The 108,033-nt window shown below is 57.2% G+C and overlaps 8 protein-coding genes and 1 long non-coding RNA gene across 17 annotated transcripts; 5 read left to right on the forward strand and 4 right to left on the reverse strand.

Moving 5' to 3' along the window:
* The first annotated feature begins 1,315 nt into the window (after window positions 1-1,315).
* On the forward strand, window positions 1,316-4,169 carry PLPPR3 (phospholipid phosphatase related 3). Its single transcript, XM_061466661.1, has 7 exons — window positions 1,316-1,459; window positions 1,570-1,755; window positions 1,884-2,013; window positions 2,136-2,331; window positions 2,411-2,468; window positions 2,661-2,834; window positions 2,913-4,169. The coding sequence occupies exons 1-7, from the start codon at window positions 1,385-1,387 to the stop codon at window positions 4,158-4,160; spliced, it is 2,067 nt and encodes a 688-aa protein (XP_061322645.1). The 5' UTR covers window positions 1,316-1,384; the 3' UTR covers window positions 4,161-4,169.
* Window positions 4,170-9,915: 5,746 nt separating this feature from the next.
* Window positions 9,916-35,851, reverse strand: PTBP1 (polypyrimidine tract binding protein 1). Of its 8 annotated transcripts, none has more exons than XM_061466670.1 (15): window positions 35,703-35,848; window positions 32,069-32,099; window positions 22,212-22,287; window positions 21,128-21,297; window positions 19,970-20,116; window positions 18,613-18,783; window positions 17,781-17,891; window positions 17,280-17,454; window positions 16,406-16,459; window positions 14,967-15,109; window positions 12,269-12,302; window positions 11,639-11,731; window positions 11,064-11,280; window positions 10,735-10,812; window positions 9,916-10,344 (listed from the first exon to the last, which is right to left on the reverse strand). In XM_061466670.1, exons 1-15 carry the CDS (start codon window positions 35,708-35,710, stop codon window positions 10,212-10,214), a joined length of 1,641 nt encoding a protein of 546 aa, XP_061322654.1. In that variant the 5' UTR covers window positions 35,711-35,848; the 3' UTR covers window positions 9,916-10,211. The 8 variants fall into 8 exon arrangements, with proteins under 8 accessions (XP_061322654.1, XP_061322655.1, XP_061322653.1 ...); XM_061466671.1 differs by having other exon boundaries at window positions 16,418-16,459; window positions 35,703-35,847; XM_061466669.1 differs by having other exon boundaries at window positions 16,418-16,495; window positions 35,703-35,847.
* Window positions 35,852-36,001: 150 nt separating this feature from the next.
* LOC133276140 (uncharacterized) lies at window positions 36,002-45,414 on the forward strand. The gene is made up of 3 exons (XR_009745794.1): window positions 36,002-36,362; window positions 44,894-44,968; window positions 45,291-45,414. It is a non-coding gene; the product is annotated as an uncharacterized LOC133276140 (long non-coding RNA).
* A 5,074-nt stretch (window positions 45,415-50,488) lies between these two features.
* On the forward strand, window positions 50,489-53,757 carry LOC133276139 (uncharacterized protein KIAA1958 homolog). The gene is made up of 2 exons (XM_061466662.1): window positions 50,489-51,695; window positions 52,029-53,757. Exons 1-2 carry the CDS (start codon window positions 50,489-50,491, stop codon window positions 52,868-52,870), a joined length of 2,049 nt encoding a protein of 682 aa, XP_061322646.1. The 3' UTR covers window positions 52,871-53,757.
* A 663-nt stretch (window positions 53,758-54,420) lies between these two features.
* On the reverse strand, window positions 54,421-60,193 carry MISP (mitotic spindle positioning). 2 transcript variants are annotated; one of them, XM_061466663.1, is made up of 5 exons: window positions 60,045-60,193; window positions 56,535-58,547; window positions 55,899-56,110; window positions 55,689-55,727; window positions 54,422-55,177 (listed from the first exon to the last, which is right to left on the reverse strand). In XM_061466663.1, the coding sequence occupies exons 2-5, from the start codon at window positions 58,471-58,473 to the stop codon at window positions 55,091-55,093; spliced, it is 2,277 nt and encodes a 758-aa protein (XP_061322647.1). In that variant the 5' UTR covers window positions 58,474-58,547; window positions 60,045-60,193; the 3' UTR covers window positions 54,422-55,090. The 2 variants fall into 2 exon arrangements, with proteins under 2 accessions (XP_061322648.1, XP_061322647.1); XM_061466664.1 differs by lacking the exon at window positions 55,899-56,110 and having other exon boundaries at window positions 54,421-55,177.
* A 4,464-nt stretch (window positions 60,194-64,657) lies between these two features.
* On the reverse strand, window positions 64,658-77,419 carry PALM (paralemmin). Its single transcript, XM_061466666.1, has 9 exons — window positions 77,311-77,419; window positions 70,790-70,838; window positions 69,424-69,504; window positions 69,198-69,328; window positions 68,090-68,216; window positions 67,657-67,679; window positions 67,447-67,535; window positions 66,427-66,558; window positions 64,658-65,347 (listed from the first exon to the last, which is right to left on the reverse strand). The coding sequence occupies exons 1-9, from the start codon at window positions 77,313-77,315 to the stop codon at window positions 64,785-64,787; spliced, it is 1,200 nt and encodes a 399-aa protein (XP_061322650.1). The 5' UTR covers window positions 77,316-77,419; the 3' UTR covers window positions 64,658-64,784.
* A 635-nt stretch (window positions 77,420-78,054) lies between these two features.
* On the forward strand, window positions 78,055-80,172 carry PRSS57 (serine protease 57). The gene is made up of 5 exons (XM_061466640.1): window positions 78,055-78,249; window positions 78,386-78,539; window positions 79,003-79,147; window positions 79,426-79,686; window positions 79,773-80,172. The coding sequence occupies exons 1-5, from the start codon at window positions 78,186-78,188 to the stop codon at window positions 79,950-79,952; spliced, it is 804 nt and encodes a 267-aa protein (XP_061322624.1). The 5' UTR covers window positions 78,055-78,185; the 3' UTR covers window positions 79,953-80,172.
* A 3,190-nt stretch (window positions 80,173-83,362) lies between these two features.
* On the reverse strand, window positions 83,363-89,971 carry FSTL3 (follistatin like 3). The gene is given in 7 exon segments (XM_061466641.1): window positions 83,363-83,514; window positions 83,629-83,856; window positions 85,041-85,256; window positions 87,750-87,786; window positions 87,788-87,811; window positions 87,813-87,937; window positions 89,812-89,971. Coding segments are annotated over 7 exon segments (747 nt in total). The 5' UTR covers window positions 89,876-89,971; the 3' UTR covers window positions 83,363-83,461.
* A 9,113-nt stretch (window positions 89,972-99,084) lies between these two features.
* On the forward strand, window positions 99,085-106,224 carry RNF126 (ring finger protein 126). Its single transcript, XM_061466693.1, has 9 exons — window positions 99,085-99,225; window positions 101,579-101,637; window positions 102,957-103,020; window positions 103,437-103,678; window positions 104,263-104,331; window positions 104,417-104,486; window positions 104,595-104,688; window positions 105,099-105,214; window positions 105,421-106,224. Exons 1-9 carry the CDS (start codon window positions 99,151-99,153, stop codon window positions 105,568-105,570), a joined length of 939 nt encoding a protein of 312 aa, XP_061322677.1. The 5' UTR covers window positions 99,085-99,150; the 3' UTR covers window positions 105,571-106,224.
* The last annotated feature ends 1,809 nt before the right edge of the window (window positions 106,225-108,033 follow it).

The raw sequence follows: 108,033 nt of genomic DNA on the forward strand, positions 1-108,033 counted from the left end.
AATGGAACAAGGCGCCCGGTGCCGCGGTGCGGGGCAGCGCAGGGCCCAGATGGGGCCGTGAGCCTGGGGGGGGGGGGGAGGGGTTGCAACCGGGCAGGGCTCGATTGGGCCGGGATCCACCGCAAGTTTGGGACGGGGGGAACCGGGGCTTGGCCTCGGCACCGGCTCCTCTGCCGCAGGGGCCTCACCGGGTTTGCCCTCGAGGACCGGGGGTGCCCCGGCCGGCAGAGCCCCGCTGTGCGCCGGGGGCTGGAGCAGCTCGGGGGGGGGGGGGGGGGGCGGTGATTTCGGGGGTACCGAAAATCGGGGGGGGGGCACCCCGATTCCCCGCAGCACACGGGGGGGGGGGGGGGGGCGGGGGAGCCTCGGTGCGGGCCTGGGACCCCCCCGGTGCCGGCTGCGGAGCGGGGGGGGGGGGGGGGGCGGTCCCGCTCGCTGCTCCCAGCCCCGCCTTCCCCTTCCTTTGTCTCATCCCCGACCCCCCCACAAGCCCCCGCCCGCGACCCCCGGGAGGGGTCGGGAGCGGCGGGGCGGGGCGGGGGGGGAGGAGGAGGAGGAGGAGGAGGAGGGGGCGGAGGAAGCCGCCGCTCCCCGCGCTCCGCCGAGGCAGGAGCATCCCGGCCCCGGAGCCCCGCGGCCGCCGCCCCCCAAGCTCCCGAGCCCCCCCCCCCCCCCCCCCCCCCGCCGGCCGCAGCTCAGGTGAGTGGGGGGGGTCTAAAGGGGGGGGGGGGACCGCGGGGCACAAAGGGGCCGCTCCCCGACTCCCCCCATCCCCGGCCCGACCCCCGCCTGCGGCTGCGGCACGGCCGGGAGAGCCCCCCCCCATCCCGGCCCCGCCGTTATCACCCCCCCCCCCGTTAACACCCCCCCCCCCCCGTTAACACCCCCCCGTCAATGACCTCCCGTTAATACCCCCCGTTATTGCCCCCAGTATTGCTCCGCCCCGCTATTGCCCCCCGTTGCTCCATCCCCGTTATCCCCTCCCCACCCCTTTCGCAGTCAGGGGCAGTTTCGGGGGTCGCGGGCTGCGCGGGGACCCCCATCCCCTGCTCTACTCTATGGGCAGCTCACCCCCCCCCCCTCCCCACGCCCTCCGCAGCAGCCTCGCTGCCTGTCACAATCGCGGCTGCCTGTCGCGATAGCAGAGCCTCCACTCCACCTGTTGTCACAGCTCCGGCTCGGCCGGAACCCCCGGGATGCTGGGGGGGAACCCCGGGAAGAAGGGGGGGGGGGGAAGTGGGGATACCCCTGCCCGGTGCAGCCCCATGGTACCGGTACCTGGTGAGCAGCATCCAGATGAGCCAGGACCCCCCCATAGGGCTGAGAACTGGGGGTGAGGCTGCGGCCCCACAGCAAAGCAGCACCCGGCTCCCACCCCAGGACCATGATCCCCGCCAAGGAGAAGACCAGGGCTCCCAAGGACAGCATGACGCTCCTGCCCTGCTTCTACTTCGTGGAGGTGGGTGAGGATGGGCTGGGGGGCTCCTTCCCCAGGCCATGGTCCTGTGGCAGGGCACCGTGCCATGGCGGAGCGGTGTTCCCAACACTCTGCCCCCCCGCCGGCTCCAGCTGCCCATCGTGGCCTCCTCCATCGTGACGCTCTATTTCCTGGAGCTGACCGACCTCTTCAAGCCGGCCAAGGTGGGCTTCCAGTGCTACGACCGCGCGCTCTCCATGCCCTATGTGGAGACCAACGAGGAGCTCATCCCCCTGCTCATGCTGCTCAGCCTGGCCTTCGCCGCGCCGGCTGCATCGGTGCGTCCCGGGGTTGGGGGGGGGGGGGGTGTGAGGATGGAGCCTGGTTAGGGCTTGGGGTCCTGGTGTGGGGAGACCCCTGCTCCCCATGGGGCAAGCGCTCCCTGAGCTGCCGGTCCCTCCCGCAGATCATGGTTGGGGAGGGCATCGTGTACTGCCTGCAGTCGCGGCTGAAGGGCCGCGCCGGCGCCGAGGGCAGCATTAACGCCGGCGGTTGCAACTTCAACTCCTTCCTGCGCCGCACCGTAAGGTTTGTGGGTACGTTGTGCAGGAGCCGGCACCGCACGGTGGGTGCCCGGGGGGGGGGTGTTGAGCCCTGACCACCCTATGTGGGACAGAGGAGAGGGGTGACCCGCAGTGACGTGCCACCCTGTCCCCAGGGGTCCACGTGTTCGGGCTCTGTGCCACGGCGCTGGTGACGGACGTCATCCAATTGGCCACCGGCTACCACGCTCCCTTCTTCCTGACCGTCTGCAAGCCCAACTACACGCTGCTGGGCACCCCTTGCGATGCCAACCCCTACATCACCCAGGACATCTGCTCGGGCACGGACAAACACGCCATCCTCTCTGCCAGGTATGTGCCGGGGGGCGGTCCATGCGTGCCGCGGTGCCAACGCTCCTGCCCCATCCCAAGCACTGCAGTTTTCCCGCAGGAAAACCTTCCCATCCCAGCACGCAACGCTCTCGGCGTTCGCTGCCGTCTACGTGTCGGTGAGTTCCCGGCTCTCGGGCACGGCGTGGGCTCCGTGTTGGCCCACGTGTGTCTGCGTTGGGTTGGCTGGCGCTTGGGTTGGGTCCGTGCGCACCCATGTGCATGGCTGGGGAAGGGGGATGCTGCGGTGCGTGCCGGTGCCATGAGCCGCGGATAACGGCCTCTTCCTGCCCCATCGCTGCCGCCACCAGATGTATTTCAATTCCATCATCTCGGACAGCACCAAACTCCTCAAGCCCATCCTGGTCTTCGCCTTCGCCATCGCCGCCGGCATCTGCGGCCTGACCCAGATCACCCAGTACCGCAGCCACCCGGCCGACGTCTACGTGGGCTTCCTCATCGGCTCCGGCATCGCTGCCTACCTGGTGGGTGCTGCGCGGGCAGGACGCTCGGCGCGGCCGCGGCACCGGGCCGGTGCTGACGCCGCGCTCCCGCTCCCGCAGGCGTTCCACGCTGTCGGCAACTTCCGCGCCCCGACCGAGAGGATCCCGGTGCCGGCGCCGGCCAAGGATGCTCTGCGGGCGCTGACGCAGCGGGGCCACGACTCCGTGTACCAGCAGAACAAGTCGGTGAGCACCGACGAGCTGAACCCGCAGGCGCGGCTGGAGGAGGCGGCGCGACCGGTGCCGCGGGAGAAGAACTCCCTGGGGAGCCTGAAGCGGGCGAGCGTGGACGTGGACCTGCTGGCCCCCCGCAGCCCCATGGGCAAGGAGAACATGGTGACCTTCAGCAACACCCTGCCCCGCGTCAACACGCCGTCCATGGACGACCCCGCGCGCCGGCACATGACCATCCACGTCCCCGTGGACGCCTCCCGCTCCAAGCAGCTCATCACCGAGTGGAAGCAGAAGTCACTGGAGGGCCGGAGCATGACGCTGGCGGAGGAGGCGGCGCAGGGCCGTGGTGCCGGGGATGCCGCTGAGGACGTGCCCCCGTCGCTGTACCCCACGGTGCAGGCGCGCGCGGCCGAGCGGGCGGCCGTGGGGCCCCGCGTCCTCATCCAGCCCCGCGCGGGCGCCTCGCAGCTCGTGCACATCCCCGAGGAGACCCAGGCGGGCGCCGGGGTCCCCGCCGGGGCCAGCGCAGCCGCGAGGGCCAAGTGGGTGATGGTGGCCGAGAAAGGGGGTGCGCAGCGGGTGGCCAACCCCCCGCGCCTCATGCAGGTCATCGCCATGTCCAAGCAGCAGGGCATGGTCTCCGTCACCCCCAAGCACTCGGAGACGTCGTCGTCGTCCACCAGCTCCGACTCCTCGCAGTACCGCTCGCCCTCGGAGCGGGACAGCTCCAGCATCATCACCATCGACGCCCATGCCCCCCATCACCCCGTCGTCCATCTCTCCGCCGGCAACGGGCCCTGGGAGTGGAAATCGGGGCCCAAGGGCCCCGAGGGGCCGGATGCCTACGAGCTGGGCGAGATGGGGAAGGAGTTCCGCGGCTTCCACCCGGCCAAGAGCGCCGGCGTCTCGCCGGGCTCCTCCATCAGCGACATGGAGCAGGACGAGCCGCGCTACGGCAGCCTGGCCGCCATGGCCGGGGGCGAGCGGGGGGGGGACACCGAGGGGCTGCCGGGCACCGCCAGCCGCGAGTCCACGCTGCGGAGGAAGCCGGCGGCGGAGCGGGAGGCGCAGGGGGACAGCGATGGGGACCACTACTACAAGAAAATGCAAGCCGGGCGCAGGTTTAAGGACTGAGGCCCCCCCCCCCCCACTCTCTGACCCCGGTGCCTTCCCCACGGCTCCCCCCCCCTTCCTGGTGATGGGGGGGGGGGAATGAGGATGGGGTCTCTGTGGCATTGGGGTGATGGAGCAGCGCAAGGATGCAGCCGAGCACGGTCACAGCGGACCCTGAGGCAGCCGGGATGTGTGGGAGCCCCCCTGTGGGACCCTGCTCCCACCAGGGCGCTGGGGAGGCTCAGGGGGCTCTGCCCCCCAACCGTGGTTGGGCAGCTCCAAGCACTTTGGACGTTTTTCTTCTCTCTAACATGGTGCTGACATTTCAGAGGGGGTCATAAATTATTCCAGCTCTGGAAGAGTATTCCTGGGGGGTGGGAGGGGGAAAATGATGCTGAAGGGCTTTGGGGGGGGCTGGATTGAGGGGTGCTGGGGGTTTGGGGCTGCCGTGGGGCAGCGGGCCCTAGTTTGTGGATGCTGGGGGTCCCGCAGCCCCACATCCCGTGCCAGTGCTGGGGAGGGACGAAGGGGGACGGGGGGGTGCCCAGGGCCGGGGCTCTGGGCACACGGAGGCTGTAAATAGTGCATGGGCTGATGGAGAGGGTGGGCCATGGGGTGGGCGCAGGGGGAGCTGGGGCTGAGCTCTGACCCCAGGAGCAGCGGCAGCAGCCCTGGGCTGGGATGCGGGGGGGATTGGAGGCTGTGAATGCATTTGTTGGGCGATGGCTGGAACGGCCGTGGTTTGGAAAGCAAATAAACACGTGGATGTTCCCCCCCTGGGCTCCTTTGCCATGGGGGAGCTGCTTGGTGGGGGGGAGGATGCTCCTAACGCACCGCATGAGCCCCCCGTTCCCAAGGAGATGTGGCCACCTGGGGTCCCCCATGCTCCTCCCCGTGTCGCTGCCGCTGCGCTTTCCCACCGCGTTGCCGTGACAACGCGGGATCCAGCACCGCAGCATCCGGCACCGCATGGGCCTCCCCGTGGTGTGGCCTCCCCTCCCGCCCCGACACCCGGTGATGGGCCCATGGCACCGAACTGCCAGCGCCAATTGGATTAACGGTGGAGATCCCAAAGCCTTCGCCTTGCAAACATATGGATTATCCTGCATAACCCCGGCTCCGTGCGGGAAAAACCACCCCGGGATTAGCGGGAGGATCGGGGGCAGCGCCTGCCCAGTGAATGGGTTGGGGGGATGCGATGGGGCGGGGGGGGGGGGGGGCTCAGCACCATTCGGCAGCAGCACAAGGGTCGTGGGTGAGCCCGGGGGGGTGAAGCGGAGCCGGTGGCCGAGGCCGGGTGGGAGGGAAGGGGGGGTCCCAGCAGCCCCCGGCGCCGCTCTCGCGGCTCCTTGCGGGGAGCGATGGCTCCACCGCCGCTTCCCGCTGCCTCTGACCCAGCGGTTTCCATGGCAACTGCCAGCCCCGCACGGCTCCCGCAGCACTGACAGCCCCCCCCCCCCCGGGGAGCAGCACCCCCAGCAGCGATGCTTGGGGCCCCATTGGGGGAACAGGAGCATCCGCATCCCCCTGCATCCGCATCATCCTCCATCCCCGTTCTTCTCCATCCCCATCCTCCTCCATTCCCATCCTTCTCCATCCCCATCCTCCTCCATTCCCATCCTTCTCAATCCCCATCCCTCTGCATCCTCATCCTCCTCCATTCCCATCCTTCTCAATCCCCATCCCTCTGCATCCTCATCCTCCTCCATTCCCATCCTTCTCCATCCCCATCCTCCCAAGGCTGGGAAACATTCCGGTCTCCCATTGAGGAGCCCCCTCCCCTGTCACAGCAGTGTCCTGATCACATACAAGGTCAGCGCTGGCCCTGGGCTGGGGACGGGGCGGGGGGGGGTCTCACAGCTCCCATCCCCTGCCCCATCCCATAGGAACAATGACAGAGACCATCCCATCCCATCCCATCCCATCCCGGGGCCACACTGACCCCACCGGGGCCATTCCGGGACGCACGGGGCGTTCCTGTGGATCCATGGGCAGGATCCATCCTCGTCGGCAGCTGCCGTGTTTCCACGGCAACGTAGCCCCATCGCCATCAATATTTGCCCGCAGGCAGCGCTGGGAGGCCGCAATTCCTGCATCAGGGAGCTAATGAGCCATGATGCCAGAGGGACAGGGACGGGCATGGGAAGCAAAAGCATCCCCAGGGAGCTGCTGGAGCGCCAGGCCGGCAGCGGGAGCTGCGGATGCCGGTGCTGCTTTAGGGTTCAACCCCTTGAGGTTGTAACGACCACCCCGGCGTCAACCATCACCAACCGCATGGCTGCAGGGGGCAGGAGCAGCTCGCTCCCATGGGAAGGGCCAGGTCCTGCTCGGCCGTGCTCCCACCCCAGCAGCCGTCACAAACCCGGTTACACTTCAGAGAACACCAGGGATTCCTTCCAGCAGGCGGAGGCTCCCCCAGGGATGGGGTTGGGAACCCTGGAGGCTGCTCCATGCTCCGCACTGATGGGCTGGGCACAAAGGGAATGCGGTCAAGGACAGAGCACAGCAGAGCCATGGAAGCACCAGCTCTTTCCCACTGACGGATTCATCCATCCACCTTTCCCCCTGCCCCTGGGCATCCTCCTCCAGACTCCTGCTCCAAAGCTCCCGGCTGCTCCATGGCATCCAAGCACATCCTAAGGGCCCCAGGCCCAACGCTGACTGCTGGGAAGGAGCTTTAACCAAGCTGAGCACACAGGGAAGACCCCAGCTCTGCTCCGTGGGGAAACAAACGGGTCCAAGAACCAAAAGAATCCTGCAGGAGACAGCAGGGAATGCCGCTCATGCTGGCCGGGAAGCGGCAGGCCCTCCAGCCAGAAAGCTCCAACACACCTAAAGCATTAAACTAGAGAGTATTTGACTGGGAAGTGGGTTATTCCATGGGTATTAGCTAGAATATAGGGAAAGTTTAGGAATGTGAAGTAAAAAAGGCAGAGTGCCAGGTCGCAGCTCCGCTCCATGGCTGGTCAGGATAGGACACGCAGCCCAGTGCCCTTTCGGGCATCACCACCACCCGCTCCCCATGGATGCGCACGAGGAGGATCCCAGTAACACAAACCAAGCTGGAATTACGTGAGGAGGGAAAAATCAGAAGCAAAACAGGCACAATAAAGAGAGAGGGAAATCAGAAGCAAAGAATACAGAAGAAATTTATTGAAAGCACAAGTACAGACTGGCCAACAACTGCTTTCTACAATCTGAACAGTAAATAATGGAGCTACAGAAAGGTACAAAGGTTGTTATAAAATAGTTTTAATTTCATTTCTTTTTGCATTACAAACATTCGTTGAAAGAGGCAATGGAATTCTGATGGTGTGGTAACGCTTCCCCTCCCCACCCCGCCTTCCGCAATACTGAACCTGGAATCGCTGTTATCAAAATATACAATACATCTGTTTCACCATAAAAAAACCGGGTTTTGCTGCCCCCTCATGTCTTACAACAGGTATAAAAAAAGTATAAATATGTACACCCTTTTGTTACTCACATTCTTTACATGCAAACACAGGGATCCAAAGGAAAAGACCCACGGGTGCCTGGTCGTGGGTCACCTCCATTTGCCTGCACTTGGTTCCAGCCCGTGGGGTGACCGAAGCAGCGGTCAAGGCACCCCCCCAGGGGCAAGTCTCCTTCCAAGCAGCCTCTTCCCAACACCCTGGGAGAGGCTTCTCAAACACATTTCAGATCCAAGCCCGGCCCCAGGGCTGCAGGGGAATGGGTTTGTCACCTGGGGAGGGACACCCACCACCAGACGCCTGGGTTTGCCCTCCTGAACGTTGAGGTGCTGGCAAGGAGGCGCGGAGCTGCAGCAAGAGGCTTTTGCCCACGTTTCGGGGTAACCAAACCCGGTGGCGCCGGCACAAGTGGGGCAAGGCTTCCAAGGAAGCTGGTTTTCCACGCCGCAGCCAGACACCCCCCCTCCTGTCAGCAGCCCAAGCTGAACCCTCACTCAGACCTCACGCGCTTCTCCAGTACAATTCACATCCTTGAGAGCTCAGGGAGGAGCTACGGCAAGTTAAGACTTTTCCAAACACTCAGTGCCAGGCAAGTCAAGAGCTCCCACACTAAGCCAGGAAATCCTGACTTGCAACACACTAAGACAATTAAAAAACAAACTTTGGTCCACAATTTGCAGGAAAAAAAAACAAAACTAAACAAAAAACCCTGAAAAAAAGTACAAGATTCGTGTTATTTTGCATCCGAACAGGTTGCAGGTTAGAGGGAAAATGTAAGGCAACATCGGATCACACGAAAGAGAAGGCAGAATGGCCCGGGAAAGAGGCAGAAGCCAGGAAAAACAAACAATACATGGGTTTTCTTGGGGGGGGGGGGGGGGAAGAAACCAATCTGCTGCAATCTACTTTTAATAAATTCCCTTCCTATAACTTAGATCTGGGCTTCGAGGTTAAAAAGGTAAAACCTTCACCTGCGTCCTTTCCTTTAAGGCACAAGCTCTTTGTGCCCGTCACCTCCACCGCTTGGCTTCCCAAGTCTGCTTTTTGCTTCTGGTGTTTCACGGATCTCGGTACATTCCTCATCCTCAGTCATGACCTCAGCCTGCAACTAAAGATTCCTGCCCTACTGATTTCAATTACCAACGAAACAAAACAAAACAAAAACCAAAAAGAGAGAAAGGAAAAGTACAGTATAGAGGGTAATAGCACAAAGGAGTAAATTTAGAGTACGTTTATACCATCTTACCATTCTATAAAAAAAGGTACTTAAAACTATTTCTTTTGCATAATAAAGAGATTAGAATATTTGGTCAACTGGAAATATTGCTATAGGCACAGATGACAGCAACAGCATCCAAAAGTATAATACAAGAATTAACACCCCACCACCCCCCCAAAAAAAAAAGCTCAAATGCTGAAGACATGCTATAAGAACGATGGCAGAGCTACACTGGTCTTGTTAATCTCAACTCAGGGGCACGAAGGTGGCTCAGGGGAGCACCTTCCTAAACGTGGGATATCCCATAATTCTCCGAATCCTAGCCGAGTATTTAGACATAGATATTTACACACACGATTTCTGAGAGACTCGTAATGATTCGTCTTCACAAGTGTCCAGCAGTGGTTAATTTTGTCTCTTGATGGGAGGCTCCCGCACAGGCGGAGCCTCCGGCGCTATCAGCAATGGAATGTCAGTTGGGTTTGGGAACATTTCCCCACCCTGGCCCCTTCTGCTCGGTCCCAATGTGATGGATGGGCAAAGGAACTCCCTACTCGGCAGCTTGCAGATGGTGATAAAGCAGGAGCAGAGTGGGAAGTGGCACGAGACACACGATACTGTGCACACGGAGACATTTCACAACTGCCTGAAGAGTCAAAGCCCAATATTTTCTTTATCCACTTTGCCACCTTCACCTCTCCACCACCACAAGCTGATCCCGTTAAGCCAGAGCTCACTCATTGCCCTCAACTCTCCCAAATCCACTCCCTGCAGTTCAGATGTTTTCCCCAAAGAAGGAACAGGTTTTTAAGGCACAGGACAGCAGATGCACAGTTAAGGTAGGATCAACAGCCAACTTCTCACAGTGCTGGGTGAGTTGGGAGCTCCTGGACACCACGGGTTTGCAAACTCCTGACTCGAAAGGCGCTCAAGTGAATTCACACAGTGGTTTTAGGTCTTTCAAGGCATGGATGGGTAAAGAAAATAGACAAGGCATCAATGTGAAACCTGATCAACATGGTAGGATCTGCTTTTTGGAGGAAGGAGGGGAGAAGGAACAGCAAGGGAGAGGGGGAAACTTCCCAGAGCAGGTTCCAAAGTGTAAACTTGAACTTGTGATTTTTATTGGAACAGTCAGGATTGTTACCCATCACCGCAAGAGGAATTAAGATTTCACTGGGTTTTGTTTTTAAAACCGGTAAACCGATTTCTCTCTAAAAAAATAAAAATCTCTGGTCTTTTAAGGTCACTTCAGCTGCATTTTTAAAGTGGCTTTTTTTTTTTTTTTTCATGGAATGATGGAAGTTGAAACCCTCGTGTTCAGCCTTTGAAGAAGGCCTAAGGCTGAACCCAAGAGGTTTTAAGTCAAGTCCATTTTGTCTCACGCCTTCCAAAGCTTTAGATGGTGGACTTCGAGAAGGACACACGCAGGTGATGGTTCTCACCCAGGTCATGGTTATGGAGGTCAATGAGGGACTGGATGGCCTCTTCCACAGAGCCCATCTGGATCAGAGCCATCTTACGGTCCTTCCTGACAAGACAGAAGGTTAATCAAGATCAGCACCACCTTGTGCTGAGCTTCCCCAACATGACACAGTGTTTTCTGATCGAACACTCAACGCCAGCAGGAAATTAACTGCCCAGGAAACTGCAGTATCCTTCCTTTTTACATGCAAGTGCCTCTCTCCATGAAAAACAGGCATATCCAAAGAGCTCACTTGGCTGCCTTGGTTTTCAACCCATACCATGCACTTAATCCAGGGTTATTCCTGAATTCTTTACTGCAGAGAACCAAATACTGCATCAGTGACGGTTCTGCTCACCTGAGCCCGAGTTGGAACTCCCTCAGAACAAAGTACTTCTAACCCTTCTCATACTGAAAAGCCCAGGGTAAGGAGAGGATGCAAGACAAAACACTTACTGGAAGAATTTGAATCCTTTGACCACCCCACTGTTGCTTGAAAACAACATCTTAAGGTCTTCTTCAGTTACTGAAGGTCTGAAACAGAAGGTTTTCCAGTCAAATGTATGCTGACAGGCTAAATTCACCCCTAGATACAAATCCTCATCTGAGCCTTTCCTAAATTCTCTACCAGCAGCTCCTTGAACTGGCAAGGCTGAGAGAACAACGGGAATAGGGGCAAGCTCTCCTCCTGCTCGCCCCATAAAGCTGCCTGTGTTTACCCTGCCACTAAATTTGCAGCCCACTTTATACTCAGCTCCAGAGGAACTCTCCAGGAGGATACTTACGGAATGTTGGACAGATGAAGAGTGGCAGAAGGAGGAAAGATGTTCTGGAAATTTTTGGAGCCTGGTTTCTTGAAACGATGTAGAGGAGAATTCCCATAGTCCTTTGTCAGGCCGTGGGTTTCCTGCCCCTCACGGGGGAGCTGGACTGTCTGGTGCTTGGACAGGGTGATACGGATGGGCTTCCCGTGGAGCTTCTGCCCATTTAAATGGCTCATGGCTGCAAGGGTTAAAGACAGCGCTGACTGCAACAGGCTTCACTCCTTTACTCAGCTACACCCATTTCATTCTGGTTCTTCCCCATGCAGGCACCACATCCTCCAGGAGCTGCAGGACAAACACTGGTACTCTGCTTTCCTGCACTGTCTGGTCCATTTTCCCTCTGGGTTTGCTCACCCAAATCAAGCACACCTTTCTCCAGAGCTGCCCCAGCCTGCACTATGTACGCAAGCAAGCGCACGGACACATTCAGGTTTGGGGTCTTTGTTTTGGAGGAAGAGAAAGGACTGATATTAAAGCTTTAATTCCCCATGGGGCCTCTTAATGCCAACAGTCTGATACTGCTCAAGCCTGCTTACCAAGCTGGGCCTGGTTTCCATCAGTCATCTGAACGAGGGCATTCTCTTTCTTCTTAAATAAAATCTTCACCCTCTGCACATCACCATAGACTCCTTCAATAAGTGAGGAAAGAAGAAGATTCTTTAGGTAGGGAAAAAACCCCACAAAGTCTTTTTAACTTAATATTAGCTAATCAATCCAACAGCAAAAACATTCATTCACAACCAGAACTGATCTCATTCCAACCATGGTTACTTATTCTGCTCTAGTTAAGGAAAATTCTTATATAGCAGAATAATAATGGAACAATACATTAAAGAAAAGACACTGGGTTTCAGCAAAAAAGCAAAACTCTTACTGCCAGAAGACTGGACAATTTAGCATGCTATCACCATTTAAAACTCTTCTAAAAGGCATGCAAAGCAATAACCCATGCATAACTGAACATAAACCAAAAGGCAAACTAAATTAAATAGCAAACTTTAAGTAAAACAATGTAAAATAAATGAAAACAAATAAAAATTACGCATTCAAAACCAAAAACTAAAGCAAACTGCAAACTGTACATTTCTGAAGTATCAACAAAAAAAGTAAATCTCAACTAAATGAAAAAAAAAACAAGGTAATAAAAAGTGTGAATAATAACATACCGAAAAGAATAAAGAGGCATTGGGGTGTAACTCTCTTTAGAGAACAGCAGAGCAAGGCAGCGGAGGGACAGGGAAGAGGTAAGGAATCGAAGGGGAGAGCGAGGTTGCACAAATCGTCCACAACGAGGAAGGGCAGAGTCCCCGCAGGAAATGGCGAAATTGGTTGATGGATGATGAAGTTTTCAAGATGGTTAATATTGAAGGGCAGGTTGGTTTCCGAAGAGCAGGGTTTATGGTTTTTTTTTTTGGTTTGGTTTGTGTTTGTTGGGTTTTTTGTTGGGTTTTTGTTTGGAAGGGGAATGTTTTGTGTTTTTTTTATTGTTTTGTTTCAAGCAACAACAGGAAGCAGAAGTACCGTGCAGTCAGTTGGCAAAGAAATTCCGGATCAGGGGAAGAAAAAAAATTCAGGGATGGGGAGAAAAGAAAAAAAAGTAGCAAAAAACACAGGTCAGTAAATACATAAGGAAATATGTAGTGTTCCATCAGTCAGATTTATAGAATTCTACATACAATAACTCGTTTACAGAAACAGTTAATAGGTTTTACCTAGTGGAACACAATGATAAAGAAAAGGCATTTTTACTTAAGATATACAAAGAGGTAAGAGACAGTATCACAACCGAGTGACTTCTACAGGCTTCAACAGTCAATTCCACTGCAACGGGATTCCCTAAAACTGGATTTAAAAGTATCTGCTCCGATTGCAAGAATTTCTTAAGGGGAAATGACTTCACAGCTCGGGTCAAACCCAGCTGCATTTGCTGCTTTAGGCCCGGAGACTGCAGAAGTGCTCCATGCTGTGCAGCCCAATTCACTGCCTTTACGGCAAGAGATGGCTCTGGATGAGCAGCTGTACCACTATACAAAACCCCTCAAAGGTCTGCTAAAAGCTCTTGCTCCAGAAGAACTCGGTATCTGGTTTGCAAGAGGCCTCCAAGGCTTGAGCTCACCACGTAGAAACCCCAAACTGCTGCTATGCAGGCAGCTGGAAAGGCATGAAAAACCTCCCTGCGCCCAGCACTTTGTATTCCAAGTCAAGCCAGACTTCTTCCACTCATCGTGGCAAGGAAAAAGGGAGTTATTTCAGTTTCCACAGTTCCAAATCAGGGAAAACCCACCTACGTTATGGCAGAGCAGTCACTCCAGAGAAATACTGTCTCTTAACTAACCAGTTGTGGCACAGGTAAGTTTCTACAACACTGATTATACAGGCAATGGAAAAAAGTTTCATGTCTGTTAGTTCACAGCTTCAGTACAAGTATCAAAGTCTCTCTAGCCCAAAGATAAGCTGGATGGATAGTGAAGAGCTCACCAAAAACCACAAGGCATGAAATAACTGCTCTCTCCTACTTCACCAAGAACTGCGTGCACCGTTCAGACACTGCTCGGAGCTGAGAACTCGTGCAAGTTTAACAGGTCCAGCACAGCCCTTGGGCCTGCCACTGCCACCCAGGCTACCAAATCCTCCCAAGAACCACACTCCTGACAGCGCTGGTTGAGAATAATGTCACCAGCTCCTAACGTTTGGGACTTCTGTTTGACCAGCAAGTCATGGGAGCGAGGCAGCGGTGACACCTCCTGGGATGGCAGAGGAGTTCCTAGGTAGAAGAGCAACTCATCCAAACCAAAGCTGTATCCCAGTCCCTGCCATTATTTCATGCCCTGGAGAAAACAGTAATGACAGATAAAAAGAGCAGTCTGAAAATATTGAGTCAATTGGTTCATCTCATCACGAGTTAAAAACACTTTGATCATTCATCACATCCAGGCTTTCCCTTTGATGCAAAAGAGGTTTTGTGGTTACTCTGACATCACCGGTAAGTTTGAGAGCTTTGCCAAGTAGCATTAAACTTGTGTGCACAGTCCCACCAGTTAAAGGGGTTTGCAGCAGAGACTCTACTGCACACACTAGAAGATTCTACACTTTCAATCCAACAAAGAGCCAAAAGCTGACTGAAAAAGTCCAAGATACCCACATCAGATTCTCTTGTGCTGCTGTCTTTAGTGAAAGATTTTTGTTCAAATATTATTTGCTGTATTTTTAAAGGAATCCAAATATTTCAACTCACTAAGTTAATTAGAATTGAAAATGTGAACTGTGAGCTGTTAAGGGGTTTAGCTAAGGAAAAACTTCCAGGGATCTTGGAAAGGGAAAATGTGCAAGCACATGGCAGAGGAAATACTGCACAGGTACAAGGTCAAGCTGGCAGGCGTCCAGACACTACACAGAAAGAGCAAAGGTCAGAACAAAGTCTCTCTGTAGTTCTGAATTAATGTATTAAAAACTAGAACATGCCAAGGAAAAGAAAGCATGGACATGACTATTCTGTGACCCAAATGACACTACTCCATGGGAATGGCAGGGAGACTCCAAATAAAAAGAGGGAGGAAGGGACAGGCATTGTAGTCTTTATGGGATGAGAGCAGGCAGGCAGCATCCTTGGCTTTGAACCAAAGAAGAGCAAGGTTTTAATTTGAGATGGACTTTCTCATTTCCCTTCAGCAACTAGAGTACTGATCTGCTTTGAGTTTGAGAGCTGGCAGAGCACAGCAGCTGCTTTTCTAGTTTTGCCATTTCCTTTAGGTTATGGCAGCATTTCACTTTCAATGACTTTCAGCACAATCTGTGTTCAGAAAGTGAAAGCAGAGGTAATAGAAGGAGGAGAAAAAAAAAGAGTAAAGTTAGGACTCCACTAACCTCAGGATTCAGACTGCTAACCAGCAGCACACAGTTCCCTGCCCCAGTGAGGCCGGGAATGGCAATCCGTCCTGCTGCAGCCGCTGCAGCTGCTGGGATAGCCAAAGGAGCTAGTGCTCCATGAACACTTGGAACTGTCAGGCCTGGAAATTAAAGAATATTAACCAGTAAAGAAATTAACAGCACGTACTCTAGTGTATTTGCTGCACCAGAAGGGAGAACAGCACCTTCTGTAACATGCAGGTCATAATTCGAACCACAGTGACCGTGCATGCTAAGAGCAAGAGGAGCCTCCAGTTCTGGTGCTGCAGGAAATGGCATGGTTTGTGATGGGATTTGCTCTTGCAGTGCCTGGTGCTTAACGGGTGCCTCAGCACTGTCTGGCTGACTACAATATGCTGCATGTCTCACAAGAAGCGGAATCAGCACAAAGCCTCAGCTCTGCTGGTGCAGGAAAGGTATCGCACACAGTGCATTTGGAAGGGTCTTTCCATCCAGTGCATGCCAACACACTTTTGTTCTTTAACCATGCATCTAACAGGAGGCGTTAGCTGGTGGTAGGCTACCACCAGCTCATCTCTTCAGGAATGGAGAAGCATTAGTTTTATTTACAGGCATTTCTAGGTTGCTCACAGTAACTGCTGGCACCTCGCTGCATTAGCTCTCCAAAGGGCAGAGCTTTGGAGCTCAAGGAACACCACTAGTAATCAATATAATCCCTCCTCCACCTGGCACAGGATATTCCCCCAACAGGGTATTAACAAAACATTAACAGTTCCACCCTTAGATCTGTGCTGCTTTGTCCTAAGCAAGGAAATTCCATCAAGTTCCAAGGAAGTCAACAGAGTTTGGTCTGCGATAAAAACCAAAGCAGACCTTGTTTAGTCTGGCAATGCAGTAAGTGGGTTCAGCACCTAAACCCCAAGCCTTGAACCTCGGGCGCTTGGCTACTTCTGCAAGTAGTAGTAATTTGTTACCTGCAGGATGAGCTGCAAACTGCCAGTGCAGCTCCAACAGTGCGTGTCATATGGGTCACGTTTAGACAACAGCTTTACTCCAAATATTTAGGGAAATATGGACAAGGATTCCTTGCTTTTGACCACATCTACGGCTGTCAAACTGAGCTCAAACCTCTGTAATAGCAGGAGGAAATTCAAAACGTTTCACCCCCCTTCCCATCTCCCCCAGTTATTTTAACTACTGCCTTTACTGACTTCCCCATCCTGCTCCCAGCTTCCCTCTTTGCCCTGGGATACTTCCTAGCCAGAGGTACCACATCTGCATTCTGAGTTGAGCTTACCTACTGAAACACCATTTCCCTCTGTGCCCAAGTGCCAGCATTGAGAATTGACACCACTAACCTCCCAAAATATGGCTACTTAGCTTTAAATCATCAAGATGCTTCAGCAACAGAGAATCTATATAAAATTTCAACTTACGAAATACAGTACCTGCAGCCTGAGGAATTGCAAAGGCAGGAGGAAAGCCAGTTCCTGCATATGGAGAAGGAGAGATTATTCCTGGGGCACCTGGGAAAGATATACACATTATACACAACACCCAATAGCAAGAAAACCTCTAGACTTAGCTGGAATGTCTTCATTTGGCCTTCAACGCATGCATTCAGTTGAAAGCTAAACCCTAAACCAAGCAGGAACTCAAAAATGTCTCTAATTTAACACTGAGCTTCAAGACACTACAAGAACGATTCCCCCTTCCTCTAACTATGCTGTTAACAAGACTACAAGCTAATAGCTCCTGTAAGTGCCTACCCACCCCAGGTTTCCAAGTGCAGCTGACACCACCCCAAGTTCATACTGTTGCCAAAGCAGCAGATGGCACCAGAAGCCCAGATAGCTGCAAAGCCTCAACCAGTCCTCACCCCAATGAAGAACAGCTTCCAAAGCAGCAGCAAGCACCCATAGCCACAGGGGCCTACAAGTAGTTTGCACTACTCTGATCCAGTGGTTTCTATGTTTTCCTCCTCAGTCATATTTCACAATTCCGGATGACCCAATAGAATCATTGAATGGTTTGGGTTGGAAAGGAACTTAAGATCACCCAGTTCCAACCCCTGCCATGAGCAGGGACTCCTTACCCTAAGACCATGTTGCCCAAGGCTCTGTCCAACCTGGCCTTGAACACTGCCAGGGATGGAGCGTTCATCACTTCTCTGGGCACCCTTACCCTCACCACCCTTACAGTAAAGAACTTCTTCCTTACATACAACCTGAAAATACACCCAGGTTACATCCCCTCCCCTTCCCCAACTGCCACATGCATCGGTTCTGTGCCCACTGCAAGGGTTCTTACCAAAAGCAGCTGCCATGGTCTGATCAAGAGGGGGCTGGCTGTCCCCAGAAGGTAGGTCCGGTCGTGTGTAATCTCTGCTCTTATCATTATTGTATTTCACATTGAGACTTGTGAGCTTTGAGAAATCTATGCGCAGCGTGCAACAGGCATTGTAGATGTTCTGTCCATCTAAAGACTGCAAAGAAACAAACCTTTCCTTACCCAACATGCATTTACCCTGAGATCACACAGAAGGTGTTACAACATCCCAGGTACCAGGGCTCTGTTGGGACGTCTGCAGGTATCCCCCACTGTGTGGGGAAAGCACCACTTCATCCCCGAGACCCCTTCAGTGTTCTCCCATTAGCTGCACCACTCCTGCTCATGGGCAATGCTCACATAAACCCTGTGATCCCCTCGCCCCAGCACCCCAAAACACTTCTAACATTGATCCTAAACTAATAAAAGCAAACCTAAAAGTGAAAATAGCTCAGGTATTGGCACTACAAGCACACTACTCACCAGTTTGGCATGCTGAGCGCTCACTGGGTCAGCATATTGCAGCAGGGCCTGGAACTGGTGGTTCTTTGTGAATGTGATGATTTTCAAGACTGTACCAAACTTGGAGAAAATCTGTAAGAGAATATTTGCATCTCTTGTTAGCTCCTTTCCAGCGAGTTCATCTCATATTGATCTCCATGAGTAGAAGCAGAAACAACAAAACGTTATTCCTTCGCCTTGTCAGCTTTCCAACTTCAAAATGTAAGGCTTTAAACTATACTTGTACCATGGCATCCGACTAGAAAAACACCAGGGTGACCCAGCTGTCTCCTTAAAGTGTCTGTTAGGAACTTTTACACAGGAAGGTTCATATACACCTTCCCAAACTGAAGCTTTTCCAAGCATTTCAGAGCTGCTTCAACACAGTCAAGCTTGCATTTTAAACACAGAGATGAAATTAAGCAACTGCAACAGGAACTTGCCAAATAAGCTACTGCCCAACGACCTCCAGGCACAGGATTGGTTTCCCCCTACCCTTGCAGACAAACATGAGGCAGCTACTTCTGCTAAACCCCAAGCAGAACTTGAAGAGCCATCTTGAAAGCGGAACTGTTTTCAAGTAATCCAAGGAAAATGGACCAGCAGCCAAATCTCTGGACATTAAAGTCTGGCCAGACTGGAAGCAAAACCAGAGCAATCTCTGGTAGGTGTTGGGGTCTCCAGAAGACTTTTGGCAGCTGCGTTCAGAGCTTTTATCATAGAGGTAAACCCACATCCTGTTAGAACACAGACATGGCAAACACAACCCCTCCTTCCAGCACCACCTTCAAGAAGGTGTGGCGCCAGGTTTTACCTGATGCAGAACATCCAGAGCGACAGGATAGAAGAGATTCTCCACAATGATCCTCAGGACAGGGCTCTGGCCAGCCATGGCCATTCCTGCATCCACGGCTGCGGCAGCGGCCGGCAGGGCCAGGCTCCCCGGCGGCGCCAAGTTCACGGCTTGCAGAGCTGCCTGAGCACGCTGCAGAACCAGACGCTGTTAGACACACACTTGTGCTTGCACAACAGACACATGCAGCTTTCCTTGAGCTTCCTGTCTGCAGACTGCTAGAACTCAGCAGGGAGCACAATGCACAGAGCACTTTATGGCTCCTAAGGCTGGGGAAGTACTGACTTTGGCAGGTTTTGAACATGGGCAGTGCAGACCATCCCCATCAGGGAGAGCAAACTCAGTAAAATAGCTTATTAGCACTAGCATAAGTACTACTTTAAGTACTTTCTAAGGCCAGAACCTTGCTCAGCATCTACTGATGCAGCAGAATTATTCCACTGTTCAGGGAAAGCTAGGCTCTTCTGGAGTGAAACTCCATCTCCAGAATGCTACAGAAGCTGAAAGGACTGAATAAGATTAATGCCCATCTGTATTGGGACCCAAGAGCAAGAACTGGCTGGGAATTTACTCCCTGTAGAGTCCCTCTTGCTCACACAACACTGATGCTCTCTCTGTCCTGCATCAGGTGCTGCCTTTGTTAGATGCACCCAGAAGTAGCTTTTTCACCTGCACAGCACTAGATGCTCTGCTCCTGATGAAACTCAGCCTGAAAAGTGAGAGGCAGCAAAATGGGTGTACTGGGTAGCCACCCCGATAAGGAGCCACAAGTAACTTGAACTTCTTTCCAGTGCTCCTGTCCTGAAAGGCTGCCAAAAGCAGCCGAGTCAAAACAGGGAACTTCTTACCCTTTGCACAGCAGATCTTGCACATAAACTCCAGACAGCCCAGCCAAAGCCTGAGGAACTGCTGTGTTCCTGTGCTGCCTGCCTCAACACCAGTGCTTCCCAGCAACAGGCTGCACTCTGCTGCATGCTCCAGTTTTGCCCATCAGAGTTTCATTTCATATAAATCTTGAAGACATTAAGTAAGTCTTCGGATCTGTACTCGGTTACTGTTTCTACCTAAAAGATGCTAAGCCACCTTCTATCTCCTATTCACTTTGCATCTCCTTCTCTGACATGAAGCAAGATTTAGCAGCTCATTTAAGAGTGTGCTGAGACTTTGGATAAAGGCTGTTATAAGAGACTTTGCTCTTTGATTGTTAAACCAAACCTTAAAGCCCTCCCAAGCCTACACCAGCAGCACAACTCAAACCAGCTGCCAAGAAGTGTCTCTCCCTCCCACCTGTACGACAATGTAAAGAACAACAACTAACAGCTTGGTTTGAAGAGTTGTCTGTCTTCAGCTCCTTGTGGTTAGAGAACTGAATGTAGACGGGCTGGCTCCGGAGGACTGGAGTGACAGTGGTGTAGTAGTTCACCATGGTGTTGGCTGCCTCCTCCGTGTTCATTTCTATGAAAGCCTGTGCAGAAGTGAAACCCAACAGACACATCAGAGTCAGCACGAACTTGGCAACAGCATCACGCTATGGCTGCCTTTAGGAGGAACTTCCAGTTGAACTGCAACTGGATTTGATTTTCACAACTGCATTTCCATGCAGGTTTCTGTATATAGGATTAAGAATCGACTGTACGAAGATCAAGGGAGGATCTTCGCTGTCCAGAGTGATTTAATGTAATGTTTCAGCCTCATCCTAAGACCTCCATGCTATATATATTTAGGAAAGTGGCAGAAGTGTCTGCAGGAACACAAGCAGCCAGCAGTCATCCAGATTCTTAACACCTGTCATTTAAGCAACTCCCCATACTTCTCTAAGCAGCAGCAAGCCCACCCACTGCTCTGTGACTTTATAGTCTTCTACTTCAGAACAAAAGCCTAAGGGATTGTGGCAAGTCATTCCATTAAGTACTTACATATAATCACAGCAGGTGATATATCAGAGGCACATTTTCATAATTAATATTAAAGACAGAGTATTTAAAGAGATTATTAAAGCTGGCTTTGCTTTTTTACTCCTTCATTTGCAAGACAATTTTAGTTACCAAATTAGTGCACACCTTTTGCATTACCCAAGAGTGGTTTGGCTTTACCCATCTAATTCATTGTACCTGTAAAGGTGTCCCTAATATGCAAAGTTACACTGGTGGTTACTCAACTGTCAAAGCAGCTTGAGTGAAAAGAGGCCAACTCATGTCACTGCTGTCCAAATAATTTACCTGCTCTGCAATTTAGCAACCAGGCACAACACTGATTATAGGAGACAACCTGCAATTATGGACTTAGCTCCTTGCACAGCCTGAAAATAGTATTTTCTACAGCTCATGGGATAATCATGGAAAAGTCAAATAACAGCATGCAGATGTTATTGACTCCTAATACTTGACAGTTGTTTAAACAACTTGGGCCTGGTTTACAGATGACAAACTCATCAAGCCTTTGCCACAAGCCCCGCCTGCAATTACAGAGACAATACCTGATTTTTGCCTTTCAACATGAGAAGATTGGTGACCTTGCCAAAAGGTAAGCCCAAGGAGATGACCTCTGCCTCCGTGACATCACTGGGGAGCTTACGGACATGGATTACTCGGGATGGGACTCCAGCACTTCTATCACCTTTGAATTTTTTGATGTCGTTTCCATTAGCTGGGAAAACAAAGAGTTACCCAAAACTTCAGAGCTTCTCACATCCAGTCTGTGCTCCCCATCCCGTTATTGCTCTCTTACAGAGAAATTCCATACACTAATTCCACTAGAATCTGAAGACACATGGTTTTACTTCACCCCCTCACAACCCCCCCCAAATGACACGTTGCAAGTGACGTTGCTGTGTGCCACTGCAATAGAATCAAGCCTCCAGTGGCCATTTCACAGCTTGTTTACAGCACACACCCACCCCTCTAACTCTGTGTAGGGCTGAGCCTCTGATGCTACAGCACTGTTCAGATCCTTTTCACTTGGTCTGGCATCCTTAGCAATGAAGCTGTTTGAAAGGCGCATCTTCAAGCAAGTGATACTCTTAAATACGACCCAAACTGTCCTTTTGGGTCAGCTGGATTGTCCACAGGGAAAGGCTGCTGCAGCACAGCACCAGAGCTGGCCCAGTGTGGCAGGGAGGCCATGGGCAGGACATGAAGGTAGCTCCAAGACAGGCAATTCAAGGCACGGACAAGCACAGAGGGCAGAACTCTGGACTGAGCACCCATGGATACTGCCTTGGGTGGGATTCCTGACCTCTCCATAGGGTCACACTCCCAGAGAGCAGCAAACTATTCCATACAGCCCAAATAACCCTAGAAAAATTCAACTGTGCTTTAAAGTTTAGAGCAAAACCTGCATGTTCTAATTTTGTAAAAAGCATTTTAGCAACTGGTCTGCCCCAATTTTCTTCAGTCCACTAAAACTCACACAGGTATAGGGCAGAAGTTTATTATTACTATTCAGCACTGTCCTACAAAGGCCTAGGAAAACATCAAAACTAAAGAGGTTTTAAAACCCAGACCTCCTCCTAGTATCTGCAACGCTTATAAAGTGCTGTTCTTTTTTAGAGGCAACATTACCTGCAGAAGAATTGTTGTCGTTCATGATAAAGGGTCCGTTAGTAACACAAGTAGGGAAAAGCTCGTCAGCTCCCCGCTGGAAAAGAAAAGACGAAAGGTAAACTGAGAGCATTTCTACTGAGCTCTATTCAGGTCCTCCTAAAGCAGAACAATTGAGCCTAAGCTGTAGAGAAGCTGAAGTGTAAGTGAAAACATACTGAGAGTGGGCAGTGAACCTCACCTCCATAAATTAAATATAAGTAAGATCCAATTTAGTAATTGAGTAGCACTATCCAGTATCTTTCTGCTAAGCATTAGGGATCTCCAGAGCTGAAGCATCATTGAACTATCCAAAGCCACTAAATGCACTGAGATACACCAGGAGGATGGGAATGCAAGAGAACAGTCCCACGGGTGAGGAAGAGCAAACCGAACAGGCCCCCTGGCATCCACTGAGGGCACAGGAGGGTTACAAGGAGCAAAGACATCTTAAGCAAAAGACAAATTACCAGAAGCTGGCCAAAACTGTGTGTGACTATAAACTCCAGTTACCAGCAGAAGATGCAGCTACAAGAAACAGAGATGTGATCCCTTCCCTACCCCCAAGAAAGGGCAGGGCAGGAGTGTAATGTTACTGGCAAAAAGCTACTTTTCAGATTTCACAGCAGAAATGGGTCCACGTTTAACAATTTGGATTCTAGTAGAGAACACTGTCCCTGGTTTGGCATCCTGTAGCCACAATGCCCAGAACAGCAGCACCATCAAGTCTCCAAAAGCACATGTAGGTCCACAGGGACTAAACCTTCAGAATCCCATCCTCTGCTACCCTGCACCTCAGGCTTTGCTCCACATCAGCATCAACGTGGCTACTGGCAAATCCAAACCCCACAAGTAGCACAGCGTATCCCAACATCTGGATTCTGTGACTTTGCTCCCTGCAGCACTGTGGAGGGAGAAAACATCTGACAAAGCAATTCTAAACCAGACTGTTCCTACTAGGATTAGACAACAGCCCCTGGTACTGCAGAGCTTAAGAAACACGTCTGCTCCAGGTTTTTTAGGAGCTGTAGGTGTAATTCCATCTGCTCACACAAAAGTCACTCAGCCCAACTGCCTCCAAGCCACCCTACGTTAGCCTAACCCAAGCAGGAGCTACAAAAAACACTACTAAGACTACAAATCACTTCTTAGCACAATCGATGCTTATATACATAACACAGCTTAAAATCAGGATGGCCTCATTACACAGAACAACCCCAAATCCCATTGTACCCTGTGAGCAAACACAGTAATACAGATGCAACACGAAGAAGCACTTCTCTTGCAGAGAAATGCCACAGTCAAAGGCTTTCACCAGCAGAAAAAAGAACAGAGCTCATGTCTGCCTCGTTTACCCCCCCCCCCCGCCTTCCTGATGGAAACGTGCCCTGCTTCACCCTGTGGCTACCAGACACTCCATCACCCACCATGCCCTAGATGTGGCAGCACCTGCAGAAACACTATCTGTGTGACAACAGCAGCTCCCCGCTCCCTTCCCTGCACGCAGGCAGAAGTAGGTCACACAAGAGCCCCAGCTCACTGCAGAGCAGACACAGCACTTGTGCTTTCAAACCCTGTGTTTCTCGTTTGACTACTCACTGCTGGCTCTTCAAACGACAGGCTCAAGGACTTTGATCTCTTGAATCCAAGGAATTAGGGCCAGGTTCCAGCCCCGTGGTTCGTGCGCTGCTGGTGGTCACCTGCAGCACTGACCAGTTCTACCAAGGCTGTGGGCACCAGGGAGGTCATTCCCTCCTGACATGGTGCAGGAATTGGGAATGGGCCTTTTTACAGCTCTTCTAATTAGCACTTGGATTCCCCCAAGCTACTCTGGGAGGCTATTCCCTGTGATCCCAGTTTTTTGATGACTCAAGTTCATGCATAAAAAATCCCCAGCACTTTACTGTAAAACCACTCTTGTGCCTGAGCTCCTGCAGCCACTCTGGGCATGGCTTTACTCTGGGGCCTGGGATACAACTGGCAGCTATTTACAAGCACCAGCCAGCAGCAGACAAAAGCCCTCCCAATGCAGACAAGTGTTTACTGGCCTCATGAAACCCCTCACATGAGGCCTTAATGGGCCCTGAACTGTAGAAAAAGGGGTTCCTGAATAGCAGCTTGTACATTGGTGAGCACGGAGAACTCCAGCACTCCCAGCAGGAAACAATGCATCTGTGCAGGGGCAGCCCCTGCAATCCACCACGACAACACCAGGAGAACAAGCCACATATTTGGCTCTCATGGAGGCAACACCAGGAAACTATAAACTGGGAAAACAAACATTTATACTATTATGGAAAGAATTTCAGTTCCCTGAATTTCACTTTCCTGATGACCTGTTCAATAACAACATTTTCTCGCATACTGCAATCTTTACCTGCAGGGCACACGGACAAAGAATGCTTCTGGCTGCTGGGTTCCACATGTTCATGTTGCTTTAATGAAAGAGCCATTTCAATCCACTCCCCTCTTATCTTGGAGACAGTCTCCGCTGCCTACTACACCCAGAGCCAGGAGGCAGAGGGGGACGATTGTTCCACATCAAAAGCAGCAGCAGGCAATTTGTAAGCTTCCCAGCTGGAAGTACGTGCAAGTGAAGAGGGAAGGCTACAGCAGTTGGAAAACTACTATTATTCCAAGGGCTCTTCTCTACACAAGGAAGTTCACAGGCAGTACATGCAGAACTCTGTACAGTTATACCCACACTCTTCCACACAAGCTTCCTTTGAAGATATCACTTTTCTAGGGCAGCTTTACCACGCGCTGAGGAGTTACACCAAGGAGTAACACTGAGCACACGGTGCTGCCAAACCTCCTCCAGCCACAGGATGCTGCATCAAGGACGACTCTTCAGCGGTGTTTGTTCCTCCTCTGCTGCTCTTGGAGCTTATCTCAGATAACCCCGAGAAATCTCTAGGGAGGACCCAAAACCCACCTGGTCCTTGGAAAAGGTTTAGAAGAGTTTTTCCACCACCACCACATCCATTGGGTGTCCTGACTGACACTGGGAAAGCCAAGCCAAAAGTGACTGATTCGGAGGTACTGTTTTATTCAGGTTTAAAACCACACAAACAGCAAGGAAACGGCTGTGTGGGTGCTCAGCAGCTCGCCAGCACCAACCCACACCTCCACCCCTCTACCTCCTTCAGCTGTGACTACCATGGGGAGACCCAACCGTGCAGCAACAACTCAAGACAGCTCTTCAGATCCTCAAGTCCCCATCCCTGCTCACAAGAGGCACGGATTCCTGTTGACATTCACAGCGTGCTCACAGCAATGGCAGCCTTCACTTGAAGAAACAGATCTCCTCTTCCTCGTCATAGAAAACAACCCCCACTCTGCAGCTCCTCCCCAGGCTGCTCCACCACAGTATTACCAGGTAGAACCTGGCCCGGGAGCGTTTCTATGACAGCAGCCTTCTTTGTTTGCACTCCTGGCTATGAAAGCTCGACTGCTCGAGCTGCGTTCATTTAGTCCCAACACCCCTGCTCTGGGTTTGCCATCAACGATTTAGTTCCCTTTTCTGAGTTAAAGACAAGGTAGATTTTTCAAATAGTTCCTATTTTTCTGAGTTAACTTTGAGGAACTTTGATCTTTTTGCTGTAGTTTTAACCAGGCTTTCCCAGCTTAAAAAGCAACTCTCAATTGTCCTATTGCTGCTAGGATTTTACCTGAACCTCGTCACTGTTTGGAGTGAAGCCACAGATTGTCACAACTTCTGCCAGCATACCTATATGTGCTACAGCTGCCCCATGTAATCCTTGATCAGAGAAAGGAAGATGGCAATAGCCAAACCCAGGTGCTGCAGGAAACTCCTGGCTCATGAGGAACCCTGCAAAGAGCAGCAGCACTCCCAGTCCTGACTGCAGAGCTGCTCTAGCGATGAGCCATTGCAGTATACCTCCTTTTGGTGCAGAACAAGGTAGATGTAGGTGGTGTACAGGCCATCACCTAAAAGGTGCTTCCAGGAAGTAAGGCACCTTGAAAATCCCCCCTCTAGGAAGAAACCAGTAAAAATCTGGACTGTTGGAAGTCCTTGGTTTGCTTAAGTTTGGATAAAACCCCTGTCTCAAGTCTCATGGCAGAGCACACCAGCATCCTTCTTCCACTTCATTTTGCCCCAAGTTTGTAGGATGATTTTAGAGCCAGTAAAAGGCCACCAAAATATTCTGCACAAACGACATAGGGATCATGGGGAAGCTCACACCGACCCTTTGCTTTGATGAAAGAAGCAAAAACCATCGTGTCTTTGAGCTCAGAAAGAATGGAGTGCTGCTGAGGTATGCTCAGAGGGCTCGCATGAGCTCAGCCCCAAAGGAATGTGCTCCATGCTGCAGTGCTCAGCTCCAGTTGGTTCGCAAAGGAACTAAGAAGAGAAATCCAGGCTGGTGACATCATCATTCACACTCCAGCTTTTCTTGCTGAGAGATTCAAGAGCTAGGAAGGAAATTAACCTTAAACTACTCGAAGGATGCCAGCTTTCCTTGTCGTCCCCACAAGACTGGTTTCCAGCAAGGCTCCCTCGTGTTACCCCCGTCCCATCTCCTGCTGCCAACACTCTTGAGTAACGTAAAGGTAAAGCAGTGTGAAGAACATTGCCATTTGGGTCACAAACAGCACACCAACTGCATCCTCCTTTGGCCCCAGTAAAGCTGGAAATGTCTGATCAACACAAGGGAGCTTCAAGACCCTGCGGACAGCAGGCCTGGGCCAAATGAGCCACTGCAGGATGCTGCTGTCCATCTTCAGTGTCACATAACCTCTTGCTGCCAAACAGCTTGCACAACCTGATTTGAACCTACAGTTTTTTGGGGGGGTGGAGGGAGAAATACCAATTTCATTCATCAAATAGCCTGTGGCTGATTTTTATGTACCAATTCAAATAGAGCAACTCCTGCAGCATTTGTCAGATTAAATCTAGCCCTGTAGCTGGTATATTCCATCCATGGAGGAGTCAGAGGCATCAGCCTGTCTGGCAGGCCTTGAGTAGGTCCTTTTTTAACTACACTTTTTAGCTGGGGCCAAGCAATGTCACCTACCACTTACAGCCTCTGAAGTTGTTCTAACCTCGCTCTTGCCTGCACAAGATTGAGTCCGATACCTTTCCCAAAGAGCCAGCATGGCAGACTTCCCACCGAGATTCCAACAGCATACTTGGCTACACACACACACACCTTTGAAACCAGGTCAGTCGGTCAGAGCACTGCAAAGAATTCGGTGCTTAGGAAAAGTGTCCTACCAGGTGTACTGCCACAATAGCTGGTACCATTTCTAGTGTACACAGGTGGGGCTGTGAGTGCAGACACTGGAAGCTCAGGCACTACATGAGAGCAGTTGCTCACACAGCCCAGCATGAGGTTGTGCAATAAGGTGCACTACCAGCTCCTCAACCCACTCACCCCAGCAGCCCCTCCCTGACTTTCTTTCTCAGTCTTTGCTACTATGGAGACACCCTGTAAAACAAACCTGCCCTTTGAGCAAACAAAAGGTGTGGCCATTTCAAAGAGCCCCAAATTCCTGAGCTCCAAGGGCTGCAGCAATGCAGTCAGGCTGGCTTTGCAGGGCAATCCACACCCAGGCTTTATGAGGTTCTGCTCCCAAGCTGAAACTTAACTGCTCCTCAACCTTGAGCTTTTACATCCTGCAGCTGAGCAGACAGGTCCTTGGTGAAGCACAGGACAAACACTATCACAAAGAAATGCCACGGGGTGAGTCATGCTGGGAAAATGGAACCTGCGAAAGAACATTTTGTGTCCAAATCTGGAGCAGAGCAAACTGAACATGCAGGTTTAGAAGAAACTACTAATTCAATCTCGTCTAAATTGCAGTTGTGTAATAATGGCACCTGCTGTGGCAACCATGGAGCCTTCATTGCACTGGGATTACCAGCACACACTTGCTGAACTAAGCAGAGTATTCAATGAGTTCTCATATGAAGCTACACCAGAATTACATAGGATTGGAACTGAAATCATGCTTACTCTCCCTGCTGGTGTAAGGTGGCAGCAAATGTGGCACTGGCACTACTTGAAACCAGTGGCAGTGACTCAGGGCCCAGACTCTGTCCCATGCTTATGGGATTAAAGATAAAGTTGAATAAATTCACGTGTGTTCAGAATTTTGCTATTTGTTTGAATCATCACAGATTGAGGGCAAAGGAGGCCTGAGGTTAAACCAAAATACTTTCTACAACCATTTCATTAACTGATTGTTTTCTACAGTCTCACATAGATTTCTTTTCACCTACAGGGAGTCCCAGCTCCTTTCCAAGTGCAAGGGACTTGAGGTGGCTCCCACATGAAAACCTGGGTTACATGTGATGGAGAAACTGCTTTGCACAGCTCAAAGAGCTGCTAAGCCTGTGGCAGTGATCTCACCTCACCCAGCAGCTTCAGCTCCTGGTAACACAGATGTAGCCAGCTTTCAGAACCCATCACAGGACAGGTACCTGTACATTACAGGTGCATCAAACCCTACACAATGGGAACACGGATCACATGAAGCTCTTTATCAAACCTGCCTGACGTGGCATTGCCAAAGGACACCATCATCCATGCTCCCTGCTATCAACATGTGGCTTACACGTGTGATCACGCCTGTTACAGCAGCCACAAGAGCCAGCTTGTTGCAGCCTCGAAGCAAAGCCATAGGAGGGGACTGGAATTTCCTCGCAACATTCTTGGCCTGCTGCCTGAAGCCATAATTACTGTTCCCATGGCAAAGATCCTGGCTTGATCACAAATGACTTCTATGCAGCCAGCCCGTACCACACTCCAGCAAGCCCTGCTTTAAAAATTAACTTCTCAAATGCCACCAAAGTGGTTGCTCTTTGCTTCTGGAAGCATCAGCTTTCAGGAAAAAAAAAAAAAAAGAATGTTCAACTTAACCAAGAAACTACAAAATTACTCTGAGACTTTTCCAATCATTGAAACAGCTTCACTTAATAATGATGTACCATAGTTCATACTCCTTCTAGTAACCAGTGCTGTTTGGAGACCGTTAGAGCCTGAGGAGGTAGTGGTATCCTGGCAAAAGAAAGACAGGGAAAGGAGATCCAGAGGAATCTTGATCAAATTACTGAGAAGAGGCAACTGCACGGTGAGACACACTACCCTGGAGTTCAAATACAGTGCCTCCATCTTAAGGTCATACTTCCTCTTCAGTCAGCAATGACATTATGGGAAGAAACAAGTCCTAACTCGTGGGTTTCTAATGTGTAGAACATTCCAGAAGGCTGTGCATTAAGAGCCCCACACCAGCATTGTAATGAGCTTCCTAAACTAATTCACACACTTGAAACTGAGGAGGAGCCTGTGGACTAGGCTAAACGTGAAGCCCAAGAACAATGACCATCCTGGTTCAGAACCAGAGCACCAGGCAGTGCAGTGCTGAGCAGCTAGCCCGAGAACATCTGGGGACTTCTTAAGGTAAGGTTTGTTCAGCATCACAGGCACTTTTCCTACCTGTCTGAGAATGCTCCAACTTTGGGATATTCCTTTATGAAGCCAGAGATGACAAAACTACAGCTCCAGAGCATTACATTTTCAGGCAGTTCTAAAGCTTGTGAAGGTGAGGCAGCAGTTAATCCTTGAAGCGATGTCAGTGATGCCCCAGGGAGCAAGCAAATGCTGGTGGATGGACAGAGCTCCATCGCTGTAGTTATGTTGGCAAAGACAAGGCGAAATGCTTCTGTGGCATCATGGAAACCTTCTTCTGCATTGCCTTCAAACTACTTCTTGGCAAACCCAAGTGAGGCAGGTTGAAGGAGAAGCACCACAAAAGCAACAACAACGTTTCAGGAGCTGTAGCCAATGAGGTTTTACACTTACCACAGAGGTAACTATTTTTAAGAAGTGACTGACACAGCTCTTGCAGAGATGCCTGTAGCTCTCTGTGCACAAGCCCTGCAGGCAGGGGATCTCCAGTGATACAGGAGCGTGGGGAAGCTGTAAGGGAAGCCTTCCCTTTGCTCCTATAGCTGTGCACAAAAAGGGTTCTGACTTAACTGAGCAAATCTATGACATGTAAAACACCCCAACATTAAAGAGCGTTCTGCCGCATGAGCTACATGGTTTATTCAATGACTTATTCCAACATCATCAGGTAACATAGCAATGTCAAAAATCATTTTAAAACTTACCTTTATCCCAATGATTCAACTTTCCTTCTGCTTCTGCCACTCTTAGTTTTGATTCAACTTTCTCAAGACTCACCTTGTCTGACTGCACAAAACCCTCAGTTTTGATGCCCACTTTGGTCCCACCACTGGCCACCCCCATGGTACAACTGCCATGACTGTGGTTACAGCTCTGGCTGTGTGAGGAGCAGAAGCCCTTGGATGCAATTGCTCCCAGTCCTCAGTTTAGACACTGTATGCACTACGGACTGCAATCACCCCACAGATGGGAGTGATGAGCTGCACAATCCCACATCCGGAAGCTTGAAGATTCACCAAGAAGACAATTACAGCTTCAGAAGCTTCCTGGTGAAGTTGAGTTGTGTAAAACCACTTCTTAAAGCTGCAGAAACCTAAAGCTACAAATTACCCAGTTAAAACCAACTGAGTGGACTCTTACCTAGATTAATCAGTTTACTAGAAGATCAAACTGCTCTGCAGGTCAAGGGATGGCTTACTCCACCTTTTACAATAGCTCTTAAGTATTAATCAACCTCATTGCCCAGGCTGGAGCCTTCCCTCCTCCGATGTCAAACTGAGCTCCTCACAGCAGAACCAGACACTATCATGGCACTACAATTAACTCCAGTTTCAGATTCCCATACGAGGGAAAGTGAGAATAACCTCCCTCTATAGCTATTAAACCAAGCCCCCTTCATGCATTTGATGCCCCTCAAACCCTGAAGCACTAAACCATGCTTATGGTTAACAGCAGTGCACTTCCAGCACAAAAACCTATTTGCAGTTTAGGAGCAAGCTCTCTCTAATGCTCCTTCTTCACTCATGTAGACCTAACAGAGCTCACCTCTACTTCAGCCACCTCACCAGCCTATTTCAAGTCACCACACTGCTCAGTTCATAATGGAGATGCTGATGCTACCGCCACACAAGTCGGGCCATTAAAGAAGCCAAAGGCCAACATTCACACATACTATCTAACAAAAGGAACTCAAGGGCTGAATTTACTGTAATCCTGATCCCAGAGCATTAGCTCCAATGGTCAGGAAGGAACAAGAAACCCCTTTAATGCAGGAAGGAGTGCCAGTCTATCCCACACATTCCAGTTGACCATTTCACAGGCCCCAGCTTTTATCCTGGAACACAACAGCCTGTTACTAAGCACTGCAGATAAGGAGGCTCCTGTCAGCACTTTGAGTTTCAGGGCTAAGTCTGCACTTTCAAAACCTGAGACTAGAAGGATGAAGGTCATATTTACTGTACTCACAAGAGATAAAACCCAACAGCTAAACACGGGGGGGGGGGGGGGGAAGGGGGGGGCAGAAGGATTTTTGACATACAACTGAACAGGAATTCACATAAAGGAAATCAAGTTCTCAAAAGGCCAAATTTCTCCACTGAGAAGCAATGCCTAGCACCCAAATAACAAGCATGGCTTGTGACATTTAGAAGGGGAAAGGGCTGTTTCTAAATGCAATAAAGTTCTTTTCTGACAGTTGATAATCAATGTCCAAATGCCAAGAGCTAAATGCTGAGCCATAATAAAAGTTTTCAATGCACATGAAACTAAATTACCTTCTGGTTGCAGCCAATTTACATGGGACCAGAAATAACCCCTTAAAGCTGAAGATCTACATTTGGTGAGGCTAAAACAAGGTCAGATGCTGAGCAGTGTAAAAAGAGAGAAAAAGTGAGAAGTGCCTACCTTTGTACCAACTGTTAAATCTTGGACAATGCTGTAGAAAAAAGAAAGAAAAGGATTAAAAAAGTTAGATAGGTTTGCCACAAATATCCAGCATAGTTTACAGCAGTAAGAAAAAAAAGCAAGTCAAAAGTGCACAGTTGTCTTTGCAAGTGAGCCAAGGACAGTTTACACAAAGGAAAATTATTAGATGGTGATGGTGGAGACCCAAGACCCAGCAGTGCTAGAAACCCACAGCTCTTCCCCTCCCTAGCATGGGGCTTGCTCCTTGTGCAAGGGGTCACAGGGGCTAAGAGCAAACTCCGCAGGTACCTCACTTCCAACACCACCTCTGACCAAGCAAGTCAACTCCATCCAGAGTATTCACTTCTACAATTCTTAACCCCCTGGTTTGGAAAGGGGAAACCTCTAAGGAGGCTCTGGAGCAAAATCCTTGCGTTGGTAGCAAGACTAAAGGGGTGCAGGAGAGACGTGGGCAGCTCCCAGGCTGGGGTTTGCCTGCACTGTACACAACATTCCTCTATCAATTCCTTTCTACTCAGAAAAACAAACAGTATTTTCCCTAACACAGATCTCAAGGGAAAAAAAAAACCAAACCCAAGCAGTTATTCAACTCTACCATAAGCACTTAAACCTCCTACAATGAGACTTCCTGATTAACTAACATGATAAACAGCACAGTTGTACCTCAGGCACCTCACACCAGCAAGCACACACATGGACCTAGAGCAGCTTCTTTCCCAATGGCATCAGAGTGCCTTGTCTACAGCTTGCTGTGCGGTACCTGGGTTATGTCCCAGAGTATTCCAGCACCTACACGTTACTCCTTGTTACAAGAGTGCTCCAGGATTCCAGTTTTACCCTTGCACTGAAGACCATGGATATACGTTTTTAACAAACTCCAAACCACTGTAAAGCAGCAACACAAAACAGAGCAGAAACGACCATTTCAGACTGACATATATGCAGCACTGCCTGGCTCAGCGCAGTAACTGCAGAAACAGCCTGGTTCAACTCCTGCCTTCCCAAAAGCTGACCGTGACTTCAGAGTACAGGATCCAGGAGCAGTTAACAGACCTGTAGCAACCCTAAAGGACCATGGCAGAGCAGCAGCAGGCAGGGCAGCCCTTCCTAAACCAGCAACGTGAAAGCCTGAAGTACTTCAGAACAAGCCTACAAAGGGATTTAAGGCAGAGAGAACTCGCATTTCCTGGTCCTTCCTGCCCTACCCGCCCCGCACCAACTTCTCAGGCCATTAAATACTGCTCCGTGTTGAGTCACTCCCATCTCCCCAAACACGCCATCACCCCAGGCCAGGCCAGCTCAGCTCCTCGGACTTCCTCCTCCAACCCAACCTGCCATGTCATCATAACCCAGCACTTTAGAGCCGGAGCTGTGGCCACGAAGCCACGCGATAGTTTCTTTTCCCTTTTTTTCCTCCCCCCCCGCCCAACCACTCCAAGCCAACTCCTTCAAGACGGCTCCGTGCGAGGAGAGCGCCGGGATCCATGGAGCACAGATGGGGTTTGGTGCACTGGGAGGGCCAGCAGGAATGAACTAATCAAACCCATCTGCAGAGAGCACTTTAAAGCATCATGTTATACCAACGAGAATGACTCCGAGTACATGTTCATCAGTGAAAACGCACACATTCACCCAGCGAGTTTCACAGCCTTAGGAAAGCAGCAGTATTTCCAGCACAGCAGAAGAGCAACAGGGTTGCTCCCGAGTTTCCCAAACTCTCCAACTTACCCCCGAGCAGTTTCTCTCACTTCCTGTTCCTCCTGTGGGCCTCTCACACAGGAAATGTTTTACATAAAAGTACTCTTAACAGGGGACAGCGTTTCCAACTCGCCAGCAGGAAGAGCTGGTTGATTTGCCAAGAATTATCAATTCCTGGAATACTGGAATATCGTGGAAGCCCATTTGATAACAAATGACCACATGGAACAAGCAGCAACAGTATGGAAGAAGTTTGACTCCAGAAATGTGCAACGTACTTCCCATTCAACCCCACCCCAATAAATTATTACATCTTAAGCTTCTCTTGTCTCCTCTATCAACCTTAAGCAGGGGATTAAAGGCTTTTTCAGTTCCAAAAGAACTGGCAATAAAGCCCCTATCCGAAAGAGGTATTTTTGCATTGAATTCCTACACAACGAGGGGAAAAACAATCCAGCAGCACCAAGAAAACCTCGAGGTCATTTTCCAAAGCAGCGTTTTTCCTCTGTTAACTCCTTGTGTGTTTTACCAAAGCAGTTTACTCAGGCGGGCTCAACTGAAAAGCACAGTATTGGTTTGAGGAGGAAGCGATGGAAGCAACCAGGGGACAGGGAGGGAGGCAAAGACCTAAAACCACCCTCAGAAGCAGCTTTTGGAAGTTCAACAGCCTCCACGGGGAAACCCGATCCAAGATAACGGGGTGGTTAAGGCTCAGACGATACTAAACCGTCTCCATTCAAAAACCAACTGCTTTAACACGCACAGTAAACCAGCCTGCCTCAGAACTACGGTGAAGCCAGCTGGTAACCAACCGGGTTTGCCATTAGAACGCCTGATCTGACATGCTGGAGGCTTTATTTTTGATGCCCAACGTGGTGAGCAACTCGTTAAAAGCAGCAGGGCATCCCCTGGAGTGTGAAATCTGCAAGAGACACAGCTTTTATGGGCCTTTGAGATGGAAAAACCACTTTGAGATGGAGACGCCACTTTTTCAACGCGTAAGGGAAAAAAAACGCAGCCATGTGACTGCGCCTGATTCTCACCACCCCAGTGTTCGGAGGCAAAAAGCGAGAAGGCACTCATTTGGGCTTCCTGTGCTTAAGGCTCTGTGAAAACAAACCGCTTACTCGGGGTGGGGAGTCAGAAGGACTTTAATCGCAAGAATCAGCTCGCTAAAACTACAGATAACGAAGAAAATGGAGCCCTCGTTTGGGACGGAGTTGCCATCAGTTTACTTGCGAGACACCCGGCGAGGTGGTGGTGAAAGGGTGGAAGAGCCGCGCTCTGTTGGAGCGGCAGGAGCCCAGCAGGCACAGGCTGGGTCTTCAGGCGCCGGGGCAGCGGGAGCGCAGGTCTGGGCTCGCCCCGCGCTGCCAGGTATGGCCGCGGTGGAGGCTCCTCCCGGCACCGCTCGCCAACAGCTAACCCAGACAAAAGGACCGAGGCCCCCGTCAGGTGCGACCGCTCCCGGATCCCACCCGCGGGGCCGCCACGGAGGCAGCCGCCGGGCCCGGCCCCGCCGCAGCCTCATACCCACAGCGGGCTGCAACCCCGGCCGGGACCCCCCCGCCTCCCTCCGCCGAGACGCGGACACGAGGCGGAGGCTGGAAGGGGGGAGGAAGCAGCGCACGAGGCGGCGCGGATCGGGACCACCCCGGCTCCCAGCACCCACGAAGGGCTCCGGGAGAGCCGCGTCCCGTCCCGTCGGGCGCCGCCACCGCGTTCTCCCCGTCCCGCCCCGGCCGCACCCTCGGCGGCCCCCCCCCACCCTTCGCCTCAGGGGCGCCCCAGCCCCCGGCGTGGGGCCCGCACTTTCCCCCCCCCTCCTCCGCACCCCGGCTGGGTTCCGGCAGCGCCGCTCGCCGCCCGCGGTGCGGTGCGGGCCGGGCCGAGGCCCGGCGCGGCGGGGACTCACCCGTCCATTGCACACGCAGGAGACCCGTCGGGAACGGGGCGGAGGCGCCGGAATAGCAGGAACGAGCCCGACCGCTCCGTGTTATAGACTCACAAAATGGCGGCGGCGCCCGGCCCGCCTCACCCGCGCCAGCGCCCCATTGGCTACCGCCGGTGTCATCTTGATAGCAGGGGCGGGGAGCGCCCGCCTCCCACGGTTGGCGCGCTGGCGCCGTTTGCGAAGCCTATTGGCCGCGGGCGGGACGAGGGGCGGGGCTAAGCGCCGGTGCGCGGCGCCATTCGGTGGGCGGCTGGGAGGAGCCATCTTGAGAGCGGGAAGGAGGCCGAGACGCCACACGGAGCCGCCATCTTGATTGGGGGCAGGGCATGGGGGAGAATGCGTTGGGCGCCATCTTGAGTACGGGCAGCTCCTGTGTTGCGGCCGGGGGAGCGGCGCCAACGCCGCCATGTTGGCCGCGGGCAGGACGCGGCGCGCTGGCGGCGGTTGCCATCTCGGGTGAGGGAGCGCGGCCGCCTCGCAGCAGTGAGGTGAATGATTGAGCACTGCCCGTCTGGTGCTCAGCAGCACTTAACAGTTTCACTTGACATACAAGGTAAAGTGGTTTAATTGCAGTTCATGTCTTAAGGATAAAGATTACCCGGTGGGGAGACAGCCCATAAGGTAAGGCACAACACCTACCTGCTCTGCTGAGGTACGAGGAAAGTATTTTGTCCTAAGTTACAGTTCCGACGCTGTCTGCTGGCCAAAGCAGCTCTTCTTCCAGTCAGGTGAACCTCAGTGGTTAAGTAGATCAGCTTGTTTCACTCTTAATATGTGGCATTACCTGTAGGGCTTAACTCGTGCAGAGCTTCTGGTAAAATCCATGGATTTCTGGTCTTTGGGCATTTTCAGACCTCTAGAAGGTTTGCTCTTCAGGTGCCGGGCCATCTCTGGTAAAGTGAAGCACACTACAATGGACTTAAAGGGGTTACATCTTCAAAATGATCCTGGAGCTCACTGAGGCGAAGGCCCCCCAAAACAGAAGGGAGAAGCAGACCCCAGCCCGGTCCTCATTGAGAACGGGGCTGTTTCACCTTGTTCCTCTGCAGGAACAGGCACGGGAGGAGCTGGGTCCTGCTGGAGGCTGAGCAGACCTCAGGAGCAGCGCCCCAAGGCCATGGCTGGTTCCTCTCCATGGACGCTAATGAAATGCTGCGTGTCTCTGTTTAAACATAGACAATATTTGCTCACTGGGAATTCTCCTCTTCTTTGCCTCGCTTGTCATAACCCTCTTTGCTGAGTGCAGCACAAGAATTAATTGTCCCGGCCCTCGTCCCTTGTGGAGCATTGAGTCAAATATCAAATGTCCAGCCCACAATGACCTCGCTTCGTTAGCTGCAGCCCTCTTTTGGGAGTTTCCAGGCAACATAACACAGGTCAGGTCTTCACTGCAGGAAGGAGCCTTCATCCCTCAGCAGGCCCCCCCACTCCTGACACTCCTTGTACAACTCTGCCAGGCAGTGCCCAGCAGCAGTAAAGCACTAACACAAATCAGTGCCACTGCTGGAAGCACCTGAGATGCAACACAGCAGGTCAGGGACAGATAGAAAAGTTCAGAGGAGGATTTGAAAGCCAGGGTGCGCATGAAATGGGGAGTCTTATCCTTGGGCAGTGTTTCTGCTTCGCAGAAGGTAGCTTTGACAGGCCCAGACATGCATTTTATAGTCTCCTTTCTTTCTGAAGCATACACTAGGCACATGAGTATGGAGAAAAAAGTGATAAAAGTGAAACCATCTATTATTTTCTCCCAAGCACGTATTACTGTGCTGCTTCCTATGGCACCTTGGTTTCTCAGAGAGCGGAGCAATGCTCAGATGGCCAGGAGCAGACAGCAGCTCACTACCATTGACGTTGGTAGCTCTCATTTTCCTGTCTTTGGTTTATTGGGCTCCCCAGCTTGTTCCAGCAGTGAAGTTTAAACTAGAGAAAAATAGGTTCTTACCTCTTGCTCCAGCTGACCGAAGGCCCCAGCTGAAACCAAACTTACTGTGCTGGGTATCGCATATGAAAGGCCACAGGTAAGAAATTTACAACTCAGATGAGGCAAAGAATGGGAAAACAATGGGATTATGCGATCCACTTTGGAGCTGCTGAGCTGAGAGCCAGCGAGATAAAGTGATTTAGGCAGAGCAGAGCAGGAATTTAAGGCCCAGCTCACAAGCCACAAGGCACCTTCTTGAACTCTGCCTGGTTTCAAGCTGTTTCCTATGGAGGTGTTGCACTTCATCTTCCCAATAACCTGCTTTATGTACTGTAAGTAAGAAACTCCTCTGGAGCAGAGGATGGTATGGAGACAGAATCACCCCCTTTAATATGGGATACCTCAGTCCACTTGTAAAGAAGTGTTCCCTAAAGAAAGGTACCCTGAACATGACACAAAGGTTTTAGAAAACTATCCTTAATGCTAGATACTGATCACTAGTTGTTCTTGACATTAGTTCATTGCATGCACCAGCTGCTTGCCTGGCATCTTTGGAAAAGCAAACAGAGGTGGATGCCATCAAAGAATTCCTGCTTTTCCAAGACCTCTCCTGTGCAGCTGTGGCTTTGCTTAAAAGACTCCTTTCAAGGTTCTTGCACGCTCACTCCCCTTTGCCTTAGTTGTAGCAGGAATGCTGATTGTGCAACATTTCATCGGCCATTTTGCCTGTATCTCTTTTGGGTTGATACGAGAAAGAAATCCCAGTAAAAAGGCCATGAGAAAGAAACCAAAAGGAGGGGAAAAGGGAGAAAACAGAAATCAGGATCTTTAGTAGGACCCAGCAAAATAGTCCCACCCTCCGGCTCCGGTTACTCACATGCTCCAAAGGCCTTAGTGGGGCACACCCAGGTTTGTCTCTTTTAAGCCCTTCCTGTTATCTCTTTGAATTTCATTTACCGTGCAGGGAAAACCAACAAAATGCTGAAACAAGAAAGACCCTGTTCCTGCCTTTTTTCCTTTGTGGGTTTAAAATAGCTCCATGTTCGCAGGACACTTTAGGGAACAACGTTCATTTGCAAACTAGCAAAGGGGTTTCCCCCCCTTTTCCCCCATGTTCCTACATGTAACCTGAAAACAAGAGGTGGAAAACTATCACTGGAGAGTTGGCTGCAGTTCTAGTGCTCAGGAAAACGTTCCTTCCTTACCTGCAGCCGTGTGATACTACAGCAGCACAGCACACATTGCTAGCAGGGGGAGGATTCTTCCCATGCTTCATATGCTTAGTACTGATAGAAGGAACTGTTTCTGCCTCATTCCCAACGCAGGATTTTCATTACAGCCATGGCCACCGCAGCACTTTGAGACCCCTTTCCAGGGACAAGGTTGAAAAATGCTTGACAAGCACATAGATCTGCACTTGGAACTTCTCTTAGTGTCCCACTGCACATTGCAATTTCACCTTTCAACAGCACTGCCAGCCTATTCCTACAGCATTTCCTGTGTTGCAAGCACTTTGAGCAGTTTCACACGTTAAGGATAACCACAAGAGCTCCCATTTTACGTTTCTCTCCTTTCTGTGGCAGGACGAGGGACTTGCTGCATTCAGATTCTGTTGTTATCAGTCCCTGTTGTTTCAGAACTTCCCCGTCTCGGACGATGCTTTCGGGTGACTCATTTCCTGTGAGGGATGAACCAGCCATTTCCTGGCTCTTCAACACGGGATGGGGGGGGGGGGGGGGGGGGGGGAGTTCTTCTCGCTTCAGTTGGAGTCGTCTGGATTCATCTCTGGTTTGATTGTACCCCCTGCAACTTGCACCACAACTGCAGCTCTTCACTGCAGCCTTCCAACGTCAGCTTCTGTTGCATGGGGATGGTGGCTGGCCCCTGCTTACCTGAGCCACAGGTCATTTTGGGCTGTAGAATTAGAGTCATTACAGCAATACGGTTTGAACAATGACATCCTTCCAGCCCTTCCAGCCCAATGCTTCTCTTAATTCAAGCCCTGTCAGCTCATAATAAATGGAATGTTTAAAAAGCACCACAGGGCAAAGATATTGATCTTGTATCTTAAGCCCAGAAATGGTGAGTTCTACCAAGATCACATGTTGAGAAATCCAGGTGGGGTTTTTCTGTGTTAGGCACAGGATCCTGGGAGGCTGGGTCAGCTTCTGTAGGGATTCTGTGCCCAGAGTTCCAGCTCTTCCCTCCAGCCTGTATTTCCAACTTCCCAAGCTGCTATTTATTCCTGTTTCCCATGATGATTCTATTGTGGATGGCTTACTTTAACACTACCACTGAGCTGAATGCTTGGCCGCTGTAACACCAGCCTGAGGTATCCCAACTCTCTCAAGCAGCTTTTTACTGCTGTTTTTAAACATTATTCTTTTAATCTTATTTCCCATCATTTCAGTTGAATCTTTCAATTCCTTAACCTGTCACACATCCATAATATTCGGAAAGAAAAGCCCCACACCAGGGCTGCTGCCTCTTGAGTCTGAATTTAGCACACGTTAGAGGGATCAGCACTGAATAATTCATACCCTTGATGATTTATTCATGCCCAAAAGCTGGATACCTCCTCTGTGAGTTTCCATTAGCTCACAGAGGATACGAGTTCCTCTCCTCACCTCCACAGCAGCCCTGTCCCATGGAGCCCAGAGCAGGGGAGCATTGGAAAACACTCCCAGATGGGCCTTCGGAGATGCTTCCGCTCAACAGCAAACAGGCCCCTTGTGCCACTCCACACACATTAAGCTCTTTTCCACCAGTACACATGTAAAGAGGGGTGCTGCAGGATGCCCTGAGCCTGGAAACCAGACAAACAGGCCGTGACTTCATGAGGTGATACAGTAGAGCTGATCTCCTCCACCACCAGAAATGACAGGTTTATTTTACATGGTAAAGTCACAGGTTTGGAGACAGTACAAACATAGGGAGATAGTTTCCTACCCCTCAGGAAACCTGGACAAATAGCAGCAGTTCAGACTAATCTCCTTCCTGTGTGGGCTGTCCAAAGATATGCCTGTAGTACAAGTTGGGAAGCCCACGATGTGAGTTTCCTGACCTAGGTGAAGATTCTGCAAGCCATTCAAATTCCATCTGTCTAGAAAGTATGAAGGATGGTTCCATGTTCCAGGGTAGTCTCCAGACCCACAAACAGCACCACCCCTCCCTGGCTGCTATGAAATTTCCTAATTGTTTATCCTGTGCTCCTGACTCCTTTTGTCCTTGGACCAGGCTCTACATCAGCATAATTAAAAATGCCAAACACGCTTGAGAAACTCTCCAAGTTGCTAAAAATGACTGTGAGTTTCCTCCCCACCGCCCCGCTGCAGCCCTCCCTTGCTCTGGCCTCAGCTTTACAAAGTGGTCTGTTTCCAGCCCTTCAGCATAGTTTGCATTCCACTGCCAAGAATGAACATTTATTTATACAAACAACCCTCCTTACAAGCACATCTCCCTGTGCTGTCCTGGGGCAGGGAAAGAAGCTTCGTTGCAGCTCTCTCCTGCTATGTAGCTGCAGTGCTAAAGTCCCTTTTTGCTTTAGTCACTTTTCTGCAGGGAAAGGGTCATGCAGCGCAGGCCTTTCTGGTGTTACAGATCTGCTCTGAAATGGACTGGAATGTTCTTTCATTTCCTTAGAACCATTTTGTTGCCCTTAAATGATGGTGCCAGCATCAGGGTCCTGTGGTCTCACACTAGACCCTCGAGGCCTTACAGAAAGTCCCAGTGCCTGTTTCTCCCAACAGCACCCCCATATCGTGGTTTTCCCAAGGCCTCCATCAGGCTGCTGGGCTGTAGGAATTCTTCCAGCAGAGCAGCTGGAATTGGGATCAGTGGGAAGTGAAGTGGCAGGTCCCAGCTGAGCTGTACCAGACCGACGGGGAGCTCATGTATTATTCCTACCGCTGCTCCACCGATCACCTGGCGGCTGAGGTTGTGTTCTCTGAAATCCTACCTCCTCTCTGGCCTCAGGTTGTCTCCTGTTGCATCTGCCGTGTGGATGGATATTACACAGATGCTGGGTGACTCCAGACGGGGAATGTCACTGTCTGGGCACAGGTCATTTAACTGGAAACAGGGGCCCTGGAGCAGCACGTGAAGGGCACCACCATGGCGTTGGTCACCCTCTTACTGTCAGCACATCAGCTTTTGCTGTGCAGGAGCCAGCTTCCATTTCTCAGCTGGTACAACTGTTTGTAACTAAGAGTAATATTTAGATTGATAAAGTTTATAATTGCCTCCACCAGTGACTAAGCTAAAGTGCTTTTGTTGGGAGCTCTCATAAATGCATTTCTAAAGCAGCCTTCTAAGAAACAAAATGTTAAAGTACTTGCTGAAGAGGAATAATCTTTAAGGAATAACAGCAAGTTGGTAGGTTAGAATGTAGTCCTAACATTGTCTTTTTAGGAAGAAAACACAGCCAGCTCCTTCAGCTCTATTGCCAAACCCAAGTCAATGAACTACAGCTAATGAATGAATTAGGAATTTTTAGTGACTGCTTTCCATGAATCGTTAGTGACTATCTGATGGATCTCACTGCTTTGCTGTTGCAAAGTTTGCGAAGATAGATTTACTTTTGCTTCAGTATGAGGTGTCAGTCCTTTCAATCTTAGTCTTCTTTACTGTGATACACACCAAAGGGCTGATGTCCTTTAAGAATATCCCTGTGACATTCTTAGCCTGGGGATGCACTTGATTCTGAAGAGATATTGCTATATTCAGGAAGATGAGCCGATTAGCTCATAGAGCATCACCACAACTAATATATAGCAGGGGAGAAGAACCCCCATACCTCTTCCTCAGCAGGCTTCCCTGTAGAGCAGGGTTTGTTCTAATCCTGCGGGTTATAAACGCATGCCTGGAGCACAGCAAAATGTCTCCTTACTGGGTTCTTCGCATGGTTTCTTTAAAAGTAGTTTTCATTAACTTCTCTCAGTGAGTATACTGGGAGGAACTGCAGCAGCATTGGAAGAGGTGGCCTGCAACCTAAAGGTGCGTGAACACACAGATAGCGCAATATTGGCCATGTGTATTCCACCTCCTGCTTAGTGCAGTGGTTCCCCTGGAGCTAAGGGAGGAACAAGTGACCCCGAGGTGGCAGGAAACACCCGAGGACAGGAACAGAGACACACCAGCTCCATTTTAGAGCTGGCAGAATTGGCCTCTCTCTTCCTGACTGCTATCTGAGGTCATGCTGCAGTTTCTAGCAATGCAGCTGAATTCAGCTCCTTGTTTCCACATTGCTTCAGGAACAAATGCGTCCAAATACATCTGGAAAGTAAGAGGAGTGCCACAGCAAAGCGCTGTGTGCCTGCCATGAGCCCCGCATTGTCATACAGCCTCATAAAGACATCATTTTCCCAGGGCTTCAGCTCTATTAAACACAAAGCTCCAAATGATTTCCTACTTGGATCAAAGATGTGCTTGTTCCAGTGGCACTTCAGCTTAAAAGGCAATACTGGGAATGAATGAAATCTCCCCAGTGGCAGCTGCTGAGGTTCAATGGGTTTGTCAGTGCCGTAATTACGCAGCGGACGGCTCCTGTTTGCTGGCCCATGTGTTCCTAAGGGTTTTCTGCAAGGGAAACAGCACAGGGAAGCCTTGCTCCCAAAGCTGAGGGGCTTCTGCTGCTGTGGGATGGAGACCTGCTCCAGTTTCACGTGCTGAAACGTGAAGAAATTTCACATGCTGATTCCAGACTTCAAACTGGAGTGCTCTTACTTGACCAAACTAGGTGGAAACATCTGACAAGAAACAGCAGCCTACTCCCACTGTCCCAGCACTGGTGTGTTAATACGGACACTAACCACTTTTTGGTAATCCCTGTACAGTTACAACTGCTCTCTGGAAGTGAGCTCTTCCCTCAACTGATGGAGGAGCCGGCACTGAGGGCAGCAGCAGGGTTTGCCATGACCCTTGGTGCTAAGATGAGCCCACCTCTGCTCACAGCGCTTCTCCTTGGTGGTTAGGGTCTGGATGCTGATGAGCAATGTCTGCTCATTCAACAGCCATCTCCTTATCTAGGAGACTGGGCAGCAAGTTCTTGTCTAACAGACACGAGTGTATAGTAAGAACTTTGGAGTATTAAATTAGGCATTAAAAGAACATTAAGACATGGACCTGCAAAATGTGAAGTCAGAGCAGAGGGCACTCGAGCTCTCAGTTGCCAAAGGAACAAAAGAAACCCAATATCCTTTAGGAGGTTTAATATTGCATTTGTTAAGGTGCTCAGGTGCCAGGGTAGGGAATGCAGAGGGTGATGACGGGCAACACTTCACATCATCCATGGGGCTGCAATGGGTGCACCAAAAAATACATAACCAACACTCCATTCATGGAGAAAATAATTCATTTCATACTGTGAGTTGACCAGTTCTGCAACAGCTAGAAGTTGGTTAGCAAGAGTCTTCCCTCTAAAGTGGTATTGTGGGGACCTAAGTACACGTGTGGTCACGGGGGGGAACAAAGGGGGTCACATACACAGCCCAGTGTGACTGTGGCCAGTCCCCCAGCAGCTCTGCTGGGAAGCTGGCGTGAGGTTCTGGGCAGGCTTCAGGGAGCCAGCAGCTATGGGGACTCTCCAAGAAGCATTCACTGATAGCTCCATCATCCAGGAGCTCCAGGGAGCAGCTGGGTTGTGGGGCAGGCTCGGAGGAAGTTTCCAAAGTGCCTGTTGTGCGTTGAGGGTGATTGCAGCCGAGAGCTCCGGATCTGAACCCACCCATTGGCTCAGGTTTTGTTTCAATCTGGAGGGTGGGCTTAGTTGTTTGCTCTTGCTCATGCTTTGGAAAGGGTGTTAGCACTGCTTTGGGGCCAGGGCTGGCAGCCTCTCATGGGTGCTATGCCAGAGTGTATCTTGCTTTTCCAAATCAGCAGCTAGGTGCGCCAGTGCTGGGCTTTGCTGCCTCTCCACGAGGCAAGGTGCCATCCATCTGGGGTCTTTGTCATCCCTGAGCCTCTCTGCTCCTGCTGAATGCAGCACTCAAGAAGTGGGTGACAGAAACCGGGAGCCACTGCCTCTTACTGATGCCTCTCTGGATGCTGCCAGTGCTAGCTGTGGCCTGAAGCCTGCCATCCAGAACCTAGGAAAACTGCATGTAGACTTACTCTTGGAGCAGGGAATTTTTGGTTTATTCCTTTCATTCCGTGAAAAGGATCTTTGGGTTGCTTTAAGATGCCTTTTCTAAATAACTAATACCTTCCCTCTCCCTTCTTCCCTGTCCTCCAGGTGCTCCAGGATACTTGTCCTCCTGCCAACTGCTGTGCTCCATGGGACACTTCCCAAAGTGTGAACTTGAAGGAGGTAAGGGAGAGAGTGGCACTTGAGAACAAAGACAAGAGTAGAATAGGAACAAAGCCTGCAAGGGTGACAGAAAGCAGATGGGCAACCAGCACTGCCAGATAGCATGAAGGAATTAACTTGCCTGTGGCCAAAACCCTTGGCTGCTGCTTGGTAAGATGTGTTTTGTGAGGGACAAGCACCTTTCCTTGCGCCATGGTAAGGAAAGCTTCCCTGTGCCCCCCCAAGAGCCCCCAGCAGAGCCTGCAAAAAGGGATCACACAGAGAGGGAACATTCCCTCCTCTGAAAGCTCCTTGTTTGCACAGCAGTTACTTCTCCCTCCAGGAGCCCTTTACCATCACATCCTGAGCAAACCTTCACAAGCACTCGAGATGTAAAGCTGAGAGCTCTTTGCCTCTTGCTGGTGAGCCTGATTTTCACCTCCCTCCCCCCCACACCCCCAAAGGCTGAGTCACTGCAGATTCAAGGTGAAATCCTCAAGCCTGGGAATGAGTCGAGGTGTCAGTCGTTAAAACTGTTCTGTATTGTCTAAAAGTAGGTTACTGCATCTCCCTGTGAACAGCTCTGTCTAATTACAAGTCACAGATTCACCACAAATACTCTTTAATAACAAATTTCCACCGCCCTGTGTTGTGAAGCAGCACATTCCCTCTGGTGTGCGGGCAGGGAACGCGGGATGTGGAACACCAGGAAAGAGGGGTTTGCCTCTGATCAAACAAAGAGGAATGGATGCTTGGATCCAGCTCACTGTTCTGGGGCTGAGGCTTTGCATGATGTGTTCAGTTTAGCTCATAGTTATTAGCATTGGTTAGGTTAGGTTAGTTTAGCAAACGGTAGGAAAAAATGACTTGTGCCACATGATTTTAGTTAAACTTTCACAGGCTGCTCAGAAAGATACAAAACTGCAATACCCTCTTGGACGATCAAATTAAACAAGATTTGCAACTTCCCCTCAGCAAACTCCCAAACAGGATGTTGGGTTTTGCTGGCTGATACAAGAAAATGCCCCTGCCGGGACAGAAATGGGAAGAGCTGGAGCCAAATCAACACCCTCACCCTGCGCCACGGGCTGGGAAGGGAGAAGCCCCTGTCCTTGGCCAGGGCAACGTTATCAGTCAGCATTTTCGGACTGTGCTTTTAGGGGTAAGATAGCACATTTCCCATGCTGAGAGCTCAGGAAATCTCCACCGAGTGCTTTGCACTACATTTTTGCTGGTTTCTTTCTCTGATGCTCCAAGTGCAAAGGTTCTTTGGCAGGAATAAGGAAGTGCACTGGGATGGTGCCTTCACCTGAGTTATAAATATAAGAGATCCTTGACCTCTGCATTAATAGTTGTGTTTATTCAGAACGGAGCCGGGGCAGGGCTTCGATGTGAGCCCTCGGGGAAGGGCGAGTGGCCGGCGGCCGAGCACCCTCTGCCGGGGACCGAGCGGCTGCTGGCTGCCCCCGGGGCCAGGTCTGCGGACAAAGAAACAAAAAAGGCTCCAGGTTTTACATCATTCCCATCTCCCTTGGGAGCCTGTGGTGATCAGACTGCGCGAAACCGTCAGGATTCAAAGCGGTTTTATAGCAGGAGATGATGATGTTATCCCGCGAGTGGCAGAGCTGTGCTTTAGGAGAAATACCACAAAGAGGGAGAGAAGCAATTAAAAGAGCAGCAAACACTCCTGCAAGTGCCTTCATGCCAAAAGACATCTCCTTCCACTAATTAAGTGAAAGAAGATCATTTTAACACAAAAGGCTGCTAGGGAACCAAGCACGTTCCCACAGTCAGTGCTGCGATACCACAATAAGCTCATCCTCAGGACTGGAAACCAAAAATCCTGGGAAGAGTAAAGCAGCCTGTATAGAATTGTTAGAGAAGGCAGTGCCCTGCTCTCCGCTGGTGGCACTCACAGTTTGTTATCAGTGTTATCAGTGTAACTAACACTGTCAGGAGCAAGCTCATTGCATTTGCTGCCCTTCACTAATTTCAGCTTTCCCACTTTAGGTCCTATTCATGGGTTTAAATGAAGTTTGCCCTTTACCAGACCTGGTTTTAGTGGCTGGTTACTGGTTGCTGGCCCAAGCAACCCTGTGCCAGCTGGCTGTGGCGTTTAGTAGCTCTGTTAAAGACAACTTGATGCAGTGCTCACAGTTCCAAGGACGGCAGCTCTGCAATGCCGCCCCTCAAGAGGAGAGATAACTGGGCCCCATGGAAAAAGTTGGGTCTGATTCTTTGAACAAAACCTCTCTTTGTCTCAGGAATGTGGAGCTGTAGGGTAATGTTTAACAGCAGACCCTGCCCGCCCTCACATCCACGGGATATCATGTTCCGGGTGCATCTCTCAACATGGAGGAATGCCGCCCTGCAGCAAGCACAGAATGCTGCTTGGGATTGTGTTTCTGCAGGGAGGGCAGGAGGCAGTTCTGGAAGGACGTGGTGAGGCAGGAAAAGAGCTGAAGAGGTGCTGAGAAGGCTCTTGTACAGGGGGAGGGGGAGGAGAGGAACAAACATTGCAGAGAACAGGAAAAACGATGTGCTGGGAAATGATTAATCCACCCCAAAGGCCCTTGCTAAGAAGTGCTGGGACAAGCTCGATGGGTTTTGGCAGCCATGAGCTACTTCTGCTCCGCTCTCGACTCCCGGCTTGCAACCAGATGTGTTTAACTGCAGCTCCATCCCTCCCCACCGCATCCCCTCAGTGTCCTCTGCCCGTCCTGGCAGCTCTCTGGCCTTACACCCCCTCCTAGATGTGCATTTTCCACCCTTCCCCTGGCCCTCCACCTCCAGCAAGTGTTTCTCAAGCACACAATCCCTGCTGGGGGAAGGGGGCGGGAGCCAAGTTGAAGGACTGCTGTTCTGTATCCTGTTGTTTTCCTACCAGGATTGTTTCAGTTTCCTGCACTGTCTTATCTGGAGCTGAAAAGCCAAAGCTCTCGTATTTACTTGCTTTGTGCGTGCCTCAGGTTTCTCATCTGTGAAATGGACCTTACAAGACTGAAGAGAAACGCAGCCAGGACTATTACTGGGTGGAGGAACAGGAACAATGTGGTTAAAGGCCTTTCAGTGCCTATACAATTAGGTTCTTTATTTAGGTTCCCTGCTTGAAGCCTCTGTGTGTGTGTGGCAGAGGATTTCAGTGAACCTTCAGCACACCCTAACGCTGCACAGAGCCCACCGAAACAGAGAGGAGCAGAGATGGTTGTTCCAGGTTCCTGTGTTTGACTGTAGAACACAAAGTGCTGGGTTTGGGTTTTCCCCTCAGGGGCTCAAGCTACACAGGGGGAAGTCTCAAACCAGAATGCCTGTTTCAATGCTTTTAGTCAGCTTGGAGTTCTAAGAGCTCCCCTGCAATACTGGAGACCTCTTGGAAACTCTTTGCCACCTTTCTCTTGATGACAGCAGTAAAATAAGCATATACAGTGCTGCCACCTCCAATGCTTCTGTGTACACCAGGCATGGGAGAAATCCGGTAGATTTAAACTGCAACACTTCTTTCTCCTCGTGAGCATGAATTCACCAAACTACAGGTTCTATTAGTGCACTAAATTCCCGATAGGTTAAAGCAAAATGAAAAGCAAACGTTTACCATAGAGCTTTGGAATGTCCTGTTTTGCTGCACAGAGGTGTGGGTCCTGCACACACGGTGCTGTTATCAGATGGGAGCCTCTCCTGGAAGGAGCATGAAACCGCTGCATCACTCCCAGCTGTGCAGATACCAAACCAGACAGAAGGTTTCCAAACAAACCCCCAAGCCCAGACCCTCCCCATCCACAGGGATCCTGGGATTTTATGAAGCAGGCAACGATCACATTAATTGAAGAGGGGAGAAGTATCTGTTCTTCTTCATGGGGAAATAGATTTCATTCCCCCCCCACTCAGCTGGGACAGTAAAATTCAGGCTCATGCTGCTTAGTTCCTTTGGAAGTGAATACCAGAGCAGGGGTGGGCTGAAGGGGGGTCCTGGCTGGTTACAGAGCCCTTACTGGGAACTAGATAGCCAGAGAAAAAAGGCATTTTCAAAGAGCTCAGGAAAAGGAAGACATGTGCTTGGAGATAAGGAAGGATAAAAGCATTCCCTGTGGTAGAAATCGCGATGTTCATCTGCCAGGTCAGGCATTTCAGGGCCTTCTGACCGTGCAGGGCTTCCGTTTCTGTTGCCTTTTCCCACACAGACTGGAAGCACCAAATTACTGGCATGAAAATTCCTTTTAGTTTGTCCAAGCAGCTCAGGCCTTTGGGAGGAATTACACAGGTCAGACACGAAGATAAAACGCTGCTTGACTTCAGAAGGGAGAAGTGGATTCCCACAAGTCGATGTTGGGCTGCCCAGGAGCAGGTTGTGGGTTCCCTGGGTCGGTCTGACATCAGGTTGACAGACACCTCTCAGCAGAATCTTGGGCAGAGCTCAACCAAGGACAGTTGGCATGGCCATTTGAGGTGACTTCCAACCCCCTTTCTTGTGCTTCAGGAGATCAGAGTGGCAGCAGATCCCATGCCAAAAGCTCAAAATGCATTTGCTGCTTTAAAAATAGGGATTTTGGTCTGATTGGTGTTTAAAGCAAGCAGTGGATTTTAGTTAAACACTTGCACGTTTCACAAGCTAGCAACAAACAGCACAGCACTGAGGCTAAAATTACCCGTCCTGTTACTTAAGAGCTGTATGAGGGAACACATGGATTGATACTGGTGCTTCTTCCTCTTCTTTTTACCGCTTGAAAGTCAGAAAATGTCTGAATCCGAACCAGGGACTTCTGGTTGTGCAGTTCCCTCCATTTGGGGAAGCAAAGATTGCCAACCACAGAGGGCTGAAAGGAACATCTCCCAGAGCCTGGTTCTTACAATGCTCTTTGCTGTGTTTGTATTTCATGTCTCTATAGAGGCTGATCCTGCAAATATTGACACAAGCCCAGCTTTTATGTACAGCTCATTGGAGCTCAATGGGGACTCACCTGAACGAGGACATGTGTTCTGCAGTAGCTTTTGGACTGAGTATTGAAAAGTTTAGTTGCATCTGCTAGTCAGATTTTATATATATATATATGCACACACATATATATAGACATGTATTATTATTACTTTAGGCTCTGAGAGAGAAAGAGAGAATACTCAAGCAGTCATGTACTGATCTCCACCTGAAATAAGGCTCTGAGAGACAGACAACAGCATCATGGTGAGTATTCTATAGCATAAAAGACACCTTAGTTCTTTCTAACACAATCAGTTTTGTTAAAACCAAGTTTTAGCCATGGGGATGCAAGGTCTGGGCTTTAGTCGCTGAAAAGCAGCTCCCAAACCACCTCTTCACATATCCCATTGACCCCTGGATGCACATGGTGGAGCCAGAGGTTTGAGTCCTGGGGGCCGTGGGGAGGTTGTGGAGCCGATTCCAGACACTTCCCCTTGTTCTTTCCCCCAAGAAAGTACAGAATTGTCAGGGATCACTGATCTAGAGTTACTACTCTATTGAACAGGGCTAGAAGCAGTCCCTGGGACTGCTGCTTTATGCAGATCCTCTTCCACACAAGTCTCTCCAACATGTTTCTGCAGAATGAGAGCATGGGTGATGGGAAGTGGAGCAATGCCAGCTCACTTTACATGGATCTCACCAACCTTGTGACCTGGGCGCACACTCATGGCACCATATGCAAGCAGATCCCAGCCTTGGAAATTGTGCAGAACGTGGCTCACGCAAGCAAGGACAACTCTGTGCTGTGGATCTGTGGAGTTGGACACGCGTATCACTGGCAGTGTGAAAAACTCTACATCAGAAGCAGAGAGGAGAGCAAAGCTGCAGAGAGGAGGAAGAGGTCAATGTCCTGTGAGACTTCAGCAAGGGAAGCTAACCTGAATGAAAAGAGGTTCCGGGTGACCCCATCTTTCGAGTGGGGCAAAGATGCTGTTAGCACGAGGTCATGTAGCAGATCTCCAGGGGGCACTCAGCAGAAGGGCGATGCAGTCTATGTAACACATAGTGAGCCATCACCCACTGAGAATTTGAAGGCTGGCAAATCCATGAAATCAGGCTTTGCAGAAAAGCACCAGTTCTCAGTGTCTGCTGGGGAAGCCCATACCAACAGACCTAAGGTGAAGCAAGAAAGCAGCAAAGATCTACAAATCATCTCTGATGAAGAACAGTATATGTCAGATGCAGATGACCAAGAAGATGGAATCAACCAGAATGTTCTGTCAGAGCCACCAGTGACAGGTGGAACTGCTGAGGTAGATTCACAAATGCATCACAGTCAAAATACAGCATTTAACAAGCCAACAGCTACCCGAAGGCCTGGATTTACCCCCACAGGAAAGCTGTCCCCAACTCTTGTGTGCATTCTGAAATCCCCTCTCAGTGACCAAGGGAGCCTGGACAGCAGCTTCCTGAGGCTGGGTTCTCCTCTTCATCCTGCAGGATCAGTAATGGAAGATTCTAGAGCAAGAAATCCCTCTGAGTCAGCAATGCTGAAAGAACACGTCAGATCTGTTCCTGCCTCCAACGCTGATGCAGAGGCCCATGTTGAGTCCCCAGCCTCTGTGGCATTCTTTGAGTTTGAAGCCAGTGTAGACATCCAGCAGGAGCTCCAGCTGAGCCCTCTGGAGCCCAGCATGACAGGAGTTGACTTCAGTGAGAATGTTCCTGACAGCCCCGCTGAGGAGAGTGAAACTTTGAGATCTGTGCAGGCCCCTCATCCTTCAGGCTCGCTGAATCCAGAGAGCAGTAACACAGAGCAGCCACCTGCAGCTGGAGGTGAGAGGAGGGTTATTCCTGGAGGATTTGGGGGAGGGGGGGGGGGATGGTTTTCCGAAATCCTGAAGAAGGGCAAGTTCATACAGCTGCCAAAACCTGTATTGCAGCACTCTTGTTCCTGCTAAATGGGGCTATAAAGGTTCCACAATGCGCACTTCAGGTACCAGATGCACTTGGCCATGGACCAGCCCCGGAGCTGGATGCAGGACTGCAGGGATGGTGGTCAAATGAGAACGGGGCAGGGGGGGGAAATCTGAATTCCTTTGAGATGAATATTAATCTGCATCTCCTTGTAAGTTCTTGTTGTCCACAAGGCTGTGTCTTCTCTTTCAGGTGTGTTAAAGACTGAGAAGAAGAAAAACCGTAACTCTGGTGATATAAAAGTGTTCAAGGACTGGCTGGCTCTGCATTGCCCGTTAGAAACACGGGAGGCCTATGAGCTGCCACCCCAAGACCTTGATAATTACCTCGCCTTGTTCTACAGCTCTGCAAAGAGACAGAATGGCACAGATTTCTCCCCCTGTTCCCTGCACTTCTTTCAGAGCGCCATAGAGAGATACCTCAAGGATCACAGTTACAAGTACAGCGTGGTGAGAGGGCCAGAATTCCGAGCATCCCAGGAAGCCTTGAAGCTGAAACACCAGCATCTGTCTCAGAAAGTGAGGGAGGGAGCGTGGAGCATTCTGGAGAAGCTGACAGATGAGGATGTGGAAAGTCTTTGGAAGAAGGGACTTTTAGGTAAGAATCACCCTCAGGCCCTTTTGCACCTCATGTTCACAAACATCATCAGGGGGTTTGGGGCACGCACGCACGCTCAGAGCCACAGCCCATACTGGGGCCAGCTCGTGCTGAAGAGGAAAGAGGGAGAGCCAGAGTACTTGGAGTGGAAGGACAATCTGAACATGGAGCTGAGCACAGGGGGCTCGGGTCCACATCTCTTTGCCAAGCCTGATGATCCAGATAACTGTCCAGTGAAAAATTACAAGGAGTACACTAAGAGGAGGCCACTGGATATGCTCCACGACCACGATCCGCTTTACCTGGCTCCCAAGCCGCTGTGCTCCATCTGGGACCAGGTGTGGTACTGTAGGAAGCCACTGACAAAAGCCAAGATGGAAAAGATGCTGAAAATTATCATCCAGCAAGTCAAAAGACCCGTGAAATCCCGGAAGTAAAGGTATCCATGGAGGTTCTGCTCCACCTCCTGTTACTAGGAGTGTGTTTCAGAGCAGTCTTTGAGACGTTCAAGTATCAATAGTGTAGGTAGGGGGAAAAGCCTTCCCCTCAGTCTCACATTAGAGCAGAATTCACCTGCACATTTGCATCACCTTTGCTCTCAGGTTCAGTGAAAAACTACTGTTGTTCTGTTAGTGGGGTTGATAATTCAGGAAGTTCAGTAAATCCAAGACTCTTTGGTTTCACATTTGCCAAACAAGTTCATTTTCTGCTGTATTATTAACAACATAAACCAGCTGATGTTCCCACGGAGAGGGCTCAACAGCTAGAAGCTTGGCTTCAAGCTGGAGCTTTTAAGCTTGAGTTTAAGCTGCCCTCTGGGGAGCTGACACCTGGACACAGCATTTGTTCTAGAGCATAAGCCTGTGTGAGAAACAGGAGTTAGTTCTGGGGTGGGGGGAACAGTGAGTGCCAGGTGCTCATCCATATCCTGTGGGAATGCTTTCAACAAGGTTAGTGTCCTTTTTCTTAGTGAAAGATTAGTAGATTTAAGAAGCTGTGACTGTGTTTTTAAAGAGCTGTGTAAGGCAGCTGACAGCATTATGAGGTTTTATGGTCAGTGCTTTCCCCAAAACACTAAATACAGCCACACAAACTCACTCTGGTGGAGGCAGTCTTCTTTCATCTGTTCAAGCACTGTTCAGTGGATGTTGTCCTACAGCCCAGTCAGTTGTTGGTTGACATAGCTTAATAAAAGAACATTTCACTCCCTCCTGTCTGTCTGTCCTACCCACATGAAGGTGATCATATTAGCCCTTATAATGGTAGTGCCATTAGTCAGCAGCAGCTCCAGCCCTCGCAAATGAGCAGCATCAGGCAACAAGCTAAATCCCACCTCATCCAGGGCTGATGCTGTTCTGATGGTCCATGAGGCCTCAGCAGCCCCATGGGTAAACCCAACCCAACACCAAGAACCGACATTGGGGCGAACGTTCCCATTAAAGTTTATTTTTCATTAAATGGTTTTACATCTACATTTGGTGGGATATGATTCCTGGGACCAGCTTTGTCTGCAGAAGTGAGACCAAAGGCTCCTGTCTCACCAACAGATCGCCAGCAGCCCTCGGGGCCGGCCGGAGGTTGCAGTGTCCCTGCTCCAGCCTGTGTCACTGCAGGGCTGGGGGGGGGACACTCAGAGCATCCGGGGGTTACACGGGGCTGGAGACCAAGCCATGGGTCAGGGCTGTGCTGTGACCGCGGCCACGGGAACCAACCTCTGCTCCTCTCTTTGCACAGCGGGGGCTGGAACCTCGCTGCTGCAGGTTTAGAGACCAAAGCGTCCTGGGGCAGGGGCTGCAGCAGGAGCAGGGCTGCAGCAGGAGCAGGGCTGCAGCAGGAGCAGGGCTGCAGCAGGAGCAGGGGCTGCAGCAGGAGCAGGGCTGCAGCAGGAGCAGGGGCTGCAGCAGGAGCAGGGGCTGCAGCAGGAGCAGGGCTGCAGGAGCAGGACCGGGCTGCAGGAGGGAGCTGCAGGAGCCGTGCCCCGCCGTGCCCGCACCGCGGCTTTCGCTCGCCGGGAGCCCCCTGGCGGCAGCGGCCGGGCCCCGCCGCTCCCGGTACAGCGGCCACAGGGACCCCGGGACACCGCGTCCAGCCCCGATCCCTGCTGCAAGCCCCAGGAGCGGCCGGACCCGACCGAGAAGGGGCCGAGCAAACGCGCGGCGGCGGTCGCTGGATGCGATTCCATCGTTGCAGCCCCACTGTCACGGGCGTTAAGCACTAAAGGGTGATTCCCGGCCCGCTGCAATTCCCTGACCCAAAGGAGCGTTCCCGCCCGCTCCCAGGTGATGCCGGACATGGAACATCAACTCCCAAAGCCCCGAGAAATAAAATCGCTTTTTGATAAGCCAGAAACGGCACTTCCAAGGAGAAAGGAGCTCAGTGACCGTCTGATTTCATCCGGCTGTGTTCTGGCAGAGTGATTACAAGGACAGTGATCCAGGTTTTCCCTTCGGAAGAAAAAAGGATTATCTCAACTGGACGGGGAGCAAAAGAGCATTGGAAGGATCATCAGTGACATTAAAAAACGATGCGATTTGCAGTGTACAAGTCTCTGATCCTCGGGATAACCAGGAGCTGGACTGGTCAGGGGGATCATGTGCTGGTGGATCCCAAACTGGGCAGCGCATGGTGAATCCGGGGGCCCCGGTGCCGCTGTCACCTCAATCCTCATCCCGCACGTACTGCCCGGCCTCCCAGCGCTGGGCCATGGCGCTCTTGTGGCGAGTCACTCGGGTGCTCTCCACAACCTGCAGGAGGGGGAACACGGCTTCGGTTGTGTGAACCTTTCCTTGACTTCCCAACCAGCCGGGACCCTCCTCTCTGGGTACGTTCTGGCCCACACGGTGCCCACCTGCAGCCCTCCAGGAGCTGAAACCCATGTCCATCCCATCCTGCTGCCGGACTTCGGAGGAAGGGGAGCCCAGTGGGGCTGTGGGGATCATAGAGAATGTGAAATGGATTGTGTTGGAAGGGACCGTAAAGCTCCTCCAGCCCCAACCCCTGCCACAGGCAGGGACCCCTTCCACTGGAGCAGCTTGCTCCAAGCCCTGTGTCCAGCCTGCCCTTGAGCACTGCCAGGGATGGGGCAGCCACAGCTTCTCTGGGCACCCTGTGCCAGTGCCTCAGCACCCTCCCAGGGAAGAGCTTCTGCCTCAGAGCTCATCTCAGTCTCCCCTCGGGCAGGTTCAAGCCATTCCCTCTTGTCCCATCCCTTCATCCCAGCACAAGCAGAACCCTTGAGTGTGGAAAGGGCTTTACCTCCGTGTTGACCTTGTCAACGGGTTCAATGCCTGCGTACTGCAAAAAGAGGGGAAGAAGGTTCAGGGAATGGCAACCTCATGTGGCAATATCCCAAGGCAGCTGGATACAGCCCCCAGCCTGGCAGCCCGGCACTGCTCTGGTGCCTCCAGCCCCCGGTGCCACCAGCCTCCTCCTGGGCTCCATCCCCCCGACAGCGGCTGCCTTCACCTTTCCATCCTCCTTCACCCTCTTCCTCCTCTCCTCGAAGGGGCTGGACTGGGCCGAGTCGGGGCCGAGGCTCTCGGTGCTGCCCAGAGGGGGACCGACCACTCTCAGCGGGGTGAAGGACGACACCAGCCCCAGGATCCCCATCTGATGCGAGGCGGGAGTGGAGATCGGAGACCCGGACACCGAGTGGCTGCCGCTGGCACCTGAGGCAGCTTCAAGAGAAAGAGCCATGGGGGGTGAGGGACACCGGGAGCGCTCCAGGGGCTGCAGGAGAAGCGAAGCTCCTGCCCCTGACGGCCTCCTCGCCAGGACCAGCACGTTTGGGCACGGCTGGGCCCTGTGTCTGGGTGCCAGCCAGGGCTTGCTTCCACCCAGCACTGTCCCCTTGGTGCCTGCTGCGGCCGCTCTCACTCTTAGGTAGAGCCCAGGTCACCTCTGGCCATGAGGCATCTCAGAGGCTGTGGACATTGGCCATAAGGGCGTCCTGCCAAGATCCCTTGGGATGGGCAACCCCCGGTGCCACTCCTGCCCCATCGGATGCTCCCACTGAGACCCAGAGCTGCAAGGACTGGGAGGGCAGGAGCGATACTCACGGGCCTGATCCCTGCCCCATCCCAGCTCCTCTCCTTCCCTTACCGGAGCTGTGCCGCGAGCGGGAGCCGTCCTGGGAGCTGCCATCCATCATCTGCCGCCGCCGCCGCTGCTCCTGCAGCTCCTCTTCCCTCTGCAGGTCGCTCCGGATCTCCTCCTCGATCAGTGCCGATGTCTGGGGCTTCCAGGTCCTCAGCTTGTACTGCTCATCCCGGCCGTCCTCCCTCCTGAGCGGGCTCTGCGTCCCCATCTCGTCCACGAAGGAGACCTTGGGCTTCCAGAAGGACAAGGAGAAGTACTCCCTGGGCAGGACAGCGGTGCCGGCGGGGCTCGGGGTGGAGCCGAGGAGCCTTCCTCCTTGGGAATCCTCACTCCTCCATTTGCTGGTGCTGGTGGAAACGTGCTGGGACACCGCGGGCTGCTCCCAGCTCTTCTCGCTGGGGCCGGATAACCGGAAGCGCGTGATGCTCCCTGTGGAGCTGAGAAAGCTTCTCCCACCCCTGGGGTCTTCTGTGGGGCCCGTGGGCTGCTCCTGACCCCAGCTCCTCGAGGGAATGGGCTTCGGCACGGGGTCTTCCTCCTGCTCGAACACCCTCCTGCGCTCGTCCAGCTCCTGCTGCGTGCCCCGGTCGTACGTCCCCAGCAGCCTCCCCTGCCTCTTCAGGTCTTCCTCGCGCTTGGTTTCCTGCTCGATTTCCCTCTGGACATAAAGGGAAGCGCGGCCTTTGTCCTTCCCTTTCCTGCCTGGCCCCGGGGAGGTGTGCATGGAGAGCAGCGGCTTGGTCTGGATCTCCACCAGCTCGCTGCTGGAGGTCAGCCGCTGGATCCCCCTCTCCTTCCAGAGGTTCTCCTCCCTCTCCATCGCCATGCGGATCTCCCGCTCGATGGGTGTCTCGTTGCTGATCTTCGTCTCCTTGTCCAAGCCATTGCTGCCGGTCCTCATGTCCACGAGGCCATTGAAGACCTCAGACATGCTTCCATCGCTGGCGTAGCCTATGTTGGCTTCGTTGTACATCTCCCCCAGGCCAGAGTCCAGGTCTTCTCTGGAAGATGCCTTGGTGAAGCCGGACATTCTCCTGGTGGGATGCGACCTTCCAGCATCAGCCTTTCTGGGAACATAAACCTCCTCCTTCCCTGGTGTCTTGTAGGACACGCTATAAACCTGGTACACGCTCTTGTCCGTCCCGCTCTGGCTGGATGCATCGGCATTACCGTAACCTCTCGCAGCCTTTGTGGCCATCTCAGGACTGTGCCACTCCTGCCTGGAGGCTTTTGTCGTGGACTCCGGCTTTGGAGACATGGTCTGTTGCTCTGGGCTGAAGAAAGAGCCTGGGTTGGTCTTCTCCAGCATCAGGAACTGCTGCCGAGCAGCGGAGAAGTTGATCTGCTCCGTGTCAATGTTCTCAGGGTCAACCGGCGTCGCTGCCCTCCCCGGGGAAGCTTTGTCAAAGCAAATGGCAAAGCTGGTGCCAACGCTGCCCTTGTGCCTGCCTTCCCCCTGGCTGATGGAGCTCAGCTCATCCATGGAGCTCCACCTCTCGGCCATGGTGGAGCTCTTCCTCATCACCTGGCTCCGGATGACCTCCCTCCTCTGGTCCTCCAGCTCCCTGGCTTGCTCGGGGGAGATGTTTGGTGGAGGGACCCTGCGCTGCTCCTGCTCATCCTCCTCATAAAGCCTCGAGGGTTTCCTCTCCCCTCGGTAAGCCCTGAGGTCGTACAGGCTCCCCGACCTCACCACCTCCAGCTTGGACTCCCTGTCCGGCGATGGGGTCCAGACATCTCTCCCACCACGCAGGAGATACGAGGGTGACTTTGACGTCGTTTTCCAGCCGTATCCATTCTCCACCCTCTGGCTTCCGAACACGTCGTCCTCGCTATCGGCCCTTTGCTCTGCCAAGGAGCCGGCCGGGGCAGCATCGCCGTGGTCGTGCTTGTGCGAGGGCTGTGGGAGCTGGAACACCAAGTGCCGGGTGACTCTGTCCATCTCCTGGGAAGAGTCAGCATCCACCCCTCTGCCAACCTCACCCTCGGCCGGGGCCGCTGCTCAGGCTCCTGGCTCTGCAAGCAGGAGGAGAGAGCGTTAAGCAGCGGTCGAGGGTCCTGCCCTCAGCCTGGTGCTGGTGTCCTGACACGACCCAGCCACATCCCGGCTTCATTTGCTCCCTTTCCCTGCAGAAACGCTGGGTCTTGGTGCAGCAGCAGCCAGAGCACGAAGCACCATTCCCAGTGGGAACTGCTCCACAGCCAGCATCCCCTTCCTGCCTCCATCCCCAGCCTGTGTCCTGAGCGAGTGAAACCAAACTGTGTTGCCCCCACCACTGAGAGGGACACGGGGCTTTGGGTGACACCTCCCCGCTCCAGCCCCTCATCCCACCCTTGCCCCTCACCACTCAGGGACCATCGGCACTGGGAGCATCAGCCCACGGCAGGGAGAGGCGGCGGCACCGGATCCACCTCTGCCTGGAATTTCTCCTTGCGCATTTACTGGAAGGAGGCTCCGGATTGCCCGGCTATTGAAACAGAGGGGACCATAAACGTGGTTTCATGGCTCATAAAAAGGAGGCGACTTTAACCCCCGTATCACACAAAGCGAAAGGAAACTGCCCTGACCTTGGTGTTGATCTTCCTGCTCTACCCAAGCTGGAGCCAGATGGGTGCCAGGGGAGGGATGGGCAGCACAGGCGGGTCCCTGTGTGACAGTGACTCTCTCCCCGTGTTGTAAACACCATTGCCGCCCCTGTGCCACCCGGACTCACATAACCCATGCCCGGCAGCCCATCTGTGCCGAGGCAGGAGGATGTGGGTGCCGCAGCATCCTGAGTCATGGAGGGTGGATGCAGCGTGCCCTGGACCCGTGTCCTGCCCTGCGGATGCAGCCCCCTCCACTCCCCTTCCTCCCGCAGCCGTTTAAGCCTTTCGTGGGGTGGGAGCACCCGGGTCTCATCAGGGGCACTGGGGCACCACAGGGTGATGCTGGGTCACTGGGTGGTTCAGCCGATCCCAATGCCTTTGCCCAGCTCAATCCCGTAAGCTCCTCCTGCTCCTCCCAGTGACTCACTATTGCTCTTTTACAGCCCCCGACGACCTGAAGAGCGAAACCTTTTCTGCCCACACCTCTTGGAGGGTTCAGAGGGACGGGGACTCCCCACCGGAGGGGAGCAGGGCTGTTATCAGGGCTCCCGGATGGCACCGCGGGCACAGCCCCTCCCACAGCACCACCCGAACCCATCCGGCTGCTTCGGCTCAGCCCTGGCTTCCCGCTGTTGCAGGAGCCGGAGGCGGGGGGGGGGTTTAGGGGTCCCGGGCTCATCATGGGGAGATGCTGGCCCTGGAGCACCCACAGCCTGACCTGGACACCCCCATAAGGAGACATCAGGGGAGCGCCCCAGGGTCCCCGCACCCCGCAGCACCCCCGGCCCCATGGCAAACACCGCCCGACGTGCGGCAACTGCCTGCGGCCGCGGATGGAGCCCGGCTGCTGCATCGGGACGGCCCCCTCCGCCCCCGAGGTGCCGTCGTCACCCCCCCCTCCAATCCCGACCCCCATGCACTTACTGCGCCGGAGCCGTCGTGCCGGGGGTCCCCACCCCGGGGAGGCCGCGCCGTGTGTGTGGGGCAGCGGTGGGGCGGGCGCTGTGGGGCGTGGGGGCCGCGGGGCTGCGGCACCTTGATAAGGGCAGCCCGAACCCGAGTGGGGAGTTCCAGGAACGGCGCCGGGCCCGGCGCTGGCTGCGGTTCAATGCCCCGTTCCCAGCGCCGCTGCCGGTGTCTCCCACGCCGGGAGGGCTGCGTTTGGCCCCCGAGCGCCGGTGATGCCACGGCCATGGAGACCCCGAGGTGCCGGCGCATCCATGCGCCGATGCAGCAGCACCTGCTGCAGCACCGAGGGGGTCTGGCTGAAGGAGGAGGCAGCAGCGCCTGCGCTCCCCTGTTTACACCGTGGGGCCTCTCCTGATAAGCCCTTGCTCCCCAGCAGCCCCTTTGCAGAAGGGACGAACCCCAGCGCCTGGTCTGGGAGCATCAGACCTAGGGCAGTGGTGGCCGTGATGTCCTTAGTGCCTGTGGCCATGGCTGTTGGACCCTGGTATTGGGGTACCAGCACCCAAATCCACCCTCCTTCCTTCCAGGCCCAGCTGATGCTGTGCCAGGATGCTCAGCCCTTCACTGCGCCTGTGTCAGGGGCAGGAGATCATGGAATCATAGCATGGTTTGGGTTGGAAAGGACCTTAAGGTCATCCAGTTCCACCCCCCCGATGATGATGGAGGATCTCATCCCTATCCTCCTCTCTGCCCCACCACAACACCTCTGCTCCCCACCAGAGCCTTCTCCCTCTGGAAAGCCCCCGTGACCCCTCTGCTCCCTGCAGTGGCTGGAGCACTGCGATGGTGTCAGCCTGCGGCAGGTCCCACTTACCCCTGCCTGGTGCTGGGTGCCCTTGGGCGCGCTCTGGGTGCTCTGGGCTGTGTCCCGGGGCCGGTGGCTCTGGTGCGGCTGCCGGGCAGCTCTGTGCTTCCGGGCAGGACTCAGGAGCCTGTTTTACCACGGGGCTGAGACAAAGTCCATGGGTGATGTGGGGAGCAGGAGCTCACCACGCCCCGGCAGGGTGTGTGCTGGGCTCCGGCGCTGGCACCGGGCATGGCCGGGCCCCACTGCCCCAGAGCCAGCCTTGGCATCCTGGCTCCCGGCACAACCAGGACCTGCGGTGGGCAGAGACTGCAGTGATGAGGATGGGACCGGAGGGTCCTGACCCCAGCACTGCACCTTGGGACAAGCAGGAAGCTGGGCTGCCACGTCCCTTTCACCTGGGCACCCACCAGCATCGCGCCTGCATCCTCCCAGCATCCCACTTCCTACTCACCTCTTCTTCCCCACTCCTCTGGTGCGGCCGGGTGTCCATCACCGCAGCACCGGGGCTGGCAGTGTGATGGTGCTGGGACTAATCCCAGCCGTGCTGCCCTTACCTGCACCCTGAAGGACCCGCTATGGTGGGGTGTCCCTGAGCATCTCCCTTGCCTGGTGTTACCAGGTGCCAGGGTCAGGTCCCTCTGGGGCCTGGGGACATGCAGGGGTGTCAAGCTCCTGCCTGCCCCCATCACCGGGGTTTATTCCACTGGGAGAGACCTGTCCTGGCTGGAAAGGCAGCTCCTGCTCTGCCCCAGGCTGGTTGGCTCCAGTGCTGCTGTGGGGGAATGAACGTGGGGAGCAGTGGGGTTCCCCATGTCCTGCCCTCCTGCTGGGCTGGCACCGGCTGTGCCGAGGCTCGTGGTTGATGAAGCTGAGGCCGGAGCACCGGTGTCTCCACGTGGGGCTCTTGCACCCATGAAACAACCAGAGGGGAGAGGATGATGGAAGCCTCTGGGCAGGGATGAGAGGGGCCACAGCCCAGGCAGTGAGGGGCTGGTGGGACCCATCCCAAACATCCCTATCCCCATCATCCCAGTCTCCATCATCCCCATCCCCAACATCCCCATCTTCATCATCCACATCCCCAGCATCCTCATCTTCATCATCGCCATCGCAGCATCCTTATCCCCTTTGGCAGCATCTGCATCCCAGCATCCCCCATCCCCAGCATCCCAATCCCAGCATCCCCATCCCCTTTGGCAGCATCCCCATCCCAGCATCCCCCATCCCCAGCATCCCAATCCCAGCATCCCCATCCCCTTTGGCAGCATCCCCATCCCAGCATCCCCCATCCCCAGCATCCCAATCCCAGCATCCCCATCCCAGCATCCCCCAGCCCCAGCATCCCAATCCCAGCATCCTCATCGCCTTTGGCAGCATCCCTATCCCAGCATCCCCATCCCAGCATCCCCCAGCCCCAGCATCCCAATCCCAGCATCCCCCATCACCAGCATCCCAATCCCAGCATCCCCATCCCCTTTGGCAGCATCCCCATCCCCTTTGGCAGCATCCCCATCCCAGCATCCCCCATCCCCAGCATCCCAATCCCAGCATCCCCATCCCAGCATCCCCCATCCCCAGCATCCCAATCCCAGCATCCTCATCGCCTTTGGCAGCATCCCTATCCCAGAATCCCCATCCCAGCATCCCCCATCCCCAGCATCCCAATCCCAGCATCCTCATCGCCTTTGGCAGCATCCCTATCCCAGCATCCCCATCCCAGCATCCCCCAGCCCCAGCATCCCAATCCCAGCATCCCCCAGCCCCAGCATCCCAATCCCAGCATCCCCATCCCCTTTGGCAGCATCCCCATCCCAGCATCCCCCATCCCCAGCATCCCAACCCCAGCATCCCCATCCCATGATCCCCACCCCGGCCCCTTTCCCACCGTCGGGTGCTCTTCCCGGTCCCAGGCAGAGGCTCCAGGCTGGTTGTTCACACAGTTTATTTGCTCGGTTCGGGTGTTTTACAAACAACGGGGAGGGTCGGGGGGGGGGGGGGGGGGGGGGCAGAACTTCAAACGGCTTCGGCACAAGTGAAAAGCTCGGGAATGCGGGAAGTGCACTTCAGCGGAGCCGGGCGGGGGCTGCGGGATGGGGCTGGGACACATGGACAAGGTCCTCAGCCGCCCCCCCGCCCCACCGGCCCCGTGGGGCCCGATCCCGCTCCCTGCGCCGCGGGATCGGGGGGGGGGGGGGAAGGGGGCAATGCGGGACCCGGGGTGGGGAGAGGGGGTGCGGGAGGTGATGCGCGGCCCCGCTGGGGACCAGCCCGGAGCCAGCCCCCAGGAGCCATGGGGCACCCGGCTGAGCCCCCGCTCTGTGTCCCCCCGGAGGTGCCAGCCGCGGGCCCCCCCTCCCCACCGCAGCTCTGCCTTTCCCAGGGGGCTTGGGATCGTCTCCCTATGGGACACAGCCCCAGCGCCTCCCCTATCCCTGTAGTGATTCCATGGGGGGGGGGAACTGCAGCCTGGGTTGTAACTGGGGCAGCAATTGGGATGTTATGGGGGGGGGGGGTCACTGCTCACACAAGGGGGGGGGGAGGGAGGAAAGGCTTTGGGGTCTGAGTCCCATTTCTGGCAGTTCTACCACCCGCATCCCGATGGGCTGATCCCAATGCCCTGCGCCGGCTGCACCGGGGGGGCCCCCAGGCCACGGGGATGGGGACCGCCAGCTCGGCTGGGACAGGGTCGGTGGGAGATGGGACCCCCCCCTCTTGGAGACAGCCCCCACCCCAGGGCAGGGCAGAGGTGCCCTGAGATGGGCTCAGCACCCATGGGTGCTGCCGGGGGCCCCCCGCCTGCCCCAGCGGGTCTCAGTGGGGAGGAAACGCTGGTGCTGGTGGTGAAATCCCCGCTGAAGGGCTGGGGCATGGGGAGGGCTGCGCAGTCCCAGCACGGACACAGCCTCCCAGGGACACCCTCCTGGACCCCCAGCAGCTCCCAGTCCCGGTGCCTGGGGTGAACTGGGCTGTCCCACTCATCCGGGGCCCCAGAACGTGGCTTTAAAAGCTGCCGCTGTGGGGGACATGGGGCTGGGCCCCCCCCTCCTGTGGCTTGAGGAGGCACCAGAGCTGCTGCCCCATTGTTGGCCCCATGGGGCTGGGCTCCCTCGCTGCCATCACCACCCAGGTCACCCTGGGAGAACACGGGCACCGGCCACCCCCGCTCAGCCCCAGCAAGGATGGAGGATGGAGGAATGGCCCCGGCCTTGGGACCTGGATGGTGACAGCATCACTGTGGAGGAGCTCCTGCACGGGGTATCCAGGGGGACAGAGCAGCATCTCCCGTAGGAGCCACACATGGCCCATGGCCCCCTGTGAGCTCCCAGCTGTGCCCAGCGTTGTGGAGGGGATGCTGCCCTTAGCACCCTTCCCTTGCCTGGCCACGCTCAGTCCCAGAGGGGCTCATGGCTTGGGGAGCCCAGGACTGAGGCTGCAGGATGGAGCAGGGACATCCATGGGCAGCCAGGGCAGGGGGGAACGACAGCAGCCCAGGGCCTTTCCCTGCAGGAGAAGTGGATGATGGAGGTGCAGAGAACCGGGCTGGCTCCATGCTGGCCGTGTGCTGGGTCCCGCTGGCCACTGGTACCCGGGAGTCACCTACGGATGCAGCAGCAGCATCCTCCAAGCCCCGGCCGGCTCCGGGTGGGAAGTTGTCGGTGAGAGGAAGAAAGGGGGGGGGGGGGGGGGGAAAGGCTCCGGCGTCGTCGGCAGGAGGATGAGGGGGGTCTCTAATAAATACCACAGGCAGCGCTGGGCAGAGGGGGCCGCGGCTGCAGCTCTCCCGTGTCGATGCTGCAGGAGGAGGGTCCGTGTCCGGTGGGAAGGAGCCCGGCGCGGGCCTGGCGAGCGGGGGGCCGGGGCGGCGGGGGGCTCGGCGCGGGGGGGGCTCACATCACCGTGCAGCACTTGCAGCGCTGCTTCTTCACGTCCGTGTCCTGCTCGGCCTCCTTGGCATCCGTGGCGTTGGTGCCCGGGTTCTGCCCGCCCGGGCTCTCCTCCCGCAGCGGCTGCGCGGCCGCGGGCTCCAGCGCGGTGCCGTTGGGCGGTGCGTGGTCCTTGAGCGCCGGCTCCGGCTTGCTCTCGGCGTCCTCGATCACCACCAGCTCGGCCTTGATGGTGCCCTCCAGCCCCAGCACCTTCTTGGTCTCGTCCTCGTCCTCCACGTTCTGGTAGCCCATGAAGATCATGGTGACGGGCTGCTCGCGGCTCGGCTCCGTGCCCTCGGGCGCGGGGCTCTCCCGTGCCTTGGTTTGCAGCCCCGTGATCTCCCGCCTCGGCGTCGCCTTCTGGCTGCCCGTGGCACTACCGGGCTCCTCGCCCGCCTTGGCCGCGGTGCCCTCGCTCAGCGTGGCCTCGTCCGCCTTGTGCAGGAGCTCCTCGACCTCGGAGGAGCTGAGGGGATGCGCCCCGTTCTGCAGAGCCCCGTCCTCGGCGCTCACCGCGTGCACCACTGCGGGGACAAGAGACGGAGAGTGAGGGCAGCGCGACTGCACCCGGGCAAGCTCCTCCTCATGGAACCCTTCCCCTCCCTCGCATCGAAGCCCGGACCCCCCCTCCCCTTCCGCCCCGGCAGCAGATGGGGAAGCCAAAGGGAAAGCAGGAGAGGAGCAGCTCCCAGAACTTGGCTCCTCGGGAGCTGCCGGGTCGCGGAGCGGGATGCTCCGCGGCAGATCCCCGCTGCCACCACCAAACAGCCCAGCAAGGCGCTGCTCCACCACGGTCCTGCCGCATCCCACCGCATCCCGCTGCATCCCGGCGGGGCCGCGGCGCTCCGCACGGCTGCTGGAGGCAGCAGACGGCAGCATCCCTGCCTCCGGCTCATCGCGTTTTCCACTTGACTTGGGGCATCATGCGATGATCAGTGCAAGAGCGCGTGGATGGAGCGATGGATGAGACAGGACCAGCGCGCGCTGCCCTGCGCCGATCGCTGCCGAGGAGCATCCTTGGAGCCGAGGGTCCTGAGCCATGGTGTGGTCCGGCACAGCCACGGCCACAGTGAGGGTGTTGAATGGCACTGGCTGTCAGTGCCACACGGTTCCCTTGGAGAGATGGTCGCCACCTGGCCACCGGTGTCCCAGTACCGTTCTGCAGCTCCGTGGCTGGTCCTTGCCACCAACACGACCATCCCTCGTGGGTCACCACGGAGCAGGTTCCCAGAGGTCCCCAAAGGCAGGGGCTGGTCCCTATTGTTGCACATCCTCTGTGCCTGCAGCCAGCCAGGGCACGCCACAGTGCCAGTGCCACGTTCCCCTGGGTCTTGGACACAGCAGATCCTCTTCTCCGTGCTGCAGGGCCATGATGTGCAAGCCAGGGCTGATACCACCATGGATGGATCCCGCACCGGGGGGCCGGGGCGCAGGATTGGAGCCATTGCGGGGTTGCCCCCATCAAGTGTTCCCTGCAGAGCTGGTGAGGGCGGCCAGGAGCAGCCCTGGCACTTCCCGGCCCCGGTGCCCATTGGGATGCTCCGGCCGCTGCTCCCTTGTGCCCTGCTCCTGCCGCCCACGGGCGCTGCGGGCCGGGCCGTACCTTTCAGCTCATCCTCGTACACTTTGACCCCCTGCAGACAGTGGTTCTGGGGGAGCAGGGTGGTGCTGGACAGGACCTTGGTCTCCCCAGTCACTCTGTCCTTCTCCACAGTGATCTCCACCGAGTACATGGCTGGGACACAAAGCACACAGCACGCGTTACAGCGGCCCTGGCCCTCCCCAGCCCCTGCAGCGAGCAGGCGCGGTGCGGTGCGGTGCTGTGCGGTGCTCAGCGGCGTTAGCGAGGCAGCAGCAGGAGCAGTGAATGGCAGAGGTGGGTGCGACATCCCGGGCACAGCGTTCCTACCGGGACCTGCGGGGCCGTTGCCATCCCAGCATCCCCTTACCTCCGCTTCTGCATCCCCCGTGTCCGGCTGTCTGGCTGCTGAGGACCAAGCTCATGCTTGGTGGCATCCCCCTGCGAGGGTGCTGGCGCTGGGGCAGCCCCATGGCCCCGGTGGGATGGGAGGTCCTCAGCACCAATCCTTCAGCTCCTGGCACCGGGATCACCAAGTCCCGGCGGTGCTGTGCTCCAATGAGCCTAAGATGGGCTCTGCCACAGCCTGGTCTGAGCCATCCCCCCGAAACCAGAGCAACCCCGTCCAGCAGCGGAGCCGGTCCCAGGGCCCCCAGCTTGGCTGCTCCCCCTGGCAGCCGGCCATGGGGCTGTGGGGCCATGGGGCTGTGGGGCCACGGGCACAGGGTCAGCCACGCCGGCAGCCAACGCGCTGCTCCCTGACCCGTGTGCCAAGAAGCCGCAAAGAGAGTGGGAGGTGAAGGATGAAACTGGAGCAGAGACATGGAATGGGGGGTGAAGGGGGGCCCTGAACCACGACCCAGCCACGGCGTGGAAGCGAAACCAACCCCTCTGATTGCAAATAACTGATGCTCTGTGCCTTGGGCTTGGAAAGCCATGGAGCGGTGCCGGGGCTGCGGAGCAGCAGCGAGCCGAGGGGCGGCGCGGGACGGGAGCGGGGAAGCGGCCGGGAAGGAGCGTTCCTCCCGGGAAGCAGGCACCTACCGGCCTTCATCATGTCAGTGCCTTCCACCGCCTTCATGGGGCTGCTGGAGACCTTCTTCTCGGCTGGAGGTGGAGAGGGGAGACACCCGTGTGCCCATGGATGGCACCGCTGTGCAGGAGGGGATGGGGACAGGGGATGGGGCTGCCCCGGCTTCCCCCCCACCCCACCCAGGGCAGCACCAGCCGGGAGCAGGGACTGGGGATCACCTACCCTTGACAGCGCCCAGGGGACTCTGCAAAACAGAAGGGAGAGGTTAGGAGCTGCTGTGCGTCGATGCTGCGCACCCGGGGCACGGGACATGGCACAGCACCGGCACTGCTGGTCCCCACTGCCCACCGCTGTGCCAGCACCAAGAGCCAGCTCTGGTTTGGCTGAATGAAACAGGGGAAGCTCAGGTTAGAGATAAGGCAGAAGCTCTTCCCTGGGAGGGTGCTGAGGCGCTGGCACAGGGTGCCCAGAGAAGCTGTGGCTGCCCCATCCCTGGCAGTGTTCAAGGGCAGGTTGGACACAGGGGCTTGGAGCAAGCTGCTCCAGTGGAAGGGGTCCCCATGGCAGGGGTTGGGGCTGGAGGAGCTTTAAGGTCCCTTCAACCCAAGCCAGGCTGGGATTCTGTGACCCCTCTCACACTGCGGCCGTGCCCACCTTCTGCGTGTTGGGGACGGGCTCGGCTTTCTCCTCCTTGGCTGGTGCCGCTGCCGCCTCTGCCAGGTTCTCCTTGGTGGAAGCCACTGAGCTGCTGTTCTCCAGCGTCTCCAGCTCCTTCTCCAGCCTGTGGGGAGAGCCGGGGCTGAGAGGCCACGGTGCAGGCAGCAGAGCCACCAACATGGGCCAGAGACATGGCACAAAAGGAGAGGGGAAGCACAAATCAGCCCCTAGGCTCATGGGCAGGGACAGAGACCGACCGACCTCCAGCACAGCCACCACTATCCCTTGGCTGATGGGATGGAAGAACCCATTTCACTGGCACCAGGCAGGGACGTGGACTGACCCCATGGGGTGTCCTGCTGTCCCCATGCGGTGTCACCCAGCCACGCCACACACTGGTGCTCGCTGGCACGGAGCGATGCTGCTCCATCCCTGCTCCTGTTTGAGCTTCCCATGAAGGCGACCGCCCGTTCCCGGCCACGAGCCCCACCGGGACGTGGCTGAGGTCCGGGGAGCCCCCAAGGATCCGTGTCTGTGTCAATGGGAGCCGTCAGAGCCCCCCCGCGAGGCGCCGGCGGAGGAATGCACCGCGCCATTAGAGCCACACAAAGGCCCCTTCGTGCCTGACCCCTCTCTGCACCGATGCGCAGTAATCGACGGCACAGCCGTGACGGATGGCATTCCTGCCGCCGGGACACCCCCCAGGCAGCACAGGCACGACGGGGCCCGGCAGGGGCTGAGGATTCTCTCCACCAACCTCCCACCCAGTTCCTTCCCCAAGGGCCAAGCCACCATGATGGGTCCATAAGGAACCAGCCCCCCATTGCCCTGCCCTGCTCCAGGGATGGAGCAGCCCCCCCCGGGGGTGTCCATGCTCAGAGGGGCTGGATGCAGCCCCCGGTCAAAAGGCAGCACAAACCCAACTGGGGGGTTTCATGGCTCAGCACCAGCAGCGCCATGAGGAGGCATCTCCATTCCCTGCAGCTGCGAGTGGGATCACAGCATCACGTCCTGTGCTTGTGCATGGGACCGAGCTGCAGCTCAGCATCCCTTCTTGCCGGGGGGTCTCTGGAGGGTGCCACAACCCCAGCACCGTCCCCGTTACCTCTGGATGGTTTCCTCCAGCTCCTTGGTCTTCACCTCATCCTCCTGCATCTGCTTCTTCATGGCCTCCTCCTCCTCGGAGGCTGAGGCCGGGGCCCCCTCCAGCAGCCATCTCTCCCGCAGAGCCTTGGACTGGGGAGCAGAAGCGGGTCAGGGTCCTGCCTGTGGGCACCGCAGCCTGGGGGGGGGGGGGTCCCCGGTGCAGATGCAGCCCGGGGGATCCTCACCTTGAGGTGCTGCAGCTGCCTCCGGTCGTCCTCGAGCTGCCGCCGCTTGTTCTCGATCTCTGTCTGACGCTTCCGCTTCTCCTGCAGGGATGAGGGCGGCAGAGCCGGGCTCGGAGCAGGGAAGGGGGGGGCTCATCCCTCCCGGTCAGGAGAGGGGCTCCCGGGCACAGAGCATCCCACCGGGGGCTGCCCCATCCCTGCCCTCACCGGGGGAAACTGAGGCACGGAGGGTGCAGAGACCTGGGGCTCTGCTCCCCATCTCCAGGTGCGTTCCCCTTGCCCGGCCCCATGGAGCGAGCTGCCAGCACAGGGGAACCGGCCCCCCCCAGCCATGGGGCCCATGCAGGTCGCTTGAGCAGGCTCAGCCCCAGCCTGGGCAGCGTCACCCGCGTCCCTTCTCCTCCGGCCAGGAACAATTTGCCCTTTGTGTGGCGGAGATGGGCCGGTAGTGGATGGGATGGGGAAGCTGCCAGCCCGTGGCGGGGTTTAAAACCAACCCAGAGCCCTGCTCCGTGCCAAAGGGGCTGCTATGAATGGGACCACCAATGGCCACGGCTGGGTCTGCACCGTCCCCGGCCCCATCCTGGGAAAGGGTGAAGGGGAATCAACTCTTGTTCCCCTCCCGGGACTCGTCAAGATGCTGCTTCATTAATTAAACCTCCTGCTCGCTCTGTCCCTGTTTCACCAGCGCAGCCAAGCCCTGTGGGATCCTGCACTCGGCTGCGGTGTGTCCCTGGGACCGGCACCCTCATCCCTGCTGGGGTCCACCCTGTGTGGCACTGGGATCTGGGGACACTGGGATCTGGGGACACTGGGATGCGGGGACACTGGGATGAGGGGACACTGGGATGAGGGGACACTGGGATGGGAGGACACTGGGATGGGAGGACACTGGGATGGGAGGACACTGGGATATGGGGACACTGGGATAAGGGGACACTGGGATACGGGGACACTGGGATACGGGGACACTGGGATAAGGGGACACTGGGATGGGGGGACACTGGGATAAGGGGACACTGGGATAAGGGGACACTGGGATGGGAGGACACTGGGATAAGGGGACACTGGGATGCGGGGACACTGGGATATGGGGACACTGGGATGGGGGGATACTGGGATACGGGGACACTGGGATAAGGGGACACTGGGATGGGGGGACACTGGGATGGGGGGACACTGGGATAAGGGGACACTGGGATGGGGGGACACTGGGATGGGGGGACACTGGGATGCGGGGACACTGGGATATGGGGACACTGGGATACGGGGACACTGGGATATGGGGACACTGGGATAAGGGGACACTGGGATGCGGGGACACTGGGATGTGGGGACACTGGGATACGGGGACACTGGGACTCACCGCAATGGCCTGCAGCCGCTCCTGCTGAAGGGTGCTGGCCTCCACAGCCCTGCGAGAGAGCACAGAGCGCAGTGAAGAGCGTGGCCACCACGGCGCAGGGACTGGGGACATTGTGCCACATCGTGCCACCCCACAGAGGACACAGCCATGGGCCAGACGCTTCCCTTCCCCTCACAGAGCCGAGTCCCCCTCTGCCTGGATCCCTGGGGACAGGCACCTTGCCCAGACCTGGCACAGCCGGGCCCACTCCTGCCATGGTGCAGATGGAAACGGTGACCACGGCCGGGCTGGAGCGGGGCTCCCGGTCCTGGCCATCCCTGCGGTTCAACCTGGCTCACACTTTCCATTCCAAGCCCATTCCTTGGCTGCTGACACCTTTCCTGGACGCTGACCTTTCCGGGCTGCATGCACAGCACACGCATGCACACGGGGACACACACACACACATGAACACACACATGGATGCGCATCATGCGCCTGGGTGGCAGCAGCCTCATGGGTCCCTACACAGCTCTTCCAAGCATTTGGGGTCTCGTGCCCATGTGCCACAAGCGCCCTGGACCAGCCCAACCGGCATCGCAGCCCCATGGGCCCGGTGATGCCAACAGCATCAGGTGCAGGTCCAGCAGTTGCCTGGGGCCCTGCGGCCATGGGGGATGCTCCAGCACCACAGGAGGCGGCTGGATGCTCACCAGACAGCGCTAACGAAGTGCTTCGCTGTGACAGTAATTGGGGTGGGAGGCACAGAGGTGTTGTCAGGCGATGGATCCGTGCCACTCGGCTCCCAGAGCACAGGGCAGCAGAGCCTGCAGGCGGGAGGGAACACAGGCAGGGGCCCCACCTGCCTCAGCTCCCAGCCCATGGCTCTAGGACCCGGTGCTTCAGTCACATCCATGTCACAGCTCCCAGGAGAGGAGCCCTCACAGGACACTATGGCCCCAGCACAGCAGGAAAAGCCATTAGGAAGGAGCCGGTGCAGAAGCGCCGCCGCACCGCAGCTGCGCACGTGGGGGCCATGGCCCCACTGACACCGGTTGGAGCCAGCCCTGGCTTCATACAGCACCAACCCCAATGGGAGGCACAGAGAGGGCAGCCCCGGTTCCCCCTGGGGCGTCCGGTTTGGATGGCAACGGAACCCATGCGACATGGGGCGAGCACTGGCAGCAGCCGCACCATGGCCCCTGCGTTGGGCTCCAGCCCAAGGGTGAAACCGCCCTGGACCCCCCGAGTCCAGCTCACGGCACCACAGACTCAGAGCACTTTGGACCAGGGCCTGCTCCTCTCCTGGATCTTGCCCCATCGGATGGTTCCAAACTTTTACAGCATTCCTGAAACGTCCTCTTCTGCTTTTCCTCCCTCCTCCATCCTCTTTTATTTTCCATTATTTGCTACAGCCTCCACATTCCCGGGTCGGACGCCAGGAACCTTCCTGGCCCAGGGAAAGACATGGAACAGGCCGGATGCCCCTCGCTCCACCCTCTGGCCCCAGTTGCCCCAGCACGTTGTGCTGGACCCCAGCCACTGCCCCGGGAGCACTGATCCATCACACTGGGGACACCGGGCCCTGGCCCTGGGGCCGGCTCCCTCAGCTACCGGGAGCAGGAAGATGGAGCCAGGGCTCAAGGCAAGCTCCCCCCCGCCCCCAGCCACCATCCTCCTCTTCCTCAGCACCCCTGGGCCGGGCCGGTGCCAATGGGGCCCCCCAGTGACTGATGGCTCCGCCGAGGCGGGAGGCGGTTCCCTGGCAACGGCGCCATGGCAACAGCGCCATGGCAACGGGGCGAGCCTCTGGGAGGGGGATGCGCAAACCCAGCGCCACCAAACCGGGGTTGTGAAACCCAGGGCCACCAAACCAGGGCCACCAAACAGGGGCCATCAAACCCGGGCCATCAAACCCAGTACCACCAAACCGGGGTTGTCAAACCCAGTGCCACCAAACCCGGGCCATCAAACCCAGGGCCACCAAACCGGGGTTGTGAAACCCAGGGCCACCAAACCAGGGCCACCAAACCCAGTGCCACCAAACCCACTGCCACCAAACTGGGGCCATCAAACCCAGGGCCACCAAACCCGGGCCATCAAACCCAGCACCACCAAACCGGGGTTGTCAAACCCAGGGCCACCAAACCCAGGGCCACCAAACCGGGGCCACCAAACCCAGTGCCACCAAACCAGGGCCACCAAACCCAGTGCCACCAAACCCAGTGCCACCAGACCCAGTGCCAACAAACCAGGGCCACCAAACCAGGGCCTCCAAGCCCAGTGCCACCAAACCCAGTGCCACCAAACCCAGTGCCAAGAAACCCAGTGCCACCAAACCAGGGCCACCAAACCAAGTGCCACCAAACCCAGTGCCACCAAACCCAGTGCCACCAGACCCAGTGCCAACAAACCAGGGCCACCAAACCAGGGCCTCCAAGCCCAGTGCCACCAAACCCAGTGCCACCAAACCAGGGCCTCTGAGCCCAGTGCCAAGAACCAGTGCCATTGAGTCCAGTGCCACCAAACCTAGGGCCACCGAACCAGGGCCATCAAAGTAAGTGCCACCAAATCCAGTGCCAACAAACCCAGTGCCACAAAACCCAGGGCCACAAAACTAGTACCACCAAACCCGGGCCACCAAACCAGGGCTTCCAAGCCCAGTGCAACCAAACCAGTGCCACCAAACCCAGTGCCACCAAACCAGGGCCATCAAACCCAATTCCACCCAGCTCCTAAGGAGCCACAAACTGGGAAAAGAAGCCCAGAGTGAGCCCTTCTGCCTCCCCCCTCACTTCACCGGGTCTCCGGAGCAGCGGTGAACAGGCTCATGCTGTCCCGCCCGGTGCCCGTGCTGTGCATGTCCCAGCCCCGCGGGTCCCAGCGCAGCTCCTCGAGCCGTTCCTGGATGCACCACATGGCCGGGAAAGCCGCGGGCTGTGGTGTGGGAGAGGAGGCTGAAAGGACCAGGGATGCGGGTGGCACCGGGGGATGACATCCTGGGAACTCCCACCTGCAACGGCAGCATTCCCCGGCCCCCCGGGATGGATCCTCACACACGTGGGAGCACGCGTGTGCCCCGTGCATGCACTGCGCTCTCCCTTTGCTCTCCAGCCCTTTCCAGCCCTGCTGATGCTGCCGTTTCCTAACCATCACAAGGGAAGCCCGTGACCTTTTGTCTCCTCCCCGCCTGACACGAAACAATAATGTTTATTTGCCTTCCTCGGTCTTTTTTCCCATTAGCTCATCCAAATGTGCAAAGAGCCGCTCCTCCGCTGCCCTGACCTCCGCTCCCTCTCCACCCGCTCAGCTCCGAGCCCAGGGGAAGGCAGGGGGAGAGCCTGGACCTCCACACCGGCACCGGGGATGGCGAGGGCTGCACGGCCTGGACCCCGTGTGAACGGCAGCACCGGCAGCAGTCGAGGCACCGGCGCTGATTTACGGCCCCGTTCCCATGCCGAGAGCCGGGCCCCTTGCCTGGGCCTGGAGTGACGCTGCCGTGGGGAGGCTGCAGCCTCCGTCAGCGGGGCCGCGATCGAACGCCCTCGCCGGGAGCGCATCGACCACAAAGGCAAACGAAAGCTGTGACACCACGGAGCCGAGCGCGGGGCGGACCCCTCCGATCCCTGCCCCACCGTGCTCAGCCCCTTCCCTCCCCATCGCTGCTGCGGCCCTGGGAGGAGATGGGGAGAGTGGGGAAGCGATGGGGAGGGGGGGGGGCAGGAGGAGGAGATGGCAGCCCCAGGCTCCCGAAAACGCAGGATGCATTAGAGCAAGCAGCGCTGCCTGATTGATTCTTCGGGCTGAGATGTGGGCTGGGAGTGCCAGGAGAAAATGGATCCCATGAATATTTGATGAACGGAGGCTTGGGGAGGGAGTTTGATTGGAAAATTACAGATCTTTCAAACAATGGTTCAAGTGCCCTCCAAACACTCGGGTTTCCAGCTCCCTTCCAGTTAGAGGAGCAAGGTTCCACCAGGAAACTCCCCCCCCAGTTTATGAATGAGCATGGAGCCGGCCTCTCCCCATGCCTGGGAGCGCCAACCGGCCGGGACACAGCTCCTGGCACCTCGGGGTAGTGTCACTCGGTGCCTGGGTCCCCATTCACACAAGGCAGCACGGCTTTCCCACACCAATGCCCTGTCCATGGGCACACACGAGGCTCCAAGGAGCATCAGGAACGTGGCTCCAGGCAAGGGCACCCCCATGAGCCCCAGGAACCCACAGGAGCTCGGTCCTCGGCGCCGAGCCAAAGGGGCTGGGCTCATCCCGCATCCAAGCCATCTCCACCAGGAAACACCTGGCTGGGGCAGGATCCGCCCCGGCTCCTCTCTGTGCTCCCGGGCTGCTGCAGGGCTCATCCACCCCCCCCCCAAGAGCAGCTCCTGTCTGGGGCCCTGGGGCTCACTCACCCCCGGATGGAGCAGACGGGCTCCTGCACACGCTGCCTGCACCCGACCCTGCCATGGTGCTTCCCGGCTTTCCCCCCCCACCCCGCCCCGGCACCTCCGGTGCTGGAGACGGGCCCACGGCCAGGAAGCGGCAACACCAACACCAACACCGGCAGCTTCCCAGGAAACCTGCTCCGGTTCCTGCCCAGCCGAGAGGCCCCGGCCCACCGTACATGGCCAAAGCCTGCAGGGATGGACCTGACCTCCGCCGGCTCCCTGCTGCTCCAGCCTAGGGAGCATCAGTGGGGTTCTGCTTCTCCCCAGCCCCAAGTCCCAAGTCCCTTCCCCAAGTGCTCCCAGATGATTCCTCAGGCAGAAGCCTCCCTCCTTCGCCAGCTACTGCTCAGCGTCAGATCAGGGATGAGCAGGGTTGGGAGGGCAGGACCAGGAGGGTCCCCACTCAGAGGAGACCCACAACCTCCAGCTGCTCAAGCACACCAACAGCAGCAGGAGCACGGGACAGACGAGCAGCTCCGATGGGTCCAACGTCTTCAGAAGAGCTGGAAGCTTTCAGCCAAACCTCCCCAGGCACCAGCGCCTCGCAGCAGCCAGGACCCTCCTCCAGCCACTGCCAGCACCAAGGAGAAGCAGGAGCCAAAGCACCCACGGTCTGCTTCAGAGCCAGGCCGACATCAGGGGAGACCTCGCTGCGTCCCCACTGCCCCAGGACCCTCCTAAACCTGCCCATGACCAGGATTGGAGGCAGCAGGACTGACCCAGCGAGACCCGGAGCTGCAGGGCTCCTCGCTGCCCGGCTCCTGCAGCTCCTCGTCCCGCTCCCCAGGGCTCATCGTGCTCCTCGGTTCTGCCCTTTCCCTCCCTGCCTTTTGGCAAATCACACACACGTTTTGCTCCCCAGTGAGGCACTGTTCTGAAGGCACCAGCACCCCGAGGAGCTGCCCAAAGCCATGGACCTGCCTTGGCGAGCTCTCGCCTCCCGTCCCTCCAGCAGCACAGGGCGCTGCTCTGCTCCCCCAGCCCCACCGCCTCTGACATGAGCCCGGGCCCCCAATGGTGCCACCACGACCAGAGCCCACCCCGACCCCAGGAACCCCCCTTCCCACCTCTCACCAGCACCCCATGGGGTTCTCCCTCAGTGGGAGATGGATGGAGGCGAGGGGGACCTGTTGAGCACCCGGCATCTCACCAGGAGCATCAGGACAAGGCTGATGGAGCGTCGCTGACCCCGGGCAGGGTGGATGCGCCCCAAGGGATGCGGGGAGACCCTTGTTTGCCACGGTGGGGACCAAAGCATGGGAGGGAAGGAAAGGCCTCAGTGAGACACAGCTGCTGGCACCCAGCGCCGTGAGCAGCCGCCCAGCCCCGCGTTCTCCCAGCACCACCAGTCCCCGTGGGGCAAACCCAGTGCGGGGCAGGATGGATCCCAACCTCGGGCCTCCACCTGCTCCCTGCATCACCCGCAAAGCCCCATGCGCGGCTCTGAGCCCGCCTGCAGGCACCGACCCAGCCGGCAGGGCCCCACCGCAGCACACAAAGGACGAGGCCGGGGTACGGAGAGCACCCGTCCGCCCCTCGGGACCCCGCACAGCAGCAGCCGCGGCTCAGGGCTGGGGGTGCGGGGGGGTGCGGGGGGGGCTCCGCGGTCCCGCAGCGGCAACAACAGGTTCAAAACACAAAAATAAACGCCCCTCCCACACCCCCCCCCCCCCCGCTTCCCGCACCGCTGCCAGCGGAGACGCCCCCCCCGCAGCCCCCGCTCCACACCGGGGCCTCCGCCGCTGCACCCCGAGCCGGAGCTGCGGCACCCCCGGGCAAGGACCCGAGCAGCACCGGGGGGGCAATGAGGGCGTGGGGGGGGGGGGGGGGTCCCGAACCCCGGTACCGGGGGGCCGCGAGGCCCCGGTGTTGGGGTTCTGAGTCCCCGGGATTGGGGGGAGGACGACGGGGACGACCCCCCGGTTTCATGCTCCCGAGCTCCTGCATTGACGGGATATGAGGCCCCGGTGTGAGCTCGGTGAGCCCGCGGTGCGGGGGTCCCGCAGCCCCGGTGCGGGGTCCCGGGCCCTGGCACTCGGGGGACCCCCCCCCCGCCCTCCCACCTCAGCGCTGCGGAGCCCGGCCGGTACTCACTCCATTTTCCGTGCGAGCTGGGCGGCGGCTCCGCTGGGCTCGGGGCCGGACGGGGCGAGGCGGAGCGGGGCCGGCGGCCGCCGGCGTCCCGGCGCTCAGGGCCCGGCGGGCGGCGGCATCCCCGGTGGGGCTGCGGGATGCGCAGGGATGTCGGGGCCGCGCCGGTGCTCCCGCCTCCCGCGCCGCCCGCACAGCTCCGTCTGCCGGGCGCGGCCCGCCACTGCCGCCGCCCCTCACCCGGCCTCGGAGCGCGGCTGCTTTTGGGGTGCGGGGAGGGGAAGCCCCACAGCGGGTCCCGGCTGCGCAGTGACCTGGTCCTTGTCCCGGACACCTCCTTTTGGCCCCCCCCAGCACCACAGGGGGGTCTCCCCCCGGGGCACTGCCGCTGCCAGAGGCCACTCTCATGGCTCCCGTTGCACCTCCATGGCCTCAGCACCCGGCCCTGAAGATGCAACCGGGGAGAGGATGGAAAAGGGGGAGCCCGGGTCCCCCCCTCACTGCTCCTCTTTCCCAACGCGTTGGGCAAACGCTGGCAAACTGACACAGGAAGCCCCGAGCCAGGCTCCGACCGCAGCCCGTTAGGAAATGTGCCCACTGCTGGGGCCAGAGCTCCCGGCTGCAGCAGTGGGGTTCACCCCCCCCCCCCATACACCCACCCCGGTACACGCACAGTCCCTGCCCCGGGGTGAAGCTGCACCTACCCCTGAGGCACCATTGCAGCGCCTGTGCCCCCCACCCGCAGCATTGCACAAAGCAGCGACACCCAGAGAGGAAGAAGCAGGAGGGAGATACCCGCTGGCACCCAGAAGTATTTAAGCACCCCCCCCATCCTGAGCGGCCCCACAGGAGGTGGTAGTGACCTGCTCTGCCCCAGCATGGTCACGGTTGGGCTCTTCATCCTTAGCCTGGGAGGCTCCATCCTGCTCCTGGCCCCAGCAGGTAAAGGGGGAGCTGGGGCTGAGGAGGCTGTGGGGTGGGAGATGGAGACCCCGGGACAGAGCACTGCGGGGGGGGGGGGGGGCACAGGACACCCTGGCAGCCAGTGACTGCCTGCACTCCCCCCCCCCCCCCCCAGGCACCCAGGGGAGCCGGATCATCGGGGGAAAGGTGGTGCCCCCCCACTCCCGGCCCTTCATCGCCTCCATCCAGATGGACGGGCAGCACGTGTGTGGGGGCTTCCTGGTGTGGCCCAAGTGGGTGATGACAGCAGCCCACTGCCTCATTCCCCGGTGAGCTATGGTCCCACTGGGGGGCATGCACATCCCAATCCCCACCCCGGGGCACAGCACAAACAGCCACCCCCATCCCAGATGCAGCCCTGGAGGGACAGGTCGAGGGGTGATGGGTTTAAACAGGGCAAGTTTAGGTTGGAGATGAAGCAGAAGCTCTTCCCTGTGAGCGTGCTGAGGCGCTGGCACAGGGTGCCCAGAGAAGCTGTGGCTGCCCCATCCCTGGCAGTGTTCAAGGCCAGGTTGGACACAGGGGCTTGGAGCAAGCTGCTCCAGTGGAAGGGGTCCCTGCCTGTGGCAGGGGTTGGAGCTGGTTGAGCTTTAAGCTCCCTTCACCCCAAACCACTCCATCTTTCTATTCCATCATTCCCCCCCCCCATGCACCCCTCAAGGCTCCCTGATCCCTTCCCCCCCCACTGCCCCCCAGCCACAGCAGCACCCGCTCAGGGCCCCTCCACTGCAGGCGCAACCCCTCGGTGCGCGTGGTGCTGGGCGCCCACCGGCTGCAGGAGCCCGAGGGGTCCCAGCAGGTCTTCAGCATCGCCGAGTCCATCGCCCACCCGCACTATAACCCCCGCTCGGTGGACAACGACATCCGCATGCTCAAGGTGAGGCCCGGGGTGGGGGGGGCCTGGGGGTGCCCCATGCAGGACCGAGCCGACACTAGATGTCAGTGCTTCTCCGGAGAAGCAGGGCCACGCCATGGGGTGCAATGGAGGCGGGTGAGGACCAACCTCCCTCCCTCCCTCCCTCCCTCCCTTCGCTCCGAGCACACTGGGACCAATGCAGAGGGGCTCAGCATGAGCAAGGAGCTGGGGTGGGAATGGGATGGGGCGCGATGGGGCGTGGGGCTCCGCCATAGCAGCAAAGCCACCCGTGTCCCCAGCTCAACAGGTCGGCCACGCTGAACCAGTACGTGAAGCGGATCCGCCTGCCCCCTCCGCACATCGACCTGAAGCCCGGCACCGTCTGCTTCGTGCTGGGCTGGGGGGACACGTCCAACTACGGCGACCGGCCCACCGAGCTCATGGAGACCGGCACCACCATCGTCAAGCGGAGCCTGTGCCGGACGCTGTGGCGAGGCAAGGTCTCGTCCAACATGATGTGCGGGGCGAGCCGCAACGCCACGCTGCAGGGTGTCTGCGCGGTGAGTGCGGTGCCGGCATCGAGACCCCCCAGACAACCCCCTCCAGGAGACCCCCTCGTCCCCTTCCCACCCCTTGTGCTTTGCAGGGGGACTCCGGGGGACCCCTGATCTTCAAGAAGAAGGTTTACGGCATCGTCTCGTTCTCCGGGCAGAGGTGCGGGGACCGCCGGTACCCCGACATCTACACCAAGATCTCCAACTACATCGACTGGGTGCATCGCACCGTGCAAGGGCATCGCCATCAGAAGGGGCAGCCGAAGCCCTAGTGGGGCTGGGGAGGGGGCCTGGGGCCGTGGGGAAAGCTGCTTGGCAGCTCCTGGGAGGGGAGAAGAGCACCAGGACTCCCAGGTCCCCTGTCCCAAGGGGGTTTGGGAGCTGATGCTCAGCCTGAGTCTGCCTGTTGGGGATGGGAGCCCAGCTGCCCCAGCCCCAGCACCTCGCTCGGCCTCTTGCAGCTGCGAATTTGCCTTCCTCAATAAAACCCTGGTCCCAGACCTCTCTTCATTCACCTTCCCTCTACCCCCCAAGCTCTGGAGAAGGGGAGCTCCTTTGCTCCCCACCAGGGATGTGATGGGGAGCCCAGGAGGTTGGACTGGGGCTACTGCTTCTGCCCAGCACTGCCCAGGCGGCTGCTGCCCGTCTCACTGGGGGCTGTTTTTTCCAGGCTTTCCCTTCTCCTGTCCTTCCCCTACCCACTACAACCCCCTCTCTGGCTGTCCCACTGCTCCCCTTTGGGTTCCAGACCCTGGGCTTGTCCTGGACTGGGGTGAATGGAGCAGGGGCTGCAGGAGGAAGGAGGGACCCACTCATGACCAGGCCCTGCTCTAGAGGAGCCAAAACCCACATCCATTCACTGCTGCCCCAAAGAGCATCCCCAGCAGCGCTGAGGCTGCCCCACTGCCGGGGTGGGGCTCCCCATCCCATCCCATCCCACCCCGTCTCACCCCATCCCGTCTCGTCTTGTCCCGTCCCGTCTCACTCCACACCCTCCCCACCGGGGTGTGGGACCCCCCAAACAGGGGAACCACAGAGCCCCCGGGGGCAGATGATGGGCTCCGGCCGCCCGCTGCACTGGCAGAGCCCGCGGGGTGCCGGCACGCTGGGGCACGCAGCCGGGTGCTCCCCACGGGGGCACTGGCGTGGCTGTGGGCACAAGGGCCAGGGGGGGACATGTGCTGAGCTGCTGCCAGGCCTCAGCGTGCGGCATTGCCAGCGTCTCCAGGGACATTCCCTGCTCCTGGTTTGATGTGGCTGCAAATTGCTGGTACGCCGCGGGCACGGGGTCCCCGCACAAGGCTGCAGCGACCGCAGCATCCGGCACCAGCCGTGCCACAGCCCCCAGGGGCTCTGCCAGGGAGGAGAGGATGAAGGCCAGGCCTGGGCTGAGAGGTCCCCAGACCGACCCTCACCATCGGCTCCCTGTGCTCACCGCACCGGGAAGCTTTGGCTGCCACATCCCCTCCTGTTGCAATCTCCGCTCCCCGCTGCATGCATGGGATCAGGGGGCCACAACCACCGGCATCCATGGCTTTGGGGACACCCAGCAGAGGACAGACCCCTGCCAAGCTGTCAGCCTCCCTGTGGGGCTCCCAGCAGCATGGGGCAGAACCCCTCCGCCCCACTCCGGGATGCCGGGGCAGGGCTTCTGTGTGCTGCCGGGAAGCCTGGAGAGCCGGCGCCTGTCCCGGCTTGTCCCAGACCACCCAAAATCCTTCGGGAAGGAGGCGCCTGACTCACGGCCGTGTTTTGGAAGCCGAAATCTCCCGCTCATCGGCAGGAGCTGCCGTCGCCGCCGCAGCCCGTGCCCGCGGGGCTCGGCGCGGGGCCAGGCACCGGCGCTCCGGGCACCGAAAGGCCGAGGATGAGGAAGCCGCCCCGGGGAGGAAGGCGCTGGGGCGGGCTCGGAGGAGCCCAGGCCACACACACCACCACGTGCCGCGGGTGCTGGCGCCAGGGGAAGCGTTTTGGCAGCGTTTTACACCCGTCCCCAAACGCAGACCGGGCATCGCTGAGCGGGGTGGGTAGAGAGGGGCTGCAAGGAGAGCCCCTGCCTAAGGGTTGCGATGCTGCTGCCTGGTCAGGCTTCAGCTCAGCGCCGGGGTGCAGGATGGTTCAAGCAGTGGCTGCAGCCTGGGCTGGATCCTGTGCGATGCTCAGCACCGGGCCCCAGGGAGGGCTGAGGGTGCTGGCCCAGGAGCGAAGGTCTCATTCCCCCTCAGTGCCCCAGTTTGGGACCCCCAGCCCAGGCGGGGAAGGGGGGGGGGGGGCTGCATCGTGCTGTCCCCCAGCACAGGGGATGCGGCTGCCGTTGAGCTGCCGGTGCCAAGCCACTGGCTGCTGCCTGGGCTCCCGCGGTGGGGAAGCGCCGCACATCAGGACCCAATTACGTGCAGGAATTGTTTTGTGAAATACCAAACCCTCACGGCACGGCCTGATATTGGGAACAGATTTATCTGCCTGGCTGCTGGCTCTTCCCTTTCCTCCCACTGCAGGGAACGGCCTCAGCCGGGCTGGAAACATCCAACACTTGGAGCCAAGTGGGAGCAGGGGCTCTCAACCATCCCCATCCCAGCAAAGGAGCTCGCAGTGATGCTGCAGCAGCGCAGCCTTGGGGGATGCAGCCACCTCCTGCGGCCCCAGAACCCGCTGAACAGAACCGGACCCACGGCACCGTTTATTCCGGGTTTTAATGATAAGCCAAACGGTAACAGAGCTGTTAAATGCCCCTAACGCTGCCGAGGAGGAAATGGGGGTGTTCCCAGAGCGTCTGCTGCAGGAATCGGAACGCAACCATACAAAAATAGAAAATAGGGTATTTTTTATATATATATATAAAATATATATGATATTTATATAAAGGCAATAGCTTTTCAGTGTCAGAGATGTTATTTACACAGGTGACAACACACAACATGAGAGAAGTAGTAAAAATAAATACAGAGGGTGTTGACAGGGCAGTCAACAGAGCAGGGGGTGCCCGGGGGGGGGGCCAGGCAGGGCCATCAGCCCCTCCTGTCCCCCTTTGTCAAGCCACGCTCCCCACGGCCACCCCACAGCGGCTCTGGGAGCCAAGCACTGTCATGGGATGGAGGGAGGGAGGGGAAACTGGACCCGAGCGATGGGCTTTGGGTGAGGGTACTGCAGGGTGGGGAGCTCAAGGGGACGGTTGTGCCCCCCCAGTCAGGGCTGCCATGGCCCATGATGGTGCGGCCACCATCGCACCAGCATCGCCTCCAAGGATGGGTGGGAGCCTGGGCTGGAAGGGACCAGGAAAGCTTCAACTAAAATCTGTTTTAACATACACATGATAAAACCTTAGGATAAACTTACATACATATATATATGTATATATGTATAATTACACATCGACCCATCTCCAATCCTCTGCAGCACCGTGCTGCCCTTCCTGCCACTGGCAGCTGGGAAGGCGAAAGCGCCGATTCCCTCTGGACCTCAAGGTCCCGGCCAGGAACGTCAGCACAGTACTGAGAATTCCATCCAAAAATAAATAGGCCCAGGGCTGGCAGCCAAGGACACAAGGGGGGGGGGGGGGGGGGGGGGCAATGCACGGCAGCACCAACACCCCCATGGGTGCTGGAGCATCCCCAGGGCGGCTCGGAATCGCTCCGGGAGCCCCCTGCCCTGCTCCCCTGCGGCTGCATAACATACACAAGTATAAATAAAGGAAGGTTTTATCTTAATAAATATCAGGTATATGGTTTGTACAATATACACATAATGCCCCTGTCTCCCGGGTCCGGTGGCGAGGGAGGATTCACACGTAGTTCTCTTCCACGTTGTCCGTCTCCGCGGAGAATTTGGCCGCAGCTGGAAACAGAGCAGGAGAAGGGGAGAAGCGGTGATGGAGATGCTGGGATGAGAGGGATCTGAGCCCAATGCCCCCCACACATACACAACCACCACCCCCTGGACCCCACTCACCCGAGCAGCTCCCGTAGTGGCGCACGCCGATGGAGCGGCCGCGGTGGCAAGTGGCCCGCCGGAGGTGGCAAGCCGAGGGGTAGGTGATGTTGTTGTTGCCGCAGAGGGCATGGTCCAGGCTGGTGGGCTCGGGGCAAGGCGCCGTCCGGCACATCACGCAGTGGGCGCTGCCCGTCTGGTCCACCACGCAGGTGTGGGTGCCGGGGCACACCACGCTGGAGCAGGACTCTGTGGGGAAGCACACACTGAGCTGGGGGGGGACCACGGGCATCGTCCCAGGGAAACCCGGGCAGCTTGAGCCCCCTCCTGCCTTCAGCAGGGGATGGAGCCAAGGCTGGAGGGTCCCAAGCATCCCCCATCACCACGGCTTCAGAAGACAGGAGCTGATGATGGGGTGCGAGGGACCGCTTGGCCCCGCAGCCCTTGAGCACGGCTCCATCCAGAGCCGAGATCTGACTGCAGAGCCAAGCACATGGGGCTGAGCCCATTGGGACCTGGCTGGGGCGAGCGGCCCCACACAGGTGCCTTGGCAGCGGGAGCAGCAGCCGCTCCAAGCGGGCTGGCAGCACCGCGAGGAGGGAAGGGTCACGTTGGACCCTGCACAGAGCTCAGGGCTTGCGTAGCCCCCATCCCACAGTAAACCCCAGCGTGTGCTCAGCACATCCCCGTGGCTGTGAACACTTCCCAAGGCCCTCCCTCCTTTCCCTGCCGGATTGGAAGGGGATTTGGCATCTGCAGCTCCCAACTCACATTTCTTGCCCCACATTTCCCTGCGCAGGCCAGAGCTTGACAGGCAAAAGCATTTCAGAGAGGAGGGCTGGCAAAAAATAACCATAATAATTCTGACAGCTCTTGGCAGGCAGGGAGGATTGCTGCTCGCTTTCACAAAGGAACAAAAAAGGGGCTTGATGCTTGCAAGTGACATTTTACGGACTGTTATTCCTCAGCCTGCGGCGAGGTTAAGCCTCCATCGCATGGATGGGCTGTTGGAAGCATCACACGTCCCAACCGGGTGGCAGGGCCAGCTCGGAGCGCGGTGAGGGCGATGCTGAGGGATGAGAGCCAAGAGATGCCCGTGTCCCACCAGGAGCTCTGCACCAGGACAGAGCTTCCCTCTCTGGGCATGGCCAGGCACTGGGTACAGACCCTGTGCTGGGGCAATGGGAGCAGCCAGTGCTCAGGGCAGGACACAGTGGAGAGAATGGGGAGATCCGGATTCCCAGTGGGAGAGGGAAGGATGTGCCTGGCCGCATCACCACAACACAACGGGAGGGGGGGCACCCAGGGACCCGCGCTGCCGTTCTTCATCTCCTCCCATGCAGGCAGAGCTTGGAGCTGGGAGAACGGGAAGCAGAGGAACAGGGAGGGAGAGGATGGGCTAAAGCAGGGACAAGGGGCCCGACCGGACCTACTTTTGCATTTGCCCTGGTACATGACTTCGAGGTCGGGGTGGTCCCTGCACTTGGCTGTCAGGAGGTCGCACTCGTCGCGGTAGGTGTAGCCGTCGGAGCCGCAGACCTGCAGCTTGCGGGGCAGGCTGGAGCAGTCGGGGGCACAGGCACACTGGGGACGCCCGTGCTTCATCTTGCAGACCTTGTCGGGGCCGCACACCACCCCCTCGCAGCTCTCTGGGGACAGAAGGGAGCAGAGCGTGAGGAAGATGCGGTGCCAGCATCCGGGAAGGATCCATCCTGCCCAGCCTCCTGCAGGGGCAGATCCACAGGGATTGGGGCCCCGCATCAGCGCTCGGGAAAGAAGACGGGGGGGGGGGGGGGGTGGAGGGGGGCAAATCCCTGGTCACAACACGCAGCATCTGGATCTGCTCAGCTCCAAGGAGCAGGTCGTTGGCGGGAGCGCATCCAGCCGGAGCCTGGCGCTCCGCTCCGCACCAGCTCCTCGCTTCCATGTGCCGAGTGTTTTGGAAGGAGCCCTTTCATTTGCTTGTGCAATGGAAAAACCTCCCCGTGCGCAAGGCCCCGGCTCCTCCAGCAGGATCTGGGCTTCGGGAGTTGTCTGGGCGATGGGGAACGCCGCTGCCATCACACAATACCCGGCCCTGTTCCGCTCTGCGCCTCCGTGACTGGAACACAAGAGCGGGGTCCCCAGACAGGCGGCAGCTTTGTCGTTGTCGTGTCCCCCCCCATCCCCGGGTCACCTCCCGGCCAGCTCGGGGGCCGGGTTCAAGGGGTCCCGGGGCCGTGCCCACTCCGGCAGGGATGGAGAGGGGCCCATCGCGGTGCTGGTGGCTCCACAGGAGAGGCAAAGGGCTCAGCACCAAGACCAAGGCAGGGATGGAGGCTCCGGAAGCCCCTTGCCCCGCACACAGCCCAAAGGGACCCTTTGCCTGCTGAGCTCCCCGGGACACGGGCAGTGATGGGAGCTGGGGGGTGCAGGCACCCATCAGCACCCACACGAAGCACCGAGGAACTTCCCGAGATGGGGATTCACCCCCAGGAGGAAGGATCCCGCAGACAGGGTGTGTGTGGGAGCTGTTGGGAGGTACAGAGGGGGATTTCCCTGCAGGAGATGGGTCACTTTGGGAGACAGGGGAGAGGAGGAGGAGGAAGGGGAAATTCCCTGTCTTCTTGGCCCTGCGCTCCCTGGGGGAAATTCCCTGGTGGGAGACAGTTTCCCAGCTTGTTCCCTGATTTCCATAGCTGGGGCTGGTCCAAGGGAAGGGGAGAGGGACAGGCTGAGCCTGGCAGCATCTCTGCTGAGAGCTGCAGGGACAAGACCCAAGACACAGGGGCCTGGCCCCGTGCCCCAGTGCTGCTGGAGCAAGCAGGACCCTGGTCACCCTCCGTGCGGGAATGCTGCTGCCGGCACAGCAGGATCCAACCATCAGCACGGGAGGGAGGCAGCTGGAGCATCCCTGACCCCGACCCCTGGTCCTGGAGCGGGGGACACCGTGTCCCCAGCAGCTGGAGCCAGGAATTCCGCCTCCCAACCCATTGCAGAGCCCCCGGGACCCGGCCAGCACCTTCCCGCAGGGCTCTGCTGCTGGCGCGGGGCTGGTGCCTGCAGCCCGCTGTATCCTGGAGTAACCTCGCCGGGCCCCAAGAGCCCGGGGAGCGGGAGCACGGCTCGGCTCATCCGCCCTTTTCCAAGGCCTCCGGTGGGGAGCAGCACCGGCTCCATCTGGATGGGGCGCTCGGCGGGGGGGGGGGGGGAGATGCGGTGCACGTGCCAGCCGGGGCTTCCAAAGCCCCAGTGATCCCCGGGAGCCGCAGACACCCCCCTACCGTGTCCCTCTGCCCCAGCACAGGGAGGGACCATGCTCCGTGACCAGCCCTTGGAGAGGGTCCCAGTGCTCCCAGCACCCACCGACCTGATCCCACTCAGTCCATGCATGCACAGGGCACAGCCCTGAGCCAGGACCGGGCTGAGGAGCAGCTGGGGCTGCAGAGGAGCTGGAAGAAGCCTTCAGTTCCTTCAGAACCCTTTTCCTTCCCCCCCCCCCTTTCCTTTAAACAAATCCCAACCTGACCTCCCAAAGACCTGCTCCTGCCTCCTGCGGTCAGCAGGTCCTCGAGCGTGTTCTCACATGGCCACGCAATTGCGACTGGGGGATCCGTGCCTCCGGCGCACGCCAAAACATCTGGCGGGGCTGGAACTCACAGCTGGAGAGTTTCCACTGCTGGAACTGCCCGTTACATAAAGCCATTCCACACACACGCGCTGGGAGCGGGAAGGGGGAGCGGAGGGGAAGAAACAGAGCTTTTTTTTTCCTCCCCCTTTACAAATGAACCTTAGGAAGGTTCCCTCTGAGCAGCCCTGGCAGGGACAGGGGGTGGGAGGCCCCCGCCACAATGAGTTAACCTGGGACCACGGAGCCCCAGCTCAGCTCCTTGACTCATCGCCCCATAGCCAAGAGCCAGGTCACACATCCCACTCCATAGAGAACAACAAAACTACGCACAAAATGAGAGGGGCCGGGGCACGGAGGCTGTCCCGGGAGCCCTGGCCCCATGGCAGCATCCGTCCCACAGCAGGGGCATGGGGTCAGTGGTCCCTGAAGGAGGGTACCAGGGCAGCCCAGCCCCATCGCTGCTGCTTCACCCAGAGCATCCTTTGAGCATCCCCCCACACACACACCCCAGGCAGAGCTCGGCTCCACTCACCTTTGCAGGGGTGGCAGGTCACCAGCCCCAGGAAGCCCCAGCAAGCTGATCTTGTTGCCTGGGGTAGGTGTAGTTAGACCAGGCAACATCCACATTGCCATTGGCACAGCATTCCTCCCACGTCACTCCCGTCTTCAGGATCATGGTGCACTTGGCCTCCTTCCCCTGCTGCAGCCAGCAGATCCCACCTGCGGACAGGGCAGAGAGTGAGGGGTCCCTGCTGTGCCAGGCTGGCTCCCATCTCCCCTGGTGCACAAGGATGTCCCCATGGACCCTGGCACCCCAAAGCCTGTGCTCCTGGCAGCCAGCAGGCTCCAAACACAGCACCAGGACTGCAGGGACACCCAGTTATCTCAGTGCTCCCAGTGATGCTCTGGGAGATGGCCAGGGTCTGTGCTGCAGCTCGCCCTCCCTGCAGTGGGGATGCTCCAGCCCCAGAGGGTGCCCGCATTGTGCAGGCTGGATCCCCCCACACGCACCAGCAGCCCCCCACAGCGGGATGGAGCATCAACACCCACAGCCTCTGCAAGCAGCATCCGAGGCATCGGCCGGAGAACGGGGCACTTGACACAGCCCTTGGGCTGGGGCCAGCCCAGCGGCATCAGATCCCTGTGAGTCAAAAGCCTGTTTGTTCCTTCACCCCCCGACCCGGCAGCCAGAGGTTTTTGTTGTGAGTGATTCCTCTGCGATTTCCGCCCCTGCAAACCAGCCTCTTCTGATGCTTATTTGGGTTCCCTGCTCTCATTAGCTGCAGTTTGAGGTTTGTTCAACGGCTGAAGATGGGAGGGAGCAAGGGGGAAGGGGTGGCTCCTGCCCGTGCCGGGCTGCAGTCGCTCCCCACAAAGCAGAGCCTGCACCCACCTTGGGACTGCTGACCCCCCGCTCCCTCCCATGCACCCCGTTTTGGTTCAGCCAAAAGCACGTGAGGGCCCCAGCACCATGGGGCAGCCATGGATGGAGCAAAACCCTCAGGCTGCAGAACCAGTGGCCTGGACACCTCTGGAAGCATCAGCCAGGCCAAGACACCTCTGCCATCAGTGGGTTTGTCTCATCACTCTTTCAAGCCAGTTTTCCCCCTAGAGCCCCCCATGGTCCAAGCTCCCTGGGGGCCACATCCTGACTCCGGACCCTGCTTGCCCCATACACACGGGCACAGGCACACACAGAGCGATCCCACCCGCACTGGGACAGCTCCATGCACCCCTGCTCTCTGGGGTGCACCCACCATGTCCTGAGCCACGCTGGGGAGCGGGAACACCAACAGGGGACATTCCCTGAGCAGGGGGATGGAGCCACCCTCCCTGCAAGGGAGCAAGGTGGCCATGGGATGTGAGGATGGAAACTCGAGCGCTGCTGAGGGAGAGCCGCCCCTGGCTGCAGTGACCACGGCTCCGCTGGGATGAGCTTTGGGATCCCCGCAGCAGGGTCCGGGACAGCCTGGGCACGGGGATGGAGCAGCCCCCGCACAGCCCCGAGAGCTGGGAGCGCCGTCAGCTGAACCGGGAGGGGTTTGAGCTGCAAACTCCACACCCAGATCACGCTGCTCCCGGTGGGCCTGGGGCGAGGGACCCCAGCCCGGGGCTCAGCGGGGGCTCCCGGGGCGGCCATGGGGTTGTGCCCATCATCACCCCATCGCGGGGCACATCCCGGGGGGGGATGCCGGGGTCCGGCACCACAGGACGAGACGTGGCAGCGGGACCCCCGGGGCACCCTCCGGGACCAGCCGGGTGAAGGGACACAGCGCGGACCGGAGCCACCGGGTGCACCACCGGGGACCGGCTCCCGCTGCTCCGCCAGCGCCCAGCACCCACCCGAGCGCCTCCAGGTAAAACGGGATCCTACGGCCGAGAGCCCAGCCCGGGGCGGCGGCGGCACCCGGGGGGGGGGTAACGGGACGCAGCCCGGTAACGGCGCCGGCACACCGGACCGGGCCGTCCCTGCCCCGAGCACCTGCCAGCGCGGCGGGGAGCGGCGGCACCGACGGCTCGGGGCGGGGAGCGGCTGCTCCGGTGCCCCCCTCCCACGGACCAAGACACCCCCCCCCCTTCGGGGCGGCACTTACCGTGCGCGGCGGCGGCGGCGGGGCTGCAGAGGGCGAGCAGGCAGAGCGCCAGCCGCAGCGGCATGGCCGGGCCGGGGCGGCGGGACCGGGACCGGGGACCGGGACCGGGCCGGGACGCTCCGGCGACCTGTTGCCTGTGAGGCGGCGGCGGGGCCGGCGGCGTTATAAAGCGGCGGGGCGGCGTGAATCACCGGGCGGGGCGGCGGCGGCGGGGGGGGGGCCGCGGCCGGGGGCGGGGGTAAGTGCGGGAGGGGGGCTAGCTGAGAGATGGGGGGGATGTTACCGGGGGTCTGCTCGGCGGGACGGGTGTCGGTTGGGGGGGGGGGGGGGGCGGTCCGGGTGCTGATGTGCCCGTGTGTCCCCAGGGCTGGACCGCACTGAGATGGGAGGGGAAGGTTTGGGGGTGCTCCCCCCCCCCCTTGCTCGGTGCAGCCGGAGTCTGGGTGCTGCCCCCCTGTCCCTCCCGCACCCACCCATCCCCGCCTGAGCCCTCCGTCTGCCTCCTCCACCCTCCTCCTCCTCCTCCTCAGCAGCCCCGTCTGGCAGCGGAGTTACGGGAAGGTCTGTGTCATGTGGCTCCTTTCATCTCCGCTCCCCAAACCCCACAGCCCGGCATCACCCACAGCGAGCCAGGAGGGAAACTGAGGCAGCGCTGGGCCCTACAGCCTCGAGGCAGCGGGGATGGGGATGTGTGGGGAGCGCGGTGACAGCGTGTGCCATGAGGGATACGTCCCCCCCAGCTCTCCTCCTTCCCCCGCTGCCACATCCCGTCCTGTGGACCCGGATCCCAGCATCCTGCCTCGGGATGTGCCCCCGCGATGGGGTGATGATGGGCACAACCCCATGGCCGGCCCCGGGAGCCCCGCTGAGCCCCCGGGCTGAGGTCCCTCGCCCCACGCCGCTCGAGGCGTGACTGTGGGCAAGTCACTTCCTGGCCCCATGGCGCTTCCCAATGGCTGCGGGGCAGAAGCTGGGCCATGGGGTTGAGTGGAGCCCCCAGCGTGGTTCTGCCAGGAGCAGGGCTCCGAGCCCCACTAGTGCCCCTGACCAGGAGCCCAGGGCCTTCTCCATCCCCGTGCAGCTCGGGAGTGTTTTACCCTTTGCACTGGCCTCAGCTGAGGTCATGTTTTCAGCACAACTGCTCCGGGCTCTTCAGAAGAGGGGCCCTGGCCGGAGGGCTCAGGGGACCTTGCACCACCCCTCCAGCCCGGCAGCAGCCTCCTTGCTCCCAGCCGGTGCCAGCACAGCGTGAGGGCTCGGTTGGTGTGGGATGGGGCTGGGGGCAGCTTTGGTCCAGTGAGATTCAGAGCAGCCGGGTCCCATGGCCAGGGGAGAGCTGGGTGCGATGCCAGCATCACGCTGCTCCTACACCCATCACGCTGCTCTTCTCCCATCTCCTCACGCAGCCCTTTGCACCCCAGGGAAGGGACGGCAATGGGGAGGGCTGGGTTTGCTCCCAGGTGGCATTGGTGGAAACCGCAGGGCTTCAGTCGGTCCTGCACTGCCCTGGTACCTCCATGGAGCCCCGGGCAAGGCTCTGCTGTCCGGGGGAAGGAGGGAGTCTCTTGCAGGCTCCTGGCGTGCTGCTGGCCCTGGGCTGAGCACTGCTGCTCCCTCCCGTGTCCCCATCCCTGCTGCCGGTCGGCGTGACCCCTGGCTCGCTCGGGGCTGTCCATGTAAGGGCAGAGGGCTGCGGAGCCAGACCTCGGCGCTGGATGTCAATGGGTGGTGATGCGCTCGCTCACATGCTCCGGGATGCAAGAGGAGCTTGCGGAGGCCAGGCAGGGATTTTCCCTGGCTGCGAGCGGGGTTGCACAACCGGCGGCTGCTCTGGCAGGGAAGGGGTCGGACCTCGCTCCGGAGCCGCATCTGGAAGGGAGCAGCCGGGCTCTGCTGCGCCTGACGTGGGGCAGGAGGAGCCTGCGAGGGAGCGGGTCCGGTTCCTTCCGTAACCCGGCAATGCCTGGCAAAGCCTCGCTGATGCCCGCGGGCTCGGAGCCCTGCTCCTGGCAGAGCCAAGCCGGGAGCTCCGCTCAACCCCATGGCCCAGCTTCGGCCCCGCAGCCGCTGGGAAGCGCCGTGGGGCCGGGAAGTGACTTGCCCACGGTCACGCCTCGAGCAGAGGCCGGGGCCGGTTCTCAGGCAGAGCTGGGAGCACAATTCCCCCAAGCCCTGGGGTGCTGCTGCCGCCTTCCTGCTCCCCTCTTGCTCCCTCCCCAGCAGCGCCCGCGGAGCGAGGGGGGGCGAGGAGCCAGGCTGGGAATCATGGAGAAACCGGCCCTGCCACCGGAGCATCCCGGGAATCAAAGGAGCCCAAAGGCCGGGCAGGGGGCGGCGGGAGGAGCCGGAGCGGGGACAAAGGAGCTCTTTGCAGCCGCAGTGAATGGCAGCCTCACATCTGACCTTTCCGTCTGGTGCTGCATTGTGCTGGGGCAGGATCGGGCTGAGGTTCAAGAGCCAACCATATCCCCCCCCCCCCCCCCCAACTAAAACCCGGCTGCTTCATTCTCCTTCCGAGCTGCCGGGCTCCTTTAAGGAGGGAATCTCGCCTCTCCCATCAGTTCAGGCTAATTAAACTCTGCTAAACCAATTAGAGCTGCAATTTGCAACAAGACATTCAATTGAGAAGCGTTCCTCACAGAGCCCAGGGTCAGGGCACAGGCACAAGAGCAGAGGCTTCGTGCGGAGCCGCTGGCGGGCACTGGGCAGGTCTCCGGGTGCCTCTTTGGGTCGCCGGCAGCTCTGAGCCTGGGGCTGGGTTTTCTCCACACGGGTGAACCGGGGAGATGCTCGTGGCTCACGGGGGGGCAGGACCCACACCTCGGTGGCCGCCTCAGCGCTGACAAACGCAGCTTCGCCCCGCGCCCCGGGGCGGCAGCATCACCGCTCCGTGCCTCAGTTTCCCCATCTGCCTCGGCGAGATAATGCTGCTCCGCTTGATCCTGCCCTATCTCACAGGAAGGGTGCAGGGATTAGTTAGCTAATGTTTGCAAGGAGCTTTGAAGATGAAAAGCCGTGAACCAATGCCAAGAAATGCTGAGCTGGATTCTCCTCGCCGAGTAATCGTTTCATGTTCCTGGGACACTTCCACTTGGGCAGATGAAGGAGGGCAGGGCGGGGGAGCTTGCATGTGGGGAGGGCCGGGGGGTGGGAGGCTCCCACAGCTTCCCAAGACCTGCCCCTCCAAATCTGATCACCCGGCCTGTGTGACTCCTGAGCAAACCCGGATCCCTGCTGCCAAAGCCTCCCCAGCACCCGCCTGCACCCAGGCTGCGGAGCGGGACTTGTGAGACAGCTCCTAATGGAGATCATGGAATCCCAGCCTGGTTTGGGTTGGAAGGGACCTTAATGCTCATCCAGTGCCACGGGCAGGGACCCCTTCCACTGGAGCAGCTTGCTCCAAGCCCCTGTGTCCAACCTGGCCTTGAACACTGCCAGGGATGGGGCAGCCACAGCTTCTCTGGGCACCCTGGGACAGCGCCTCAGCACCCTCCCAGGGAAGAGCTTCTGCCTAAGAGCTCATCTCAGTCTCCTCTCGGGCAGGTTCAAGCCATTCCCCTTGGCCTGTCCCTACAGGCGCTTGTCCAAAGCCCCTCTCCAGGTTTCCTGCAACCCCTTTAGGCACTGGAGCTGCTCTAAGGTCTCCTGTTAAGGAGCCTTCTCTTCCCCAGGCTGATCCAGCCCAGTGGAGACTGGGAAGGCCGGGATGCGGCAAAGCAGCAGCCGGAGCCAGGAGGCAGCAGGGACATCCCATCCCATCCCATCCCATCCCATCCCATCCCATCCCATCCCATCCCATTCTGTCCTATCCCATCCCACAGGACTCTGCTGCCTGGCCCAGGAGAAGGAACCAGCGGTCACACAGCACATTTCCCCCCGCAGTGGAAGCACAGCTGTCTCTTGTCCATGGCCAGCAGCCGGTTTCCATCTCTCCTGGCTGCGCACACACAGATTTCCAGCCGCCTTCCTGAGCTCCTCATAGAACCAGCTTGTTGCCCACGTGGCTGGTGGAGCCTCGCAGGGGGGAGCCCCAAACACCGGCCCAAGTCATGGTCACCGGCCGAGGTCCAGCCCCGCTCTGCTGCTTCCACACCAAGAGCTCCCACCTCGTGTTCAAGCAGGGAACATCTCCATAGGGAATATGATGCAGGAAAACCACCCCTGTAGGCACATGCAGGGGTACAGCAGCAGTGCAGCTCCATCCTCCAAGAAGCCATGAGGACAACACCGTGAGTAAACCAGGGTCCTTCCCCCTGTGGAGGTACAAGAGGACGATGCTCCCAGCATCACCCATAGGGATGCTGCAGCAGGAATCACCTCGTGCCTGGCCACCCCCTCTGTGCTTCCCGTGCCCATCCGTGCCGGGTCTTGGTGCTGTCGTGACACGGGCACGGTGTGAGTCAGCAGCCGTGAGGTTTCCCAGTGGAAACGCTTCCTGCACCGCGGAGCAAGGACCAAAGGGAGCCTCGAGGGAAGCGCAACGAACCCGCATGGGGCTGAACAGCATCCAGGGAGTCGGTGCAACCTTCCGGGTCATTGAAGCCTCCGGCCCCTCAGGGAGGCTGCAGGGAAGCGCAGAGGATGCCCCATGGATCATGGGCTGGGTGCTGGTTATCCCCATGGAACAGGAGGGCCAAGCCTGCGACTCCACCAGCACCTAGGGGCATCGCTTCCACCTTCCACTGTGAGCTGATGTGACACCAGCCACTGGCTGGGGCATCCCAGCCCCACCAGCCTGGGGCAGGAGCCTGGTCCCCAGCTCTCAGCAGGCCAGCAATGGGCATTTCCCCCCATGGAGCCCCCCATGCACCCCGCAGCCCTCCTCAGCCGAGGAGCTTGATTGCTTCCATAGCCCAGGCTTGCAGCTAGAAAACACAAAACATGTTTTTTGCATTAAAATTTCCCTTGAAAAACAATGGTTTAAACCAAGCATCAGAAAAGCAAAGAATCCAGAAAGGGAAAAAAAAAAAAAAGAAATAAAAAGGGAAATTTTTGGTGGAGCCTGAAAGCAGCTCCCTGGAGACCTTGAACTTCCCCCGAGGTGGGCTCTAGGAGATACATGATATGGGCACTATATGATATGGGCGTTACAAACCATGCTGCTTCCCTGCCTCCATGGCTTCCAGCCCCTGCCTGCTGGTGACATCCCAGAGGCACGCAGGGAGCTGGCAGGGGCCCTCACACCAGCAGCATCCCTCCCTTTGGCCTCCCAGCCTGTCGGTGCCGGGGCTCCTCGCAGGTTATCAGGAGGAGCCGGATGAGCGCCAGGGAGGGATCCGGGATCCGGACCGGCAGCCGGAGGGGCAAGGCTGGGGGAGACGAGGTGGGGGATGTAAATCTCCTGATGTGATCTGTCTGCTGAGTGAATTCAAAGGGAGACCGATTCAAATGCGCCGTGACATGACTGGCTCGGGGCTGGCAGACAATCCCTGCAGTGTTTGTAACAAATCTCGCCGCTTTCCTTTGAGTGGCCTCCAATTTATTAATTAAAATAGGCAATTATATCTAATGTGGGGTGGAGGGGAGCGGGGAGACCAGCTGCACCAGTTATTCTCACTTGGCAGGAACCGTGCTGGAAAGCTGCTCGAGCTCCAGGAAGGTTCTTGTGCTCTCAAGCCTCAAGGCAGAGCTTGGGACGGATCCCGCCTGGCACAGCCGGGCCTGGAAAACCGAGCAGCGAGTGGGCTGGAGCTACAGCGACCGCTTCATTTAAGAGCAGAGGGCCCAGAGGGCAAGACCTTGTAGGAAATGACTTGCTCGAGTTGGCAGCAGAGATGGAATTCCGTGCCCAAAGTCACTGCTCCCAACCCGGACCCACGAGCCAGGTCCTGTTGAGTGTCACCATCCATCCCTCCATGTTCACTGAGAGGAAACACAATGAGCCAGAGCCCCTTCAGCACAGCACCACAGTGGGGAGCACCATCGAGCACATGTTGGTGCGATGCCGCGGCACCGGGCTGTATCCCAGGGTCAATCCTGATGGAGCGCTCGGTGCTCCCTGCAGGACACGCTGCCATGGGGCTGGTGATGGGCTCCCTGCTCTGTGCTGGAAGCTGGACCCCACTGCAGCGCCATGGGGCTGGTCTGGCGCTCGGGACACGTGCATGCACCAACACAGGTCCGTGCCGCAGCCCGCGGCTGCCCCCCGCCAGCGCCTGGCACGGGGGCACTGCATTAAGTAACGTCTCGGGCCGTGAGCTCATCGCCAACACCCACAGCGATGTGAGGGGCAGCACCGGGTGCTACGGGAACGGGCCTTGACAAACCTCCACCGCAGCCACCTGGGCTGCCGGGAGCACCCCGGGGGCTGGCGGGCACCATGGCACAGGGCACCCGGTGCTCCCCTCCGCCTGACAGCACTGGGGATGTTTGGGCTTCGCTGCCTATCCCTATGGCGGGGGGATCTCAGCCCTACACCCAAACACCTGCAGGTTCTGTGGCAGAGATCAGAGCACCCATGGGTACCTGTGGGCCCTGGTCAGGGATCACCGAGGGCCACGTGTCCCCCTCCGCAGCGTAGCCCAGTGGGGTCTGGAGAGACGTCTCCCACCCCATCCCACAGGGCAACAACGGACCCAGGGTGTTTTCCACTGCCCTTGGCCAAAACCCTCCCTTCTTTCCCTTTGGCTCTCCTGGAGCAGGCTCTGCCCAAGGATGAATCGATACCGGGCCGGGAGGTGTCACCCCTTCGTCAGTGCTCTCAGGTGAGGGTGCAGTTCACTGCTTTCTGCAGCACCGTGGGAAAGCCTCCCCAGCCGCTGCCTTCCCAGCGTGACTCAAATGTGCTCCGGACCAACCCCAGCGCCCTCGGGGGCAGCGGCAGGGGACCAAAGACCCGGCTCCTGGGGTGTGTGCAGCCCCCCAAGGAGCGATGGAAGAGATGGGATTGCAGCGGGGCCAAAGGCTGGGCATGGGGCTGCGTGGGGGCAGTGGGAACATCCAGCCCTGACAATGCGGGATCCCGTCTCCACACTCAGCATCAGGGACAAAGCGGTGCTGGAGGTGGCAGGCTGCAGGCTTTTATCTCCACGTGCGTTAATACCCGTTGCCGTTTGCATCCCGACGAGTGTTGCCACGTTCGGCTTCCACAGTTCCTGCGTCAGGGAATTCCAGAGGGACAAAGTCAGTGGAGCCGGATCCTTCCCTCCCCATCCCACAGGCACCCGGCATCCATTTGATCAAGTGGCAACTTGTCCTCCAACCATGAGACAGGGCAAGGAGAAACGCATCCATCCACGTCCTCGGCGTGGAAGGGAACTTCCCTGCGGGGTGTGCAAGTGCCCCATCCGGGGCTGCGGGCGGCCGCGCTCCATCTGGCTCCAGCCGGAGCCACCTCCCGAAGTTCCAGGACTCGCAGCACTTTCCTCATGGACCGTAAATAATTCCTAACGCGTCTCATCACCAGCTGGGCTCATCCATCAGCCGCTAAACGGCTGCGGAGTTGTCCCGCCGCTGTCATTTTCCACATCAAACCCTTCCAGAAGTCCCGGGCTGGCTACGGAGCCGTTCCATGGGCACTTCCCGCAGTGGTTTCCCCCTTGTCCCTTGCCCAGCAGCAGCTCTCGGAGGTCTTTGCTCTCCCGTGCTAGGGTCTGGAATCCCGGCTCAAAAGCTGGAGCAGCAAAACCTGGGATGAAGATGCCACCTGCTGGAAGCGGGGCTGGCGCACCCCGAACGCCCCCCCCCCCCCCCAAACCCAGCACCCCACAGCCTCACCATGCAGAAACCTTCAATCCCGCTGCCCTGCAGCCTCATCACCCGCATCCCAAAACCCCACCACCCGATGAGTACCGTGCAGCCCCCCCTGCTCCCCCCAAAGCCGTGCCCTTGGGTTTGAGCTGGATTTGCCACACGGTTCCAAGCCGGCAGAGCCAAGTCCTGGCTCCTTCCCGAAACACCCCAAAAGCCCGGCCATGGAGGGAACGCCCTAAACCAAATGGCTTCATCGGCTACCCCAAATGCTCCCAGCACCCACCAGGGAGCTCTAGGAGGGGAGCTTACACGGAAGAGGCTTTTGCCAAGGTGGTACATCCACATCCTTCCAGGGCTTGGGATTGGCACTGGAAAACGCGCTTTTCCTTCAGTTTTGGGGGGCCTCAGTCTCTCCCCATCTCAAAGTAAAACCGCTCGAGTTTAGAGCTGAAGTTTTAAAACCCCCTTCACTGAGGGGGTTCATTAGTAAGGGGAAAACAATCCCAAAAGCACAAGAATGGGCCCAAATGACCCCAGCGGGTCCATCCCACTCTTCCTCAACAGAAACATCTCATCCTCCTCATCACATCCTCCTCAGTGCTGTCCCCATCACCACAGGCCGGCTCTAACCGGGCCATGAAGTGCCTGGAAGACCCGGGCACCTCTCCTGAGGCCGTGGGGCCACAGCCCTGAGGGAATAAAAGGGATCGGGACCAGGACCGGGACCGGGACCGGGACCAACACTGACACCGAGACTGGGGTCGACACCGAGACCGGGGTTGACACCGAGACCGGGACCGACACCGAGACTGGGACCGGGACCAACACTGACACCGAGATCCGGACCGACACTGACACCGGGACCGACACTGACACCGAGACTGGGACCGGGACTGACACCGAGACCGACACTGACACCGAGACTGACACTGACACCAAGACCGGGACTGACACTGACACTGAGACCGACACTGACACCGAGACCAGGACCGACACCGAGACTGGGACCGGGACTGACACCGAGACCGACACTGACACCGAGACTGACACTGACACCAAGACCGGGACTGACACTGACACCGAGACCGGGACCAACACTGACACCGAGACCAGGACCGACGACTGGGACCGGGACCGACACCGGGACCGGGACCGGGACCGACACTGACACCGAGGCCGGGACCGACACTGACACCGAGACAGGGACCAACACTGACACCGGCACCGGGACCGAGACCTACACCGGGACCGACACCGAGACTGGGACCGACACTGACACCGAGACCGGGACTGACGCCGAGACCGAGACCGAGACTGACACTGACGCCGGGACCGACACCGGGACCGACACCGGGACCGACACCGGGACCGACACCGGGACCGACCTAAGCTCCAACCCAGGTCTCGAACCCATGTCCTCCCTGCAGCTACACCCTCAGGGCCACGCCCCTACTCCCTTAAGCCCCGCCCCCCACCAACCCCCGCCCATCCGCAGCGCTCCCCCCCCCCCTTCCCCTCTCTTTCCGCGTTTCTCTCTGCCCTCTCCTTCCTGTCCCCCTCTCGGCCGCCGTCGGGCGCCGTCGCGCGTCGCTGGGCGGAGCGGGGTGATCCGGCGGGGGGGGGGGGGGGGGGGGGGGGGGAGGGAAGATGGCGGAGGCGTCACCGCAGCCGGGACGGTTCTTCTGCCACTGCTGCTCGGCCGAGATCGCCCCGCGCCTGCCCGTGAGCACCGGGGGCGGCTCCGGGACCTGCCCGGGGCAGCGGTTGGGGGGGGGGGGGGGGGCTGCGGTGGGCCGGGCACGTGGGGGTGAGGCCTGAGAGGGGGCCTGCGGAAGAAGAAGGGGGGGGTCGGGCCTGTAGGGCGGGCGTTGGGGCTGTGGGGGGCACGGAGCCCCCCGGCCTGGGGGAAGCAACCGGGGAAGGGGGGGGGGAGGGATGTCCGCGGGGTGCCCCCGTCGAGGGGGTGTCCGGTTCCTCTATGGGGTGAGGACGGGGGTTATGGGGCGTCTTTTGGGGGGGAGGTTTAACCGAGCGGCGGGGGATAACGGCTGGGCCCGGCCCGCTGCCGTTCACCAACGTGGTGAGGGTGCGGGTGCGCTCCGAAGGGCCCCCCGGGGTGGGGGTGGTGGTGGGAGGGGGGGGGTCGGTCTCGGTGCGGGGAGCGTTGGGTGTTGGACGCGTTGCGGTGGGATGGGCTGTGAGGGTGAGCTCGGTGGGAAGCAGCACCCGGTTCTTGTCCTGAAGCTTCTCCCGGTGTCGGCATCAGGCGTTGGGTTTGGGGAGCTCAGTGGTGGAAGTCAGCCCCTGAGTGGAGCTGGTCAGGCCCTGCGTGTCGGTTGGGGTTTGGGGATGTGCTGGTTTGCGCTTCCCCCTTCCCCAGTGAGGGCAGAGCTCGTGTTTTTAGGCGTGAGGACAAAGCTCGGGCTAAATACAGCGAGGGGCTGGAAACCGGGCTGTGACCGACCTGGCGCTAGCAGTGATTTGTTGTTTAACGAACGCCCCGTGATGGCTGCGCTGCCGGAGCACAGCTGGCCCCGGAGCACACTGAACCGTAGCAGGGAGCCAACGGTGGCTTTTGTCGACTCAGGTCTCTTAAACTGCTGCTTCATTAACTTCTTTTGAAGGGGAGGGGGGAGCAAGTTCGTTTGGGTTCCGGCGCTGTTTGCAGGTGGAGCTGCTGTGGCACACGCTGGGAGAGGAGCCGTTCAGGCAGCCCCCAGCCAACAAACATTGACGTTTGTGCTGGTCCAGCTGCAGAGGAATTTGCTGATCCCGGTGTTGGGAGCCTGTCAGCGCACACACACACACACACACACGCCCCAGCCTCTAAGCCAGGAGGGGTGAGAGGAGCGAGCTGCTGTAATCATCTACCCCCGGCATGGAAAGTAACCCAAGAGCGGGGGTATTTCGCACGCAGAGGGGAGCTGATCCCCCCTGCTCCACGCAGGAGCTCCCTGGGGCTGCTGAGAGGCTCTGGGGAGCATTTGGGTGCTGTAGAAAGGTTCCGGAGATCAAACAGGGTGCGAGTTGTGTGGAGCCGGTTCCGCCAGCACCGCAGCTCCTCCTGAGCAGAAGAGGGAGCAGCAGCTTCCCTGAGTCTGTTTCTAGGTCTTGCGTTTGCCGGTTCCTTATCTCGCTGGGCAGGATCCGGGCGCTGGGTCCTTATCAGGTTATTCCGGGGTGGCTGGAGGAGCCATCCCAGCTGTGTTATCAGAGCAAACCCACGTGCTGGCATCCTCCCTTCTTTTGGGGAAACCCTTGGCCTTATTGCAGGGCCTGTGCTAATCCCAACGCAGCAGGAGGAAAGGGAAGTAGCTTTCTTTGCTGCAGCTCTTCATTCTCTTCCACGCTGAGCCCTGCTCAGGGTTCCCAGTGCATGTGTTTGCCCACGGTGGCTCTTCCTCCTCGGTCTCTGTTGCTTCCTCTTCTGCCTCAGCGGTGCTGCCGCTCGCTGGGGCGGTGTGGTTGTGGAGTACAAGGCTGGGAATTGGGAGGCAAAGCGACTGGGGCAAATCCCTGAGGAATCCTGCTCCTTTCATCCAACGTATTCAGCCTTCGAGGCAGGCAGCAGCTTTCTGTAACCAGCTCTGAGTGTGGGAGGGTCAAACCCCTGTATTGTGCTGAGCAGAATGAGCCTCTTGTGTTTCCCTGACTGTGGTGTGAACCCCTGGCTGCATTAGGAGCAGCTTCCTGGTCCTCAGCCCTTCCTAAGCAACAGCACCGCTGATTCCCCACTCGTGGAATGCTGCACTTCTCGTGTCTCATCACGCATGGTTCAGCCTCTGGAGGGGGTGAGGGTTCACCCCCGTAACACGCACCTGGTTACGACCTTGTCTTTGGGTGCTGCTGGTTTGGCTTTCACTTCCCCAAGAGCTGCATCACGGGTTCCTTAATGCTCTCTCTGTACTGGGGGTGAATCCGTGTTACCCAAGTCTTGCCTAAAGCCAGGTTCCAAACAGGCTCAGGCTGACGTTTGCCTCCCCAGCCTGCTGAAGACAAATAGCAGGGGTTTGGGGCCTCTCTTCCCAGCCTTTATGGACCCCTTTCTTTTCTCACTCTATTTCTTCTCCCATAGGACTATATTTGCCCCCGGTGTGAATCTGGGTTTATTGAAGAACTTCCTGAAGAGCCAAGGTAATGTGCTGCCCCAAAGGCTATTGCTACAGTGACCTCACCCTGCTCTGCTCATTCCCTTTTTCTAGTTAAAGGGCAACGTTGGGTACTAAATACACCATCTTTAGTCTTCCTGCCCAGTATTTGCCTTACCTTTCCTCACTCTGGCTATGCAGTGCTTAATCTGTAGTTTGCATCTGCAGGTAAAGCAGCCATGGGAATGCCAAGCGTTGTGTGCTGCTGCTGCAGGGTGGGGAAGGCATGGGTTGATGTAAAACAAACACCAAAGGGTGGTGGAGAGGCTTTCCCCTTGGCATGGGGGAGCTCTGAGCTGGTTTGAGTCATCAGGGTAGAGGTAACCCTCAGAGAGGAGTCTGAGGGACCGAGGGTGCACGTAAGCTTCAGCCTCTCATCTCATAGAGTACAAACAGCACGTTTTGCCTGAGACTTTGGACTGGAGCAGCTGAGACCTGCGTTCATGTGCTTCCCTGCTGAGTCAGTGCTGGCACTGCTCTGGCACCAGCACAACAGGACAATGTTGGAGGTGTTTGCCAGCCTTTGGGATGGGCCATGCGAGGGGCACCGGGGCTGTGCCAGGCACGTGTTGGTGCCTGCTGCGAGAGCTGAGCTTGAGGCTGAGGTTGCTGTACTGACAAGGTGACGTTTGGTGTGACCATGCCAACCTGCCAGGGCTAATCCGAGCTGGAGCAAGGGTTTGCTGTGACCTTGGGAGAGTTCTTTCTGAACTAAAGGGTGTTTGGTACCGTGAATGTCAAAGTGTGGGCCTGGATAGTGAGCAGTGAGTGTTCCTGCAGCTCTAAAAGCAGAACAGCATCGAGACTTCTCCTCCTCATCTGTCCCCTTTGGGTCACGTGCCTCTGGAATAGAGAAGTTCCTCTGCCTCAAGATTAGACTCAGGCGTGTTTGGGTCATAGCAGTCAGGGTTTGTTCTTGAAGTCATCTCTTCCTGGTGCTCCAGGGGATTAACTCAGCTGTTGTAGAGGGATCGTGCAGGAGATGTGGTTCACTCACTGCTCTGTAGCTTCCTGCAGTCGGGAGCTGAAAGGGTGGGGGGAGATGTGGGAAAACAAAGGTTGCAGGGAGGGGAAAATGAAAATGGACATTGGCAATTGGAAAACCATCAGGTGAGGACTGGTTCCTGTGTGCTGCTGACCCTGTGCTGGGGTGGAGGAGCCCCGCACAAAACCCAGCCAACGCTTTCAGTGTGCTGTGGTGGCTGCTTCTCCTGTCACGCTCCATCCCTCCCTCCCCTCCTTCTGCTGAGCAAAGCTTCTCCTAGCACCCTCCTGAGGCTCACAAGTGCTCTTCATCCTTCACAGGAACGCTGACAATGAGACCAGCTCCTCTACAACAGCCAGTGACCAGAGCAGGCACCCTTTTGAGGTGAGTGTTCACCATCTCTTCCAACCCTTCCTGCTTTGCTGCTGAATTGAGGTATTTTTCCATGAAATGTTCCCTGGATTATGAGAGAATTTGGGAAAGGAGGTGTTAACACCATCCACATGCAGCTCCTGACATCTCTGCTTGTTGTATTTTTACTGTGTGTTTTTAATGGGACCATCCCTTGTAGCTTACTGGTGTTGTGAGGGGCTTGGACTGGGGCTGTTGCTGCACAATAGCCTCAGCACCAGGAGCTGAAGAGCTGTGTTCCTCACTAAACCACTGCTGCCCAGGCTTGTGAGGTGCTGGGGGGCCTGAAGACACTGGTCTATACTGGGAGGCTGGCGAAACACAAGAGCTGTTTCTCTCCTTGCTCCAATCCATTCTCTGACCTCTCTCCCCCCCCCCCCCCCCCACAGAACGTGGATCAGCACTTATTCACCTTGCCACAGGGCTACGGCCAGTTTGCCTTTGGCATCTTTGATGACACCTTTGAGTTCCCGTTCGGGTCCAACGTGCAGTCGGAGGACAACAGGGACTCGGAGAACCGGCGGGAGCGGGAGCACCAGTCGCGGCATCGCTACGGCGCCAGGCAGCCGCGCGCCCGGCTCGCCACCCGCCGTGCTGCTGGCAGGCACGAGGGGGTCCCCACGCTCGAAGGGTGAGAACAGGGGCCCTGGTCTCAGCTCTTCTACAGCTGGAAATCAGCCCCGAAGCTTCTGTCAGTTTGGGGAGCAGGCTGCAGGGTATCGCTCCTTTTCCTCCTGCTGAGCACTCAGCCTGTCTCAGAGTGGTTTGGGTTGATGGGACCTTAAAGCTCCTCCAGCTCCAACCCCTGCCACGGGCAGGGACCCCTTCCACTGGAGCAGCTTGCTCCAAGCCCCTGTGTCCAACCTGGCCTTGAACACTGCCAGGGATGGGGCAGCCACAGCTTCTCTGGGCACCCTGTGCCAGCACCTCAGCACCCTCACAGGGAAGAGCTTCTGCCTAAGAGCTCATCTCAGTCTCCCCTCGGGCAGGTTCAAGCCATTCCCCTTGGCCTGTCCCTACAGGCCCTTGTCCCAGGCCCCTCTCCAGGTTTCCTGCAGCCCCTTTAGGCACTGGAGCTGCTCTCAGGTCTCCCCTTCAGGAGCCTTCTCTGGGCTGATTCAGCCTGGCTCGGGAGCAGAACTGCTTCAGCCCTGGCAGCATCTCTGTGGCCTCCTCTGGCCTTGCTCCAATAATCCTGGTTTTCTTGTCTTCCAGAATTATCCAGCAGCTGGTCAATGGAATTATTGCACCTACAACAATACCAAACCTAGGACTAGGTCCTTGGTGAGTTGGGAGATGTACTGCTCTTCCTGGCAGTGCTCTTGTCCGTGCTCCCAGCCAAATGTAATTGTTGTCCTTCTTCTTCAAGGGGGGTCTTGCATTCGAACCCGATGGACTACGCGTGGGGTGCCAACGGCTTGGACGCCATTATTACACAGGTAATGGAGCTTCCTGTCCCCTCCTGTGGTGCTGCAGGGTTCAGGAAATGAAGGGATCCTTTGCACTGCTGAGCTCACACCTAACTTTGGTGGCCTCTTGTTTTCCAGTTACTAAATCAGTTTGAAAACACTGGACCGCCACCTGCGGACAAGGAGAAGATCCAGGCCCTCCCCACCATACAGATCGCACAGGAGCACGTAGGTACGTGTGTCTCCTCCAGGGAATCGGTCACCAGGACCACTGGGAATGTTTTCCTGGGGCTTTAATCTTGTCTGCTGGTACCTTCAAGGCCTAAAACATTTCAAAGAGGCAGAGTGCTGAAGCGTTGCTCTGTGGTGCTCACACCAAAGCAAGAGGAGCATGGACTGGATGGGTTTGCCGGGGGGAGGCTGTTCTGAAAAGCTCAGTGTGGATAGAGCTGAGCAAGCAGAAGGGAAGGGAGCAATGAAGTGAACCCGGGGCAGCAGGAGGTGGAGCTGTGGTAGGAACTGCAAAGCACCAAACTCCTGTCTGCAGGGCTGAAAGGGGGGAGGAGAAGAGGTGACAGGGTCCTGGCTCAGCCTCATTCTCTCCTTCCCTGAGCTGTGTTTTGCTTTCCCTTCCCGGTGCAGATTCTGGGTTAGAGTGTCCTGTGTGTAAAGAAGACTACACAGTCGGGGAAAGCGTCCGACAGTTACCATGCAATCACCTATTCCACAACAGCTGCATAGTCCCGTGGCTGGAGCAGGTCAGTGCTGCCCGTGTGGGTGATGGGGACTCGGGGCACTTGGGGCTTTCTCCTGGTGGCACCGTTCCCCTCTGTGACTATTCTTATGATGAGGCTGGAGCATTTGACCCAAGGAGTGTCCCCATGGTCTTTTCCTCCAGTGCTGCCCCCCTGTCGTGTTTCTAACCCTGTTTCCCACATTTCATGTGCTGGTTCTGTCTCCTCAGCACGACACGTGTCCTGTGTGCCGGAAGAGCCTAAGTGGACAAAACACTGCCACAAACCCCCCAGGACTCACAGGGATGAACTTCTCCTCCTCTTCCTCCTCCTCTTCCTCCAGTTCACCAAGTAACGAAAACTCATCGAACAACTCATGAATCTTCCTCCAAACCCCCCTGTCCCCGGGGCCCTTTGTCCTTTCCCCCCCCTTCCCCAGCCATCGACCGGGGCTTCCAAAGCAGAGCGAGGGGCAGGCGTGTGGACGGGGTGGGGAGGCAGTGCCCCAGGTTCCCTTTCCAGTTCCGAAGGCACGGAGACTCTGGCTCCTTCAGAGACGAGAAGCCTCAAGTCCTGTGATGGGGGGAAAGAGCTCTGTCAGTTAATAAACCATCCCTTTGGTGCATGGACTTTGAGCAGTGCCCAGCTCCCTGGCCGGGCCCCCCCCCGAGGCGCTGAGCTCGCGGTTGTGATTCCCAATGGAAAGGTTGTTCGTACGGATTTGAGATTCCTTCCTTTCCCTTCCTTTCTTTTGCTCCTCCTCCCCTTGGATCCTCTCCCTTACTGCTTTGAAGTCTTTAAAATGAAAGCATCACGATGCTGCCTCCCCCCAGCATCCCCAGCTGGGGACGGCCGATAGTTGTCACTGAATGAGTGAACTCCTGACTTAGTCCCCGTTATCCCGCCCGGCCCCAGCTCCAATCCCACTTATTTTTTTTCTTTATAACCTCGCCCTTCTGATACTCAACACTGAAAAAGGGGTTTTTATAATTCTAAATTATTACTGCTGTCAAATAAAGAGACGTTTCAGCTCAGCGAGGTGTTCTGCATGGTTTGAGGAACAGGACAGGGTAAGTGCCTGGCGCCGTGGTGCCAAGTGTCCTGTCCCACCCCGGGTACCAGTGCCTGTAGGTGTGTTACCAGCCTGCGGATCGCTGGGATCACAGTGGAGAGGAGCATTGCCTGACCTGATGTATTTTTACACCTCCCTGTTGCAGTCCTGCCTGAGCAGCCTTTCCTGCTGTGCTGCCATCGGGATGGGGCGTGCAGCAGAGCAAGGCCCAGCCCAACTATCGTGATCGGGTGATAGAGACAGGGGAAAAAAACCACAGTCTGCATGGAGAAAAATGTAGTTCCAAGCTACTTAAAACACAGCCGATTACAAAAGGAGAGCTCAGGACCCAGGGGTGGTTTCTGTGACAGGAGCTTGGAGAATGAAAAGAATGTGACCAGAGCAGGCAGTGACCTACCTGTGTCTGTGCTCAGCGGGCCAGGAGGGGAGCAGAACCTCGCTTGGTTTTGCTCTGAATCTCCAGTGTGGCCTCAGCAGCCTTGGGAGCACGGGGTGTTTGCGGCAGCGCTGCGTGCTCCAGGGTAAGCATCAGGACATGGGGGTTTGATGTCTCTTGCAGCGTGGCCTTAACCTAGGATGTGTGTGTGTCCCCCCCCTAAAAGGGGGAAGGCAGGGACCTCGTTTGCTGGGTTTGGGGCCATTCTGGACCACAAGGAGGGCAGGTTTGTTGGAGCCACGTCCCCGGCGCGGGTGGCAGCAGCCTTTGCCAATCCGGCCCAGCGTGGCCGGTGCTGAGCAACTCCCCTGGAATGTTTTTCCTCCTTGGCTTTGCCAGGGCAGCCCAGCGGCGCCTTTCATCTCACGGGGCAGATGCCTGCGGGACCAGGCTTTATCTCAGGACTGGTAGATCAGGGTAAATGGCTCGTCCTCCGAGCTCCTGGGCTTGGGAAGTGGGTGGCAGCAGGAAGGGCCCTGGTTAAGCCCGTGTGTGCCCAGCAGCGTGGAGGCAAAGCTTTGCTCTCTACTCACCAAAAGGCAGCCCGGGAGCCCTTCAAATCCCTTCCTTCTCCGAGCACACTCCAGCTGCAGATGGTGCGTGTGGCTCCTGGAGCTCGGGGGCTGATTTCCCCCTGCGTGAGCAGTGCTCAGAGGGATGCACAGCCCATGGTGGGTGCATGGCAGAGGCTCCCGGCCCGCGCCGCGGTCACCACGCGGTTAACGCGGTGGCAGTTCCCTCTCTCAGACTCGTTTGGAGCTGGTTGGGTAGGAAATGGAACGAGTTTGGTGGTTTTCAGTGGGGCCATCGTGTCTGACGTGACAAAGTGACCAGGTTGCGGTGCCTGGCTGCGGAGCGTGGCGCAGGACCAGCCCTGGCGCTGTTTGTGCCCATGCTCCCCTCCAGGCAAGGGGCTGGTCACCATCCACCTTCCCAGCTCCACTTCCACTGGGGATAATGGATGGGGCAGCCCCACTGCACCTCGGTGCCCACTGGGCATCGTTTGCATCCATGGGGGTCCTGGTGCTCCCACTGGGGACCAAGTCTGGTCCCTTTGCTTGTGACATCCTAGTTCAGGGTCTGCACATGGTGGGGAGCAGCATCCTCACTCCCCCTAGGCAGGGCTGTGTGCACCTGAGGGTCTGGGCTGGCTCATGAGGTGAGAGCCCATTGCCGTGATGCAGCAGGACAGCAGCTGTGACCCTCTCATCCCCCTTTGCCTTGTCCCTTTATGTCCCTAGGGCTGCATCCCCCTGCGCTGAGCCTGGCACCTCCCAGGGGATGCTCCCATTTGGAGCGGGTGCTGGTAACACATCAAGTGTGAGCACAGGGTCC

Source organism: Pezoporus flaviventris, unplaced genomic scaffold (assembly GCF_033815535.1).
Source record: "Pezoporus flaviventris isolate CSIRO_AGI_PZ_B2104156 unplaced genomic scaffold, CSIRO_AGI_Pfla_v1 ptg000043l, whole genome shotgun sequence".
NCBI classification, from domain to species: Eukaryota; Metazoa; Chordata; class Aves; order Psittaciformes; family Psittacidae; genus Pezoporus; species Pezoporus flaviventris.

Excerpts from the sequence above, each read along its gene's own strand:
- PTBP1 (XM_061466667.1), bottom strand. Across the intron at positions 17,455-17,780 it reads GCGCTCAGCATGCCAAACTG|TCTTTAGATGGACAGAACAT; the intron begins GTGAGTAGTGTG and ends GTTTCTTTGCAG. Across the intron at positions 15,110-16,405 it reads GGCTGCAGGTACTGTATTTC|GCCTGACAGTTCCAAGTGTT; the intron begins GTAAGTTGAAAT and ends TTTAATTTCCAG.
- PLPPR3 (XM_061466661.1), top strand. The coding sequence starts at position 1,385 with ATGATCCCCGCCAAGGAGAAGACCAGGGCTCCCAAGGACAGCATGACG. Across the intron at positions 2,469-2,660 it reads TCGCTGCCGTCTACGTGTCG|ATGTATTTCAATTCCATCAT; the intron begins GTGAGTTCCCGG and ends TGCCGCCACCAG. Across the intron at positions 2,835-2,912 it reads CCGGCATCGCTGCCTACCTG|GCGTTCCACGCTGTCGGCAA; the intron begins GTGGGTGCTGCG and ends CCGCTCCCGCAG.
- MISP (XM_061466663.1), bottom strand. The coding sequence starts at position 58,473 with ATGGACAGAGTCACCCGGCACTTGGTGTTCCAGCTCCCACAGCCCTCG. Across the intron at positions 56,111-56,534 it reads CCGCTCGCGGCACAGCTCCG|CTGCCTCAGGTGCCAGCGGC; the intron begins GTAAGGGAAGGA and ends TTTCTCTTGAAG. Across the intron at positions 55,178-55,688 it reads TTGACAAGGTCAACACGGAG|GTTGTGGAGAGCACCCGAGT; the intron begins GTAAAGCCCTTT and ends CCCCTCCTGCAG.
- PALM (XM_061466666.1), bottom strand. Across the intron at positions 68,217-69,197 it reads CTGGAGGAAACCATCCAGAG|GCTGGAGAAGGAGCTGGAGA; the intron begins GTAACGGGGACG and ends CTCTCCCCACAG. Across the intron at positions 66,559-67,446 it reads CACTGACATGATGAAGGCCG|CCATGTACTCGGTGGAGATC; the intron begins GTAGGTGCCTGC and ends TTTGTGTCCCAG.
- LOC133276139 (XM_061466662.1), top strand. The coding sequence starts at position 50,489 with ATGTTTCTGCAGAATGAGAGCATGGGTGATGGGAAGTGGAGCAATGCC. Across the intron at positions 51,696-52,028 it reads GCAGCCACCTGCAGCTGGAG|GTGTGTTAAAGACTGAGAAG; the intron begins GTGAGAGGAGGG and ends CTTCTCTTTCAG.
- RNF126 (XM_061466693.1), top strand. The coding sequence starts at position 99,151 with ATGGCGGAGGCGTCACCGCAGCCGGGACGGTTCTTCTGCCACTGCTGC. Across the intron at positions 103,679-104,262 it reads GGGGTCCCCACGCTCGAAGG|AATTATCCAGCAGCTGGTCA; the intron begins GTGAGAACAGGG and ends CTTGTCTTCCAG. Across the intron at positions 104,689-105,098 it reads GATCGCACAGGAGCACGTAG|ATTCTGGGTTAGAGTGTCCT; the intron begins GTACGTGTGTCT and ends TTCCCGGTGCAG.
- PRSS57 (XM_061466640.1), top strand. The coding sequence starts at position 78,186 with ATGGTCACGGTTGGGCTCTTCATCCTTAGCCTGGGAGGCTCCATCCTG. Across the intron at positions 78,250-78,385 it reads CCTGCTCCTGGCCCCAGCAG|GCACCCAGGGGAGCCGGATC; the intron begins GTAAAGGGGGAG and ends CCCCCCCCCCAG. Across the intron at positions 78,540-79,002 it reads GCCCACTGCCTCATTCCCCG|GCGCAACCCCTCGGTGCGCG; the intron begins GTGAGCTATGGT and ends CCTCCACTGCAG.